Source organism: Mustela putorius, unplaced genomic scaffold (assembly GCF_011764305.1).
Source record: "Mustela putorius furo isolate JIRA1106 unplaced genomic scaffold, ASM1176430v1.1 tig00001130_pilon_pilon_pilon, whole genome shotgun sequence".
Taxonomy (NCBI): Eukaryota; Metazoa; Chordata; class Mammalia; order Carnivora; family Mustelidae; genus Mustela; species Mustela putorius.
In genome coordinates this window covers 2,164,259-2,308,437 of record NW_025421584.1, presented here as the reverse complement: position 1 = coordinate 2,308,437, position 144,179 = coordinate 2,164,259, and the positions used below count along the sequence as shown (strand labels likewise).

The following is a 144,179-nucleotide window of genomic DNA, read 5'->3' as shown; positions in this document are numbered from 1 at the left end:
TTTTTTTTTTGTATCATTTGAACTTTCTTCTTGTGCCCTAGACTTTGTGATTAGCATCATGCTTGAGAGAGAGAGTGGGGGAGAGAGAGAGAGAGAGAAGAGGGAGAAGGAGAAGCAGGCTCCCCACTGAGCAAGGAGCCCAACATGGGGCTCGATCCCAGGACCATGAGATCATCACCTGACTCAAAGGCAGCTGCTTAACTGACTGAGCCACCCAGGAGCCCGTAGGCGAGATCTTTCTGTTAAGCCCAGGGACCTGTGATTCTAATTGCTCACTTGACATCTTGACTTAAACTGAATTTATCTCTGGTCCCACATGGGCCACTCCTCAGTATAAGCCTCATGTGCTTTCCCAGTAATTCACAGCCAACCGCCAACCCCACCCAGGACCTCAAGGAAGACAGCTGGCCATCATTCTGGATGGCCCCCTCTTCCTCACCCTGCTGCTCTTCCCATCTCCCTCAACATATTCTCAGCACCGTGGGCAGTGACCTTAACCATGAATGTGAGACATCCTCCCACTGAAAACCTTTCGGAGCCTTCCCATGGGTCCCAAGGTAAGGTCCTGAGATAATATGACTGACAAGGCCCCGTGTGTCCCCATCTGCGTGTCCAGTCTCCTTGCATGCCTTTCTCCTCATGGCTCAGCACACTCCAGCCACACTGACCTCTAGTCCCTCTGTTGTGGACCCAGCATAAGCTGTGGGTTCTAGCTCCCAGGCTTTTCCCACTCACCTCTCATGGCTCACTCTTTCCTCTTTCACTGTCTGCTTAGGTCCTTCCCCTTTCTTCACACTTAGCTTCCTTGCAATGCATTATTCTGTTTTGCAATGTATTTTTGGATGGAAGTTATAGTTGTACATAGTGTAAGAGTTAAATTATATCTTGTGGCTTTTAACCCCCCAAAACCCGGTTCCCTGAACTACCTCCTTGCATTTTCTGCTCTCCAGGGGCAACTACTTTCAATGATTCTGATTCTTTTCGTAACATTCACCTTATTTCACTGTGCAACATGCTTGCTGCTTCTTTATTTTCCTGTTGTAGGCATTTTCTATTGATTTCTCAATATTAAAGGTAAATACTTATTTTTTCAAATTTTTAAAAGACTTCATTTATTTGAAAGAGACAGGGAGAGCACAAGCAGTGGGGAAGGGCGGAGGGAAAGGGAGAAGCAGGTTTCTGGCTGAACAGGGAGTCCCACGTGGGCTCGATCCCAGGACCCTGAAATCATGACTTGGCTGAAGACAGACGCTTAATCAACTGAGCCAGCCAAGTGCCCAAAGGTAAAAATTTAGTTCTCTTTCACAACCGACACTACCACATTCTTGGACACTTCCCATCTCTCTGTTTTTCCAACAGAGGGGGACTAATTGTCTCTGTATTTTTCACTGATTATCCCCAGATGGCCTCCATTTGTGTTAATATTGTTCAATAAAACGAACATACTCGGTATTCAAATAATTTTGCCTTCTTGATGGATCTTTCCCAGGAGCTTCCGAACCTGTTTTGGATTTGTGTTCGTTTGGATCCTCTAGGAAGTAGACATGAAGATGGTATTTGAAGAATGAGAGATTCTTGGGGAGAAATGCCTGTGGAAAGATAGAGGGTGAAGACAGGGGGAGGCAGGGAGAGCCTTCAGAGTGGGATGCGGGTCTGACATCTGGAAAAGGAAAGGGGGAAGGAAAAGACTCAGACTTCAGGGAAGCTCTGGGGAAATCCCAGCATGGCTGGTTGAGAGCCTCGTTAGAGGAATCCCATGTTGGCAGAAGTGCTCAGGAGTTGGCGGGAACAGCGTGGGGAGGGCACAGCCCAACATGGCGGCTGGAGGCTGTCCCTGGCTTTTCCCTTTCCAGCAGGTGCCCTCCTGAAGGAAGCACTGACGGGCTCACCCCCACCATCCCATACTGGTTGATCTCTAGGTCCTCTGCTCTACATTGTGCCTTCTGTTCCACAGAGTCACGAGATGGGACTGGAGATCTTGAGCATTCCTTTCACATTCAAGAGGTTTCCTACCATCAGTACATTTCTTACCTGCTGATTTCATGAGAGTAATTCACTCATAGCTTCCTGAGAGACAGTGCGTGGGAGGCTAATTTGTAAGAACCTGTATTTTGGAAAACGTCTTGATTCTACTCCCATGCTTAACTGATAGTTGGCTGAGTATAGAAGCCTAGATAGGAAAAAAATTTCCCTGCAACATTTTGCAGGCATTTTGTTCTATCCTACTTTCTAGTAGGTTCTTGACAACTTTCAATTCATGCAGATGCTTGATCCTTGACTGCAGTACTCTGAAACTTCATGGCAAAGTGTCTTAGCTCATGCTTCTGGACTTCTAGACTCTCAATTTGGAAACCAGTTTTCAGACTTGGGATATGTATATACATAAGTTCTTTAATGTTCTTCTATTCATTTTTTTTTCCAGTTAGCTTTGTCTGGACTCTTCATTAGATTTTACAATTTTCATATATGTGTGTTTATGTGTGTGTGTGTGTGTGTGTGTGTGTGTGTGTGTGTGTGTTTCTTTCTACTTTTCCTTTTCAATTTCCAGGATTTTTCTTCAATTTTAACTTCAGAACTCTCCAGAGATTAAATTGTTTTTCTCCCGATTATATTTCAGTTTTAAAGCACTTTGTTCTTAGAGAAACCTCTTTGAAAACGTTGTCGTTATTTCACAGAGAGAGTATCTTGTCTTATTTTATTCTAGAGAAATTGACAGTAGTTTTTTTTAAGTTTTCTTCTCTTTTTCCTTTATGTTTCTATTGCTGATTCATTTGCTTTGACCTCTGTTTTTCTTATTAAAGACTTCTGCAGACATTGGCCTCTCCTTGGCTGTCCACTCATGGTTAGCGGCTGGTGCTCAGAGCTGACAGGCCGTGCTGGACATCTAGGATGCTTTCTAACTGTGGGGTGCACTTTAGCATGATCCAAATAAATGCTCTTTCACTGGGGAAAACTCACTCTTCGTGCCAGGATTTGTATCTCTAGGTCTTTCCTCTTGAAGTGGATTTTGGATTGTCTGGTCTGCTGTCCGGGTGGTTCAGGTCTGGCTGTCAGCCTCCGGGAGCCGAGTGTGGTATCAACATTTCATATGTCTTCACTGAATCCTTCTTCCTTGGAAATGAAGCATCACCTTCAATGATGCTTCGCTTCCCCCAGCCCAGATGCCTTCTGTTCTGCCCTTTCTAGAGAATACACCCCCAGGCTTACAGCAGGTAAGGAGGGACAGTCTCAGAAGTAAGGGATTAGATAGGGAGTTTTTACTACTACTTAAACAGACTTTTAACCAACTTTGTGGTGTTTAGTCTTTCAGAAGTATCAGATGAGGCCATTTCTTCAGCCTTCTGGAGGTCTACCATTTAAATCAGGTTCTTTCTGGACTTTTCTCAATGCTGGGTTAGTGTTCAATTTCTTGGTTCTCCAAAGCCTGTTACCGTATAACTTTCCAATGCCCCCCATTTGTTTAGGTCTTTATGCTTATAAGAAATCCTTTCCTATTAGTGGAGCTTCAGGAGAACAGGGAGATTGAAACATGTGCTGAGTTGACCATCTTTAAATGGAAGTCAGTAAGGCACTCTTCCAGCACAATTAATCTCTCCTTTGTTGTAACAATATAGCTCTATAACTTCTCTTAAGTCCCCCCAAGTATTTATACATTAATTTTTTTTGACTATGTATGTAGGTTTTACTTTCTACCAAGTTCATGTCACAATAGGAAAAGAGGCATTCGGTGTAAGGTGGTAAACTACCTACTTATAGTTTGCAGAATATGCTGTATTTATTATCTATGCTCTGCCACAAAATGATGACTCCTTATGTTAAGCACTAGCTGAACAAACAGATAATTCAGCAAATAACCATTCACAACAATTCACACCTCAGCCTGGAATCCTTCTTAATGGCTCTGAAAAAGTAGAAGTTCCATATTCCTTCTTTGTCATAGCTATCTGTTCTTGTTTGTATTCGTAAGACCAGACAAAGGTCACTCGAATGTTCCATGTGCAGTATTAGGTTGCCCAGATACATAAAGTACACAAAACTCAGTGTGTGGAGTGTGCAGGGGGTCTATACTTTGGTTAAGAGCCAGGCTTTATAATGGGAGAGATATGGCTTTAGAAGTGGACTTCACTCTCTGAGAACTTGGATCTTCAGACTCCTACATAGAAAATGAGGATACCAGGTCAACCATTCCTTCCCTTGTTTGGGGATTTAAGGAGATGTGGTTGGCAAATTCATTCTGGTTCCTCTGGAGCAGAGATACATCTGGTATATGTGTTTTTGTTCCCTCCTTAGTGCTCTGTTCTTCAAACACACAAGATCTAGATTGTTACTTAAGAGTGTATATAAAAAATAAATTGATGGTCCGCAGCATTGAAACATCAAGATAGCTTTCATGCAGATGGCACTGAAGGTGAAGAAGGAAGCTCCTGGCCCCCTATCCCACCCCTACCCCCAAGCTGAAGCCAAAACAAAGGCTCTTGAAGGCCTTTGTTGGAAAACAGTACCACAAGGAGTCCATAGTCACAAAAATAAGATCTGCACACCACCTAACACTCAGATGGCTCAAGATACTGTGTCTGCGAAGATAGCCCAGAAATCTTTGAACGAGCACCTGCAGGAGAAAGAAACTTGACTGTGATGCCATCAAGTTTCCCCTAACTACCTAGCCAGCCCTGAAGAAAATATAAGTTAATGACACGCTTTTGTTCATTATGGATGTCAAGGCCAACAAGCAGCACATCAAATAAGCTCTGTTGACATTGCCATGGTCAAGGTCAATACTCTCATCAGGCCTGATAGACAGATGTACAGCTGGCTCCTGACCATGATACTTCGGGTGTTGCCAACCAAACTGGGATCATGTAAACTAAATCCAGCTGACAAAATCTAAATATAAATTTTTTCACCACAAACAAAATAATCTTCAACTTCACATCGTCATTAACTGTTTATTGACCCTTTGTACCTCCACTGGACAAGAGACCCCACCCCCCACCGGTTCCATGGCTCCGGAGAACCAGAACACCGTAACAAGCAAATGTTGGCTAAGCTCAAGTGAGAAAAAAATGTCTGATTGGATCCTATGGAATAACAGTAACAATGAAACTGAAATTTAAATTGTTAGTTTTTTGGGGGTGGGAGTGAGATAGGGAGAGCTTGGACATTTGATTTTAAGGAAAGCAGCAGGGGATGACCCTCTAAGGACTGGAAGCAAAAGCCAATGATGAGAGCAAGCTCGTGCCACTTGTCCACAAGATTCATTGTCGTTGTAGACTTTCCAGCAATGTCTTTGCTTTGATTCTCCCACCCACCCCATTCTCTCTTCCTGGAAGACACACATCCTAGACCTTTCTCATAGGAGAAACTGTTTTATCTGTCTCACTGGCATTGGTGATCTTACTGTAGCTTTCTTTTGTAGCAACATGGACGGGACTGGAAGAGATTATGTTGAGTGAAATCAGTCAAGCAGAGAGAGTCAATTATCATATGGTTTCACTTATTTGTGGAGCATGACAAATAGCATAGAGGACATGGGGAGATGGAGAGGAGAAGGGAGTTGAGGGAAATTGGAAGGGGAGGTGAACCATGAGAGACTATGGACCCTGAAAAACAATCTGAGGGGTTTGAAGGGGCGGGGGGTGGGAGGTTGGGGGAACCAGGTAGTGGGTATTGGAGAGGGCACGGATTGCATGGAGCACTGGGTGTGGTGCAAAAACAATGAATACTGTTATTCTGAAAAAAAAAAAATTTAAAAAAAGAAGATGATGTGGGTGAATGAATACGCACACATACATATTATATATATATCATATAAATTATTATATAATATTATAATAATTTTTATAATATTAAAATTATTATATAATATAATTTATATATTATATAAATTATATATATTATTATTATATTATATTATCATATTATTATTATATAATATATATATTATATATATATAATCACTCATCAAATAAATAAATAAAATCTTAAAAAAACCCTCAGATTGTTTTTGCACTTGTAGTACATACTTGATTGTGTAAGCACCCCACTCAGTGCTCCATGCAATATGAGTCTTCCATAATACCCACCACCACTGGATTGTTTTTCAGAGTCCATAATCTTTTAGCGGCGGGGGGGTGGGAGGTTGGGGGAACCAGGTAGTGGTATTATAGAGGGCACTGATTGCATGGAGCACTGGGTGTGGTGCAAAAATAATGAATACTGTTATGCTGAAAATAAATAAAAAATAAATTAAAGAAAAATGAAGAACCATCAAAAAAAAAAAAAAAGTATCTCCAGACACAGCAGATTTTTCTCGCTTATATCTGGGGAAAGGCTAGGACAAAATAAAAAAAAATATTAAAAATCACAGCCAAAGACGCTCAGCAAGCTGACTGAATATTTAGCTCTTAAAAAAAAAAAGACTTTTCAAGAGACTCTTTTTAGTTAAATCTGCAATATAGGAAATAATTCACTAGAACATCCTAAACCTTAAATTGCTTTAACATGCACTTGTAGGGGCACCTGGGTGGCTCAGTGGGTTAAAGCCTCTTCTTTCGGCTCGGGTCATGATCCCAGGGTCCTGGGATCAAGCCCCACATTGGGGGGGGGGTCTCTGCTCAGCGGGAAGCCTGCATCTCCTCCTCACTCTTCCTGCCTCTCTGCCTATGTATGATCTCTGTCTGTCAAATAAATAAATAAAATCTTAAAAAAAAATAAAATGCACTTATAGTAGTACATACTTGATTGTCTAGAAATCTATTTTTAGTATTTCATACAAAAGTAATTCAAGGAAGCCGGTCTTAAAGAGCATAAGTGAAGGAAACATGTTTTTCTTGGGGTGCACTGAAAAAATTAATACATGCATCGTTTGATTTCAGTGTACAGATAGAGCACTTTGCACAAAGATTGACTTAAGTATTCTGGTCAAGAGGCTTCAGAGTATGACTTGGATGGGTGGTTTTGTGAGTTCACAGGAGTGAAGACGGCAGGAAACACTGCAGCCTTCTCCTCCCATTCCCTGCCCACAGACAGAATAGTGGACCATGTTTCACAGAATGATGACGGTGCATGTTTTTCCTGAAACTGCAGGAAATGAAACTTCAGTACTCATATTTTTTTTTCCCTGTAGCCTCTTGAGATTCCTTTATCTACTGCAATTTTTCTCCCTCTTGAAGCTATTCTCAGACAGACGTTCCCCATGTGGCTTTGTGTCATGTCTAGCATCTCCAAACAAACCCATTCCTCCCATGGGATGGGCCAGGCCACGGGGCTTGGGATGGGGTGGGGCCGAGCTGGAGATGAGTGTTTTTCGGTAATTCAGAATTTCCTATAGGGGCTCCTTGTTGTTCATTTGTTCTTTTTGGTAGATTTTTTTTTTTTTTTTGGTAGAGACAGAGACATGTAACTTAACATTTGTACACTGTTTTTTACTTCTCCAGGCTTTGCCTTTTTTTTTTTTTTAAATTTAAAGATTTTATTTATTTATTTGACAGGCAGAGATCACAAGTAGGCAGAGAAGCAGGCAGAGAGAGAGGAAGGGACACAAGCTCCCTTCTAAGCAGAGAGCCCGATGCGGGGCTCGATCCCCGGACCCTGGAATCATGACCTGAGCTGAAGGCAGAGTCTTTAACCCACCAAGCCACGCAGGTGCCCACAGGCTTTACTTTTGTTGATTAGCAACACAGACCCTGTTTTGAAAGGAGACTTGTCCTTGAAGTCAGAGTTGGAGACCTCTTAGCAGCAAATGTTTGAGTGGGCTGTTCAGAACTTCAGTTTGCTACTTTGTAACATATGCAGTCATTGTTAGCCAAAGGCTGTCCAGAAGTTTTAACAGCTTTGTACACTGCAAGGCATTATTTATGTATAAACCCTTACTGTGAACAGACTGGGTGTTTGAAAAAGTATTAGTTGAGTGTGTTATGCAAGCTAGCAGCTACCTTCCACGTTCAGTATTTCTTATTAGGGAGTCACTTGTAATCAGATAAGGGTTCTGAGTTTAAATAATTTATCTTCTGGTTTGAGCTGGACTGCCTGGGTTTAAGCTCCGGCTCTGTCACTTACTATCCCTATGACCCAGAGTCAGTGTCAGTCTGGTCTATAAGAGAGAGTAGTAACAGATGCGATATTAATGTTGACAGCGCTGACCTGCTTGGTCAGAACTTTTTTTTTTCTTTTTTAAGATATTATTTATTTATTTGACAGAGTGAGAGCAGAAGCAGAGGGAGCACAGGCAGAGTGAGAGGGACAAGCAGGCTCCCCGCTGAGCCAAGATGCAGGGCTAGATCCTAGGACCATGGGATCATGACCCAAGCCCAAGGCAGACACTTAACTGACTGAGCCACCCAGGCGCCCCAGTCATAACTTTTTCAACTTGGGAAGCCCAAGTGTTAGAACCCCACTGGATTTGAAAAATGTCCCACATAAAAAAGTTAATGCAAAGAAAAAAAGATTCCTTCAAAGTAATTTGGCATGGAAACATTTGGAAACCGGCTTCTGAAATCCCGTTTGGTGTGTCGGTGACTTTTTTTGTTTTAAAGGAAAAAGCCCCTCCGTTACTTGAGATAAGTGGGGGAAACATCAGCGCGGAGATTCTCGGGAGTAGCTGGGTCTGACTCATTCCACGCCTGCGTCCTTCCCGTCCTGACCCATGCCATAGTGTGGTTTCTTTCTAGTGGACAGGGTATTCCCCTGCCCTATGTTGGCCTACAGTGACTCATGCCAAATCAGAGTTTCACATCTAAGTGTTATGGGCATTGATTATCAAAGCTGGAACCCAGAGGCCTGGTTGCAGTGAGGATAGGCTAATTAAATACCCCTCTTTAAAGGTCAGAACTTTCCTCTAGAAAAGATTCTTCTCCATCTGGAAGCCTCTGTCTGATGTCACCAGAGATAAGAACTCTTTAAAAGGGAACATTTCCTAAAAGTACACTCAGCTTTTTTGTAACATTCATTTTAGGGATGAAATCAGCCTAAACCATAAATTGACTTGTTTACTCAAAAGAAAGAAATGCTGGCTGAGCAGGGAGTTCATCATAACCTTCATTATTTAGACAGTCTGCCCAGCTGCCGAGCTGTTTTACTTTGCCTCTGACTTCACAGGCTTTTAAAAGAGGACAGACGGCCACCCATGCTCATGGCCTGTTGATCAGACAGGAACTGGCCAGGAGTTTTCTCACCCACAGAAGCTAAAGGCTTTTAAAACCTTCCTTAATCAGGCCAGGCAGCCACTGCCCGTGGGTGGCAAGTGATACAAAATCTATTTATCTACCCTGGATTCGGTCCTCCTCTTGCTTTTTAAGTGAGGAGACTGAGGCTTGGGAAGTCAGTGACGTTTCCTCCAGTGCTATGTGTCATGGCTGGGCTGGTTTTGAGTCCACCTGCCCTCTGAGGCCAAGGAAACCGTATCTGTTCTACCTGGAACTTAAAGATAGAGTCAAGCCAAAGACAAAAACCAAGTCACTGACAGACATGCGTCCTGAAAATAAGGAGCTGACATCCACCACCCTTTTTCATCCCTTGAAATAACTCTTTTGTAACAATGATGTCTCCATTTTACACAGGACAGTGTGGTACTGTGAGCACTGTTGAATGGTGGAACTATAAGCCAATCCACCATTCTTTATGCTCAAAAGCTGTGCTGTGGTGCATAATGAATCTTGGAACACTGGGGGAAAAAAAAAGCTGTGCTCTTTCTATTTCCCTGGAGAAAAGTGAGTACACCCTGGATGTGGTAGAAGTTGTATTAAGGGGTGGGAGTGGAAGGAATAGCAAAGAGATGCAATCGTGGACCGGCTCCCTCATTTCCCAGCATCCTCTGCAGGGAATATGCTAATACGCTCACGCCCTAGACGGAACTTTCTTCTCTCTCTCTACTCCTTAGAAAACTCCTCAGAGCTCATCTCAAATGTCCCCAGCTTCCCCTGAGCTTCCCAGTTATAACTAGGTATTTTTTTTCCTGATGTTATTTTCTCATACATTTTGTATTAGGGTTTATTTTTCTATGTCTGACTTCTCTTCCTAGACTATGAACAGCTTGAGGCAAAAGATTGTGCCTAATAAGTTTTATTTAAAAATTATAAACTAATTAAAAATTGTATTGTGTAAAAACAATCTTACACATAATGCTATTTGTGGGGTTGATGTTATCAAGCATCCTGCCTGCTCCTCTCTGACCCCATGTTCTTCTCTCCACCCAGGCCTAACCGCCTTCCTGAATGGCCTTGCTTTGCTTCTAGTTTTTACCACGCTTCTATGAGTCCCCAGGCATTGTTTCTTTTGCTTGATTTTGAACTTTATAAAAACAATGTCATACTGAATGTATTCTTCAGCAATCTGTTTTGAAAATATTGAGGATTCTTTCATATTGAGGTACCTGTAGTTTGTTCATTTTTCATTATTGGTCTGGTAATGGATAGTATTTCATTACAAGAAATTCTTGGTGTACCCGTGCAAGAACGCTTGCGGGTGCAGGATCAAGGTGGGTCCTTGTAAGTCTACACCCGCAAGAACTCCTGCGTGCCTGCAGCGAGAAACATGACATGAATGTTCATAGCAACATTGTTAAAAAATCAAAAAGACCAGAGACAACCAGCTTGTTCCTTCATGGGAGAATAGATAAAGAAATAACAGTATTTTCTTATAATTTTTGTAGGGTTTTTCTTCTACCCTCTGGAACACATATGCCTTTCCAAAGCATTCAAAATCTCTGCCACCTTTGTTCGTCCGATTAACATGATGTCATCAAAATAATGAACCGATGAGATTTTCTATGGAATTTCCAAATGGTTCAGGTCCCTGGTGACAGAAAGCAGAGGAATTAATGTAGTCCTCAGGCAAGACTGTAAAATGAATGTATCCTGTTGTCCATTCTTAAGTGAATGCAAAGTTTTTTCTGATCCTATTTTCCAATAAATATTAGGAAGGATGCATTTGCCAGATCAATAAGTGTATACCAGAATTTGTTAATCAGCTTTAATAAACATGCCACGTCTGGCCCAGCAGGTGCAGTTGGTACTTAAACTTGGTAAAGTTTGTAGTAAGTCACTCTCATCCATCGGAATCTACTCATTTTTTGTGGAGACTAGACTGGCAACATAAACGGTGTGATGAGGACCACTGTTCCTGCATTCTCTGTCTCTGAGGTTGGCACTGATCACCAGCCCCTTCATGGTTTTAGGGGATGCTAATTGGCTTTTTCTGATTCAATAGCTCTTACTCTTAAGATCAAGATACAAGTGTGAGAGTTCCAAATACTACTACGTACATTCATTCCTACCGCACACTCAGGAATCCAGGAAGTAGTCCCTGGGTGAGTCTGTGCAGTTCGTGGACCCACTGTGAGATGGACCTGGGCTCAGACTCCATTTACCACCTAAACTCAATGTGCCCCTTACTCTAACACAGACCCGGGATGGCAGGAACCAGCTCAACTTGGTCCTCTATCCAGGAGTCTTCAAAAGATGTGAAGGTATCACTTTCCTTAGTATACGATTAGCCAAGTAGATGCTCTGGGGGAGGGACCAGGGAAATCACTACTTAATGCAGTTCCCATGATGCTTCAGGATCCTTTATGGCAATGTGGCCTCTCCATCAGTTGATGAATTTTAAGTCTAAGGGCATTTCAAGTCTAGAAACAGAGCAAGAGGCCTGACTTCCATTGCGGTGACTGATCTCAGTCTTCTGCCCACCTGTTTGTAAGGTCCTTCAATTTTTTTTTTTAAAAGATTTTATTTATTCATTCGACAGAGAGAGATCACAAGTAGGCAGAGAGGCAGGCAGAGAGAGAGAGAGAGAGAGAGAGAGAGAGAGAGAGGAGGAAGCAGGCTCTCCATTGAGCAGAGAGCCCGATGTGGGACTCGATCCCAGAACCCTGAGATCATGACCTGAGCCGAAGGCAGAGGCTTAACCCACCGAGCCACCCAGGTGCCCAGGTCCTTCAATTTTATATATTGAATAACACCCATCTCGCTTGTCCTAGGACCGACATACTCTATTAACCCTCTTTATAGGCCTCTGTGGATGAAGGCCATTCCAACTCTGCTGTCTATTCGGGTCATTGCGCTCACCTCTCTTCTGAGAGTTAGATGCTGCCATCTGGGATTACCATGGCTCCAAGAAATCCCAATTCTGGAACAATATCTCCTCCCATCCACCCTGGCCCAAGGAGATAACCTCCATTGAGCTTCCCCGTAATGTCCATGCTCCTCTAAACAGCACATTCCTTATTATCTTGGGGGACAGGGAGTCCTCCATGGCCTCCCAAGGAACACTATCAGTTGGTGGTTTCCCTGTCTTAGACAGCAAATCCACAGCCGGCCTGCCTCCCTGGACCTTTTTTGGTCCCGTCCTCCACAATCTATAGGTCAGTTAGCATGACCTAGGACTTTTCCAGCCTGGTCTTTTGCTCTTGGGCCCTCAGTAACATTTTTACTCCTCCGTAACAGGAGAGTTTCTTTGTATTTGAGAATACTGTTCTGACCCACATGGTGTGGAATGATGCTAGATTTGAATAAAGTCCAGATACAGAAAATAATCTGTAGCAGTTCTAAGATGCATATGATGCTTACAAAACATCCCTGGAATTTAGGACACATGACTCAGATCTTTGGTATACTCAAAATCTGTCACTGTTAAAAACACTTTTTGGAACCTCTAGCAAGTATTAGTAGGAAGTCAAAGGTTTCTGGGATTCTGGGGCAAGAACGTGTTATCTACAGCAGAGGACATTACACTCACTTGAGAAGCAGGTTCTGATGTACTCCTGGGTCCTGGTAAAGACAGGGTCCAACAATGTGGCACCAAATGATCATGAAGCCAAAACTTTCCATCCTGAGTTGGGCATAGTCAGATCCGTCAAGCCTTAAGGTCAGAAAGACCAGCAGAAATCCTTTGTAAAATGGACAGAGCACATCTAGGATTGAAATAGAGAAAGCTGAGAGGCACATGAAGTTTCATGTCATCTACCAATTAACACTTTTTGTAAGAAATACGTTTATTATTGATCAATGTAACTCAAAAATACTTGTTCTTTCCGGGGCTGGTCCAGACGTCTCCTCAGACCACACATGTGGCGGACACTGGTGGGTGGGGGACAGGGTGAATATTTCCTGGGCCCAGCTTAAAATAAAAAGCCTCAGCCCAGTTTCTAGAGGGTTTGGTTCAGTCAGATGAGGGAACTGGAGAAGGGGCCGCTGGTGTTCGGGAGTACCACTCAGGAGTGGAGTTGAAGAGTTGTGAGGAAAAATCCTGACTAGACCGAGCTTCAAGCAGTCCACCAGGGGGGCATCTAATTTGTGAGGAGAGAAAAATGAAGAGGAAAGGGCACATGTGGATCACATGGCTTTGCTGATTGCTCAGGGGCTTTGAAGAAGCCTGACTGAAAGATTGAAGAAACGCAGGTCTGGAGAGGAGGCGTGTGGATGTCTGTAGGGGAGGGAACGCCAAGTGTGAGGCTTTCTGTGTCCCTTGTTCATGCTCTCAAAAGATCATCCACCCTAGAAGAGGCAGTAAAGTACCACGAGGATGGGATTAGTTGGCCAATAGATGCCAGCTAGTTCCTGTCCTCAACATAGCAGGGTGGTGCAGTGGGCTCAGAGGAGAGACAGTGGAGAGATGCAGGCCACGTGTTAATACAATACCACGGCTGACCCAGCCACCAACACTGCTGAGTGTCTGACCTGCCATTCACAGAGACAGAGACCAGTGCTGAGCTTCCAATACACAACCAGCCTTGGACTAGGCCCCCAGTCACTGGTGGCAAGTGGTTAATCAACCTCCTTTAATCCCAGAACGGGCAATAATTCACCCTGAGATTCTTGTGTGTTTGGGGGCATGGTGTTGCCTTTCTTGCCTATAGAACTTGGGCTAGAACCACTACCCAAATCTTCGCAGGATGTCGGATCCACAGATGCAGAATTCTTTTTGACATTGTCTTGGACTACAGGGTTCGTTTATAGCCAAGAAGTGTGATGGTGGGTACAGACGTTAGGTACATGACTCTGGGTCCTACTGTATTCTGTGCCATTCAGAAGGGGTGAGCTGGAAAGGATGATGGAATGGCCTCTTGAAGGGGCAGCCAAGGTGCCAACTTGGAGTGGACCCTCTGGGAGGCGAGATTAACTATGCTTCAGGATATAAACCTTCAACCAATGGCCATTATGTGATGCTGTGTCCTCAACAGGTGGAATTACTTCTGGCCTAAGAAAAGATGCCTTGCCAGAGATGTAATGAATTCTCAGTTCCCACTTCCCTGCTGGGGTAGCCCATAGCCAAGAACTGAATAAAACATGAGTACAAAAGCCCAGTTACCTAGGCTGCCTAAAGTGGGGACCAACTCTGGTGCACACGATGCTGCAGAACTTGCTATGGGATCAGACTGAAGCCAGACTCCAGGTAAATCACATCTTCCCAGCTTCTTCCCTTGCTGTATCCTGCTTCCCTCACTCCCTTTCTCTGGAGAACACTGTCAATAAATACATGCACTTGAACCCATCTCAAGCCTTTTAAGGAACTTGTCCTGCATGATGCAACATCTCAACTGGTTTTCCTTCACTGGGCCCTTGCCATTGCAAATCATTAAATTCTCCTCAAACCACCACATTTGAGCGTGCAGGGCCCTAATATACTTGCTAAGATAGTGCTCGCTTCAGCAGCACATATACTAAAATATTTGCTAAGATATTTTTTTAATGCGTTGCTGGTGAATTTTATCAAATGCTTCTATAAGATCAAACTCTTTTTATGAATATTAACACAAAATTTCTTTTTTAATGTATTTAGTGGTGAAATATATGAATATTTCTAAAATTAAGCCATCTTGCTGCATTCCTGGAATAAGTTAAGTGGTCATAGTGTGCTTTTAAAATACATGCTTGGATTCATTTTGCACATATTTTGTATACAAATTAGCATCTGTGTTCAGGAGTCACATTTTCCTTCTCATTTTCTCTTTGTGTGATTTGGTAATGATGAAGTTCCACTAATTTCATAGAATATGTTGGGGAATTTTCCTGGTATTATATCCTTTTAAAGAATTGATTTATTCAACTTTTGGAATCCTTAAATAATTGGATAATTGATAAAACTTGTCTGTAAAATTTTGGGGCCTGACTTCTTTGTGGTAAGATACCTAATTATTGATTAGTTTTCTTTATGGTCCCTATGACTACACAACATATCCACTTTCAAGAAATAATTGGTAAAGGAATGAATGACCCACTTGGGCATATGTTTAAATCCTATGTTTAAAAAAGGAAGTAAGTGTATCCAGTATCAATGAATACACTGAAAAGGAAATTATGAAAAAAAATTCATTTATGACAACATCAAAAAGAATAAAATACTTAGGAATTGACCAAGGAGAGAAAATGCTTGGATACTAAACACTACAAAATATTGCTGAAAAAAGTTAAAGATACTGGTATATGGAAAGACATCCTATCTTCATGAATCAGAAGACTAAATACTTTTAAGATGTCAATACTACCCAAAACAACCTACATATTCAAAGCAATCCCTATCAAAATTCTAATGACATTTTTACAGAAATAGAAAAATCTATCCTAGACTTCATATGTAATCTCAAGAAAAGCTGAAACAGTCTTGAAAAGAAGAGCAGAGTTGGAACTGATTTCAAAATTTAAGACAAAAATACGGTAATCAGAATAGTTTGGTGTTGGCTTATAGAAAGGTATACAGGTCAATGGACTAAAATAAGAGACTTTAGAAATAAGCCCTCATCTATGGTCAAATTACTTTTGACAAGGATACCAAGTCCATTCAGTGGATGAAAGGACAGTCTTTTCAGCAAATGATATTGGGAAAACTAGATATCTATATCCAGAAGAATAAAATTGGACCTTTGTTCCATATAGAAAAATTAAAGATCAGAAAGTGAGACCTAGGCTTTTTCTTCTCTCCTCTCACGGTCTAAAGATGCCCTCGGCCACCAGCCACAGCGGAAGTGGCAGCAAGTCGTCCGGACCACCACCCCCGTCGGGTTCCTCCGGGAGTGAGGCGGGGGCCGGGGCAGCTGCGCCGGCTTCCCAGCACCCCGCAACCGGCACCGGTGCTGTCCAGACCGAGGCCATGAAGCAGATCCTCGGGGTGATCGACAAGAAACTTCGGAACCTGGAGAAGAAAAAGGGCAAGCTTGATGATTACCAGGAACGAATGAACAAAGGGGAAAGGCTTAATCAAGATCAGCTGGATGCCGTATCTAAGTACCAGGAAGTCACAAATAACTTGGAGTTTGCAAAAGAATTACAGAGGAGTTTCATGGCATTAAGTCAAGATATTCAGAAAACAATAAAGAAGACGGCGCGTCGGGAGCAGCTTATGAGAGAAGAAGCAGAACAAAAACGTTTAAAAACTGTACTTGAGCTCCAGTATGTTTTGGACAAATTGGGAGATGATGAGGTTTGAATGGAGTGCCAATATTGTCTGAAGAGGAATTGTCATTGTTGGATGAATTCTACAAATTAGCAGACCCTGAACGGGACATGAGCTTAAGGTTGAATGAGCAGTATGAACATGCTTCCATTCACCTATGGGACTTGCTGGAAGGAAAGGAAAAATCTGTATGTGGAACAGCCTATAAAGCTCTAAAGGAAATTGTTGAGCGTGTTTTCCAGTCAAACTACTTTGACAGCACCCACAACCACCAGAATGGGCTGTGTGAGGAAGAAGAGTCAGCTTCAGCACCTACAGCTGAAGACCAGGTAGCTGAAGCTGAACCTGAGCCAGCAGAAGAGTACACCGAACAAAGTGAAGTTGAATCAACAGAGTATGTAAATAGACAATTTATGGCAGAAACACAGTTCAGCAGTGGTGAAAAGGAGCAGGTAGATGAGTGGACAGTCGAAACAGTTGAGGTGGTAAATTCACTCCAGCAGCAACCTCAGGCTGCATCTCCTTCAGTGCCAGAGCCCCATTCTTTGACTCCAGTGGCTCAGGCAGATCCTGTTGTGAGAAGACAGTGAGTCCAGGACCTTATGGCGCAAATGCAGGGGCCCTCTAATTTCATACAGGATTCAATGCTGGATTTTGAAAACCAGACACTTGATCCTGCCATTGTATCTGCACAGCCTATGAATCCGACACAAAACATGGACATGCCCCAGCTGGTTTGCCCTCCGGTTCATTCTGAATCTAGACTTGCTCAGCCTAATCAAGTTCCGGTACAACCAGAAGCTACACAGGTTCCTTTGGTTTCATCCACAAGTGAGGGATATACAGCATCTCAACCCTTGTACCAGCCTTCTCACGCTACAGAGCAGCGACCACAAAAGGAACCAATTGACCAGATTCAGGCAACAATCTCCTTAAATACAGACCAGACTACAGCATCATCTTCCCTTCTGGCTGCTTCTCAGCCTCAGGTGTTCCAGGCTGGGACAAGCAAACCATTACATAGCAGTGGAATCAATGTAAATGCAGCTCCATTCCAATCCATGCAAACGGTGTTCAATATGAATGCCCCGGTTCCTCCTGTTAATGAACCAGAAACTTTGAAACAGCAAAATCAGTACCAGGCCAGTTACAACCAGAGCTTTTCTAGTCAGCCTCACCAAGTAGAACAAACAGACCTTCAACAAGAACAGCTTCAAACAGTGGTTGGCACCTACCATGGTTCCCAGGACCAGCCCCATCAAGTGACTGGTAAACACCAGCAACCTCCCCAGCAGAACACTGGATTTCCACGTAGCAGTCAGCTGTATTATAACAGTCGTGGTGTGTCTCGTGGTGGTTCCCGTGGTGCTAGAGGCTTGATGAATGGATATAGGGGCCCTGCCAATGGATTCAGAGGAGGATATGATGGTTACCACCCTTCATTCTCTAACACTCCAAACGGTGGTTATACACAGTCTCAGTTCAGTACTCCCCGGGACTACTCTGGCTATCAGCGGGATGGATATCAGCAGAATTTCAAGCGAGGCTCTGGGCAGAGTGGACCACGGGGAGCCCCACGAGGTCATGGAGGGCCCCCAAGACCCAACAGAGGGATGCCGCAAATGAACACTCAGCAAGTGAATTAATCTGATTCACAGGATTATGTTTAAACGCCAAAAACACACTGGCCAGTGTACCATAATATGTTACCAGAAGAGTTATTATCTATTTGTTCTCCCTTTCAGGAAACTTATTGTAAAGGGACTGTTTTCATCCCATAAAGACAGGACTACAATTGTCAGCTTTATATTACCTGGATATGGAAGGAAACTATTTTTATTCTGCATGTTCTGTCCTAAGCGTCATCTTGAGCCTTGCACATGATACTCAGATTCCTCACCCTTGCTTAGGAGTAAAACATAATACACTTTACAGGGTGATATCTCCATAGTTATTTGAAGTGGCTTGGAAAAAGCAAGATTGACTTTTGACATTGGACAAAATCTATAAATCAGCCCTAGAGTAATTCAGTGGTAACTGACAAAACTAAAATATTTCCCTTCGAGAAGGAGTGGAGTGTGGTTTGGCGGAACAACTGCATTTCACAGCTTTTCCAGTTAAATTGGAGCACTGAACGTTAGATGCATACCAAATTATGCATGGGCCCTTAATATAAAAGGCTGGCTACCAGCTTTGACACAGCACTATTCATCCTATGGCCAAACGACTGTGGTTAAAAACACATGTAAATTGCTTTTTAACAGCTGATACTGTATAAGACAAAGCCAAAATGCAAAATTAGGCTTTGATTGGCACTTTTTGAAAAATATGCAACAAATATGGGATGTAATCTGGATGGCCGCTTCTGTACTTAATGTGAAGTATTTAGATACCTTTTTGAACACTTAACAGTTTCTTCGACAATGACTTTTGTAAGGATTGGTACTATATATCATTCCTTAAAATGTACATTGTCTGTCACTAATCCTTGAATCTTGCTGTATTGTCACCTAAATTGGTACAGGTACTGATGAAAATATCTAATGGATAATCATAACACTCTTGGTCACATGTTTTTCCTGCAGCCTAAAGGTTTTCAAAAGAAAAATATCAAATGCCTGCTGCTACCACCCTTTTAAATTGCTATCTTTTGCAAAGTACCAGTATGTGTTTTAGATTGATTTCCCTATTTTAGGGAAATGACAGACAGTAGTTTCAGTTCTGATGGTATAAGCAAAACAAATAAAACATGTTTATAAAAGTTGTATCTTGAAACACTGGTGTTCAACAGCTAGCAGCTTATGTGGTTCACCCCATGCACTGTTAGTGTTTCAAATTTTACGGTTATCTCCAGCAGCTATTTCTGTAGTTGCATTTATCTTTTGTCTAACCCTGATTGAATTACCTTTTTCTCATGGAGGCATTTATATTCAAAATGGTGATTCCTTCACTTAGATGCATAGGGAGAGTCACAAGTTTGATGGAGATGACAGTTTAGTAATTTATGTACTGTTGGAATTGTGCTAGCAGTTTGAGCACTAGTTCTGTGTGCCTATGAACTTAATGCTGCTTGTCATATCCCACCTTGACTTCATGGAGAATTAATCCCATCTATTCAGCAAAGGCTACTAATACTAAGTGAATGGTATTTTCTGTGCAGAAATGGAATTTTGTTTTATTAGCCTTTAGCTAAGGAATTTTTCCTGTAGGTGCTCAGCTACTAAAGAAAAACAAAAAATAAGACACAAAACTATACTCAAACATTCATTATTAGACAACTGGAGTTTTTGCTGGTTTTGTAACCTACTAAAATGGATAGGCTGTTGAACATTCCACATTCAAAAAGTTTTTTGTAGGGTGGTGGGGAAGGGGGCATATATTCAATGTTTATTTTAAAATAAAGTAAGTTCTTGACTTAAAAAAAAAAAAAAGAAAGTGAGATCTAACCATGAGAATCAAAACTATATATATAAAACTCTTAGGAGAAAACAGTGGAAAAGCTTAGATCAAAACCAAATTATTACCAAATCACGGCATTAGATTTGGCAATAGTTTTTTGATGTGACACCAAAAGCACAGGCAACAAAAGAAAAAAAATAGATAAGTTAACTGCACTATAAATAAAAACTTCTGCACATCAAAGAACATAATCAACACAATGAAAAGCCAATCTACAGAATGGAAGAAAATATTTGGAAATCACCTGCCAAGGGATTAATATCCAGAATAAATAAAGAACTTTTACCATTCAACAGCAACCCTTCTAAAACCTGATTTAAACATGCAGAAAGGATTTAAATAGACATGTCGCCAAAGATAATATACAGGTGGCCAATAAACACATAAAAAATGCTCAAAGTCACTAATCATTGAATAAAGACAAATTAAAACCACTGTGAGATACCCCCTCACACTCACTATAATGGCGACTATAAAGAAAAAAACAACAGTGGTGACTATAAAGAAAAAAACAACAGCAACCAGAAAGTAACAAGTGTCATTAGCATGGCGGGGGGGGGGGGGGGGGTGATTGGGATGGGAAACTTTGTGCACCCTTGGCAATGTAATATGCTGCAGCTACAATGTGAAACAAAATAGTGGTTCCTCCAAAAATTAAAAATAGAATTACTATTTCATCCAGCCCTCCCATTTCTGGGTATGCATCCCAAAGAAATAAAATCAGGGGCTTGAAAAAATATTTGTACGCTCTTAATCATGGTGGCCTTATTCACAATAGCCCAGGGGTGGAAGCTGCCTACACCTCTACCTATGGATGAACAGATGAACACAATGTAACATGTACATACAATAGAATATTGCTCAGTCTTAAAAATGAAGTAAATTCTGACACACTGTACAGAAACATGAGTCTTGAGGACATGATGCTAAGTGAAATGAGGAAAAAAAGAAAAAAAACCAAACCCAAGCATATGAGACCACTTAGATGAGAGTACTAGAACATCAGATTCATTAAGGCAGAAAGTAGAATGGTGGTCTCCAGGGATTGGAGGGATGGAGGAATGGCTGTTTTGTTTTATTTTGTTTTGTTTTTAAGATTTTATTTATTTACTTGAGAGAGAGAGAGTGCATAGGAGCAGGGGTAGGGGCAGAGAGAAAGGGAGAAGCAGATTCCCAGATGAGTAGGAAGCCCAACGTGGGGCTTGATCCTAAGACCCTGGGATTGGGACCTGAGCTGAAGGCAGATGCTTAACTGACAGAGCCACCCAGGCACCCCGAGGAGTTGTTGTTCAGTGAGTAGAGACTTTCAGTTTTTCACCACGAAAGGAGCCCAGGAGATGGAGGGTGGTGATGACGGCAAGGAGGTGTGCTCAGTACTGCGGAATTGTATACTTAGCCTTGGTTAAGGTGGTAGATGTGTGTTTTAATGCAATAAAGCAGGAAATAAATGTGTTGATATATTGAACTTCTGAATTTCTTAAGAGCTGTGATATGGTACATTATTGACCTCAAGTTTTCACTTCTCTCTTTATTAATAACTTTTGCCATCTGACTTTACAGTTCCTCCCAAGCAACAGAGCATATTTATTTCTCTTCCCTTGTCAAACCCAGCCTAGATTAGCTGAACCCCGGAGAATCTGCAGATGCATGAACAATTGTAAATGATTCTTGTTTCAAGCCACTGAGGTTTAGTATGGTGTGTTTCTCAGAAATGGCAAGCTAATTTAAGTATGAATGCATTTCAAGTTTGGGAACTAGCTTGGCAATGCTGAGGTACATTTTAAGTAGTAATACTAATACACTAAAACTAAGAAGAGAAATACATGTATTACCCCAAGTTAAGAAAGAAACATGACCACGTATCTTTTCATATTCCTTTCCCGGAGCTGAGTAATCCTGATTTTGCTAATCACTTCTTTGTCTTTCTTTATAATTTTGCCAAATTTTATGTATCCCTAAATAACAAGTGTATCCCTTAGTTTTGTTTATTTTTTAACTTTATGTAAATCAACTTCTACTGTGTGAATTTGGTTTGGCACAAAATTATGTTTTTGAGACTCATTCATGGGAGTAGGGCCTTTTTCATTCATTTCTCCCCACCATTGGTAAGTTACCTGTTTATTGGGTACATTTGATGATTTAACATAAATACTTTACAAAACCCAATGTTAGTTAATATATTTAATCTCCTCCCAAATCAAAGAATCTTATGGTGCTAAAACACCAACCTATTACTCCTACTTCACATGCTAATGCCATTCAGTCCTTTGGAACTTCACAATCAAAAATTATATTGGGGGCACTTGGTGGCTCAATGGGTTAAGCCTATGCCTTCAGCTCAGGTCATGATCTTGGGGTCCTGGGATCCATCTCCGCATTGGGCTCTCTGCTCAGCAGGGAGCCTGCTTCCCCCTCTCTCTCTGCCTGCCTTTCTGCCTACTTGTGATCTCTCTGTCAAATAAATAAATAAAATCTTTAAAAAATTTATATTGGCTCACTTCATTTCGATTTCCCCACATAATTTTCCTACACTTTACTCGCAAAACTCTTGTACTCAGACCTTTCTGTGGTCAGACCTTTTGTCTTAAAAGTCCATCAAAGAGTTTCTTTTTGGAGGATCTGTTTATGGTAATCATGCTCAATTTTTTTTTTTTCCCCTGAAAATGTCTTCATTTCACTCTTTTTTGAAAAATGGTTTCCTGGGGCAGGCCATTCTGAGTTGATATTTACTTTCTGGCTGTATTAATACTGAGGCTCTCCTCTGTTTCCTGACTTATCCTTTTGCTGTTAAGAAATAGCTGTTCATTTTATTTTCACTCCCTCATATATAATCGATCTTTTCTGTGGCTTTCTTTCAGGTCTTTTAGTTTTTTGTTTGTTTGTTTCTCAAGACTTTTTTGTTTGTTTATTTGTTTTAGAGAGACAGCCTCCAAGCTTGAAACAGTGGCACAGTGGCCAAAGGAAAGAGACGAGGTCTATCTCTGCGCTGGCTCTAGGATAAGGTTTTAAAATCCTCCCTGAGTATTCATAGTCCCTGATCAGCGTTCACATCAGTAGGGTGCACAGCCTTGAAAAGCCACAAGGTGAGACTTTTCTAAATTGAAGCATGTTGGCAGCCAATGTTATATTAGATTTGAATACACAACATGGTATTTGGCCATTCTATTCATTCCTCAGTGCTCATCACTGTAAGTGTAGTCAACATCTATTACCACTGGGTCTGGGCTGTGTGTGTGTGTGTGTGTGTATGTATATGTATGTATGTTTGTATATGTGTATGTGTGCATGTGTGTGTGTATTCAGATTATGAGGAGTGTTGGCTGAGCTGACTCCTTTTCAGTGGTGCACGAGACTTGTCTCCTGTGTCCCTAAATGCAGCTGCTTAGAGGTTCGTCTGGATTAGCCGGAGGCATGGTTGTCTTGCCCCCCTGAACTTGGTCTTCTCCCTTGTTCTTGCGGGAGCTCCCTACGTTCCTTACAAGTTTCTCGATTCAAAATAAAAAATTTTGCACTCTATATTTCATCTTCTATGCGGAGGCTTTGTAGCAGGAGGGTTTCAGAATTTCTAGTTGACCTTATTCCTCGAAGCCAGACTCCTATTTACTTTGCTCTGGAGTCTCGCATACACTTTGGGCGTGCACCTCTTGGGCGCTTGTTAAAATGTGTGTTGAGTGAATATGCAAGTACCTTGCCTTTTTTGTCTAAAGGTGAGGGAGGTTTTATAGTTTTCTTGGAAGCCTGTTTCATAGATTAGTCATCTTTATGTTAAAAAGCACCTGCTCCATCTACTCAAAGTCTCTTTTGGAGACTGTTTCTCTATTTCCTTCTGTTTTGCCCTTTGTGAATATGGAGGGCAACGGACAGCAATGTTTTCATTTTGAAAACAGTGAAGTCTTTAGACACCTAAATGCCATTAGCATCCTTAGCATGGCTCTTTAACATCTCTTCTCCAAGAAAAGGTAAGTATTGTCTCTTCCCCAGCAGCAGGGGAAATAGATTTTCATCTGAAGTTGGGTGTGGCATCGGGAAGGCTTTATTCTGACAGTTCTGCGTAACTGAATGCATTCCCGTGGAAACGGATTACCCGGCCAGGTGGCTTGCCCCTCAGACATCCTCGCTGGAACTTCTCTGTGCGTCACTGGCCTCCTGGCACATGATTTCAGGTAAGCGGGGTAAGGCATGCCAGCCTCGAGGGCTCTGTGGTCAGCCCCTTACGAGAGGCTGCATCCACGTTCTGTGAAATCTGTGAAATGCTGCAGGCTGGAACCACCGTGGCTCACCACTGCAACTTCCTGCCTTCCTGCCCTGGGGCCGCTCTGCTCGGAGACCTCCCGTGGCTGGGTGCGCCCGGCCCCCTCGTCTTCTACCCAAGGCAGATAGGAACTTGGCCAGACAGATGAGGAGGGAAGAGCCAGCAATTCATGTTCCTTCTTGAGGAGGCCCCCACCTCCCCCTCCCCAGCTGCTTCTTCCGTGGCCATTCGCCAGTGAGCCCGTGGGCCACGCTCCTGGCACTCTCGGGGCCCCTTGGCAGCTGTCTGGTAGGAAGACACAGCGAGTGGGCCTTCACCGGAGAAAAACATTGTCTGTTGACTTTTGCAATGTTGCTCAGATGACCAGCCGATCCACCAGGAAGAATGGAGCCGGGCTCGGCTTTGTGCTGAGTTCCAAGAGGAACAGGAACAAAGACACGGGCCTCGCCTTCTGGAGAACACCTCTCGGTAGAAGGATTGCTGAACAGTAACTAATTCCTTTATTCAATAAATGTTTTTTTGAGCACCGGCTATGAATGAGGGGCTGCTGCTGGCGTGTGGGGAGACAGCAGTGATGAACCCGGGCCTGAGATCCCTGGCATGGGAAATGTTCATTCTAGATGTGCACAAATACATTTTTTAACTGAACCTGGTTTTTAAATGCCCGGAGGGAGAGACTGTGGTTTGGGGAAACTTGACCGATTTCTTTTGTAAGACGACAGCTCTCTCGTGACCTGTTGCAATGGAAGGCATAGCAGGCCAGCAGTTTGGAGGCCATCTGGTTCTGCATTGCTTTTCGAAACAGCTCAGAGGGTCAGGGCTAGGTGCAAAACCAAAATGTGGGTTTGTCCTAAAAGCAGGCGGGGAGGAGTAGGGGGGAAGCTGTTTCCTTTCTGCTGTTTTCTTTCTCTCTCAACCTGTCACGGTGCCTTTTATTTTCCCTTTAAAATCTCTTTCCTTCATGCACAGGGACACTTGCAGGGTGAACACAGACCCTCTTGGTCCTACCCTGGCCCTGTCCATGTCCTTGCTAGGCCTCCCCAGGGTGGTGGTGGGCAGCCGGAGCAAGGGGCAGTGGCCGAGGACTGGGCAGCCAGGAACCAGTGGAGGGCAAGACCCCGGGTGAGCGGAGACTCCAATCCCAGCTTCTGTGTCGCTGTCCTACCGGACTTCCTTTATAAAGCACAAACTCAAAGACCACAATACAGCCACCATTTTGGATGGGAATGAATGAAAGCCCACGTTCTGGGCCCTCTGAGTGTGAGCCCTGGGTGACCACACTGACGGCCCGCAAATCCAGCTGGGGCTGTGCAAAGCTGGACCCTGATGTATCACGTGGAAATAACAATACCTCCTTCTACCTCGCACCTCAGTCGTGAGAACCAAATGAGGAGTGAGAGGAAGTGTTTTGAAAAGTGTAAGGCTCTCTCTCTCTCTCTCTCTCTCTCTCTCACTGTCTCTATCACTCTCTAGATACAGAGAGACATCTCTATCACTCTCTAGATACAGAGAGACATCGGATGCTCGGGGTCTCCCACTTTTGATATCATCTTGGCTTCATGAGACACATGTGCATATGTAAGGGGGCCCTCGTTCCAGCGGCAAATACACCATTTCCCAGCTCCACGGAAACGGCTTACCTAAGTTGACCTAAGAGTCTTTATGAAGGGCCATGTGATGGGGCCCTCAGAGGCCACACAGCAGACAGATCTGCCTCTAGAAACACTCCAAGATCAGCTCTGCCCATCATGTCCCCATCCCCCTGAAATCTCCCTTGTTGTGTTACAGGAAAATTCCACGAAGAATTTTAAAAAATTTTTAAAAAATTTCTTGGCAGTTTATTAGTCTGGGGTGGGGGGGATGGCATACCTATAGTTAATTAAACCTGAGTTTGAAACTAGATCTACTATTTCCTAGCTGCGTGACCTTGAGAAGGTTATATAAATAAGTCTCTCTTCATTTACCATAAAATGGGTGTGATATTAATAGTACCTTCTTCAAAGCCTTCTTGGGGGATGAAAAATGCATTCAGAGGACTTAGCACATGGCCAGGCATGCAGTAGGTGTTCAGTAAATGCTAGCGATTACTGTTTTTAGCCTGGAGAGCATTTGGGCTCATGCAAGAGATTGAAGAGTTATAGAGAGTCTTGGCTGCACACTTATTTGGTGAGTATCATTCTTAGCCCAAAGAGTCAATGACAGGGGCCAAGTCCTGTTGGCCCCTAGAGACTTGTGCCTTTAGACTTGACTCATGTACTTGAGACTCGCCATTCAGGAAAGGTTTGTGGGGGAGAAAACGCATCAGATCATAAGCCCAGTTAAAACCCGATGTTCTCCTATTGTTGGAAAGGCACAGACTCAACCTTGGAAACGTCACAAACTGAACAAACTGAACACTGAGTGGTGTTCCTCAGAACCGAATTTTGTTTCCTCTTTTATTTGTGTACGTCCTTCTGCTCTCCGCCTTTGAAGTTTGCATAGGAAAGTGGGTTGGGTAGAAATTTGATAACCACGGTTTACAGAGAGCTGCTTTTTGGCCAGGCCACATATCTGGAGATCCTATTTCCACACCAGGCTCTCCCAGGCTTCTCGTGCATCTGCTTCAGGCTTAAATGTTGCTGATTATAGAATGATCATTGAAAAATAGTCACCACAGGATACCGAGTTAAAAAGAAAAAAAAAAAAAATACTGCTCCAAAAATGTAGATGGCATAGAAAAACCAGTTCCTTGACTGGACAAATAGGTGACGCCATCTAGTGCTGAGTTTTCAAAATTCAGGCTGCTGGTCACACTTTCACAGACTCTTCTCTCTCCAACCCCTGGAAAGCCTAGGGATATAAGCAGCCCCTTCAGCCACCATGCCATGCCTGTGCTAAAGAACATCACAGAACCAGAAGCCCCTGGAGAAGTCACGCAGAACACCCCTCTGTTTATAGCCTGACCGAATCTTAAGCAACCCATGCCCACGGGTACCCATGGGAGTGTTACACAGAAGTCTTCATTTGTTTTGTGTTTCACTGGGTACCTTAAAAAGTTAATTGATATACTTGTGTTCTGAGGTGGGTTAAGGCTGTGATTATTCTTATCATTATTATTTATTTGTTTGTTTGTTTTTTAGAGAGGGAGAAATATGGGAAGAGGGGCAGAGGGAGAGGGAGAGAGAATCCTAAGCAGGCTCCATGCCCAGCATGTAGCCCGATGTGGGGCTCGGTCTCATGACCCTGAGATCATGACCCGAGCCCAGTCAACTGAGCCACGCAGGCTCTCCTAAGGTTGTGATTACTAACCTTGAATATCCTAATTGTCCACCAAAAACTCATTTTAGGGAAATGGGTGAACAGGAAGGTATTAGAGAGTGGGAAACCAAAATCAAGTTTTGGTTTCTTCATTTTTTATTTCTTTATTTTTATTTCTTCATTTTTAATGCAAGAGATAAAAAAAAAAAAAGAATTCTCAAAGCCCAACTCTGATCCACACATTGGTGAAAACTGCCTTCTCTTGGACTTTTAAAATTTAAGAGGACCTTCTGTGGTTTTCACTCATTTGATTCTTCATTCATTTATTTAATACCCACAGACCCCCACGCCCCCCCCTCTCCCGTCTCCCCGGAGCTGGACACGTGACAGAGAATGAGAAGGACGTAACCTCTTCTCTAGTGAAGCTTTTGCCATAGAAGGATTTTTTTTTCCAGAGTTCATTGTGAAACCATGTGGTGGGTGGTGAGGGACATAGGGAAAAATGAAGTAGAACAGAATGCAAAAGCATAGTCTCGCACAGGGATGTGGAGGAAAAGCAAAAGCATAATGCTTAATCCCACGAAAATGAGGTCGCTAGAGAGTAACAAAATAGATTTACTTTTGGTGAGGAGAGTTGGCTTAGGAGAAAACCTCACAGTTCTGAGTCACATAAGGGAGTTAGAACTCAGAGTGAAGCAGGTTTCATCAGCGGGAGGTGAGGGGGTTCCCATAGAAAGACCTTGCACTCAAAGTGGAGAGAATTCTTTTTTTAAATTGATGTATTTTATTTTATTTCATCATGGAAAGTGTACTTTTTAATTCCCATCCCCCATTTCCCTCATGCCACCAACCCCTTCCCCCTCTGGTAACCATCAGTTTATTTTCTATAGTAAAGAGTCTGTTTCTCAGTCTGGGTGGCTCAGCCAGTTAAGCATCTGCTTTGGCTCAAGTCATGATCCCAGGGTGGTGGGATTGAGACCTATGTTGAGCTCCCTGTTCTGTGGGGAGTCTGCTTCTCCCTCTCCTTCCAGCTTATGCTCTCTTTAGCTGTCTCTGTCACTATCTCTGTTTCTCTCTCTCTCAGATAAATAAATAATATATATATGTGTATACACAAACACACACGTGTGTGTGTGTGTGTGTGTGTATATTTAAAAGAGTCTATTTCTTGGTTTCTCTCTCTCTTTTTTCCCTTTGCTTGTCTGTTTTGTCCCTTAAATTCCACCCATGGGTGAAATCATATGGTGTTTGTCTTTCTCTGACTGACTTATTTTGCCTAGAATTATATTCTCTAGCTCCATACATGTCATTGCAAATGGCAAGATTTCATTTTTATTTTATGGCTGAATAATATCCCATTGTGTGTGTGTGTGTGTGTGTGTCTTATCTATCTATCATATCACATCTTCAGTTATTTGTCTATCAATGGATACTTGGGGTGCTTTCATAGTTTGGCTATTATAAATAATGCTGCAGTAAATTTGGGGGGTGCATGTATTCCTTTGGGTTAGTGTTTTTCTATTTTGAGGGTAAATACTCAGTAGAACAATTACTGCATCATAAGATAACCCCTGATGATGAGTGAGGTTGAACATTTTTTCGTGTGTCCTTTGGCAATCTGGATGTCTTCTCTGGGGAAATGTCTGTTCATGTCTTCTGCCCACTTTTTAATTGGATTATTTGCTTTTTTGGGGTACTGAGTTGTACCAGTTCTTTATATATTTTGGATGCAGTTGCAAATATCTTCTCCCATTCTGTAGGTTGCCTTTTAGTTTTGTTGACAGTTTCCTTCACTGTGCAGAAGCCTTTTATTTTGATGAAGTCCCAATAGTTAATTTTTGCTTTCATTTCCCTTGTCTTTTCTAGACAAATGTTGGTACAGTCAATGTCAGAGAGGTTATTGTCTGTGTTCTTGTCAAGGATTTTTATGGTTTTGGGAGTCATATTTAGATCTTTAACCATTTTGAGTTTATTTTTGAGGATGATGTAAGGGAGTGGTCCAGATTTATTCTTTTGCATCTAGCTGTCCAGTTTTCCCAGCTCCATTTGTGGAAGAGACTGTCTTTTCCCCATTGGATGTTCTTTCCTGCTTTGTGGAACATTAATTGACCATATAATTGTGGGTTTATTTCTGGGTTTTCTGCTCTATTCCATTGATCTATGTGTCTATTTTTATGCCAGTACCATGCTATTGTAATTACTACCATTTTGTAATATAGCTTGAAATCTGGAATTGTGATACCTCCAATGTTGTTTTTCTTTTTCTAGATTGCTTTGGCTATTCGAGTCTCTTGTGGTTCTATATAAATTTTAGGATTGTTTTTTCTATTTCTGTGAAAAATATTGTTGGTATTTTGATAAGGACTGCAGTAATCTGTAGATGTTTTGGGTAGTAAAAACATTTTAACAATATTTGTTTTTCCAACCCATGAACATGGAATATCTTTCCATTTTTTGGTATCATCTTAAATTTCTTCTATTAGTGTTGTATAATTTTCAGAGAACAGTTTTATTTTTCACTACTTTGGTTAAGTTTATTCCTAGATATTTTATTGTTTTTATTGCAATTATAAACAGGATTTTTTTTTAAAATTTCACTTTCCGTTGCTTCATTATTATCGTATAGGAAAACAACGGATTTCTGTACATTGATTTTTGTATCCTATGACTCTACGGAATTCATGTATCAGTTCTGGTACTTTTTTGTAGAATCTTTCGGTTTTTCTATATAAAGTATCAAACCATCTATAAATAGTGAAAGTTTTACTTTTTCCTTACTGATTTGGATGCCTTTTATTTCTTTCTGTTGTATGATTGCTGTGGCTAGGATTTCCAGCGGTATGTTGAATAAAAGTGGTGAGGGGGTACATGCCTGACTTGTTTCTGAGCTCAGGGGAAAAGCTTTCAGGTGTGATTGTTTGTTTGTTTGTTTGTTTTACCACTAAGGATTATGTCAGCTACGGGTTTTTTTCATAGAAGTTCTTTATGGTGTGAAATACATGTTTCCTCTAGCCCTACTCTGCGGGATGTTGTACTTTGCCAAATACTTTTCCTGCATCTATTGAAATGATCATTTATTCTTCTACCCACTTAAGCCTCCATGTTGCATCACCACTTCCTCATATCAGGGAGATCATATGATAGTTGTCTTTCTCTGCTTGACTTATTTCGCTAAGCATGATACGCTCTAGTTCCATCCATGTTGTTGCAAATGGCAAGATTTCATTTCTTTTGATGGCTGCATAGTATTCCATTGTGTATATATACCACATCTTCTTGATCCATTCATCTGTTGATGGACATCTAGGTTCTTTCCATAGTTTGGCTATTGTGGACATTGCTGCTATAAACATTCGGGTGCATGTGTCCCTTTGGATCACTACATTTGTATCTTTAGGGTAAATACCCAATAGTGCATATGGCTTTTATGTTTTCTCTTATCAACGTGATGTATCGTCTTTGCCTAAGTGGAGTGAATTCTTTATTCCTGGTCCCACTGGTAAACATCACAGCCTGGGAGCACTTCTGGGGAGTAACGTTGATATGCAGGAGCACTGGACTTAGTAACTCCTATTGTTTAAGAAGCTCTGAGAGATCCCGACCACCCCAACCTTTGACATTCTTACACTCTCTAGGAAATCTGCTTGTGTCTGCTCTATTTTTATCTTTTGTACCTATTTCTTGAAATAAAGCATCATGCCTTCTCTCTTGCTGACCCCTGACCTATTTAATTTTGCCTTTCCCTGAGAAAGTCTATTCTTTATCCGGTATTGTATGACAGTGCAACTCTGTCCTGGCAGGTGGTAACAGATCTTGCCAGACCGTAGCTAACAAGGCAAACAAATCTCCAAGCACGTGCATCAGGGCTGTGAGATGCTCTACCACCTGCGTCATCATCGGTGAACTGGTGGGAAAGGAGAGTGAATGGTGACCGAGGGGATGGGGCTTCTTTGGCTCAGGGCCTCCGGTCTGTGCCTCCATGTGGCCCTGGGCCTTTACCAAAAGCAGGTGTTCTGCGCAGGGTGTGGATAAAGGTTTATGGAAAGACCACCTGGCCTAACCAAAGGGTGTGAGGGCCATAGCAGTGGGGCTGGCCAGCCTTAGATCTTTCCGGTTGGGTGACATTTAGCAGGGAATGAATCTTTGCTCACCTCAACTGCCTTTACTGTGAAATGAAGACAATAATCTGAGAGCAGCACTGCAGAGCTTAGAACTAATTACGTAGGTCCTGGAACCCCTGTGCTACTCTGAGAGATAGTATTAGACTACGACATTTGCAGATTTACAATCTCTTTTTATTTTTATGGGCTGGCAGGAGATAACATCACAAGGTAAATGAAGTCTCACTGAGGCCCACATTTTACACGGGCGGGACTCTGGCCCCAGATCTCCGCGCTTTGGTCCCACAACAAGCCTGGGATGGAGGGGCTGTTGTCTCATGGTGGGATGGGGGACCTGAGTTCCCTAGGTGCTGGGTGGTGTGCCCACGGTCCCTCGGCCCAAAGTATGAGGAGGGACTGAATTCAGGCAGCCTGGCTGCAGGTCCGCATCGGGTAGCTCTAGGAATCGAAAAGGGGTATGTTTCTTTGTGAAAAATCTCCACTGAGTGTGACAAAACTTCTTTAACCTTTAAATGACAGTTAACAAGTGGTTGGAGGATCAACAAAGAAAACATGACCCTCAAAGAAATGTGATGCATGACAAAACTCATCGTCTGTTCTGGTGTTGTTTGTGTTGTCATCAGCGTTGTGATCTGTGGGACTTACATTCTCATGAATGGCAAGGGTCTGCTGTACCATTCTTTTTTTTTTTAAGATTTTATTTATATATTTGATAGATAGATCACAAGTAGGCAAGAGAGGGAGGCGGTGGGGGGTGGGGAAGCAGTCTTCCAGCCGAGTAGAGAGCCTGATGCGGGACTTGACCCCAGGACCCTGAGATCATGACCTGAGCCTAAGGCAGAGGCTTAACCCACTGAGCCAGCCAGGCGCCCCTCTACTGTATCATTCTTACAAAAGATTCTATTTAAATTGGTGATGTCTCCCAAGGGCTTCCTCCCATAATCTGGTAAGGGTTTAAACTCTTCACCTGCTGTATTTTGTATGACAAATTTGATTGATTAGTATTTGCTATGTAAATGTGAGGCTCATACACAGGACTATGAAAAACTAGCTATGAAGACAACTAGTTTATTTTTCTACACACCAAAAGGAGCACAGGAAATTTTTGGAGTTCAGCCCTTCCGTTCTGGCAGCAGCCTCTTCTCAGAAAGTTCTTCCAAACATCCGAATCACTGAGACCCCTGCTGGTTCTAAAAATGACATTAGCATTTCCTGTTTCATTTTGAATTTCAGGTTTGGGGAATGATTCTACTTGACTCCTGGACTTGCCCTTCTAATAGTACGAATTAATAATGTTGTTTGTATTATTATTCAGTCTTGTCTCAGTGGCAAGCAAGCTAACATTTTGCCGTTTGAGGTTGGTTTTCCCCTACTTCACAAAGAAATGAAAGCAGTGAGAAGTTATGAGTGTGTTCAAGATCATCAACTAGGAAATGGTGGACTTGGGATTTGAACCCAGGCAGTGTGATTCCAGAATCCACATTTTTTTTTAAGATTTTATTTATTTATTTGACAAACAGAGATCACAGGTAGGCAGAGAGGCAGGCAGAGAGAGGGAAGCAGTCTCCCCGCCGGGCAGAGAGCCCGATGCGGGACTCGATCCCAGGACCCTGAGATCATGACTTGAGCCAAAGACAGAGGCTTCACCCACTGATCTACCCAGGCGCCCCCAGAATCTACATTCTTTTTTTTTTTTTTTTTTTTTTTTAAAGATTTTATTTATTTATTTGACAGAGAGAGATCACAAGTAGTCAGAGAGGCAGGCAGAGAGAGAGGCAGAGAGAGAGGAGGAAGCAGGCTCCCTGCTGAGCAGAGAGCCCGATGCGGGACTCGATCCCAGGACCCTGAGATCATGACCTGAGCCGAAGGCAGCGGCTTAACCCACTGAGCCACCCAGGCGCCCCCAGAATCTACATTCTTAACATCCAACTTTTCCCATCCTGTTCTAAGTGGACACTGAGCTCTGAGTTGGGGCACAGATTCTCATCAGCAAATGAGAGCTGATGACTCAGGTCACTGACACTGTGGAGAACAAATAAATTGTAATCCCTGCATGTCTACACAGCAACACCTCACTGAACACCCACTGTGTACCAGGCTCTGTGGCAAACTCTTTACTTACAGCAATCAAATGGATGTAGATGTTCTTGCTCCCATTTCTTCCAATGAGAAATTGAAACTCAGGGAGGTCAAGTCACTTGCTCAAGGTCACACATCTGATTAATGGGAAATTTGGGTTGCAAACCCAGGTGTTAATGACTCCTAACCTTAGCTTCTTTCCATTATAATGTTTTACTAATTTACAGAAGGTAATAAAGGTAGACAAGCCTTGACTTTGACAAGAAGTATCCCCTTCACCTTTCAAGGATTGCTAGAGTACATGTTGTCTTTGTTATGAGATAATTTGAAATTCATGGTATTTCTGTCTCAAATACAAATACTTTAATCCAACATTTTTGCTTTCCATTCCCCTGGTATTGCTGAGGTCTATCTGCATTTCTGAGACTATTTAAGAAGAGTATCCAGGACAAATTGGCTTGAAGCACTTCTCAGCCTACTTTGAGTAGCAAGCTTGCTCCATTGGGATTGGTTGTGTTAGAATTCTTCCCATTAGACATTCTTGATATCTCCTGCTTTGCTTTTTGCTAGGCCAACTGCAAGATGTGGCAAAGTTACTAGTTACTTGACCTAGTTACTAGGTTAAGATGCAGAGAACGGACAGCTTCAGTTTGGGAAACCCATAGCCAGATAGCCTAGACAATGGGGGGAATAAAGCAAACACCAAATAATAATGTTAAGCTAGTATCATAGAAGTCAACAGAATAGAATGCAATAAAGTGAAAATGTTTTTCCCTCCTCTGACCAGAGTTGCCCTTTCCAGAAGACATTGTTATTGGCAATTCCTTGGGTATGCTTCCAAAAATTTAAGTAGATTTAAAAAAGGTGACTGTTAGATTGAACATCATATTTATTTGGTCTAGGAGGAAGTTTCTTTATAGAAAATTAAGAATGCCCCTTCTGAAAAGGACAGCAAGCCATTTTATTCATACCCTTCCAGGCCTCTCTAGAATGAGTTTTTCATCTGGTTTTTACTTTGTCAGCTCTCCTCTCCTCTTTTATTCTTTAGTTCTTACTTCGATATCTCTATAAATTTATTTCTGGGTACGTCTAGGTGACTCAGTCGGTTAGGCACCTGCCTTTGGCTCAGGTCATGATCCTAGTATCCTGGGATTGAGCCCCATATCAGGCTCCCTGCTCAGCTGAGAGTTTGCTTCTCCTTCTCCCTCTGCCCCTTTCCCTACTCATATTCTCTCTCAAATAAATACATGGAATCTTAAAAAAAATTTGTTTCTGAATTTTGTTGTAGGCATGGAGAGTGTGGCTAAATATCTATCTTGTGTCGGGTGGAAAGGAAAAAAAAACCTAGAAAACTCTTTGGAAGGATAATCACACCCAAATAAGTGAAGGGGAAGGACTTATGGCTTGTTTGTAACATTGGGGGTGCTGGGGAAGAAGAAAATGGTGCAGATTTGGGTCCAAAATTGATGACTGTGTATAAAGAGAAGAGGGGTTATTGAGAAACAAGTCTCCATTTTCTCTCTGTCTTATCTGCAGAGACACTAACTGCTTTTGTTTTATACCATCTATTCAAAGATGTTTATATAGTAAACAACCTCATAGGATTAATAGAGTCTCCTGAAGGAAAGGACAGCTTTATTTACTGTCCAGCATAATAAAGATCATCTTCTGGGACAAAAATCAGGCAGGTTTGCTGCCCATTATAAAAAAATTTGGGTTCCTTACGCTCAGTGCTCCTCTCCTGTAACTCAGTCCAATGTGTGTGTAAGCATCACCTGGCCTGTTTTTCATTACCTTGTGGGAATTGGTACGGGAAGAAGTGGTCCAAATGCTGACAGTCAGGTTATTGCTATTACTATGAGTAATAAAGTTCTTTGTTTCTGACCCAGGAGTCTCATGTCTTCTGTCAGTATCCATGAGATTGTGTCATGCTAAATTGTTAGCTTGCAAATAGGGCAAAATCTCAAATGGTTCAAGTTCTTGAATATAGCAAATAGAATATGTCAGTGCCTCTTTGCATGGTGATTCAAATGACATACTCTTCAGATGGTCAAGAAGTCCATGACACAGGGAGGTACCAATGAGATGAGATGGATAAATGCTCAAGAAATAAACTTAGAGCCTTACAATCTTCAAGTGTTAGTGTCATCTGTAAAACAGAAAGATGAGTACAGTTACTAGACAGCCAAGTGTTTGGGTTGCCATTCCATTGGGGTGCCTTGGCTGAGTCCTATCTGGCAGGAGACAGGGAGAATTCAGATTCCTGGAAGCCATTAGAGGGATGGCTTTAAGGTGGATATCAATAGTTAAAAATAGAAGACAGGTAAGCACCTTTTATGGTGTGTGAAATTCAAAGTAAAATAAGTTAAATTGCTATTAACTGACTCTTAGTCTGTAAACACATGTCACATATACATTTATGCTCTTAAAAATTTATGGAGGATCCCAGAAAGCTCCTATTTATGGCCATTGTGTTTATTAATATTTATATATTAGAACATAAAACTGAGAAATTGAAAAATATTTATTCATTAATCTATTTTAAAACATTTATTCATTAATTTATTTAAAACAATTACATGTTAGCATAAGTCACTTCGAGGAAAATAACTAATTTGCAAAACAAAAAAATTACTGCAAAAAATGGCATTATTTTATGATTTTGAAAATCTCTCTATGCCTGGCTTCGTAGAAGACACATGGACTCTCACATCTGCTTCTTTATTCACTCTGTTGTGGTATCTTAAGTCATGTGACCTCTGCAAAAAACCACCATAGAGAGAAAATAATGAGTCCAAAAGGGCAAACAACGAACTTATGTTTGTTTTAAAAGAGCTTTGGGCTTGTGGATCCTCCTAAAAGGATCTTGAGGAACCCCTAGGATCCCCAGACCACACTTTGAGAATGACTGATGTCGAGCCAGCATGGTCACAAGATAAAACAAGTATAGTAGTCACAAAAACATATAAACCATTGGTTTAAGAAATAGTGTTGCAGTGATTGTATGGTATGAATAATGCAAACTTTGATTTCTGTGATCCCTAGTAGACGTTTAAGAAGGAGCCTGTTCATTCTATTTCTTTTTGTTAGTGATGAAACCATTGGACTTCCAGCACAGAGAGCCATTGGTATGCCATCAGATGTTTGGGGAATCGCTGGTTTTGTTTGTTCATTTTGTTTAGTTTTCTAAAGATTTTATTTACTTATTTATGTGAGAGAGAGGGTGTATAAGCAGGGGGAAGGGGCAGAGGGAGATGGAGAGAATCTCAAGCTGACTCCACGCTGAGTGTGGGGCCTGACGTGGGGCTTGATCTCACAACCTTGCGATCATGACCTGATTCAAAGCCAATAGTTGGACACTTAACCCACTGAGCCACCTGGGTCCCCCAAAGGGAGCTGTTAGGTTTTATACTTGAGAGAATTTTATTGATGGCCCTAGGAATGTAGGATTTTGATAATATTTAAAAATAATACCTTGACTTCCTCAAGAAGCTTGGAGACTAATGCCTTATTTAGTGTGATGGAGAGTGTGCAATATTTGATATTAGTGGAGCAACTTCAGGCCGACCATTTAGCCTGAGTCCCAATTTCTTCATCTGCAATGGGGAAGGAATGATGAAACCCAGACCTGTGAAGGTTCTATTTATAAAACCAAAGGGCTTGGTCTGGTACCTGCCGTCCGGGAGGGCACAAGGCTGAATTCTCAATCCTGGCTTTGGCTGGGGCTGAATGAGGCCTTTGCAGTCATCCTGATGTGTGTCCATTGTCTTCTCACACACACCCACCAGCAGAAAAGATCTATTCTCCAGGCAGCTCCTTCCATTTCAGAGAGATCTGACTTACAGAACTGAGGGAGCTAAAATCGCCCTGCTTCATTTCACACTGGCTCCTGCCCCCTGTCTGAGCACAGTCAAATTCTCTTTCATGTGACAGCTCTTCAAACATGTGAAACCTTCTGTCTTGCCTCAGTCTTCTTTTCTCCAGACTAAACATTGTCACACTCTTCTTGGCACTTCAAGCCCCGACCTACTGCTCATTTTCCTTTGGACACAGAGAGAATTCAGTTCTGGAGGTCCTAGGACCAGTTCAGGTCCAAACCCCCAAACGGATATACATTTCCCCTCCACTCCTGGCTTTTGGTGGGTTTGTGTGTTGGTTTACTCTGCGTGGCTGCACACAACAGCCTTGTGCTTTACCATGGTCATCTAAGTGCTCTTGGTTGCTTGCTACGTGATCTACGCATGACATTAATCACTGTGTGTGTCCATTGCCAGCTAAGCACACAGCCCTGGACAGAAGGAAATGCTCTATCAGCTCCCTGCAGGTCTGTATTTCTCCATTTCTTTAGTATTACATCGGATGCCATGACACTGACTTCTAGGTTTAGCCTGATGAGTAAGTTAGAACTGTGTTGGCGTAAGAAGGGTCTGTGCTCAGTAGAAGAGCCGGTGAGTCACTGCCTTCCCTCTGGCAGGCTAACATGAATGTTCACCTAATGCAGCTCTGCAGCGAACACTGACCTTTGCCCCAAATTGCTGTTAGAATACTGACACTGTCCCTGCTGCTGTCCCTGCACAGTCTTTAGACATCTTAGTGTCCCCGAGGTCAAGACATTGAGAGTTATTAGTCACCCCTAGCATAGAGTTACAAAGAATTACAGGAAGTTCCCCCTTTAAGTTCTCCAAAGCATTTTGAAATTGTGAAGTATAGAAAAAGCACACGGATGGTTTCAAGTGAAACATCTTTTTCTCCAATTCTAGAAAATCCCAGGAGTTTCACAGGTGACTTCACTGCCTTTTTATTCTTTCAACTGGAACTCAGAATGAAACCCGTTGTAGTCTCTCCCAGAGACTGCATTTTCTCTATACCTTTGCGTGTCTCTCATGGACTATTCAGGAGAATATGTCACTCCATAAAGCCCTATGTGGGGGTTTTACGATGCTTCATGAGCTTATGCTCTTTTTTGAGTTTGTCACCAACTCTGCTTGGGCAGGAAGCAGCATGTTCCAGCTCCTAGAGCAAGCACCAGAATTTAATGACGCTGGCTGGTGCAAGCCTGCTCTTACCAGCTCTTACCAGTATGGACGTTGGGAGAACTCACCAATCTCTTCTCTGTTCCTTCTGTTTCAGTTAGGAAAGGAATCCTGACTGCCTCTTTCTGCCTGTGGAAATGGGGCCACCGATAGAATACTCTGCCTTTATTCAGGCACGTGGCCGGAGAAGCATTAAGGCTCCATATGGTCAGGCTTCTGGGACAGACAGGAACCTGGGACAAGCTTTTCATAGTTAGGGATTGGGAGCGACAGTGGCAATGTTGGCAGCTGGATGCTGTGCCTTGAGCAGCCCGGCCTGGAATTCCTCTGGCCCTCAAATGGGATCAAGCTTCCATCATTAGCAGCCAGGCACCTTGTCGTGTGTGTTAGCCTGGGGACCTTGCTTTGTGATGTAGGGGTTCACAGCATTGTAGGTGTCCAGGTGGAGGCTAGGATCCCTGGTCTGGAATGAGGACTTACCCTTGTAAAGTACTGAAGCATCCCTTCTGCCTTCATGGTTAAAAAGATTTGTTGTTTTTCTTACTACAAAAGTAATATATATTTGTACTAAGAATTTTTTTTTTTTTTTGCACTAAGTTGCGCAATCCCTATTCAACATTTATCTTGGGTCTGTGGTTGAAGGGAAGGGAGGTTTCTTTTTGCAGAAATATTCCAGAATGGAGGACAGAATTAGAATCTCCTCATATTGCAAATCCTTAGTGAATTACTGTCTCTAAGCAATGATCATCAGCAGTGTTAACCTCACAAAAGAGACCATCAGAAATTATGTTTCTCCTAATAGAAGAAATTATGAAGTAGTCTTGGGGAAAAACTGAACTTGATTCTCTTCAACATCTCAACAACTAAGCTGAATTCCTGTTTAGGGGGAACCCAAGGCACAGAGAAGCATGTTAAACAGTATTGTGATCATGTAGAGAATGAAATCGTGTTGCACGGAGACCAGTAGTTGGTTTTTCTATACTGTTGAGTGTATGCCATCGTATGGATGTATTTCCATTTGTCTATCCGTTTTCCCATTGAAGGAAATATGGGTCATTTCAAGTTTCTCAGTAGTATGAATAATGCTATTAAAAGTGTTCGTTGGTGCAGCCTCTTTGGAGAGCAGTATGGAGATTTCTCAAGGAATTAAAAATAGAACTTCCCTATGACCCTGCAATTGCACTCCTGGGTATTTACCCCCAAAATACAGATGTTGTGAAAAGAAGGGCCATCTGTATCCCAATGTTTATAGCAGCAATGGCTATGGTCACCAAACTATGGAAAGAACCAAGATGTCCTTCAACAGACGAATGGATAAGGAAGATGTGGTCCATATGCACTATGGAGTATTATGCCTCCATCAGAAAGGATGAATACCCAACTTTTGTAGCAACATGGACGGGACTGGAAGAGATTCTGCTGAGTGAAATAAGTCAAGCAGAGAGAGTCAATTATCATATGGTTTCACTTATTTGTGGAGCATAACAAATAGCATGGAGGACAAGGGGTGTTAGAGAGGAGAAGGGAGCTGGGGTAAATTGGAAGGGAAGGTGAATCATGAGAGACTATGGACTCTGAAAAACAATCTGAGGGTTTTGAAGGGGCAAGGGGTGGGAGGTCGAGGTACCATGTGGTGGGTATTATAGAGGGCATGGATTGCATGGAGCACTGGGTGTGGTGAAAAAATAATGAATACTGTTATGCTGAAAATAAATAAACTAAAAATAAAGTGTTTGTGTTACCCCTGGGGATAAAAATATATGCTTATAAAAAATAAAAAAAATAAATTTTAAAAAAGTGTTCATGTACATGTTTTGGTATAAATGTAAATTTTCATTCCCCTTGGATAAATAAATAGGAGCAGGATGGCTGGGCCAAATGGTATATATTTAATTTTATATGAAACTGCCAAACATCATCATGGGCATGCAATAAAATAAGGCTTTCTCAGGATGGTGTAAGGATTCTATGAGTTAATATACATAAAGTCCTTAAAACAGTGTCTGGCACTCAATAAATGTTAGCAATTATAATTATTGTTATTACCAATGTCATTAGGCCCAAGCACAACATTTTTTTGTTTTTAAGGGGGAGGATAAGGAAGGAAAAGATAATTTCATGGTAACACATGGACACTAAGAATGACTGAATTTGAATAAAGAGACATGACCTTAATTTGTAATCCACATATTAAGCTACATATTAGTTATACACCATTCTGTGGGTTTTTAAATGCAGTTTGAAAGATAAACTTTATTTTTTAGAACAAATTTAGATTTATAGAAAAATTGAGAAGAGAGTGCAGAAAGTTCCTGTACATCCCACACCAAATTTTCCCTATTATGAACATCTTACTTTAATTTGTTACATCTGCACATTTGTTACAATAATGAACAAACATTGACAGACACATTATTATTAACTAAAGTTTGTGCTTTATTCGTATTTTCTTAGTTTTTTTCAGATGTCTCTTCTCTGTTTCCAGATCCCATCCAAGATACTGCATTATGTTTATTTGTCATGTCGCCTTAGTCTGCTCTTGGCTATGGCAATCCCAGGCTTTCTTTGTTTTTGATGACATTGACAATTTTGAGGAGTACTGGTCAGTTTCCTTGTAGAATGTTCCTCCATTGAGATTTGTCTGATATTTTTTTCCCCGTGGCTGGACTGGGACTATGGATTTTGGCGGAGGAAGACCACATAAGTAGCGTACTGTTCTCATCACATCATGTCAAGGATACATGCTGTCTGTGTAATTGATCACCGTTGATGCCCATTTGCATAATCTGGCTGAAGTACCCTCATCTCCACGTGGTCCTCTTTGGAAGGAAACCACTCTGCAGAGCCCACATGTCAGGAGTCGAGAGCTACGCTTCACCTCCTCGAAAAAGGAGTATTTACGTAAAATTTTTCAACTTCTTCTGCATAGATTTGCCTCTTCTTCCCCCAGTTGTCTGCTAGTCCATTGTTTATATCAGTATTGACTCATGGTATTTATACATTCTGTGTATTTGTTAGTCTTTCAAAAGTTTATGTGTTTTTAAACCTACAGCTTAGGTTGTTTCTTTTTGTTGTATTATAAGGAATATTATCACGAACAAGTGTACATTTAGTTTTTGCCGGTATCTTTGCTTATTTATTTAATATATGTTTCAAAATGAGAATCTGAGAGCAGAAGATATGAACATTTTAATGGGTTTTGTTGTGTTTTGTTTTTGCTGTGTACTTCCAAGCTGTTTCCTTGGTGTACTAAGGTTCTACTTCTATCTGAAGACTAGGGCAGCGCCTGTCTCAGCACATCTTTGTGTGTTAAGCCTTAAAACTTCTTGAAAGTTTTCTTAAATTAAGAGGAAAAATGTCTCACCCTTTCCAGCAATGAGGAACATTAAATTTTAAAAAATACTTGCTAAGAGGATAGAAAAAAAGTGTGTGTATTTTGATTTGTGTTTTATCAACAGTTCAGATACACATTTTTCCTTCTTTTTGATGAGGGAGTAAGTACAATTAAATGGTTCTCTGGTCTCAGGCTAACTGCTGAACTTTGGTTTGGCTATTACCGAGCTCCTCTTTTCGTCTGGATCTGTATGGTCTCCCAGATATGAAAGAACATGGAGAAAAGGTGTGGGGTACAGTTTTGTCACAATGCAGAAATTGGGAGTTTCAAGCCTTCCATGATCACTCCATTGTCTGACTGGGGATAGTCTGGAATAGCGCTGAATGGGAGCAGAGCGTTATATGATTCACCTGAAAACCTGAATTGGAAACCATGACTGGATTCATTCAGTCAACAGCTTTCTACTTTATCTAGACACAAAGCTGTGCAATCTCTAGACGATGGCGAATATTGCATCTACCTACTGGGAAGGGCTTATGATCTTTTTAAAATGGAGCTAGTCAGTCCTTTTAATAATACATCTAGTTAATCAGTACATTTAGTGCTTTGATGGGGATAAATGTAAAGAGTGAATAACTTTCTGGAGTTGGGAGTCGTTTCGCAGGGAAAGTGACATTAAAGCTAGATCTTAAATAGTAAGCATGAGTTTATCAGTTGGAGAAAGGACAGAAGAGGATTAGACACCAAGATGTGGGGAAGAAATGAATGATTTGGAAGTGGGGTTATAAGGCTTTATTTCAGTAACTATGCAACTAAGTTCTAAAGGAATGAAGCAGAGTGGGTGCACATCACTCAAGGATGGCCTGTTAAAACTCTCCATGCATACTCTCTCAGGCTCTATCTCCTTCCAGATAGTTGGCATGAGGATACTGATACTTCCTAGGTAGCTATAAAAAGCAGACATGGCAACCTTAATGATTTTGTGAAATCATTAAGTATTTCACCACCAATATTTCTAAGTGAGGAAGGAATTGATTCCATTGTCTTTGACTCATTATGTATTAAATCTAATCGCTTACTGTATATTTACTAACTATAAATCAACTAGCTTCCTATAAATAAACCACAGTCAAGAAGGGAAAATAGTGAAGGGCTTCAAATGCCACACCAAGGAATTCGGGCTTACTACTGCAGAAACAGGGATCCAGAGGACAATTTTTAAAAAGAAGGTGGCATGATGAGCTCAAGCATGGAATCCATAGGAGACAGGTTCCAAACCACAGACAAAAGGTTGGTCTCAGATCTTTGCGCATTTGATTTCCTTATTGGCCTCCAGTAGACTGCACTGACTTCTGCAAGTGCCAGATATAAATTCCACCGGCATCTTGAACATTTGCAGAACCCTCAGAAATAAATTAGATGCTATTTGAGGGAGGTTGTTTATAGTCCTAAATTCCTCCTCTCCCTTTGTGTATGCCCTGTGCTATGGAAATTTTCTGCTCCTTTCCTCAAGGGCTGGAGTATGTTTGCTACTCTCTTTAAACAGGGGCTTGACCATGAGACTTGCTTTGGCTCATGGGACATTAGCACACATGACATTGGTTGATTCAAAAAGTTCTTGTGCATTGGAGCTGGTCTCTCTTGCTGCCTGAGAATTCCGTGTAAAGAAGTCTGGGCTGGTCTCTTTAAGAATCAGAGAATGTGTGGAGAGGGCCAGCCAGCACCAACTTCCAGACCTATGAATCCATCTCAAGCAGTCTATCAGATGACTGGGGACCCTTATGAATGACCTGAGGTGGGACCTGCAGTAGACCTGCTTAGCTGAGTCCCACCCAAATTGACAACCAGGGAATCTTGAACAATAACCCACTAAGTTCTGGGGTATTTTGTTACCCAGCAATAGATAAATAACACAACAAATGGGACATCTTTTTGTTGAGAAGATCACTGTTGATGCAAGTGTGGAAATCAACGATAGAATCAGAAGAAACCCCCCACCCACTCAGAACTTTCGAAGACTCAACAGAGCAGCTACCAATATCTTATTTGAATACATAAAGTTGTTTTGTTTTAAACTGGATGAAACTGGACATTAGTCACTTCCGGTTTGTTTCTGACACTTCCTGTCCTTCTGTTTTGTCCTTCTCTTCATTTTAGTTTCTCTTTCAGTGACTTCTACTTTTTAGATATTTTAGCTGCCCAAATTCCTCTCTCCACTTGGGGTAATACCAGAATGTTGAAATTTCTTTTGCTTTGTGGACATTCTTGTAGTTCTTCTATATGTAGCTCTATTACTTCTTCTTTTCAATTTCTTAAAGATGTCCCTTAATTAGGAAAGAAGAACCTTCTCTAGATTTCTTAATATTTATTTTGATTTCCTCCCACAGATTAAATATATAATTTTTATAATAATCATCTGAAATTATAAATACTACTTATATAAATCTCTAAAGAAACTTGTCCTTTGTATAACAGGAATTGGCAATATGAAAGGAAAATCAGAATTGCATGATAGGAAAATTGCTAGCTCATAAATAATCTTTTTTTTTTAATATTTTATTTATTTATTTGACAGAGAGAGATCACAAGTAGGCAGAGAGGCAGGCGGTGGGGGTCGGGAAGCACGCTCCCTGCTGAGCAGAGAGCCCAGTGCAGGACTCGATCCCAGGACCCTGAGATCGTGACCTGAGCTGAAGGCAGAGGCTTAACCCACTGAGCCAGCCAGGTGCCCTTATAAATCATCTTTTAATGCATCTTTTAAATATCACCATAAGAATGTATCCCTCATTGAAAATCTATTTTTTTCTTAAAAGAAAAAATTTATTCCCCTGCCATGTTTTAGATTTTTGATCTTACATTTTATATTTTTAAAATTTTATTTATCCTTTAACAAATTATTGCAGTTTTAATCTTATTACTTTTGTCTTTTAACATTCACATTAGCTTTCTAAGTGATTCATCCACTACCTTTACTTTATATTAACCTTTTCGAGTGAGATTTTTACTTTTTGTTTTTTTCTCACCACTATTTTAAAGCCATTTCTTTTCAGCTTAAAGAAGTCCCTTTAACATTTCTTGTAAGATCAGTGTTGTGATAAACTCCTTAAGCCTTTGCTTATCCAAAGAATTCTGTTTTTGCTATTTCAGTGATAATCTTGCTGGGGAAAATGTTCCTGGTTGGAAGTTTTTTCCCTTTCAGTGCCTTGAATATATTATGCCACTCTTTTGGCTTGCAAAATTTCTGCCAAAAAATCGGCTGATAGTTTTATGAGGCTTCCTCTGTACATACCAAGTTGTTTTCTTGCTGCTTTTAAGATTCTATCTTTAACTTTTGACATTTTAATTATAATGTGTGTTGGTGTGGATCTCTTTGGGTTCATCTTGGTTGGAGTTTTTTGGGCTTCCTGGACCTGTTTGTCTGTTTCCTTACCAGATTAGGAAGTCTTCAGCCATTACATCTTCAAATAAGTTTTCTGGCTCTTTCTCTCTTTTCCTTCTGCAGCCCGTATAATGCAGATGTTATTCAGCTTCATGTTGCCCTACAAGTACCCTAAGATAGCTTCACTTAAATTTTTTTTTTTTTTTTTTTTTTTTACCTGCTCTATTTGGGCGAGTTCTCTTGCTTTGTCTTGTGGCTCATTGATCTGTTCTTCTGCTTCATCCAGTCTGCTATTGAAACCCTCTAGTGTATTTTTTCCATATAGTTATTGTATTCTTCAGCTCTGTGACTTCTGCTTGGTACTTTCTTTTATACTCTGAACTTTGGAGTTCTTACTTTGTTTTCCTCCATTCTTCTCCTTAGTTCAGTGAGCATGATTATGACCATGACTTTGAACTCTTTCTCAAGTAGATTATTTACCTCAATTTCATTAAGGCTCATTTTCTTTATTTCTTGTTTTTTTGGGGGGTTTTTTTTTGTTTGTTTGTTTGTTTTTAGGTTTTGTTTTATTCTTTATTTAGGAACATATACCTCTGTCTCCTTATTTTGCCTGATTCTCTGTGTTTGTCTATGTTAAGTGAAATGGCTATCTGTACAGTATTGAAGGAGGGACCTTATATAGAAAATGACCATAGGGCCCAGAAACTCAATCTCCTTGTCCAGCAGGCATTGCAAAGGAGTCCCCAGTGTGGGCTGCACATGCCTGCTGGCTGTGGTGGGCCCACATCTGTATAGTGTGTGCAGGGGTAGGGGAATTGTCTGGCTGAGGTATAAGTGTAGTGTGTTGGAGGTGGGGTGCATGCCTGACTGGCTTTGGTGCAGCTGTGGTGTGGGGGAAGTGGGGCACACCCACCTGCACTAGCAAATTAGAGGAAGATTGCCAAAATGGTACCTACCTGCCCCAGCATTCAAGAGGGAGAGTGAGATCACAACAGTGGTGCCTGGCAACAACTCCTTCTCTGAAGGGAGTCCTCGTAGCTTCCTGCCTCTCTGGAAGTCACTTTAATTAGTAAGTGAGTCTTCTTCACATATGGTCTAGGTGCTTTTCAAACTGCTGGGTCCCAGGGCTAATGAGTCTGTACCCCAGCCCTTTAAGGACAGGTTCTCTGTTCCCTACAATTCTATGCTTCCTTTGGATCTAATCTCCATTGATTTTACATTTTGGGGTCTCATCTCATCAGTTCAGGACCCAAGGGCTAGGGTGCCTGGTATGGGCACAAACTCCTTGCTCCTTAGAGAAAAGCTGCTTATTTTGGGGATCCTTCCCAATCGTGGATCACTGTGTGTAGGCTGGTGTTTTTGCCTCTTTTACTCGTATCAGTGTGGTTCTTTATTCCTTGTTGTGGAGGCACCGTTCATCTAGTGTTCAGGACTTCTTCAGAGGAAATCATTCCACACATAGCTGTAGATTTGTAGTGTCTGTGGGAGGAGGAACATTCAGGATCTTCCTATGTTGTCCTCTTGAAGTTTGTCTTTGATTCATCTTTTCTATCTAAAAAATCTCGTATCTTTTGGCCAAAACTTTAATGTCACTGTCTTTCTTCTTTGATGTTTATACATTTAATCACTAAATATTCCATAAGAAAAAGCATGATGATTGAAGAATACTATTAATTCAACATGCCAAGTGTCATAGTAGACACACACAGGCACTTCAGGGGTTCAGAGGACTGTGGGTGTGTTTGGGGGTGTGAGTGAATAAGGAAAGGCCTGGAAGGAAGAGATATTGGGAGTTCAGATATAAATTACAAGTAGGAGTTGGTCATGAGGCACATACGGGATGTGAATGTGGTGTTGGAGACAGGCACGTGGGCTGAGGCCCAGCTACCAGAGCAGGTGCACTCAGGGAGCATGCAGTGTGAGGCAGAGGTTAGAAGAGGGATGGCTAGTGTGCCTGGCCAGAGCAGGAGGCTCAAGAGTCCGTGTCGAGGAGGAGACTTCAGCTTGACATACATAGTGAGCCATGGAAGATTCATTAAGGGAGTGATACTGAAGATCTGATAGATTTGAAAGGGCAAGGCCCCTGGAGGCTACACCCAATAGAGAATGAGAACCTGAAGGAGAGGAGTGCCAGGTTTTTGGTTTTGTTACTAAACAAAGAACTTGGGTAACCTTTGTTTCAAACTTTCCCCCAGATTTCTTCTACAGCTTAGTTAGCTGCAAAGAATTATTTGTAAGTAAGAACTGAAAAGAGCTGTCATGTCCAAGGGCCAAGATGAAAAGAAGAGCTAAACTAAGACAGATTTAGAAGGCTAATCTGGCAGAAATTACAATTAATTGGATGTGGGAGGTAAGGGAGAAAAAGTTTAGGGTGACTTTTGGACATTGGGTTTGGAGCCAAATGGTATATTCAATATATTAAAGAATCATTGCCAAAATCAGGCCCACCTTAAACAATTGGGGCATGGGAAGAGACCCAGGTAACCATCAGCAATGACGGAGCCTCTACAACCTTCTGGGGGATGCTCCCTGCTAGAGTGGAACCATTAGTCATTGGCTCGGTTTGCTGGACAGAGAACCGGTTCAATTAATCTAATTGGAACTTGCCTTCTTTGCTGCATCGTCTTAATCCTTTGCACCAGGAGTAGATTTTGGCTGGAGGATGAGGAAGAGAATCAAGCTTTGCTAGGCACAGTGGCAATGTGGCACAATCGATGGCAAATTTGTTGATTTAGGGCAAGTGAGAGATACACAGCCCAGAGTCAATTTCCCAGAAGCTGTTATCACCCTGTGGGGAGAGCTAAACCTCACTTCCTGATCACTGTGGCCAAGGCAGGCTTTTCTATTTTTTCAAGATTATAAGAGCTCTCATTTCCCCGTGGACAGTGCCCATTGGCACAGTGCAACACGGAGCTGGCTTAATGACGCTGTCGCATGGATTGCTGCCTCCTTTAACATGGGCAATTCTTCATGTAAATACTGGTCAGGAAAGAGTTGTTTTTTTTTTTTTTTTTTCAAGAGAAGCTGTTTTAATTAGACAAAGGGCAGGAAGTTCCTTCCTGAATCATTAAAACCCTACTGATTATCTAAGCAGCGTGTTGATTACAGACTGCCCCTTGGCCAATGTTACTACAGTTACCAGAATTCTTATTAAATAATGTTTTCCCAAAAATGATGTGAGAAAATCAAACAATGGAGCATACAATTGTTAATAAATAGGGGAAAACAAAATAAATATGAAAGCTTTTATGCCTCTTTACTCTGAGAAAAAAAAAGTACACGTCTTTCTTTCTAAAATGTAATGCTTAGGTAAAAAGTCAGCTTCATGGATAGAAACTATTTTTTCAGGAAATTAGATTTTCCTGGCTGAGATAGCAATAAGTCTGATTGACAAGGAAAACTCTCCACATGATCAATATTCTGAAGGAAGAATAAAGAGATTTTATCTGGGAATTTCAGAACACTGTGAGAAACGATTGTTTAAGGTGGGCCTGATTTTGGCAATGATTCTTTAATATATTGAAAATGTGAGATAAAATTTTTATTTTTACTTCTTTGTAACCACAAGATGGCACCAGTTTCCTATTTTTAAAAGTGTGACACTACTGTTTTTCATTTTTTACATTTTTTTAAAGATTACGAGCTGTTAGGGGACATTTGGTTATAACTTTCCCTCAAATACGGGCTCATAGACTATAAGGCTAGAGTTCCAGTATTAAATAAGAATTTGTAGGTGGAATAAGATTTATAATATGCATCGCATATGCACGGGATTAATTGGTTTAAATGGTTGGAATCTCAGCCCAAGGGAAAGGAGTTTTTCCTGGGGGTTTTGTGTGAAAGGGCATTGGGCAACTTAAACTGGGTTACACCACGAGAAGTCAGATGTAAAGTGGTCTTGGCCAGGAGTTCCCTGTCTGGTCCAAGGGTATGAGCTGGCAGAGAATATAGGCAGGAGGAGAAGGAAGGTAAGAATGTCAGCTGTGCTGAGAGTTGAACTCTCCTAGAAATGATATTTTGAAGTGAGAGGAGTACTGAGGTTGTGTTTGAAGAAGGAGAAGGAAGAGATCAGTGTGCCTAAGCGTGCCTAAAGCAGAAGCGAAAAGTAGAAGGCAATTCCACCCACTTCTCACCTCTGACCTAACTCTGTTACCATATTCTGGTTTAGCAAACTGTCCTGGGCCTACAAAAGACAAATGAAGGGAACCAATGGGGAGCCAGCTACCTTCCTGTCATAAATGCTGTTGTAAGGCTGTTGTCTAGCTATAGTTCTAAGACCTTCCTGTCCTCACCGTCCCTTCATTCCCTGTTTTCCTTCTCTTCATCAGTCCAATTCCTTTTGGTTATAAGTAGTAGAAACCCAGTGCAAAGTAGCTTAAACAAACGGGAGTTTATCCACGCGTGAGGCTTAAAATCTCAGGGTTTGAATAACTTCAAACAGCTGCATGTAGATGTTCCACTGTTGGTTCCGTTGTTGTTGTTTTTCCCCTGTTGTCTTCATTCTTCCTCACATCTGTCCAGGTTGCAGGAAAGGTTGCCCCAGCAGCACTAGACCTTCATGATTTTCATAGCCATCAATTTCAGAAGCTATTAATTTCCTTCCCAGTATTCCTACAAAGACCCTATTGATGGGTCTGGGTTGTGTGTCCACTTGGCACAAGAATTATATGGACCACACAAGGTGCAGTACTCAAAAGAAAAGGTTTATGGACAGATTTTAAATGTAACCCATGTCCATTATATCTTCCCAAGAAAGTATCTGGATAGTAACATGGCCCCAGGCCAATGTTCCCAATGTAGTTAGAACTAATCTACTAAATGCAGGGAAAACGCACAGCTTATAATTATGGATAAGGACTAGATCTAAGTTTGGAGATCTTCAACCTAGGAGGAAAGTCTCTTAGAGAGAATTAAAAGTTTGATCTGTTGTTACCCTCTAGTATTTCCTGTTCTTTTTAGCCATTTACTTCTCTGGTAAGCGTAATGGTGGGCAGGTTGACTTGAGAACAATTTCTGGTCTCAGAGATTCCTGAACTAAAATCAGGCTTTTTCCCTCTCCCTCCTTCTATCCCTCCCTCTGTACCTTCCCACCCCATCACCAAATGTGACTGGATTTCCTTTGACCCATTGTATGTAGGACTCGTACGGAATCCTTGAATGAGACATCCAACAGAAATCTTGGGACTAAAATTTTTGTGTTCAAAGTGGGGAATTGGAGATGTTTCCTCATACTGGTGTGTGGTCATGTAATTGTGTCAATAATGAAAGCTTTAGATGTAGTTACTTTCATTAATTTCCATCTCACAAAGGTAATAAGTGTTCTGTAGTGAGTGCCTGGGAAGATGGCTCTTGCCAAATCTGGAGAATATAAGAATAGAAGAGTTCTTCTGGGTAAATGTTCTTAGTGCCAGGTATTAGAAGCTTTTGTAGAGCTCAACAGCATACTGAGAAGTTTAATTATATACTCATATATGTTAGGTTAACTTTATTTTATAAAGGGTCAACCCATTATATTAGCATGATGACTGTGCTTTTCTTATGGAAAACTTGGAAATAGACTTATAATAAAATGTCCCCCTGCATCCCCCTCACTATGAAAACTAGATTGCTTAGTTTGAAAGAATTGATCATAGTCTTACAATGATACTTCCTACACTATTTTACACAGCATTCTCAGAGTATTTAACATTTACTTTGACAGCAAAGCTGTGGAAAGAAAGGTTCTATCTGAGTGGTATGAACCAAAAACCAGGTAAGAAGCCTGACTTTAAGGAATAATTTCTACCCTGTTAATTGTCCTATTGATCTTAAGGAAATGAGAAAGACAATCATCCATTCTTAGTGGGCTAACGAGGCCCAATGTCTGAAAAGCTGGCATGTATATTAGAAATTCCTTCATTAGAAATTATGTCCAACATCTTTTCAAGTACCTGTTGGCCATCTGTATATCTTCTTTGGAAAAATGTCTATTAAGAGCCTCTACTCATTATAAAATCAGACTGTGTTTTGTTTTGTTTGGCTATTGAGTTGTATGAGATCTTCATGTATTTTTGATATCCGCTCTACTCCAAGTCCTATTTCTATGTTCCCTTTTCATTGACTGGAACCACCATTCATTTGGACAGGCTAGTTTTCTCTCATCCTATCAACCACTGAATTCTGTAATTTTTACTTTTGAAACATCTTTTGAATTCTTCTGTCAGTTTCCACCATAGTCTGAATAACATTTTTTAAAAATGTGGAATACTGCATTATTATCCTTAAAAATGGCTTATATGCATTCTGACCTTCACCCTGGCAGAATAACCCTTTCAAATATGAATCTGTTGATACCACCACTTAGACAAGACACTTCAGAAATTCCCCTTTACATTGAAGATAAAGACTCTGTTTCTAAACATAAGTCACCATATGATCTGGCCTCTCCCTTTCTCCTGCATCAACTCCCTCACTCCTCTATGCTCCGACCTCTCTGGCCATGCTCTCTCTTGCCACAGAGTCTTCTCATATGAGGCTCCTTCTGTCTGGATCACTCTTCTACCTCTCCACTACTTCCCAGGCGGACTCCTATCTTCCTACAATATAAGCTCAAGCTTTAGCTCCTCAAGTCTGCCTTTGTGAACCTGCCTTGCAGCTCTTTCTTGGTGCTTATCACTGACAATTATACATTTGCTTTTATTATTATTGTTAGCCAATAACGCCTGTCTTCCCTACTGGATTCAAGCTCTACAAGGTCATGACTTATGTCTGCCAATCATTAATTCCATAGTCCCAGACAAGAGAATGTAATAGGAGCTCAATAAATAGTTAGATGAAAGATTTCTTATATTGCTTTACAACTTACTTTTCTATCTAAAAGAAAGCAGTGTGTGATTACTGTTAGGTTTGGGCTGTCTTAAGCATTGTTGTGAAGTGGCCAGCAGAACCTTCAATGGCATACATGAAAGGGATGTAGCAGGCTACTATGTATGTTCTTCCAGAGGAGGTTGTGGATAGAGTAGCCCAATTGCTCAGAAGAAATAGATGTTGCTCCCACCTTATTTCTTCTCTAGCCACGTAAAAAGCAGACTAAATGGAGCAAGTTAATTTAGCACAGTTTCAGATGAAGTCTCACACTATTCCTGGAATGGGATAGCATTATAGGATAGTCAAGGTGGTCTGAGATTGGCTGTGGACAGTTGGAACTGGTGTTCTTCCATGCACGTTGGGAAGCATGTCGAAGTTTCCAGAAGTGTTACCCAAAATAAAAATCTTGTTTGCCTACTTAAAAGCTGTTCCCACCTTTTCTGGGGATGTAGAGCCTTTATTACATTCCAGTGTGTAACCCTAACTCATGTGCCTTGAGAAAGATACAGTATCCAGACCCCAGCAAGAAATTCTAATGGATCTAAGCCAATCACTGTGACCCGGTTTCCTTGTCAATTATTGAATCTGATGTGGGCATGCCACTGCATGTGAGAGGCCTTCGTGTTCTTGGAGAAAAGGCTCTTCTCTTCTTATCAGAGGCACCTAGATAAACAGTCCCCCTACTTCTGTTGTGTGTGAATGGGGTCCTGAGAAGGCTGCAGCCAGCTTGTGATGTGGGAACTAGTCTGCAGATGAGAGACATGCTGAGCATGGCAGAGAGGCAAGGTAGAAAGCTCTGAGCTGCAGGCTAGTTCTCCAGACTCCAGCCTCCAGACTGCCACCAACCCACCATCTGTCTGAAATGTTTTAATGTAATAATTGTATTCCCCTGCTTTCTTGTCAGTTTCCTTCTGTAGTATCCATTTGGCCTCTGCCAACCATTTTTCTGTTCTCATCTTTAAATATGGCACCCCCTCTGAACCTCTGTTCCGACTTGTTTCTTGGCATTTAAAGTCCTGTCATACAAGATCACTTGCCGTTCCTGACTGCTAAGGCCTGTTGTTTCATGGCTCTGTCACATAGTTTATGCTTTGTGTTCCCTGTGGTTTAGAAATCCTATTCTCTGTGATGCCTCTCTTGACTTCTGAGGTAGCATTTATTTTGCCACCAGACCTAGAACCTCTTTTTTTTTCTTTTTAAGATTTTCTTTACTTGAGAGAGGGAATGCATGAGACCAGAGGAGGAGCAAGGTGGGGGAGGGAAAGAAAGGGGAAAGAATCTTCAGCAGACTCCTTGCTCAGCTCAGAGCCTGATGTTGGGCTTGACCCCATGACTCTGAGATGATGACCTGACCTAAACCAAAAGTTGAATGCTTAACCGACTGAGCCACCCAGGTGCTCCCAGACCTAGAATTTCTAACATGATATCAAAACGATTTCAAAAAATTAGTTATTTGTTTATCTCTCCCCAGTAGACTGAAAACATTTTGATCATTGGTTATTTATCTTTACATTTTCACAACCTGTACAAGTCTAAGTTTGTAAAAGGTACTCTGTAAACATTTAATAAATTAATGAGGTTTTTCCTCTAGTAGAGATAAAGGAGTGTGAACCTCAAACCATTGGAACCCTGAGTCCACAGACAACCTATTGTTTTCAATATTGTGTTCTTACAGAGAGTTTCTTTCTTAATCGACTGATGGAAGGGTAAGTTCCAGGGTTAGTTTCCTTGCCGTTGATTAAGTAATTTATTTTTGAGTCTTAGTGTAATTCTTCTGATGTCAACAAAAACTAGAAATTCTACAATTTTTGAAAGGATTGTTTTGTAAGTGATCATTATATTATTGGGCAGTGTTATCTATATAGTAAGTCAGTACTGATGCCTTGTTTATGTATTTAGGGGTTCCTGTTGCGGGACAGGGGATCAGATGTTAAGAGTTTGGACAAACTCATGAAAACCAAAAATATACCTGAAGCTCACCAAGATGCATTTAAACTGGTTTTGCCAAGGGATTTCTGAAATCTCAAGCCCTAACGCAAAAAACCAACGGTAAGTTGATTAGACACCATCCATATTTGGAAAGAATATCTAAAAGGAAGTCATAGTTCTACCTTTAAGTGGTTACACATACTTTTTCTAACACATATGCATCTTTTCATTGGTTATATTCCATTATATTTGTAACTTAAGCTGTGTTAAAGTGGAAATACCTGTTGACACTCTCCCTTTTTTCAAATGAGAACTAGAGTCAAGGACAGAAGCATGAGTGCCTTCATGAGGTTTTTGATAACAGGGTGCTGAAAGGAAATCATGGAAACTATACAAAAGAATGTCAGGTTCCAAAATTGCATTTGATGTAATATGATTACCGTCAATAACCTAATTCTTGCTTTTCATCAAGGTGTCATTTGTCATTGTTGTTATTTGATTTAAGGATTTTTTTTTCTTTTCCTCCTCCAGATTCTCTGAGACAAACTCGTCTGATTCTCTTCGTTCTGCTGCTGTTTGACATTTATGGACTCTTAAAAAATCCATTTTTATCTGGTAAAGGCTCTTTTTATTTATCTTTTATTTTTAATCTTTTAAATAGTCGACTTTTTTTTCATAGTCTGCCTTAGACAGGAGAGAAGAAGCATTTCCTGTTTTGTTTTTGTTTTTTAAAGATTTTATTTATTTATTTGACAGAGAAAGAAAGATCACAAGTAGGCAGAGAGGCAGGCAGAGAGAGCAGGGAAAGCAGTCTCCCTGCTACGTGGAGAGCCTAATGGGCTTGATCTCAGGGCCCTGAGACCATGACTTGAGCCTGATGTGGGGCTTGATCCCAGGACCCTGAGAGCATGACTTGAGCTGAAGGCAAAGGCTTAATCCACTGAGCCACCCGGGCACCCCAGCGTTTACTGTTCTGGTGTCTAGGCCTTTCTTTCCTAAGTCAACACTTCATAGATTGGGTCAATTTGAGGTGGTTTTTTGCATTGAAGTAGAAAAGTTTTAATCTGTTATGGTTACATGCCAATATAATGAGCCCTGCATTATCAGCCCTGATAATGCAGGGCTCATTATATTTACATTGCTTTGTGGGTTACAAGAAAAGTTCCTTTAGACATTGTACGAATTTCAAGTTTTATTTTGAGAAAATAATTAATATTTTTTTAATGTTCCAAGGATTATGTTAGAGCAAAAATGTTAGCTTAGCTTCTGTTAGTGGTTGGTTTCCCAGACTTTTAGAAAGTTACACCTGTCCAATTATAAAACTTAAAAACATGTAGAATAATTTTATAATAACAATACAAAGTGAAATAGTCTGCTATTTCAAAGACACACTAATAAATTTATGAAAAATTTATATATAATACATAAGTATATAAAAATTTGGGGTTCCTGGGTGGCTCTGTTGGTTAAGCATCTGCCTTCAGTTCAGGTTATGATCTCAGGGTCCTGGGATAGAGACGTCTGCACCTTCCCCCACTTGTGTGCTTTCTCTCTCCCCCTCTCAAATAAATAAAATCTTAAAAAAAAAATATGTACCCCTGGGGATAAAAATATATGTTTATTAAATAAGAAAAAAAATATGTATACACACATATATAAATTTAGTATATAATTAAGAATTGCCTCAAGTGATTCTCGTAGTTCTCAGTTTACCAGTCTAAAATGAAGTATTAATGCCCATCCTAAGTAGTTCCTGTTGCTTTCTCAGCTATTCAGTTTTTACCTCGTGTTTTCTATGTTCTTTATGATTGGTTACCTTGAGAGAAAAAACTAATAGCAATTAAAGAATAACAGTTGGTCTGGATCAGGACTTCATCCCAGAACTTGCATGTTACCCCAGATATTTTAAGTTTTTTGTGGCATCAAACCTTAGATGAGATTTTAACTTCCAGGAATATTCTTTTTTTTTTCCCCTTAAGATTATATTTATTTGACAGAGAGTGAATGCAAGCATGGGGAGCACCAGGCACAGGGAGAAGCAGGCTCCCTGTTGAGCAGTTTTAGGACCCTGAGTTCATGACCTGAGCGGAAGGCAGAAGCTTAACCCACTGAGGCACCCCCAGAATATTCTTTTTATAGTTAGAGTCACCTTCTTTTGTCTCCTTATTTTCAAAACACAACCAGTGTAGGGACACCATATGATCAATATTGGAGGGGTGGGGTTAGTTCTGGCTATTGTTTTATGATTCTTAATTTCTTATATTAAACCAAAATATATATCAAAATATGAAGTGCATTGCCTAATAATTTCTTATAAGGTTCAAGTGGTTGGCTATAAATTTAATTTGCATAATTTATAAAGTCCCTATGTGTAGATCTTGTATTTTTTTAAAGATTTTATTTATTTATTTGTCAGAGACAGAGGGAGAGAGAGCAAGCGAGCACAGGCAGACAAAGAGGCAGGCAGAGGCAGAGGAAGAAGCAGGCTCCCTGCCAAGCAAGGAGCCCGATGTGGGACTCGATCCCAGGACCCTGGGATCATGACCTGAGCCGAAGGCAGCTGCTTAACCAACTGAGCCACCCAGGCGTCCCTGTGTAGATCTTTAAATAAACAAAGTAGTGGGCTAAAACGGTTAGTGTCCAGTGTACATTAGCTCTGCCAACTTGTGTATTCTTGGTATGTTAAGTGTTTTCAACAAAACTCTAGTTTTGCTTACTGATCTTTTTTTTTTTTTTGCACCTAAATTTCTGTCTTAAAGACAATATTTTTGTCTTTTTCTGAGGAAATTAGAAATTGCTCTATTTACTCACTTACATCTGTTGAGTAGGGAAGTTTAACTAAAGGGGAGAGGTTTTAAGAAAGTTTTTAATAGTTCCCTGTAGTTGATCTGAAGTGTTTTACTGTCTTTCTAAGTTTTCACTGTCATTCTTTTTTTTTTTTTTTAAGATTTTATTTATTTATTTGACAGAGAGAAATCACAAGTAGGCAGAGAGGCAGGCAGAGAGAGAGAGGAGGAAGCAGGCTCCCTGCTGAGCAGAGAGCCTGATGCGGGACTCGATCCCAGGACTCTGAGATCATGACCTGAGCCGAAGGCAGCGGCTTAACCACTGAGCCACCCAGGCGCCCTTCACTGTCATTCTCAAGGATGTCATTACTGATATATATCATCTGAGGGCAAGTAATAACAGTTGCTAGAGGAGGAGGCTGCATGAAAAGTGAAATAATCTCTTAAGGTTTTCCCTTTTTTTAAAAAAAATGTTAGTGCCAGTTTTTATATTGGGTTTAAGACAGTGTATCTTGTGGTGTGCATCCCTGACCAGTTGTATCAGGATAATTTAGGGTGATGGTTAAAAATGCAAACTGTCCTGGGCCTTTTTTTAGAACTACAAACCAGAAGTTCTGGGCCATGGCCTGGGAACTTGCATTTATACACTTCTCAAGTGATTTTTATGCAGAGTTGAGTTTGAGAATTTCTCTTGTTAGATATGATAGGGGAAGAGGGAAATAATTTTTCATTTTAAAATATTTATTTATTTGACAGAGAGAGAGAGAGAGAGAGAGAGAGAGATCACAAGTAGGCAGAGAGGCAGGCAGAGGGGGAGGAGGAAGCAGGCTCCCTTTCTGAGCAGAGAGCCTGATGTGAGGCTCGATCCCAGGATCCTGAGATCATGACCTGAGCTGAAGGCAGAGGCTTAACCCACTGAGCCACCCAGGTGCCTCAATTTTTTATTTTAATTGGAAGGTGTAAAGATATTATTTTAGGGGCCCCTGGGTGGCTCCATTGTTAAGTGTCTGCCTTCAGCTCAGGTCATGATCCCAGAGTCCTGGGATGGAGCCCGCATCAGACGCCCTGCTTGGCGGAAGCCTGTTCCTCCTCTCCCACTCCCCCTACTTGTGTTCTCTCTCTCGCTGTGTCTCTCTCTGTCAAATAAATAAAATCTTAAAAAAAAAAGATGTCACTTTAATGTGAGTCATTTATTCTTGAACATGGTCTAGAAATCTGGAAGATGTAGTTTCTTTACTTCACTATGAATTAATGTATGTAAACTTAGATATAATTTTCTGTACTTTCTTACATCTGAATAATAGGGTGGTTGAAATTTTAGGAAACTAACAAATATATAAACAATTATTTTTGTTCTCTTTAGTCTGCTTCAGGAAAACAGGGCTTGACTCTGCAGTAGATCCTGTCCAGATGAAAAATGTCACCTTTGAACATGTTAAAGGAGTAAGTTAAAAAGTTTACCCTGCACTCTTCAAATATTATGTAATTATATAAGGTCAATATTTGATTTTAAAGGTATAAAATAGAAAATATATATATTGGTCTCTACCTCTAGTTTGAGGCACTAAAACTCTTGTAATTCTCTACATGACAAGAGTACTAAGTGCATCTTTGCTTCTGCAGTTTGGTCTTTGATGCTGATGTCTGACACAGGGCTTCTAAATCCCCAGGAATTTCCTGGGTGATGGCACTGTCATTTGTATGAGGCCACTCTGGTGGGCTCCTGGGTGAGGCTGGACCCTAGAAAAAACGAAGCCGTGATTAGAACCTTGGAAGTTTTAGCTTCACTGCATATTCTCCAGCCCTCTTTTAGGTATTGGGACAGAAGAAATAAATCTGTCATTTCTAACAGAAACTAAACCATAATATTGCATATGAGGAAATAATAAAGTATGCTCAAATGTGATGCAGCATTATAGGAAAAATATGGAGCAGCATGAATAAGACTGGGGTTTTGGAGTGAAAGGTCACAATTTTATTTTTAAATATTTTATTTATTTATTTGACAGACAAGATCACAAGTAGGCGGAGAGGCAGGCAGAGAGAGAGAGAGAGAGGAGGAAGCAGGATCCCTGCTGAGCAGAGAGCCAGATGTGGGGCTCAATCCCAGGACCCTGAGATCATGACCTGAGCCAAAGGCAGATGCTTAACCCACTGAGCCACCAAGGTGCCCCTAAAGATCACAATTTTAAATGGGGATATTCAGTGCCTGATTGATTGAGAAGGTGACATTGGGTGACGATTTGAAGATGATGTAGTAAACCATGCATGTGTTTATTTTTTCTTTAAGGTTTTATTTTTGAGAGATCTCTACACCCAACATGGGGCTCAAACTTGAAACCCTCTACACCCAACATGGGGCTCAGACCTGCAACCCTGAGATCAAGAATCACATGCTCTATTGACTGAGACAGCCAGGTGTGCCTAAACCATGTATGTATTTGAGCAAAGGACACTTGTAGCCAGAGGAAGAGAGAGAGCAAAGATCTTGAGAATTAATGTGCCTGACTTGTTTGATCAGTCAAAAGTCCACTTTAATATGGAGTAGAATGAGAGCACCTACTCTTTCCACACTCTGTTCCCTATCTATGCATAAATATTTTTCACAGCCTCGACTATTAGGGAATAAAGTATCAGGATACTGATAAATAAAGTATCAGGATACATATACACTATGATAATTTTATACCAAGTAGTCCTTCCCTTCCCTTGGCAATTTTTAAAAAAGATACTATTTATTTATTTGACACAGAGAGAGATCACAGTAGGCAGAGAGAGAGGGGGAAGCAGGCTCTGCGCTGAGCAGAGAGCCGGATGCTGGGCTCAATCCCAGGACCCTGGGATCATGACCTGTGCCAAAGGCAGAGGCTGTAACCCACTGAGCCACCCAGGCTCCCCTCCCTTGCCAATTTAAACAGCTGTGAACCCTGTCAGAATGCGAAAAGAGAATAATTGAGGAAGAGGTTGGTGCGGTGAGTATTTGAAAACTGATGAGTGCAGAGGGCCCTGCCCATGTTAAGATGCGCAGTCAGCCTGCTCTCCATTGAACCTGTGCTGAGATTATGGTCAGTGAGGCGTTCTTCCTTTCTCCCTGCAGTGTATTTACTTCAGTACTCAATAGACTACACTTCTTTTGGAATGTGTCCAATTCTGATTATCAAGCTAAAGAAGACATATCGATAATATTAGAAAGGGCTCATCCCAAAGTTTGTAGATTATCACGAAGTTTTCTGTGCTATTCTAAACAAATACTATAATTAATGTTACAATTTTATATTGCCACCATCGCTATAGAATCTAAATTTATATAGACCAATGTAATTTACAACATTTACCAAAATAGGTGGGTCAGTAGGTGGTACCTGTGATCAGTTTTACCAACTCTTAAAGAGCTAGTATAGGAATTTCATTTCCTTGCCTAGAATTTCTGGTTCTGTAGGAATAATTTTACATATAGTTGCCATAAAAATACTAATAAGGGCTTTTATAACTCCATTCATTGTCTTGATCCCTAAACTCCATTCTATATAGATTTTATATACCTCAGTTGGGAATTTTCTTGACAGAAAGTTTGGGCAGAGAAAATGTAGCTTTAGTAGTAGATGCTATCTAATCTGTTTAAAAGTTTAAAGTTATTGATTACCTTGACCAAATGTCTATTGGCCTTCTTCCAGTATATGGATATCTTTGAATATTTAAAAAATGTATTTTAATGGATAAAGGGCTAAATCTCTTTTTATATACATTTTTTTATTTTATTTTTTGGGGGGATGCTATTTTTTAAAAGATTTTATTTATTTATTCCAGAGAGAGTGTGTGCCAGAGAGCACAAGCAGAGGGAGTGGCAGAGGGAGAGGGAGGAGCAGGCTCCCTGCTGAGAGCCTGATGTAGGGTTTGATCTCAGCATCCTGAGATCATGACCTGAGCCGAAAGTAGCTCTTTACTGACTGAGCCCCCCAGATCTCTTTATAAACATAAATTTTGAAGTTTGCATTCACACAAAACTGTACAAATCACAAATCTGTACCTCAGTAAGTTTTCATACAGTGAACTCAGTATATTATTGGCACCCAGCTCAAGAATGAAATGTTACCAGAAACTTCCTAGTGTCCCTTTCTTCCTACTTCAAGCATCTCATTGTTCTGTCTCATAACATATATTAATTGGCCTGCATTTGACCTTTACATAAACATAATACATGTAGCGTATATGACTTCTTTCATTCAATATGATGTTTATGAGATCCATCCATGTTTTTACATGAAGTTTTACTTCATTCATCCCCATTGCAGATTATTCTATGAATCACAATAGTTTGTGTTCTCCTTTAGGGAGACATTGGGTTGTTTCTAGTTTTGGCCTAAAGAGTGCTCTTGTGAATATCTCTTATGTTTCTTGGTGAACATAGGTATGCATTTCTCCTTAGGGGTGGACAGAGCTTTACTTATAACTGTTAACTCTACAAAAATTTTATTAAGTTTTAATAATTTTATCAGTAAATTTCGAAGACCATCCATAGCCTAACAAAAAACACTCATTTACTCTGGAACAATTATATACTTCCTAGAGAAAGTCCTAGAAAATGATCTAGGAATCTAAGAGAGTCATGAGTTTAATTCTAGATTTTCATAATGCCCTTCATCCCAGAGATGTTTCCTGTTTTGGTATACTTCTTATCAGGTAGTTTCTTTTTAACCCTGACCAATGTACTTGAACTCTTTTTTTTCCCCCACTGAGAACTCTTTAAAGTTGTCTAATACAGGGTTGCAAATTGGCTGCAAATGTATTATTAAACCAGTGTAATTTAAAATAAATACATAAAAGTACACTCATAAATGTGCTTTTAATTTAAGTTCATAGCTAACATTTTTAATGATGTCTTTTGAATTCTTGACAAACCCACAAAAATTTACTATGCTTAGAGGTAAACTTCCAAAAGGTAAGGTACCTTCCTTTTACTATGACTTGACATTAAAAAAAATCCATTGCTGATTTAATTTTTACTGATTTAAAAGCTTAAGGTTTAGTTCTTAATGGCTATTTTACAAATAAGTCTTCATTCTGAACATACCATTAATAACCTTTTTTTGGGAGGAAGGGGATTTTGAATTTTATTACAATTTCAGATTTTAAATTGTGAGCATAGTGCAGAGAACCCTCTGTACTCTTAACCAAACTCAGTAGTTTTTTTTAGCACTTTGCCCCATTTGCTTACTTGCTTTACATAAATGTATTTTTTAAACTGTTTAAGAGTAAATCATAGATATCATGCTCTTTTAGCCCAAATACATTGTTATGTATATCCTAAAGTATAAGAATATTCTATTATATAACACCAGTATAGTTATTAAAGTCAGGCAATTTCACACAGTTCCAGAACTAATTATGAAATTTAGTTATATTCAAATTTCTGTATTTCTCTTATTAATACCTTTTGTAGTGAAGTTTTCCCAACCCCCACCCCAAATCCGGGTTTAAGACTCAATCCAGGTTTACACATTTAGATTTTTCTTTAATCTTTTTTAAAAAATTATTTTAGAGAAAGAGGGAGAGAAAGGGAGAGCAGCAGTGGGGAGGGGCAGAGGGAGAGAGAATGAGAATCTTCAATCAGACAGATCATGACCTGAACCAGAATCAAGAGTTGCTGCCTAACTCTTGAGCCACCCAGGCACCCCTTGATTTTTCTTCAATCTGAAAAAGTTGTTTAGCCTATTCATTTATTTACTTATTTATTTATTTGAGAGAGAGTGAGTGAGCACACGTGCAAGTACAGGAGCCGGTCAGGGGGAGGGCAGAGGGAGAGACTCTGAAGCAAACTGTGCACTGAGTGTAGAGCCCCACGCTGGGATCACTCTCACAACCCTATCATGAGATGAGCTGAAGTCTCATGTTTAACTGATTCAGCCACCCAGGCTTCCCTCCTCACTCCATTATTATGGGAGTGGGTGTGGATCTTTCATGACCTTAAAACATACTAATTTGTGAAATAGTCTCATTTGTCTTTGATGTTTTCTCTTTTAATGACTGTTGTGATTTATAATTAGAAATATATATTTAGGGGTTGCTGGGTGGCTCAGTGGGTTAAGCCTCTGCCTTCAGCTCAGGTCATGGTCCTGGGGTCCTGGGATTGAGCCTGGCATGGGGTTTTCTGCTCAGCAGGGAGCCTGCTTCCTCCTCTCTCTCTGCCTGCCTCTCTGCCTACTTGTGATTTCTGTCAAATAAATTAAAAAAAATCTTTAATAAAAAAGAAATACATATGTCTTAGTCCCATTTCTTGTAGTTTTATAGTGATGACAGGAATAGATTTGTCTTCTGTTAATGAGTCAAATTTAGGACACACCTAAGGTTAGCAGCTGGTTGCCGGGAGAATCAACCATGTGATAAGTGGGCCGGAACTTTCCACAAGTTAGTATGTATTCTGCGGTCTTTTGGGATGAAGTCCTTAACTTACGGTATTTGATGCTATCTCCAGGTGGGTAACATCCGAATTGACTAGAATGTTAGGGTGCCCGACTGGGGTTGGAGAATTGTTTCTTGGTGTGAGGGAAAACCATATGCTAGAATTGGGTCCAAGATTGTAATGACTTTGTGGTGTCCCTGGACCAAATGATCATGCTATGCTGTAATCACTTACATTAAGCTTTTATGGTTTCCAGTGTTTTGTGGTTAAAATTAGCAGTGTGAGGGCTGGGCAAAAGGTATGAAGAGGAAAGAGAGAAACATGCTTTCAGTTGTCAAATGAGTGAGTCAGAGGAGTAAAAGGCATAGGAAATACAGTCAGTGATACTGTGATAGTGTTGTATGGTGACAGAGGGTAGCTACACTTGTGAGCAGCATAATGTTTAAACTTGTTAAATCACTATGTTGTACACCTGAAACTAATGTAACTGTGTGTCAACGATACTCAGACATTTTTAACTAAAATAGTAAAATCAGCACTTGTGAAGGTCATTTTATTATCTCAAGGCTTTGCCTACATCCTTATCTATCTCTTTAGAATAAATTATAGATTTACTCATTTATTGATTGATTATTCTGGATTCTAATTCTAGAAACAGAATTGGTAAGTTAAATGGGGCACTCATATTTAAGGTTTGTTTCTATACTGCCCACTATCTCTACTGACAGTGTTCAGCAGTGTATAAAAGTGTTGGTAAGAATCTCTGAAAATTTAGGATTCATTTATTAGAATCGGTACTATAACATCAGAAAGTTTAAAGTTTAAAGTCATAGAATAGTTAAACAGTTTTCTTTCTAATCACAAGAGATCTTTTACAAAATTATGGGAAAATTCTCAGTTACAAAAATACATTCTACCACTTAAACCAGTTAAGAATGACAATAACATGGCAATACAAGGGGTAGTCTTAGGGGTATTTTTCAACAACTTTCCTTTAAAGATATTTTTTTATGTTAAAATATAGCATTAATTAATAAAGGGTTTTTACCTTTTTAAATGAAAAATGAAAAGTTGTGGAAACCAGAGAAATCTGTTATTCCAACTTATGAAAAAGTACTGCTGTTATGAAAATTTTCGAACATAGGAAAAGTTACAAAGCTGCAGAAGTGAACTACTTTACCTCTCCATACTTTGTTATGTGTCACCTAAGACTAAGGACATTATCCTGAAGAGAATAATTTATCCTACCAAATAAAATTGAATACTATTTCCTTAATATCTTGTACTCCAGATTTTTTTCAAAATTTCCTCAGATGTCCACATCAAATTTTCATCAGAATTTCTGAAATACGTGTTTTATGGAAGAACATCAAGTCAGGGGTTCATGTGTCACATTTGGTTGCTTAATCTTTTAATCTGTGTTTATGTGAATTTTATCTTACTTGTTTAATGACAGATAAGTTTATTATGTTCCATTCTCTCAAGACTTAAATGGTAGAGGGAAATTAGTTTTAAAGAAGTTCCTGAAGAGAATCACTAGAGACATATGTTTTACTTTGTTTCAAAATAATAGTCAAGTGCTTTCAACCTCAAAACTATGTATGCATTAATTAATAACTATTTGTTTCATAGGTTGACATCAGGTTTTATTTTCATTTTTTAAGTTGAATCAGTGTATTTGTTTTCTCTTTTAGGAATACTTTTAGTTGGACCACCAGGGACAGGAAAGAAGCTTCTTGCTCGAGCTGTGGCTGGAGAAGCTGATGGTCCTTTTTATTATTCTTCTGGATCAGAATTTGATGAAATGTTTGTGAGTGTGGGAGCCAGCCATATCAGAAATTTATTTAGTATGTTTTAATGTACTTTTCATGCAATACGTAATTTTGTTAATTTTAGGGGAAGAGGGATTCTTACCTATTTGTTATTCGATTATGATCGATAGCTGACCTCGCCATTGTGAGGTTTTGGTTTTAGGTAATTTAATGTGTGACCTAAAACAGAACTGTACTTTCCCAAATAGAGAGCTAGAAGTGTCAGGTGAGCTTGGGGCCTGTTGAAAAGCTGGATTTTCTGTTGTTGTCCTTTTTATCTTATTCATTAATTCAGTAGTATGTAATTAAGGAATAGTTAGCCTCAGATCTGACTGTGGCTTGTACAGTCAGAAGAATGAATACTTGGTTGTTTTTATTATATATCATTTTGTATGATACAGTTTTTTTCTGAGGCTACCGTTCTTAAATCAGTTTTAAAGAAAAGAAAGAGAACTCATTTTTATGGACTTCTCCTTAATGAATGTCTTTTGTTGCCTTTGACAGTTTTACAGGTTTTTAATACTTACATGATTTTGTTCAAAAAACATTGATTTCATTAAGGTTATTTGTATCTCTTCTCTTTTCCTAGGGGAAGCAAAAGCAAATGCTCCCTGTGTTATATTTATTGATGAATTAGATTCTGTTGGTGGGAAGCGAATTGAGTCTCCAATGCATCCATATTCAAGGCAGACTATAAATCAGCTTCTTGCTGAAATGAATGGGTAATTGAATCTTCATCTGTCTTTGGGATATGGTAATATATTTGGGAACATTAGAGAAATAGCGGGGCATCTGGCTAAGTCAGTGGAGCATGCAGCTCTTCCTCTCGGAGTTGTACATTTGAGCCCCATGTAGGGTATAGAGATTACTTTAAAATAAAATCTTAACAAAAATAGAAAGAAAGAGGAAAAATTGTAGGCAACAGAGTAGTCTCTGTGTATGAAGTCAAGACAAGCTGCATTCTCTGTATTGTGTTCTTTCCATTACTAGTGGGGTGACTGAGGTATCAACCTTTCTTAATTGGTGACTCTATACCTTTTTTCATTGATTGTATCATGACAGGAAAGTGATGATTCCCATTGAGAATACTAGTCTGTTTGGAGACGTAAAGAGTGTTTGCTGGTTCCTACAAAATTCGTGACTCACTTTTAGTGTTGTGGTAGGTTAAAAGTTTGCATCAGTGTTTATAATATAAAGAGCAAGAAGTGGGGTTGCTTTGGAAGAAGGAAAGACTTCCTTTTTTTTTAAGATTTTATTTATTTGACAGAGAGAGATCACAAGTAGAGAGGCAGGCAGGGTGTGGGGGGGAGCAGGCTCCCTGCTGAGCAGAGAGAACCTGATGCGGGGCTTGATCCCAGGACCCTGAGACCATGACTTGAGCCAAAGGCAGAGGCTTTAACCCACTGAGCCACCCAGGTATCCCAGAAGGAAAGATTTCTTAAAACCATGTATGACCTTTTGGAACCAAACAGGAAGTCTAGGAGCAAATAATTTGAATTGGTAAGCTTGAGGATAATTTTTCACAAATTAGGTTCCCTAGCCTTTTCTGTCCGGTCATGTCTTCCTAAGTAGAACAAATACTGTGAAGGCATGTAATCATAGATGACTTTGTGATTTATTGTTAGCAGTTTTATTGAGTACTGGCCTAGTAATATTTGTTCTTTTAAAAAAATAATAGGGATGTCTTATCACTTTGGGTATAAAAAGGATCAGTTCCTTTTCTTTACTGTTACTAAATTTAATGATAGTTTCGTGTAGAGCATTTCTATATGTGTATTGTTTTAATTTTCAGTGAAATGTTACTTTCCTTCTTTTTTACTAGCTTTAAACCCAGTGAAGGAGTTATAATAGGAGCCACAAGCTTCCCAGAGGCATTTGATAAGTATGTATTAAAAGACCGTTTTTTACAAGTACTGATACATACTGAAACGTGGATGAACTTTAAAAGAGAAGGAAGCCCATCACCAAACATCACATATGATCTGTTTATGTGAAATGTACAGAATCCGCAAATCAGGGGCAACAGAGAGTAGATAAGTGGCTGCCAGGAGGAGGAAAGAATGAAGAGTGACTGTTGGTGACTATGGGATTTCTTTTGGAGTGGGGGGATAAAAATATTCTTAAGTTAGATTGTTGGTAATTGCACAAATCTGACTATATTAAAAACCACTGGATTATCTACTTTGAATTCTGTGATGTGTGAATTAAATTTCAGTAAAGTTGTTGAAAGAATCTTCTGACAACTTTATATCACAAAAATCTGGGAGTGGTGGAGAGCATTTTTAAAATAAAATTTATAGCAGTTTTCGTGTAAACCTGGTGATTCACAGACCTGTACCCCTGGGGATAAAAATATATGTTTATTAAATAAGAAAAAAAAAATAAAATAAAAAAAGAAAAAAAAATTTATAGCAGTTTTAAATTTTTAAATTTTATCAACGAAGTTATTCATATTTTAATTTGATCTAATAGTTTTTTGTAATCTTTGCCTAAGTCTGTGGTTTAACATTCTATACTTAAAGAAGTTGTGATAGGAAGCTATCACAGTGTAGCTTTCATAATAGACTGCTGTAGAATTATTGTTCCTAGAGCGACTAGCTTGCATGTTTTTGTTTATGAGGATTGCCTGCTATCTATCTCTATCAACCTTTGTTCTGCCTTCTGGTTATTGAACCTGTTACTTGAGCCATGTTTTACAAGGAGTTCTCTGAATATTTATATTCAGAATGCCAGTCTAGGCTGGAATACGTGATGGGGATTAAGGAGCACACTTGTGATGAGCAGTGGGTGACGTGTGGAATTGTCGAATCACTGTACTGTACACCTGAAACTAACATAGCACTGTATGTTGGCTGTTCTGGAATTGAAATAAGAAACAAAACTCCATCCAAGATAATAATCTTCAAATATTTAATGTTAATGGATATGAGAGGCATTAACTTGCAACATTCAATCATATTTACTCTTCCAAACATGAAAATATCTATCAAATGATACTAGAACTTTTATTTTTTATTTATTTATTTTTTAAAATTACTTTTCAGTGTACTAGAGTTCATTGTTTAGACACCACACCCAGTGCTCTATGCAATACATGCCCTACATGATACCCACCACCAGGCTGGCCCAACTTCCCACCCACCACCCCTTCAAAACCGTCAGATGGTTTTTCAGAGTCCGCAGTCTCTCATGGTTCATTTCCCCCTCCAATTTCCCTCAACTTCCTTCCTCTCCCATCTTCCATGTCCTCTGTGTTATTTTTTATGCTCCACAAATAAGTGAAACCATATAATAATCGATTCTTTCTGCTTCACTTATTTCACTCAGCATAATCTCTTCCAGTCCCATCCATGTTGATACAAAAGTTGGGTATTCATCCTTTCTGATGGAGGCATAATACTCCATAGTGTATATGGACCACATCTTTATCCATTCATCCATTGAAAGGCATCTTGCTTCTTTCCACAGTTTGGTGACTGTGGCCATTGCTGCTATGAACATTGGGGTACAGATGGCCCTTCTTTTCACTACATCTGCATCTTTGTGGTAAATACCAGTAATGCAATTGCAGGGTCATAGGGAAGCTCTATTTTTAATTTCTTAAGGAATCTCCACACTGTTCCCCAAAGTGGCTGCACCAACTTGCATTCCCGCCAACAGTGTAAGAGGGTTCCCCTTTCTCCACATCCTCCCAACACATGTTGTTTCCTGTCTTGTTAATTTTGGCCATTCTAACTGGTGTAAGGTGGTATCTCAATGTGTTTTTAATTTGAATCTCCCTGATGGCTAGTGATGATGAACATTTTTTCATATGTCTTAAAGCAAAAGTATTTTTGTTCTAACAAACACATTTTTAAGCATTAGGCACTTACAATTTCATAGTGTCAGTGATAAAATAATTCTAATTTAAAAACCATGAGAGACTCTTAACCATAGGAAACAAACCTAGGGTTTCTGGAAGGGAGGTGGTTAGGGGATGGGGATTAAGGCAGACACTTGATGTGATGAGCACTGGGTGTTATACACAGCTGATGAATGATTGAACTCTACATCTGAAGCTAATGATATATTGGTATGTTGGCTAATTGAATTTAAATTTAAAAACAAAATTGGTAGAAGTATTAAATATATGTATATATACTGAACTAAAGGAAGATCTATAGTCTTAGTAAAAATTTAAAAGCAAAGTTCAAATTAATGGATATAAATTCTTACAAAAATACCATAATCTATCTATCTATATATATTACATATCCCACTTTATGTATTATCTAATTCTCGGTATAGCTATAGATGATATATGTTTGTATATATAAAAATCAAAGCCATGTCTATCCAAGTGTGTGTTCAGAATCTTAACTTTTTTTATATGTCCCCCTATGGTTATACTTGTCACTGAAAACATGTAATATCTTTGTGACTTAAAAAAGTAATAAAGAAAATATGAACAATTATAAAACAGATAACAAGTGGAAAAAACCACAAAGCTCCATCCAGCTTCTGGTTGTCATTATCTTTTCATCTTGTCTTCAGAGTGTCAGATATGGACCCACAACTCCATGGTCGATAATCTTCAACAAAGCAGGAAAAAATGTTTAGTGGAAAAAAAGACAGTCTCTTCAATAAATGGTGCTGGGAAAACTGGACATCTATGTACAGAAGAATGAAACTTGATGACTCTCTTATGCCATACACAAATATAAACACAAATATGAAAGGTCTTAACATGAGGAAGGACTCTATCAATATCCTAAATCAGAACATGTCAAGGTAACTCCTTCAACATCGGCCACAGCAACTTCTTTCAAGACATGTCTCAAAAGGGAAAGGAAACAAAAGCAAAAAAGAATTTTGAGGACTTCATCAAAATCAAAAGCTTTGTCAAAGCAAAGCTGGTTGCCTCCAACAAAAGTAGGAGGCAACCCATGGAACAAGATAATGTATTCAAAAACAATAGTACAGACTAAGGGCTGATATCCAAGATCTATAAACTCAAACTCAAACTCAATACACACAAAACAGACAATCAGGTCAAAAAACAGGCAGAAGACATGAACAGACACTTCTCCAAAGAAGACATACAAATGGCTAACAGACACATGAGAAAATGTTCATCATCACTAGCCATCACGGAAATTCTAATCAAAACTACATTGAGATACCACCTTACACCAGTTAGAATGGCCAAAATTAACAAGACAGTAAACAACTTGTGCTGGAGAAGATGTGAAGAGAGGGGAACCCTCTTACACTGTTGGTGGGAATGCAAGTTGGTACAGCCACTTTGGAGAACAGTGTGGAGATTCCTTAAGAAATTAAAAATAGAGCTTCCTGATGACTATGTAATTGCACTACTGGGTATTTACCCCAAAGACACACATGTAGTGAAAAGAAGGGCCATCTGTACCCCAATGTTCATAGCAGCAATGGCCACAGTAACCAAACTGTGGAAAGAACCAAGATGCCCTTCAATGGACAAATGGATAAAGAAGATGTGATCCATATACACTATGGAGTATTGTGCCTCCATCAGAAAGGATGAGTAAGCAACTTTTGTTGGATGGGACTGGTAGAGATGATGCTAAGTAAAATAAGTCAAGCAGAGAGAGTCAACTATCATAAGATTTTGCTTATTTGTGAAGCATAAGGAGTAACACGGAGGACATGGGGAGATGGAGAGAAGGGAATTGGGGGAAACTGGAGGGGGATATGAACCATGAGAGCCTGTGGACTCTGAGAAACAAACTGAAGATTTTGGAGGGGAGGAGGTGGGAGGTTGGGTGAGCCCTGTGGTGGGTATTATGGAGGGCATGTATAGCATGGAGCACGGGGTGTGGTGCATAAACAATGAATCCTGAAACATTGAAAAGAAATTTTAAAAATAAATTAAAAAAAGTGTTTAATTAACAGATTAAATAAATAATAAATAAAAATGATTAAATATAAATAAATTATTATAACTATAAATGAATTAAATATAAAATAAACAATTAAAAATAATAAATTTAGTCATTTTAGTTTAAAAATATATAATTTATTTATTTATTTTTAAATTATTAAATAAACATATAATGTATTTTTATCCCCAGGGGTACAGGTATGTGAATCATCAGGTTTACACATTTCACAGCACTCACCATAGCACATACCCTCCCTAATGTCCATAACCCCCTCACCCTCTCCCGACCCCCCCCACCCCCAGCAATGCCCAGCCTATTTTGTGAGATTGAGTCTTTTATGGTTTGTCTCCCTCCTGATCTCATCTTGTTTCATTTATTCTGTTCCTATCCCCCAAACCCCCCACATTGCATCTCCACTTCCTCATATCAGGGAGATCTATGATAGTTGTCCTTCTCGCATTGACTTATTTCGCCAAGCATAATACCCTCTAGTTCCATCCACGTCATCACAAATGGCAAGATTTCATTTCTTTTGGTGGATGCAATATATATATATATATGCCACATCTTCTTGATCCATTTATCTGTTGATGGACATCTAGGTTCTTTCCATAGTTTGGCTATTGTGGACATTGCTGCTATAAACATTCGGGTGCACGTATCCCTTTGGAGCACCACGTTTATATCTTTAGGGTATATACCCAGTGGTGCCATCACTGGGTCATACGGTAGCTCTATTTTCTGCTTTTTAAGAAACCTCCATGCTGTTTTCCAGAGTGGTTGCACCAGCTTGCATTCCCACCAACAGTGTAGGAGGGTTCCTTTCTCCACATCCTCGCCAGCATCTGTCATTTACTGACTTGCTAATTTTAGCCATTCTGACTGGTGTGAAGTGGTATCTCATTGTGGTTTTGATTTGTATTTCCCTGATGCCAAGTGATTTGGAGCATTTTTTCATGTGTCTGTTGGCCATCTGGATGTCTCTTTGCAGAAATGTCTGTTCATGTCCTCTGCCCATTTCTTGATTGGATTATTTGTCCTTTGGGTGTTGAGTTTGCTGAGCCCTTTATAGATTTTGGATTCTAGCCCTTTGTCTTATATGTTGTTTGCAAATATTTTCTCCCATTCTGCCAGTTGTCTTTTTGGTTTTGTTGACTGTTTCCTTTGCTGTGCAAAAGCTTTTGATCTTGATGATGTCCTAATAGTTCATTTTTGCCCTTGCTTCCCTTGCCTTTGGCGATGTGCCTAGGAAGAAGTTACTGCGGCTGAGGTGGAAGAGGTTGCTACCTGTGTTCTCCTCAAGGATTGGGTGGATTCCTTTCTCACATTGAGGTCCTTCATCCATTTTGAGTCTATTTTCATGTGTGGTGTAAGGAAATAGTCCAATTTCATTTTTCTGCATGTGACTGTCCAATTTTCCGAACACCATTTGTTGAAGAGGCTGTCTTTTTTCCAGTGGACATTCTTTCCTGCTTTGTTTAAGATTAGTTGACCATAGAGTTGAGGGTCTATTTCTGGGCTCTCTATTCTGTTCCATTGATCTATGTGTCTGTTTTTGTGCCAGTACCATACTGTCTTGATGATGACAGCTTTGTAAGAGAGCTTGAAGTCTGGAATCATGATGCCACCAACTTTGGCTTTCTTTTTCAATATTCCTTTGGCTATTCGAGGTCTTTTCTCATTCCATATAAATTTTAGGATTATTTGTTCTCTTTCATAGAAAAAAATGGATGGGATTTTGATAGAGATTGCATTAAATGTGTATATTGCTTGAGGTAGCATAGACATTTTCACAATATTTGTTCTTCCAATCCATGAGCATAGAATATTTTTCCATTTCTTTGTGTCTTCCTCAATTTTTTTCATGAGTACTTTATAGTTTTCTGAGTATAGATTCTTTGCCTCTTTGGTTGGGTTTATTTCTAGGTATCTTATGGGTTTGGGTGCAATTGTAAATGGGATTGAAAAAATTTAGCAATTTTCAAAAAATTCCTTTTTTTTTAAAAAGGAATGTTTTCTTGAGAGTATTTAGATAATTGTTGAAGATAAATATAAGTGGTTTTAGATGAATGTAAAATATGAAATAATAGAAAAAGCACATAAAATGTCATCACTTTGGACAAAAAAGAAGCAAACTGTAAAACAGAACATAGGAAAATATTATGGACCCACTTGAGTAATAAATGCAGCTATTAAATTAAGCTCTAGTATTTTCAAGGACAGGTGAATCAATTTATAAAACCTGATATGTTGGGGCACCTGGGTGGCTCTGTAGGTTAAGTGACTGCCTTCAGCTCAGGTCGCGATCCTGGAGTCCCAGGATTGAGTCCCACATTGGGCTCCCATCTCCATGAGGAAGCTTCTCCCTCTGACATTCTCCCCTCTCATGCTCTCTCTCTCTCAAATAAAAGTAAATAAAATCTGTTAAAAAAAAGCCTGGTATGTTTCCTTTAATAGGGGTAGCTTTTATAAAGGTACATATAATACTAAACACTTAAGTATAAAGTATTTCAAGATGAAATTCAGAAAACAAAATGGTTTCTGAATGTTTTCAGTTGTGCTTAGGCTAATAACAGTTTAGGTCATAATTTAAAGATTTATAAATCATGTCTGGCAACTCTGCATTTCTTTATTTTTCACAAAGTTGTCTAAATTTAAGAACTTTTGTGATGTGTCCTAATGGGATTTTAATGATTGATTTAATGGCAATTTTGGTTTTCCTTTAGAAAAAGTAAGTTTATTTTGTAGTTACAGTGATATAAATATTTTAAGTTCTAGTTCAGGATAGTTATTTTCTTTTTTCTTTTGGAATATGAGTCATTTGTGAAGAGTCGTTTTGGAATTTTAATATTGTGTTTATCTACATAGCTGTGGATCCAGAAATTGTACCTCGAGGTACTGTTGGCTTTTCTGGAGCAGAGTTGGAGAATCTTGTGAACCAGTCTGCATTAAAGGCAGCTCTTGATGGAAAAGAAATGGTTACCATGAAGGAACTAGAGTTTTCCAAAGATAAAATTCTAATGGGTAGGTTTTTTTTCTCTTTTTCATTTTCCCTGTCTTACACTGTTCATTATATTAGAGAATAAATTCTTTTTGAGAAAAGTGTTATAAGAAAGAAAGTTATAGGAGCAAGAAAATATTTACTCCGAAGTAGCCACACAACTGGGCCTCTTACAGAACAAATACAGTTTATATGATTATACAGTTTGGGGGCAGGGGGTGCCCATGTGTTTACACTTGTCTGGTATAGCTGATAAAAGAATAATTGTACTGATAAAAGAAAAATTTTTCTAATTTTAAGTATTTGATTTTAAATCTTGAATGAACTTCAGAACAATTTCGTTGTGACATTTCTTGTTTAAATTTATTTTTTGGAAATAGGATTAAACTTTCCTGGTTGATAGTAAGGAGTAAGAGGACAGCTCTTACAAATTTGATTGTCAGTTGGCAACTTATTTTGGTTTAAAATAACTTATTAATGATATTAAGTCATGTCACTCTAAGAATTGCTTAAAGGCAAGTGGGTTTCATTCATCTAAATATACCTTACTAATGGAATAATTTTATTCAATTAAATTTTTATCCTTAGGGCATGAATGTAGAAGCCTGGAGATTGACAATAAAAACAAAACCATCACAGGATATCATGAATCCAGTCATGCTATTATTGCATATTACACTAAGGACGCAATGCCTATCAACAAAGCTACAATCATGCCAAGAGGGCCAACACCTGGACATGTATCTTTTTTTCCCCCTCTTTTCCTTAAAATAACACTCTCTAAAAGCTGTAGGAAACTGTTGAGGAAAACAATTTAAAAGAAAATTCAACTAAGTTCTAAGTTTTCTGATAACTTTCTTCTTTAACATTCTGAACCATTGAGAGATCACAGATACTCATGAACTTATATGCTAATAATGAATACTAATAATTCAAATATTATATATCTACATGATGAAATTTAAGTCTTGAATGACAACAAAGTGTCATTCTTAAATATGTCACTGCTTTTTCCCTCCACAAAGAAATTAGGTTAGTGGTTCCATAGTCCTTTAAGATTTTTTTTAAAATTAATTTTTTATTTTTTATAAACATATATTTTTATCCCCAGGGGTACAGGTCTGTGAATCACCAGGTTTACACACTTCACAGCACTCACCAAAGCACATACCCTCCCCAATGTCCATAATCCCACCCCCTTCTCCCAAACCCCCTCCCCCCAGCAACCCTCAGTTTGTTTTGTGAGATTAAGAGTCACCCTATGACCCAGCAATTGCACTATTGGGTATTTACCCTAAAGATACAAACGTAGTGATCCAAAGGGGCACATGCACCTGAATGTTTATAGCAGCAATGTCCACAATAGCCAAACTATGGAAAGAACCTAGATGTCCATCAACAGATGAATGGATCAAGAAGATGTGGTATATATACACAATGGAATACTATGCAGCCATCAAAAGAAATGAAATCTTGCCATTTGTGACAAGATGGATGGAACTAGAGCGTATCATGCTTAGCGAAATAAGTCCTTTAAGATTTTTCTCACTGAGTACAAGTTTCATTTTCTTATCTTTCTAACAATAGACATTTTAAGCCCTTTTTGGCACCTGGGTACAAGTCCATCCTCTTGCAGCATTATCCTATTGCAGGGTTATAGAGCTATGACATGTAAAATGAACTTTCGCTTTGTAGGGAATTTTTCTTCCTTTGTATAATGCCAGTTTTGTCATTAGTCTCTGAGACCAACTCTACTAAATGTCTGAACTGTCAGCATCATGACATTAAGTGCTATAGCAAGAGCCAGATGATAATTATGATCATTAATGTAAATATTTCCAACTGTGTCTGGAGTTTTTCTTTGTTTCCAATTGTCCAGGTGTCCCTCTTGCCTGAGAATGACAGACGGAATGAAACTAGAGCTCAGCTGCTTGTGAAGATGGATGTCAGTATGGGAAGAAGAGGGGCTGAGGAGCTTATATTTGGAACTGACCATATCACAACAGGTTGGCTGTAAAGAATGGCTTTAGTTCATATTGTGCTTGCTGATATAAAAATATTTTAAAATATTGAGTCTATGTATATTTTTAAATTTTAGGGGCTTCCAGTGATTTTGATAATGCAGCCAAAATTGCAAAGCAGATGGTTACCAAAATTTGGAATGAGCGAAAAGGGAATAGCTAATTTTACCCCTCCCTCAGGTATCAAATGATTTGCCAAGTGTCTCCTTATGAGACAGGGTTCTTTTTTTATTCTTGAGACTTTATTTTATTTATTTATTTTATTGGAGAGAGCGTGCATGAGAGGGGGGATGGTCAGAGGGAGAAGCAGACTCCCAGCTGAGCAGGGAGCCCAGTGCAGGACTTGATCCTAGGACTCTGGCACCATGACTGGAGCTGAAGTGAGTCTCTTAACCCACTGAGCTACTCCAGGCACCTTAGGAGAGAGGGGTCTTGTTATAAACTGGTAACATTTAATTTCCCCCTCTCATTCCGAGTAGACTTGTCACAGCTCATTCTAAACTAAACTTTTTTTTTTTTTTTTTTTTTTTTTGAGTGCTAAAGTATAGTATTCACTTTCCATTCTGGCTGCTTGGACAATAGTAGTATGTCATGAGTTAAGCAAATGATAAGATATCCTGTTTCTGTTCATATGACCTAAAACTTCTGTTTGCTGAGCTTGCTTACTTTGCCCTTCCCATGTATTTCACTCTCCTACGTTATCACTGTGGCTTCACACAGCACTTCTAGCAACTACATTGTGGATTTCTGGATTTAGAATAGTGGCAAAGGTTTTCTAAGAAGGTACTCAGAACCATACTTGGGATTTTAAAGTTTCTCTCTTGTTCATACTTTTTAGTCTTACACTTTCAGAAGAATGATGAAATTTCTATACTGAATTTCTTCCTTGCCCTTGATGAGGTTTCCTTAAGTATAGGATAGTACTTCCTCTGTTTACATGTATTAGTGGTTTCGGGTGTTTCTGTTCAATTTCGTTCTTTTCATTTGTTTTAGCTTGGAGTTATGACCTACAGTGATACTGGGAAACTGAGTCCAGAAACTCAATCTGCTATTGAACAAGAAATTAGAATCCTTCTAAGGGTAATAATTCCTTTTTTCTGTGCTTATTCATCTGTCTAGTCATTAATGTGCCTAAATAGTTAGGTGCTACCAGAAGATAATGGTTATCCCCTGTGTAGAGCTGTCACTATATATAATCAAGAGAATGAGTGCACCATTGAAGCCATGATTTCAGTATGTAGTTGGGAGCCTCTGGTCATAGACTGAATCTTTATTTTCTTCTGGCCATAGGCTAGCAACTGTCAATATCAGTAATTTTAAATATTCTACTTCATCTGTAAAACCATAGTGTTGTTAGAATAGGGAGGATATTTGATTATTTGAATCTTTATTAGTTTTTCACTCTGACACATATTTTATTCCACAAATATTAGTTGCTTTGTGCCTCGCTGTGTACATACACTGAGAATGAAGCATAAATGTCTTTGAAAACAAAAGCCTTTTTGATTGCAGGGTCCAGTACAGAGTACATGAGCGTCAATTCAGTGAGATGAGTGAGTAGGTTCTGTGTAATCTGCTTAAGGCAGAGCATATGCTTGGATTAGGGCAGTGAGAGGGGAAATTGAGAAAAATGAAAGCATTCAAGAGATGCTGATCTAGTGGAATAGAATGCCTTTCTGATATTTGGGTGAGAGTGCAGCTAAATTAAGTAACAAAGCTGTGTTCTCGATTTCTGCCTGGTGCAGCCATTTAGTTGTGTGCCATTGACTGAGAAACCACTGATGATGGCCTAAGGTGGGGAAGTGTGTAGATTATAAACTGAGTTTTATACATATTGAATTTGAAGTGTTTACTTTTTTTAAGGTTTTACTTGTTTATTTGAGAGAGAGCGAGAGAGCGTGAGCATAAAGTGGGGTGGGTGAGGGGCAGAGGGAGAAGCAGATATCCCTGTTGAGCAGGTATCCTGATGTGGGGCACGATCCCTGGACTCTGGGATCCTGACCTGAGCTGAAGGCAGACACTTAACCAGCTCAGCTCCTGAATTTGAGGTGTCTTAGTGAAGATTTCATGTGGGGAGGGATACGTGGACCTGGTGCTTAGTGCAGAGGTTGGATATGTGCATTTCATTTGGATGTACATGAAGGCAGGTCTTGGAATGGAAAAGACTGAGCTACATGGCAGAAAGTCTAGTGAACGAGAACTGGAATTAGGGTTGTAGATGGCCGAATGAAGGATGTTGAAGTCAGATGGTGTAAACTTCAAAGGAATCATGCTTTATAGAAGAGTATGGTAAAGTAATCGTCTGTCAGTGGTGAGGGGAGCAATGGTCTCACCTCTTTACTCTAAAAGATCTGGGATAGGAGGGAATCAGTAGCTGTCAGTCGAGGGATTCGGAGTGTCCCCAGGAGGGCCAGGTTTTGATTAACTCAAGGAGGTAAAAGCTTTAAAGTCATTAAGTTTATGAAAAGTTTATATGTTGGAAAGGTCTAGAAGGTGTTTCAGAAGAGGAATTCTCTCTCCCTTGCCTGAATCTTCATTCTTTTTTTTTTTTAATGTTTATGTTATCTTGAGTAAATTATCTCTTCTAGTATTAGAGCATTGGAAATACTCTTTCTTTGCTCTTAATCCTTTTCTGAAATGTTAAGCTTGCGAGGGCGGTAGGTACTCTTTCCACTAGATGGCACACTTACATTGTTATTAAGGAAAATGATGCTTAGCTAGTATACGTTTTAGGTTCAAATGTATATGAAACTTAAAGATATAAAAAGCTTAGCATAGTCTCACATGTTATAGTGTATGGGTTTCATTCCAATGGAGTTTATAAAGTTAATACTAATTCATCCTAGGTTTTTAGTTTCAATATTCCATGACATATTTATAATACTTTATATGTTCTCTTTAATTTGATATTTCACTTGACCATAACAGTTTTGTTCAGAATGTCTAAGGATCTTTATTTTTAATAATTGTGTTATTTTTATATGACGTATGCTTCTTGGTGTTGTTAAACTCATTTTACAGTGGTATAGTGGTCACTGACTGAGAGGTAAGTTGTTACCAAATAAGAATAGAAAAGCAGATAAGTTTAGTATATATTTATGTATCTTTAAGTATATCTGCCTAAGTAGTCCTCACTTATCCATGTGATACATTTTGAGGTTAAAATAGAACATTTCCAAGTATGAAACTAATCTTTGAGAACCAAGGTTGCCTTATCTATCAATCAATTAATCAATCAAGTAGGCTTCATGCTGGTGTTTAAAAGCTCCATGCCTTAAGAGACTCAATCTCATAAAACAAACTGAGGGTTGTTGGGGGGAAGAGGGGGGAGGGATGGGGTGGCTGGTTCTGGACAGCGGGGAGAGTATATGCTATGGCGAATGCTGTGAAATGTGTAAGTCTGATGATTCACAAGCCCATACCCCTGGGGCAAATAGTACATTCTATGTTAATTTTTAAAAAGAGCTTCATGCTTTTATCTTTTATAAATAGAAATGAATATAGTTCACTTTTTTAAAGGCATATACTTTTTATGCTTTTTGCTTCTACTACGTTTTCTGCCTCTTAGATACCTCCTTTTTGTCATTTCAGGACTCATAAGAACGAGCGAAATGTATCTTGAAGACTCATGCAAAAGAGCCTAAGAATCTAGCAGAAGCTTTACTAACTTATGAGACTTTGGATGCCAAAGAGATTCAAATTGTTCTTGAGGGAAAGAAATTGGTAGTGAGATGATAACTTTTAATTCTTTTTTTTTTTAAAGATTTTATTTTTTTATTTGACAGAGATCACAAGCAGGCAGAGAGGCAGGCAGAGAGAGAGGAGGAAGCAGGCTCCCTGCTGAGCAGAGAGCCCGATGCGGGGCTCTCGATCCCAGGACTCTGAGATCATGACCCGAGCCGAAGGCAGCGGCCCAACCCACTGAGCCACCCAGGCGCCCCGAAGATGATAACTTTTAAAATGGATGCATTGCCGGTTTTGCTGCAGGAATATATAAGTAGCATTTCCGTAGTCTCCTTTTGCGATGCTTTTCTCCCATTCTTGCCTTGGTATCACTCAAGAGTGTGAAACACTTTGCCTCTCTTTTTTCACATTTAATCTAATTCTGGTTATTCTCATGATGACACCTATGGTAAATTATCAACCTAGCAAATATGTTAAGAAAAATAAAGAACTACTAGGACTGGAAGAAGCTTATTTGAGAAATGTTAATCAGTTATTCAGTTGAAAATAAGTAATGATTTTATGGTTGGTTCCTCTACTAGATGTAAATAAAAATTGTGCCTTTAGCTCTTGGGAAGTACTTTTACTTGGCAACGTAAAATTATCAAAGGCTTATCTTTGTTTTTATATAGTACCATTTATCTTTGATGAAGAAAGGCTGCCGTTTGGCTCAAGTGAAGCATATTTCTATATAGGTCAGTGGAACCTTCATTAAGATGCACTTAATTATTGTGCTCCCGATTGTCCATATAAAAAATAGTTCTGTTTTTGTCTATCTAAGAGAGAATTGTAAATGTACAGATTTAATCAGAATTTAAATGATTACATCCTTTTAGAAATGCAGCTTGTATTTTCATGGTCTTTTTTTTGTTGTTGTTTTATACATCATCATTCTTTCTAATGAAATTTATTTCAGAGCAGCAAATATTTTGTTAAATAAAAAGCAAGTCACTTCAAAATCTGAATAACTATACAATTTTGCTTGGTATTAAAAGAAAGATTAACCCCAAATCTCAGTCCTTTCAAAGTGAACTTTGCATTACCCTCCTGGTTATGGAAAATCATATTTGCTTTTCATGCAGATTTTGTGAATATGAACATGTTGTTAAAGGATTTACAGATGACTTTATTTAACTGAAGAGAATTATTTTAGAGCTCATTGTATTGGCTTTGCAACCAGATTATATTCTTGAAGTGATTTTATTAAAATTACCTACAGTTTTCTAATAACTTTTAAGCTGTATATGGTCTTCATTGAAGAAGTTGATAGAGGGAGTTTGCTATACAGTATCTTGCCTCTATTTTTTTTTTTTTTTGGTAGCTTTAAATCTTGATCTAATTTCAAACTTATAGAAATGTTACTTGAATAATACAAGGAACCCCGTGTACCTTTGGTCCAGATTCATTATCCCATTTTTAAATTGGCCACTTCCCTTTCCCCGTTCTCTCCTCTTTCATCCTTCCCTGTCCCTCTCTCCTTCCTTCCTTCTCCCTGTGTGTATATACATGTCTTTGTGTGGACGCAGGTTTTTATTTTTCCTAGACAGACTTCTCGGGTAGAAATTGCTGGGTCATGTAGTAAGTTTCTGTTTACCTTTTTACGGACCTGATGAAATGCATCATTCTCCATATCTTCTACAGTATATTCTTAGAGTCTTTTTGATAAAAATGTCATTCTTAGAGTCATTCTGGTGTGAATGAAATAATACCTCATGGATTAACATACGGTTATCTACACTAGTGATATCCTCTCCTGTTTTATTGGCTGTGTGTATATTTTCTTTGGAGAAACATCCATTCAGAGCACCCTCACTGTCCCTTTTGGGTTGTCTTATTATGTGGTGTAAGAGATCATATATTCTGAACACAAGTTCTTTATCAATCTTGCTTTTTAAAAATCCAATTGACAATCTCTGTTGAGTGGAGTGTTTAGTTAATTCAGATTTAGTTTTGATATATTTGTTTCTACACTTCCCATTTTGCTTTTTCTTTCCTGGTTTTCTCAAATCTCAAGAGATCCTTCTCTGTTCCTCCTTTTTTGAGTTACATCTTAGTGATTGATCTAGGTATGACTGTGTGCATCTTGTCAGTCTACTCTAATTCTGGTCAAATGTGGGAACTTTGTTTCAGTAGATCTCATTTTCTTCTCTGTGCTCCTAGTGTCATATGTTATATCTGTGCATGTTACAGCAGCTCAACAATACAGTGACATAACTAGTGCTTTATAGACTCTTCTTTCCACAGTCTTTCTCTGGGAATGTCATTTATTTTTGCCTTTGTTTTTTTAAGAATAGTTTTGCTGGATATAGAATACCTGGTTGCCTTTTTTTAAAATCTGTAATCATTTAGATTATGTTATGCCATAGACTCCTAGCTTCCATTATTTTTTTGTAAGAAGTCAGCTGTTAATCATAATTTTGGTCTCCTTTTGTGATAGGTTGGTTTTTTTCTCTTGCAGATTTCAAGGTTTTGTGTTCATTTGTTTATCCTTGATTTTAGCAGCTTGACCCCATGATGACACGTTTAGGTGTGGATGTCCTTGTCTATTTCCTGGTTGGGATTTACTGGGCTTCATGGATCTGCAGATTATGTTTTCATCAAATTTAAGCAATTTTTGGCAATTACTTCTGCAAATATATTTATTAATCCTTTTCTGTCTTCCTTTTGGGGATCTCCTTATTGTTGATCTGGTCTCAGGCTTTGTTCATTTTCTTTATTGTTTTTTTTTTTTTTCTACCTCTCTGCTTGAGATTGAGTAATTTCTGTTGATTCTTCAAGTTCACTGATTCTCCTGTCATCTCAAATCAGTTGAATTTTCCATTGCAGGTACTGTATTTTTAAGCTGTAAGTTCCCATTCAATTCTTTAATTTACTTTGTATTTTTTTTTAATTTTAATTTTTAAAGGTTTATTTGACAGAGAGATCATAAGTAGGCATATAGACAGGCAGAGAGAGAGGGGGAAGCAGGCTCCCTGCTGAGCAGAGGGCCCAATGTGGGCCTCGTTCCCAGGATCCTGAGATCATGACCTGAGCTGAAGGTAGAGGCTTAACCCACTGAGCCACCCAGGCACCCCTGTATCTTTTTATTGAGACTCTTCATGTGTTGTGTCATTTTCATCATGGTTTTCAGCACTATTTCCATTAGTCTTTGACCATGTCCATGTAGCTGCTTTTAAATCTTTGCTGAATCTACCATCTGGAAATACTTAGATGGTTTCTCCTTAATGCTTTTTGTAGTAAGGGTCACCTTTCTTGTCTCTTTGTTTTATAATCTTGTTGAATTTCAGGTAATGTAGCAATTAGGGGTTCTGATTTCCACCCCAGTGGGTTGTCTTGTTCTGCTTAATAACTTGCCTCCAGTAAATTTATGAAGTCTGTCTCTCCTGCAGTGTGCAGCCATTGATGTCTCTGTTCATTTCTTAAATTTTTAAGTCTTGCTTCCTACATGTTGCTGCTGTGCCTGCATCCTTTCACATTTAGCCAACGATTGGGCAGATGTTGTGTGCAGACCCCATTATTCATGCTTTCTCCTCTGCTGATGGATCTGTGTGGGCTTCTAAGTCCATTCAACACTTGGGTCATTTTCAAGGCTGCCTGGTTTTTGCTAACAAGCTTTTTGCTTCTTTGCGTATATGTGCATGGCTTGGCAACCATGGGTATGTGGGTGGCTTGAACCAGCTTCAGTTTCAACTGCATGCCTTGGGTAAACGTGGAGCTTCTGTGGAGTGCTTATCACATTCAGATGGCTCTCTGACCTCTCAGAGCTTACAGTTAAGTACCTTGCTACTGTTACCTTGTTTCCCCTAAACAGCATTGCAACCTCAGGCTAGAGAACCCTGTCTGCTTAGCATGGAGGCCACCTCTTTGACTCACTCTGCCTCAGGTCAGGCAAGTCCCTTCTCTAAGTGACAGGTTTCTGGCATGGGAACTGAGAGCACAGCACAGACTCACACAACTCCAATCAAACTTCAGTAATTTTCATGAATAAACACTTCTTAGTTTGTTGTAAGTCCTCAGAGTCTTTATTATTATTCAGATTTATAGCCCCAGAGCGGCGAGCTGAGCGGAGGCCCCGCCGCCCCGCCGCCCCGCCGCCCCGCCGCCCCGCCGCCCCGCCGCCCCGCCGCCCCGCCGCCCCGCCGCCCCGCCGCCCCGCCGCCCCGCCGCGGCAAGCAGAGCAGAGGCCCCGCGGCCCCACGGCCCCGCCCTCCCGCCGCCCCGGGGGCCGCCCCGCCGCCCCGTAGGCCCCCTGCCCCGTCGCCCCGGAGCGGGGAGCCGAGCGGAGGCCCTGCCACACTAAGATCTGTGAGGCTTGAGCCTCGCACGTGTGCTTTGGGCACCCTTAGTGGCTGCCCTTTATGCGCAGGCGCAGCCACGCCGGATTCAGAGGTGCGCAAGCGCATTTGTGCTTGGCGTCCTAGTTACCGTTGTTAGGTGCTCCAAGATTCCTAACTGTTGCGTGGTGGGTTCGGCTTATCTCTAGCACTGGTGTTGGTGTCTAGAAGCGGCGAAGAGCCAAGCGGAAGGTGAAGTGGTGGTAAAGCCTCTAGGCTTTGCAATGAAGAAGTTTTTTTTTTTTTTTTTTTTTTTTTTTTTTTTTTTTTTTTTTTTTTTTTTTTTTTTATAAAACATATATTTTATCCCCAGGGGTACAGGTCTGTGAATCACCAGGTTTACACACTTCACAGCACTCACCAAATCACATACCCTCCCCAATGTCCATAATCCCACCCCCTTCTCCCAAACCCCCTCCCCCCGGCAACCCTCAGTTTGTTTTGTGAGATTAAGAGTCACTTATGGTTTGTCTCCCTCCCAATCCCATCTTGTTTCATTTATTCTTCTACCCACTTAAGCCTCCATGTTGCATCACCACTTCCTCATATCAGGGAGATCATATGATAGTTGTCTTTCTCTGCTTGACTTATTTCACTAAGCATGATACGCTCTAGTTCCATCCATGTTGTTGCAAATGGCAAGATTTCATTTCTTTTGATGGCTGCATAGTATTCCATTGTGTATATATACCACATCTTCTTGATCCATTCATCTGTTGATGGACATCTAGGTTCTTTCCATAGTTTGGCTATTGTGGACATTGCTGCTATAAACATTCGGGTGCATGTGTCCCTTTGGATCACTACATTTGTATCTTTAGGGTAAATACCCAATAGTGCAATTGCTGGATCATAGGGCAGTTCTATTTTCAACATTTTGAGGAACCTCCATGCTGTTTTCCAGAGTGGCTGCACCAGCTTGCATTCCCACCAACAGTTTTTTTGTTTTCAGAGTGCGAAGATGTGCTCATCCCCGACCTCTGACATCGAGGGGATGAATGACTTGAGGGCATCGGTTCACAAGGAGGAAGTCACGGAGACCCAGCCCCGGTATAACATCCGCCGGAAAGAGCTCAAAAAGATCCACAAAGTTGCTCTCCTGGGTGATATAAGGAATATGGAGCAGTTGCTACTGCATGGGAAGAACGTGAATAAAAGAGACAAGAGGAAAAGGTAATAGGCATTAAGGGCCTGCTTAGCCAGAGGGGGTCATTTTGTGTTTATGTAGTGAACTTAGACTGACCCCGCCCCTCCCAGAGGAAATTACTTGCAAAGCCTAGATAGATACAAGGGCAGGTCAGACCAGGTGAAGACATCCAATCAGTGGGATGCGCATATATCTACTAGGGTAAATTGAAATTCAGTTGGCCATCCGTATATTTACTAGGGTAAATTGAAATTCATTTGGCCACACAGAGAAAGCCCGGGCAGTTTTCTCTGTGTGTTGCAGACCTAGCATGATTGTGCAGTTTTCTATGTGTATCACAATCTCATTGCCCACCTGTGTATAGCCCGGCTAAATGACCTCTAGAAAAGTCTGTGAGGCTGGGAGGGTTCCTCTCTTTGCAAGAGACAGCCCTGAGCGGTCAGTTTGATTCTCGATGCTTGGCGCGAAATAAAGCATTGCTTGACCTTCGCTTTGTATCAGTCTCATTCCTTTGATTATGGGATTGTCCGGGAACAAACAATGAGCACTGAGCCAGTATCAGGATTTCTGGGAAAAGCCTCTGGAGGTAAGATCATGGGATCCTGTCTATCTGATTGTGGAGCTCCAGGGTATGGCCCACCGGGAAGGAGCTGGAGCAGCCATGCTCCCCAGGGCTAGAGTGGATGCGGGGACGCCCCTTCCCTCCACTGGTAGGTCGCCAGGGAGTTCAAGTCCCTATAAGCAGTCAGGGGGTTTGAGTCCCCCTAAGCTGTCACCAGGTGTTCGAGTCCCCCTAGGCAGCCAGGGGGTTCGAGTCCCCCTAGGCTGTCAGGGGTTTCGAGTCCCCCTAGAAAATCCCCACCTGTGGCAGGACCACTGGGCCTGCAGTTGTCTTTGTCTTGTGTTTTTTTTTTTTTTTTTTTTTTTGTTGTTGTTGTTGTTGTCTGTTGTGTTGTTTGCTGTGTTTGAAAAAATGGGGCAAGCAGAGAATGAGGGGACTCTGACTTTTAATGGGTATAACTGGAGCCGACTGTGGTTAGTCTAACTCGAGACAGAGACTTTAAGGAATATTCCCAAGCAGCTGCTGAAACTCTCTTTGTTTTGGGGCAGTTCCTGTCTTCTATGGCCCGATGTGGACTGCCTAGCCCCTCCCCCTTGCTGGCAGGAGAGCATGGCATCTGAAGTGGAGTGGGCCCAGGTGGAACATGAAATATGTTAAGAAAGAGGTTACTAAACTGATGGTTAATTGTCTGTCTCAGGGTCTTAATGGGTAATTGTTAAAGTAGCTCTCAAAGTCTTTGGTATCCTGAAACTGAAAACTTGAAGGTTTGCTTGAATGACAAATGGAATTAAATTTGTTGTACATCTAGGTCTTAACCAAATGGGATAAAATGCTAGAGCGTTGGTTGCTGGAACTGTTTTGTGCTTTTGAAATCTGTACTTAACTGATTCATAAATTTGCCTTCTAAGAATTCTCTTGTAAAATGACTTCCGCCTTAAAGGAAATTCATATGGGTAGACTTTCAGGACAAATACAGGTCTTTGATATGTTAAAATCCTGGAACTAAAATGGGTAAGAATTGCCAGAAATAAAAGCTGCATTCAGACTAAACCAGAATTAGTAACATGGGACTAGATGAACTGAAAGATTGTAATGTTGTATCTCTTGATGTTTTGTCTTATTTTAAACATTACTGGTTCTGTAGTGTTTGCTCTTCCAGGCTTGTTAAACTTTTTCTTAAGTTATCTGTAACTTACAGAGATGTCAAAGTAGTCATTTGTAAACAAATCAAGGTATTCAACTCTTTCTCTCTATCTGAACCCTCTGAAACCGAAAGGTCGCAGCAAGTATTCTTTCTTCCATGGCAATCAGTCATTTGCATAAGTTCAGTAAGAATTGGTTCTCCTTGTAACAAGACACCATTGGAAACACTGGTTATTTTACCAAGGCTTTGACTGGAATGTCATATTTGAAAAGATTCAGCTATGACTAGACAGCTTAAAGGAACTAAGGTGGACTTTATAAAACCTGGAGCTTGAAAGCCCTTTGGTACTGTTGGCCTGATACCTTGCTTAGAGAGTTCCCAGCAGCCTCCCCAGGCGAGTAAAGGATATAACTTCCTGGCAGAGGCAGGAACCTCAGGATACTTTGGGTACCTCAGGAAGAGGAATTCGCCCAAATCGAGAGGTATTGCAGGCATGTCTGATGGCAAGTACGTGGCTTGGCTTCTGGCCTGGAGAGGCTACTATAAGTTCAACCTAGAGATTCCTTATGAGAAGTTCCGGCAAAGCAGATTCTAAAAGATTTATATGATCACTCACTGTTCTTGCAGAGCTTATGCAAGTAATTAGGCCAAGTTTGTTAAAACTGGACTTGTTTTTCAAATAAATTAGTCCTGATTTGGTTACCTCTGGAAATGAGGGTTATTTTAGGGAGAAAAATTATGTTTTAATAATACACCTTTATGGATGTTAAATTCTACATTTGATTGTCTTTAAATGCTTGTTTACCTAAGCTAGACAACCTGAGGTAAAGATCAGGGAAGTTGCATGATAGCTTGTTTAGATGATCTTGCTTTTGCCAGTCAGTCAGCTGCAGATATAGGGAGGAAACTTCAGAAAATTGAAGGATTTGAAGGGAAGAATGTGACTGAGTGAGTAGGACTAGTAGAAAAGGTGTTTAACAACAGGGATGCACAGGAGGAAGGTTTTGGCCTTACAATCTGGCAGGTAGGGGATGGTAAATGGAAGGAAAAGCCTAAGCACAGAGAAGGCAGGCAGGAAGACGTAGATTCAGATCAGTGTGCTTACTGTAAGGAAAAAGGGCATTGGGCTAGGGAGTGCCCCGAATGGTAGATGGCCATGCTGGCCTCCAGAGACTGAAGGGGCTGTGGTTCAGAGCCCCTCCCCGAACCTCAGGTAAAAACTGAAGTGGAGGGGAAATCAATTGAAACCTATGGGAAAGCTATCTGAAGAGGAAGTCTCGGTACAAGGGGTGAATGGCATAGAAAGACATAAATGTACAACTGTGCAGATGTCTGTTTCAGCTGTAGATTATACCTTCTTTACGAGCCAGTCTCAGAACCAGAGGAGACAAGAGAAGGGAGCCTTCTCCAAACCCTACAGGAAACAATGGGGCCTAATCCCTATGCCCTCCTCTCCCTCATGGGCCCCCAAAGAACTGTTTATACCATCTTAGATCTCAAAGATGCATATTTCTGCATATCTTTAGCAAGGGAGTCTCAGCCCCTTCTTTGCTTTTGAGTGGCCCAATCCACAGGAAGGATTTCAAGGCCAACTCACATGGACAGGACTTCCCCAAGGGTTCAAGAATTCACCCACTATCTTCAGCGAGGCCCTACATGAGGATTTGCATGAGTATAGAACCTCTAACCTGGGAGTCACTCTGTTACAGTATGTTGATAACTTGCTAATAGCCACTGAGGACTATGAGTCATGTTCGTGGGGATGAGAGCTCTCTTACAGATTCTGCAGGAAAAGGGTATTGGGTGTCAGCAAAGAAAGCACAGCTCTGTCAGAGCCATGCTACTTATCTAGGCTTTGATCTCCACGAGGGAGTGCGTTCACTGTCTGAGTCCAGGAAACAGGTGATCACCCAATACCCCTGCCCCACCACGTCCCAACAAGTGAGGGAGTTTCTTGGGATGGTGGGCTACTGTAGGCTGTGGATACTGCAGTCTATGGAGATTGCCTGACCTCTCTATGAACTGGCAAAAGGGGGGCTCACTATGACAGAGTGGACGGCTGAGGCAGAAGGAGCATCTTGGGAATTACAAACAGCCTTACTGAGTGCCCCAGCATTGGCCATCCCAGAAGCCCTTCCAGTTGTATGTGGATGAAAAAGCAGAGGTGGCCAAAGGAGTTTTGACCCAGACTCTGGAGGCTTGGCAAAGGCCAGTAGCCTATCTTAGCAAGAAACTAGATCCAGTAGCAGCTGGGTTCCCCCTTGCATCTGCAGAATTGCTGCCATGGCCCTCCTGGTCAAGGATGCAAGTAAAATCTCATCTTGGGTCAAAATCTCATCTTGACCACCACCCACACTACCAAAGGCCTTCTCCAGAATCCACCAGACCGATGAGTGATGAATACCCAAGTGACAGGGTATCAGGGCCTCCTCCTCAACGAAACAAGAGTGAGCTTCCGGCCCCCAGTGGTGCTAAATCCAGCCACGCTGCTGCCAGTAGAGCTGGCTCACCACCTACATGACTGCGGGGACGTCCTAACCCGAGTCACAGAAGTAAGGCCGGCCCTCAGAGACATTCACCTTCTGGATGCAGAGGTGACTGTTCACGGATGGGAGTAGTTACATGGTCAATGGAGAAAGGGATGCAGGGGCTGCGGTGGTTTCCCCTGAGCAGGAACTCTGGACAGCAGCCCTGCCACATGGAACATCGGTGCAAAAAGCGGAGCTGATTGCACTGCTGATGGCCAAAGGTAAAACTGCCAACATCTATATGGACAGCAGGTATGCCTTTGCTACTCTCCATATACATGGGGCTATTCATAAAGAAAGGAGCCTATTAACAGCAGAAGGAAAAAGAATTAAAAACAGAGAAGTAGTACTGGCTCTCCTCCAAGCTATTTGGGACTCAAAAGAGGTGGCCGTTATGCACTGCCCAGGACACTAAAAGGGGACTGGTCTGATTTCAAAAGGAAACCAATTAGCAGATCAACCTGCAAAGCAAGCACCCCCAAAAAACAGTGCAGGAGCTGGTTACACTTCTGGCTCCAGCCCTACCAGAAAAACTGAACTATTCAGAAGATTTAAAGTATTTAAAAAAATGGCCTAAGTTAGACCATGAGGGGAATTGGGCTAAGACTAAAACAGGAAAGTTAATTCTTACTCGGAGACTAGGTAAGAACTTAGTAGGCCAGATAAATCAGGGTACTCATTTGAGGACATGAAAACTTAAGGAGCTTATAGGCAAGCAGTTCCAGGTTTCTAAATTAGGGCGTATGTTTCAGGATGTAGTTGATGGATGTGCTAAATGCCAGGGAGTAAATGCAGGAGGAACTAGAATGGGAAGAGGGAAAAGAGAAAGAGGTAAGGAACCAGGAATTTTTTTTAATGTTATCATTTTTTAAATTTATTTTTTATTTCTTTTCAGCATAATAGTATTTATTGTTTTTGCACCACACCCAGTGCTCCATGCAATCTGTGCCCTCTATAACACCCACTACCTGGTACCCAGCCTCTAACCCCCCTGCCACTTCAGATTGTTTTTTAGAGTCCATAGTGTCTCATGGTTCAACTCCCCTTCCAATTTTCCCCAACTCCCTTCTCCTCTCCATCTCTCCATGTCCTCCATGATATTTGTTATGCTCCACAAATAAGTGAAACCATATGATAATTGACTCTCTGAGCTTGACTTATTTCACTCAGCATAATCTCTTCCAGTCCCGGCCATGTTGCTACAAAAGTTAGGTATTCATCCTTTCTGATGGAGGCATCATACTCCATAGTGTATATGGACCACATCTTCCTTATCCATTCATCCATTGAAGGGCATCTTGGTTTTTTTCACAGTTTGGCAGCCGTGGCCATTGTTGCTATGAACATTGGGGTACAGATGGCCCTTCTTTTCACTACATATGTATCTTTGGGGTAAATACCCTCCTGTCACCGAGGGCACTTGGTGGTCTTCCCTCCTGAGGCTGGGCAGCAAGGGGTCTAGCGCCCAGGCTGGCTGAGCTACAAAACAAAATCCTCAGCTGCCTTTGGACCCACTCATAAGTCCCCATATAGGCCACTTGAGAGACAGCTTTGATATGACTGAACCACATTTCAATAGTGACAGAAAAGAAATGAAGTATACACAGTATTTTACTTTATTTTTTAAGATTTTATTATTGACAGAGACACAGAGGGAGCGAATACAGCAGAGGGAGTGGAAGAGGTGGAAGCAGCCCCCCACCCCCAGCAGAAAGCCCGATGGGGGGCTTGATCTTAGGACCCTGACATCAGGACCTGAACCCAAGGCAGATGCTGAATGACTGAGCCACCCAGGCACCTCCAGTATTTTATTTTTAATGGACATCTTTTTATACGATAATGTTATAAAAAAAGTCTAATCCCATAATAGATCAACTTCTGGGCTACAAATTTTTTCGATAAAATCCAATATATAATTTTTATCTGTGTCCACTTTGTATGTATGTTATTTACTGAATGGCTGTCAAAAGAAATTTTGAATTGGGAAGATGGTTCTGTTTGTGATTAGGAAGACGTATTTCTCAAAATGTGTACTCTTCCTGTATTTATTGACATTCCATAAAGCAAATAAAATCATCATGGTTTTAAGAATTTTGTGTTACTCCTGCTCTCTTTTATCATTGTGATGACATTAAGAAATTTTTTGGAATCACTAGAGTGTACACCTGAAAGTAATGTAACACTGCATGTTAACTTGAATTAAAATAAAAACTTAAATTTTTATAAGTAGACAGATATACCCTTCCAGATATCAAAATGTATCTTAAATTTCCACAAATTACACAGTTACTAATGGCTGAAAGGATAGATGAATGAATGGGGCAGAAAAGAAAATGCCAAACACCCCAATATGGTGACATTTCATATTAGTAGGAAAAGGTGAATCATTCATAAATGGTGAAGAAAGATCTGCTATTTATTTATTTATAATGGTATTAAATACTAATATTGATAATTGGTAATTTTTGATTTTCATATGATCTATAAATCTAATAAAATGAAAAAAATAATTTCATTTATTATTTAATATAATGTATATGAAAATATATAATATATAAACATGATATATTTATGTATAAGATATATAAAATATATTATTTCATATATAAAATATATATAAAATACATAATGTACAAAAATAAAACTGTTCCTGTTTATTTGAATCCTTAGCTTCCTTTGGCTTAAAGTTTCTTGAAAATCAGAGTGAAGAATTACTTAAAAAGAATTCTTCGTTATTTTAGTCCTCTTTTCCCATAATGCTTTCAAGAACTAAAATTTATTTAAATGCCAACCATGTGACTAGAACTGCAGTAGAGCTGTTGTATGTATATAACATTATGACATGTAACGTAAGGCACATTGATTGTGTGATGCCCCACCATTTTGTATACCAAAAAGAAATCTTAAAAAATTCTGCCAATTATAGTTTTAAGACATTTTGAATTATAAATCACATTCCAATGTCAGAGATACTAAAAGGTGACAAAATGAGCCTCCTAGAATCATTGATATGTAGTATTCTTGTGAATTTTTAAAACATATCTGAGAAGTAGGCATGATTGTATCACTTTACCTAATGGGATTTGTACAGTAGTAGCAATAGTAATAGTCATAATAATAATATGTAACAAACTTTGCATAGATCCTCATTTAAGCATGGTGACGAAGTCTCATGAGATACCTATTCTTTATTTTTATTAGTTTTTAGTAATCTCTGTAGCCAACATGAGGCTTGAATTCATGATCCTTGAGATCAAGAGTCACATGACCTTCAAAGTGAGCAAGGCAGGGAACATGAGCTAACTGTTTTTATCTCCATTATTTGATGAGGAAATTGAGGATAAGGCTGAGCCATAACTACTAAGTTTAAATCCTATTAAGTAGGTTGAGCTGAATCCTGAGGTCTTGCTCTACCTAGTCAGATAGCCTGCTCTTTTATTAGTATGGTGAATGATCACTAATAATTGTTGTACTTTCTTCAAAAGAAAATGAAATCTTTGTTTTTGAGTCAAAGGAATAAGATGCTATTTAATGTTTACAATTACATGAATTAATTGCATGTTTTGAAATTGTGCACTATAATTTCCTAAAACATTCTTTCACTTTCATAGGACGCCTCTCCATCTGGCCTGTACCATCGGCCATGCTGACATGGTAGATTTTCTTGTAGAGAGGAAATGCAAGCTTGACCTCTATGATGGAGACTATAGGACTCCTCTAATGAAGGTGTGTGGTAGCAGCTGTGTCTGCCTGAGATGGATTTGATTTAATTACTTAGAATGAAAATTTATTGCAATTAAATGTAACTAATTGGTTGTAGCATGCTTGCTTTAAATTCCCAGAATTTACACTCTGTTTCTTGGGATACTACTGACAGGCTGTACAATACCAGGAAGAGGCATGTGTAACTACTCTTTTAGAACATGGGGCGAATCCAGATCTTACAGATAAGTTTGGCAATACTGCCCTCCACTATGCTGTTGCTGGTGAGAACACGTCAATAGTAGAGAAGCTGATTTTATACCATGCAAATATTGAAGCAAGAAACAAGGTATGTCAACATTATTTATAAAGTATTTGAAATTTTAAAACACACACACACACACACACACATATATATATATATATATATATATATTTTTTTTTTTTTTTTAGCTACAAAACATTTATTTACATATTTATTCATATATGTAATAAATAATAAATACTGAATTCTATACATCAAGTCCTGCAAGTCCTGTCACCAGGGAAACAACTCCAAAGCCAGGGCAGGGAGGACTAGAGAACGATGAAGCCCACGGAAAGGGCAGAGTTCTGTTTCCCAGCCGCCCTTCCATCCCAGAAGGAGAATCTTCCCATTAGTGCTTGGGAGTGGATGGTGGGCTCAGAGCCCACAAAGGCTTGAAGGCCTGAGGGGAGTGAGGTGATGATGGAGGCTGGGTGCTGCTGGGAAGGGGTGGGAGACCATGACCCAGTGGGGTAACTTGGGTGAGTGCGAGTGGGAGGAGAAAGCAGCAGGTTGCAGGCCCCAGGCACTCCAAGCCCCAAGGTTCTGAAGATGAGGGCAAGGGGATCGGGTCCTGACATCCTCCAGGGGCATCTACTTGTGCTCATAGCCACTCTGCCTGCCATGTCCCGCACTGGGGTCTCCCATTTCACAGAGTAGTTCCTGCTCAGCATTGTGTAGGTCCTCAGGGGGTAGTAGCTGTGCATGGGGAGTCGAGGGGGACCGCACTCACTCTTCCATTTGTTATTTCTTTGGCATGTCTTACCTCCTACCACTGCCCTTAAGGAAGCACTGTTGATTGACATAGATAGGGTCAATTTTTCATGTGTAGAAGCTCGAGCATTCCCTGAATGAAAATATTTTTAAATAACTTAATTGTCTAAGATTTCACTTTATTTTTATTTTTTAATTTTTTTTCTTGAGCTTACTTTTTGGAAATACATTTTTTTAGGGACTGTAAAGAAAGAAAGCAGGAAGAAAGCAATTACGCAGACTTATGAGGAGAGAAGCATGTTATTCACATAGCAAGAATTTTTCTGTCTTGACTGCTAACCCAAGTAGTAATTCTGAGTAATTTTACATGGAATATGCCTTATTCTGCTCTAAGACCATGATCTAGTTATAGGGATAGGGAAGTGATCTATGTTTCTAAGATTCAGTTGATATTAATACTAGTCTTTGATACATTTTCATTCTTAAATGCAGCAATTATCTACAATTGATTATAGTTATTAAGTTTTTGTTGACCCAAGTGTTGGTTTTCTTCAAGTTTTGAAAGAGGCCATCTTTGGCTAACAGTGCTGTAAACTGTCAAGTCAGTTATTCGAAGTTTTAAGATTTCACTTTAATGAACTTTTTTTTAAAGAAAGATCTTATGTATTTGAGAGAGAACATGAGAGTGAACACACAGGAGTAGGGAGGAAGGGCATAGGGAGAGGGAAAAGTAGGGGAGCCTGATGCAGGCCCGGATCCCAGGACCCCAAGAACAGGACCTGAGCCAAAGGCAGACACTTAACTGACTGATCCACCCAGATGCCCCACAGCTGCTCTTTTAATTCAGAGTCCATCTCCTTAGTGACCCATTTGGAGCAAGAGCACTTTATGTTGACATCTGGGATCCTGATACCATTAATAGAAGAGAATCAAGCATGTTGGTATAACCTGGAGAAAAGCTTCACCTTTACTGGAAAGCTCTCAACACTGTATCCCTGAAATTCTAATTCTGAAATGTTAATGTTTGCGATGAAAGTATTGTCAAATGGGGATAAGCAAATTTAAACCGATTTCTTTTGCGCTAGAGATAATGTGCAGTTCTGTAATATTTCTTAAACATCGAGGATCATTGAATCTTTCTATTGAGGCACAATCCTCACCTTCCAGCAAGTATATGTTCTTTGGAATATAATTTAAGAAACACTACTCCGGAGATAATCCTTTAGGCTGTTAACTCAGTAAAAATACTTTCAGCTTTTACAGCTATGTTTTAGAGTTTGGAGATACAGAGATAAAATATAGTCCTTTCCCTCAAGAAGCTCTTGGTTTCGATGGGTGCAATAAAATAAGTGGAGTATACAGTGGTAAATGCTGTGATAGAAGCCGAGATTCTTGGAACCGGTCAATGTTTGAAGTAAGATTTGGAGAATGACTACAGTTAATCTGTTGAAGAGGTGGAGGAGGGCTATTTAACTTAATTTAATTTATTTTATTTTTTTCAAAAATATTTATTTATTTGAGAGAGTGAGAGTGGGAGAGAGACGTGAGCAGAGGGGTGGGACAGAGGGAGAAGGAGAAGCTGACTCCCCACTGAGGCTGGATCCCAGAACCCTGGGCTCAGGACCTGAGCTGAAGGCAGACCCTCAGATTGAGCTGCCCAGGTCCCCTGAGGAGGGCTATTGCCAAGAGAAGGAGCAGCTGGTGAAAGAGGGGGGTGGGGGCGGGGGGGAGGGTAGCGGCGGTGTGAGGGGGTGGGGAAGACTGAGGGCTGGGGAAGGTGGGGGGTTGAGAGTAATTATGTATGTGTTTAAGGTTAGAGGATCCTTTATAGGTTTTAAAATTCAGTATGGAAATATGTAATTTTGTAAATTATAAATTATTTTCACACTTTCACAGGTCGAATTCACACCGTTTTTACTTGCTGTAAATGAAAACAACCACAAAATGGTGGACTTGTTAATTAGAGAAAAAGCAGATGTACATGTGGTTGATAAGTTTAAAAGGTACAGTAGTTGTTTTTTTTTTAACCTTATATTGTTCTAGGGTGGTAATAATTAAGTCAGAAAGATTAACTTAATAAGAAGAGGATTAATTTATAATTACATAGTGAAAAATGTCGACATGTCACCAGTTAGGCAGAAATCAATTATTCTGATGGGACAACATGAAGAACAGTATACACAAAATTTATATTCTTTCATATTATTGAGTGATGTAATCTGCAGTCCTTTTTTTCTGCCATATGACTTTATGTTAGCTAAAAGGTTTTCAGTTTAGTTTTATTATAAAGTGTGGACTCCTTTTATTCTATGACACAATATTAAACTTCTTAACCCTTTTATAGTATTTTTTAGAAACTTCTACTTCATATACATTTTCCTTAAAAGATGCATATTAAACATAAATAGGAGTTGTTTTATCTTTTGGATGACTCCTTGCTTTAAATTTTTTTGTAAAGAATACTGATGTTAGATGACCCCTAAGTGATTATTAATTACTATTACCAGATAGGGTGAGCTTATCATCCTTTTTCATTATATATATATATACATATATATATATATATATGTATATATATATAGTTTCCATTGGTAAGGGTAGAAGGATGAAATATAACTTTAATTGAATAGATTTTTCTTTTTGTGAAGACAAATCATAGGTTGATGATAAAGAGAAAAGAGATGGACTCTAGATAGACACAAGACTAGGTTTAATTCCTTTCCTACTTGCTGGGTATGTGACTCTGGAAACATTACTTATCATCATCAGATACGTTCTCTGATATGCAAAGGAGGATAATATATCCTTCAAGGGTTGTTGTGCGCAAATAATATCTTATATATATAGTATTTAATTTAGTGCCTAACCATGCTTATTTTAGTACCATTAACTGCAACTATGACTCTTTTATTACTGTTAGTATGAATGCTGTTATTTTAAGCCTGCAAGTAGATTTTTTGTTTTTTTATTTTTAAAGATTTTATTTTTTTGAGAGAGAGAGAGAGAGAGGGAGGGAGGGAGCATGAGCAGGGGAAGGGTTTAGAGCAGGGAACCAGATGTGGGGCTCACTTCTAGGACCCCAAGTTCATGACTGAGCTGAAGGCAGACGTTTAAATGACTGAGCCAGCCAAACACCCCTGCAAATAACTGTTTTTTAAAAGATTTTATTTATTTATTTGACAGAGATCACAAGTAGCCAGAGAGGCAGGCAGAGAGGGAGGGAAGGTAGGCTCCACACTGAGCGGAGAGACCAATGTGGGGCTTGATCCCAGGACCCTAAGATCATGACCTGAGCTGAAGGCAGAAGCTTAACCCACTGAGCCACCCAGGCACCCCTGCAAATAACTTTTTATACAGACCTGTCCTCTAGAAGGCTTGGAAGTACACTGAATCAGCTTAAGGAAAAAAATGGGGAATTCTTTTTTAAAATCTTCACTTATTCAGTTAAGTGACCTCAGCATAGTTTGTTGTTTATCAAATGACTTTAAACTATCAACTTCTACTATCATACCCAGGTGGGACAAGAGGCTTATTTTTTGTCTTTTAATTTTAGCCATGGAGGTAATTTACAAAAATAAACACTTGAAGTTGTTAATGGTCAATTCTGTACTGACAGGAAAGATATTAACCTGGTAAAGTATATGAAATTTGCTGTTTAGATAACCCTAAGTTCCTAAGGGTGAAGTTATGTCTCTGTTATTTTAGAACAGCCCTCATGCTTGCTGCACCTTCTAAATCTCCAGATATAGTCAGGCTTCTTCTTCAGCAAGGTGTTAATACCTCTTCTCGAGATGAACGTGGATGGACGGCAAGAGACTATAATGTTTTTAATCGATCTGATGGGTAAGTGTTTACATTAAAATGTTAGTTATTACTAATATTACTAAAGTTAAGTTTAAAATAATTGAACTCTTAGTTCTTATGTAACAGATGGGAGTTCGTAGTTTGATTACAGCAATTTTGGGGCTGCAGTGAGTTAGCCCATGTCACTTGCCAGAAACCAAGACAAAGGCTAGACTAGTCAGCATTAGAAATGAGTGCAGGATTTTTTTTTATCTCAGGACTATTGAGACCTTTATCTTTAGGGATCCTAACTGTATCTGTTTCATTCCAAGGATAACTGTATGCATGGGGTACAAAGAATGTTACATTTGTGTGTTTACTCCTTCCTGCCTCCCTCCCTTCCTCCCTCTCCTCCCTCCCTCTCCTCCTTTCCTTTCTATGTAGATTTCAGTTATAATTATTTCAGAGAGGGGCAGAGTAGGGACAGAGGAAGAAGCAGATTTCCTGCTGAGCAGGAAGCCTGATGTGGGGCTCAATCCCAGGACCCCAAGACTGTGACCCGAGCTGAATGCAGATGCTTAACCAAGTGCCAAGTGAGCCACCTAGGTGCCCCATCATCACCACCCCCCCCCCCAACTAGTTACTTGGGTCCTGAGATGCTCAGTTTAGTAGAAAATCCTATCCTTTCCCTTGACGGTTATCTCCTATTCTTTCCCCTTTGAATTTTCCAAGAACCTAAGGAGTTCCCTAAGACCAAAGAGACCACCCTCTTTCTCAAGTCATTTGGAAGGAAAAAAGGACATTCTTATCATTCCCTCGTTTCCTTTGATTCTATTGCTGCAATATTGCTGTGTGGTGCCATGGTGACTCAGTTGGTTAAGCGACTGTCTTTGGCTCAGGTCATGATCCTGAGGTCCCAGGATTGAGTCCCACAGGTGGGCTCCCTGCTCAGAGGGGAGTCTGCTTCTCCTTCTGACCCTCCCCTCTCTCATGTTCTCTCTCTCCCTCTCTCATTCTCTCTCTCAAATAAATAAATAAATAAATAAATAAATATCTTAAAAAAAGAAAGAAAGAAAAAAAAAGAATTAATTTTTTGAAAGAGAGAGAGCAAGAACATGAGCATGAGCAGGGGGAGGGTTTGAGTAGGGAGCCAGATTTGGGGCTCAATTCCAGGACCCCAAGATCATGATGGAGCTGAAGGCAGACACTTAAAGGACTGAGCCACCCTGGCACCCCTGCAAATAACTTTGTATACAGACCTGTTCTCTAGAAGGCAATTTTCCCCCCTGCAGTCTGGTTATGATTGACCTTTGCTCCCAGGAAGCCCTTGCTGATCCACATTCCCCAGTCTTCATGGTGACCCACAATGAGACTTCAAAGTTACAACATTTTTTAGTTTACGACATATGCTTATATGCTCAGCTGCTATTCCAAGGCACCAGCACCCTGTTCTGGCTGCCAGGCCCCCAGCTTTAGCCATACGCACCCTTCCCTTCACACTCAAAAGCCTTACGTGAAGCCCATATGTTAGTGCAGACTTTCATAATGAAGTACCGCTTGAGGATTTTGCTTGTCTATCCTGCTAGCAGATGATAGTTGGGACCCTTCTAAGCTGTTCAAGAAGTTTAAATAATGCTACAGGAAGAGCCTGGACTTTCCCTTCCCCTTTGTTACTAGGCCTGTATCTCAAGCCTGATTTAAATCCCGCAGAGCGCCTTTTCTTATGAGATGATGAAAGGTGTCATACTGACCTTCCCAGAGTGGTGGGCATCACCTTTCCCGAGAGGCCATGTTTTGGGTATAATATTTCATTAAATCCTCTTAACAACATTGTGAAATAAGGCAGTAAGATGCCTGTTTTATAGAGGAAGACTTGGAGACAGAGAGAAGTGGCTCCTCCAAGAGCAAATAGCTGTGATTATAGAGTTAGGACCACTGAGTTCAAAACATGTTCCATTATGGCAAGTTAACACTACTAATTGCTAAATTACTACTTCATGACTAGTTCACCTTACTTTGAAATATATAGGGTAATTTAAGTTTTGATATTAGCTCTGATATTATTTCAAATACACTTAAGAATTTGATATATTTGGTAAATGTTTTTCATATCAGTATTAAAATAGTAACATTGCTTATCACCCTTCTTATATGTAGCAATCACCAAATAATTGCCAAACATACAGAAGAAAGACTTAAAAATTTTTCGCAAAATAACAATCCAGGTAAGACTTTTCAGAGTGAAGTACTTTTGATGGTCACATAGAAGAAGTCAGAGTAAAAAAGTTTTGATAATGAAAGAATAGTGGGAAAAAAAACCCCAAAACCGTAAGTGTAAATTGTTAAGTTCACTTTCTTGCTTTCTTTCTCTTTCTCTCCCCCACCTCTTGATTTTACTTATTTGACACCGAGAAAGTGAGAGAGCACAGGCAGATGGACAGGGAGAAGCTGATTTCTCACTGAGCCCAATGTGGGACTCAATCCCAGGGTCCAGGGATCTTGACCTGAGCTGAAGGCAGATGCTTACCCAACTGAGCCACCCAGGGGCCCCTATTTTTTTTCCCTTTCTTAATATCTTTCAATTATTTTTAAAATTTCTTTTCAGTGTAACAGAATTCATTGTGTAAGCACCCCACCCCGTTCTCCATGCAATACGTGTCTTCCATAATACCCACCACCTGGATCCCCCAACCTCCCACCCCCTGCACCTTCAAAGTCCTCAGATTGTTTTTCAGAGTCCATAGTCTCTCATGGTAAATCTCCCCCTCCAATTTCCCTCAACTCCCTTCTCCTCTCCCATCTCCCCATGTCTTCCATGTTATTTGTTATGCTCCACAAATAAGTGAAACCATATGATAACTGACTCTCTCTGCTTGACCGATTTCACTTGGCATAATCTCTTCTAGTCCCATCCATGTTGCTACAAAAGGTGGGTATTCATCCTTTCTGATGGAGGCACAATACTCCGTAGTGAATATGGACCACATCTTCTTTATCCATTCATCCATTGAAGGGCATCTTGGTTCTTTCCACAGTTTGGTGACCGTGGCCATTTCTGCTATGAACATTGGGGTACAGATGGCCCTTCTTTTCACTACATGTGTATCTTTGGGGTAAATACCCAGTAGTGGAATTGCAGGGTCATAGGGAAGCTCTATTTTTAATTTCTTAAGGAAACTCCACACTGTTATGCAAAGTGGCTGCACCAACTTGCATTCCCACCAACAGTGGAAGAAGGTTCCCCTTCCTCCACATGCTCTCCAACACACGTTGTTTCTTATCTTGCTAATTTTGGCTAGTCTAACTGGTGTAAGGTGGTATATCAATGTGGTTTTAATTAAATTATCCCTGATGGCTAGTGACGATGAACACTTTTTCATGTGTCTGATAGCCATCTGTATGTCTTCATTGGAGAAGTGTCTGTTCATGTCTTCTGCCCCATTTTTGATATGGTTATCTGTTTTGTGCGTGTTGAGTTTGAGAAGTTCTTTATAGATCCTGGGTACTGTCATTTGCAAATATCTTCTCCCATTCCGTGGGTTGCCTCTCTGTTTTGTTGACTGTTTTCTTTGCTGTGCAGAAGCTTTTGATTTTGATGAGGTCCCAAAATTTCATTTGCACTTTTGTTTCCTTTGCCTTTGGAGACATATCTTAAAAGAAGTTGCTGTGGCCAGTGTTGAAGAGGTTACTGCCTATGTTCTCCTCTAGGATTCTGATGAACTCCTGTCTCATGTTGAGGTCTTTTATCCACTTCGAGCTTATCTTTGTGTACGATGTAAGAGAATGGTTGAGTTTCATTCCTCTACATATAGCTGTCCAATTTTCCCAGCACCATTTATTTTATTTTTTATTTTTTAAAATATTTTAATTAATTTACCAGAGAGAGAGAGAGGGAGAGGGAGCAAGCACAGGCGGACAGAATGGCAGGCAGAGGCAGAGGGAGAAGCAGGCTCCCTGTTGAGCATGAAGCCCAATGTGGAACTCGGTCACATGATGCTGGGATCATGACCTGAGCCGAAGGCAGCTGCTTAACCAACTGAGCCACCCAGGCATCCCTCTCAGCACCATTTATTGAAGAGACTGTCTTTAAGCCAGCATTAACCTGATCCCCAAATCTGCCAAAGACCCCACCAAAAAGGAGAATTTCAGACTGATATCACTGATGATTATGGGTGCTAAGATTCTCAACAAGATCCTAGCAAATAGGATCCAACAGCACATTAAAAAGATTATCCACCATGACCAGTTGGGATTCATCCTTGGGTTGCAAGGATGGTTCAACATTTGCAAATCAATCAATGTGATAGAGCAAATCAATAATAGAAGAGAGAAGAAAGAACCACATGGTCCTTGCAATTGATGCAGGAAAAAGCATTTGACAAAATCCAGCATCCATTCCTGATTAAGATGCTTCAAAGTATAGGGAGAGAGGGAACATTCCTCAACTTCATAAAACCTATCTATGGAAAACCCACAGCAAATATCATCCTCAATAAAATTGAATAAAAGCTCAATAATATAAAAATTGAATAAAAGCTCAATAAAATAAAATAAAAGCTCATAGCCTTCCCATTGAGATCAGGAACACGGCAAGAAGGCCCACTCTTACCACTCTTGTTCAACATAGTATTAGAAGTCCTAGCAACAGCAATCAGACAAAGAGAAATAAAAGGTATCCACATTGGCAATGAAGAAGTCAAACTCTCTCTCTTCGCAGATGACATGATACTTTATATGGAAAACCCAAAAGACTCCATCCCCAAACTACTAGAACTCATACAGCAATTCAGTAATGTGGCAGGATACAAAGTCAGTGTACAGAAATCAGTGGCTTTCTTATACACTAATAATGAAAACACAGAAAGGGAAATTAGAGAATCGATTCCATTTACTATAGCACCAAGAACCATAAGATACCTGGGAATAAACCTAACCAAAGAGGTAAAGGATCTCTACTCAAGGAACTGCAGAACACTCATGAAAGAACTTGAAGAAGACACAAAAAGATGGAAGACCATTCCATGCTCTTTGATAGGAAGAATAAACATTGTTAAAATGTCTATACTGCCTCGAGCAATCAGAAAGACATTCTGATTAAAATTCCACCAGTATATTTCAAAGTCCTGAAGGAAATAATCCTAAAATTTGTATGGAATCAGAAGAGACCCCAAATTGCTAAAGAAATGTTGAAAAAGAAAAACAAAACTGGCTGCATCACATTACCTGATTTCAAGCTTTACTACAAAGCTGTGATCACGAAGACAGCATGGTATTGACATAAAAACAGACACATAGACCAGTGGAACAGAGTAGAGAAACCAGATATGGACCCTCAACTCTATGGGCAAATAATCTTCAACAAAGGAGGAACAAATACACAGTGGAAAAAAGACAGCCTCTCTCTCTCTCTCTCTTTTTTTAAATTTACTTTTTATTTATTTTCAGCATAACAGTATTCATTATTTTTGCACCACACCCAGTGCTCCATGCAATCCGTGCCCTCTATAATATCCACCACCTGGTACCCCGACCTCCCACCCCCCGCCCCTTCAAAACCCTCAGATTGTTTTTCAGATTCCATATTCTCTCATGGTTCACCTCCCCTTCCAATTTCCCCCAACTCCCTTCTCCTCTCTATCTCCCCATGTCCTCCATGCTATTTGTTATGCTCCAAAAATAAGTGAAACCATGAGATAATTGATTGACTCTGCTTGACTTATTTCACTCAGCATAATCTCTTCCAGTCCCGTCCATGTTGCTACAAAAGTTGGGTATTCGTCCTTTCTGATGGAGGCATAATACTCCATAGTGTATATGGACCACATCTTCCTTATCCATTCATCCCTTGAAGGGCATTAGTATCTTTCTTTATAGTCCAGTATTCAGAATTATTTAAGAATTTAAATACTGTCATGAACAATAGGAACAAATCCATGAGAGAGACCGGACTCCAGGAAATAAACTGAGGGATATGAAAGAGAGGGGCTTGGGGTATGGGGGAACTGGGTGATGAGTATTAAGGAGGGCACGTGTTGTGATGAGCACTGGGTGTTATACACAGCTAATTAATCATTGAACACTACATCCAAAACTTACGATGTAGTATATGCTGGCTACTGAACATAATTTAAAAAAAAAGTGCCTCAGTGTGAACAATAACAAAAAAGGATTTTAATTGTAGGGAATTTAAAATATAAGGCATTATTGTCTGAAAAGAAATTATTATAATCATGACCCCTAAAATCCCTTATATATTTGTGTAGATAAGAGAAAGATTTTTAAGTTAGTATGTTTTATACTTCCTCTTTAAGCATATTAAAACAAATTGAACTTGTTATGAAAATGGATCTTTTAATTTTTACAAGTGGATTACATTTAGTAAATATTATTACATACTGATTTGTCTCATTAAAAAAGGAGCTATCCTTAAAACTGGGAACTCTACAATACATTCCTGGTACCGTAAAGAAATGGCAAAAAATACAAACTGGAAAACTTAGCTAGTATGCAGCAATACCAGTGAGACTGTTTTTTTTTTTTCTTTAAAGGTGACCATCTATGGTACAGAAATCAGAAAAGAAATGCCTTGAGAAGCATAGGTTGTTTTACATATTGTTGTATCAACAAGATCTCACCATTAACAACTATTTACTAATTTCTCACTAGTAAAAGAGAATGAGATATGTTGACTTTATTAGAGCAATGTTTTCTTCTGTTTGTTGCATAATTGTCATGATAGTGTAATTTTTAAAAAAAGATTTTATTTATTTATTTGACAGAGAGAAATCACAGGTAGGCAGAGAGGCAGGCAGAGAGAGGAAGGGAAACAGACTCCCTGCTGAGCAGAGAGCCCAATGCAGGGCTCAATCCCAGGACCCTGGGATCATGACCCGAGCCAAAGGCAGAGGCTTTAACCCACTGAGCCACCCAGGCACCCCAGGATAGTGTAATTTTGTTAGAACACGATACTCTGTTGCCATTAGTAAAGAGATTATCATAATAAAAATTCAAATGGGGCAACTGAGGCTCAACAGATTATAATAAATGCACAAAAATGGTTCACAATAACAAAAATGCTACCATTGCTTCCTAGATGTGGCACCTAGTGCATTGTACAATCTGAAATGTATGAAGAAACATTTAATTTAGTAGACTTTTATCAAAGAAAGCTGTAGGTTGGTTTGGTTTTGCAATTTACTCATTTTCATTTGTTCACTTAGCAAATAACTATCAAGTGTCTTTTAGCTACTGTTACTCTGATGTAGAATACAAACATTCAAAAAACACAATCCTTGCCCTCCAGAAGTTTGTTATTATCATTGTCATTTTTATTATTTAATCTATTTTTACTATTTTATTTTTATTATTTAGTTTATTCCATGCTTAGTATGTGCCAGAGTCCCCTAATGTTTATAATTCTCATTGTTATGTTTTTATTGGTATTTAATATGTAAGTCAATAGTATGAAGACTGAGTAGTAAGTTTTCCAGGTAAATAAGCAGAAGAACCATGTTTGGCAGGAGGAACGTCCATCGAGATTACATGTTTTGCAGAGGGAACAGCAGTGTGGACGATCAGATGTATGAGTGAACTTCGGAGCACTTAGGAGCAGTTCAGTTTTGCTGGTGCAGAAAGTGTGCTATGGGAATGGTTGGAATGAGTGAATACTTAGCTAAGGCAAGCTAATGAAAGTTTTTCAGTACCATGGAAAGGTGTAGATCTTACCCTGTAGACCTTGGGAAATTTATCAGGTCAAATGCTTTTAGCTGCAAATTAACAGGTGACTTATAATAGTGACTAAAACGGGCCCACCTGGGTGGCTTAGTCATTATGCATTGACTCTTAGTTTCAGCTCAGGTCACAGTCTCATGGGTCATGAGATCAAGCCCCACATCCCACAGGGCTCCGTGCTCAGCATGGAGTCTGCTTGACGATTCTCTTCCTCTGCCATTCTCCCATTCGTGCACTCTCTCTAGTATGCGTTCACTCTCTGTCAAATAAATAAATCTAAAAAAAGCAAACCAAACAAAACAGGGACTAAAACAGTAGGAACCAGAATTGGTTTGATGGATCAGTGATGTCTCCAGGATCCCAGTTGTCTCTTTTTAGCTTTGAGTTTGGCAACATTTTCTATGCCCTTTCCCGATTGTCTAATTAGCAACAGTTAGAGGCATATTCTCACATGACAATATCCAGGACTGGAAGGACTGTTTTTCTTTATATGTTTCTTTTCTTTTTTTTAAAAGATTTTGTTTATTTATTTGACACAGAGAGACAGACAGAGAGGGAATACAAGCAGGGGGAAGCGGCAGAGGGAGAGCAGGCCTCTTGCTGAGCAGAGAGCCTGATGTGGGGCTGGATCCCAGGACCCTCGAATCATGACCTGAGCCGAAGGCTGACACTTAACAACTGAGCCACCCAGGCACCCCTATATGATTCTTTTAAATAGGAAGAAAACTCAGAGGCTTGCAGCAACTTTCCTCTAACATCTCGTAAGCTTGGTTATATCACATGCTTGTTCCTAAACCAGCCACTGGTAAACCAGGTACTGTGATTAGCTTAGAATAATCCTTTTTCCTTTTGAAGCTGGGGTAAGGCCACCTTCTTCGTGTTTGGGACAATAAATATGCAAATAAAGTTGTGGTTTTCCAGCAAGAGTGAAGACTATGGCATGGTTATTGGGGAGGGAGCCAGCAGTACTTGATGCAGAGACTCACTGGAGAATGTGAAGCAGAAGGGTAACAAGATTAGATTTGAATTAGGGCCTTCTGGTTGTGGCACAAAATAGTGATCACCAAGCTTTTTCTCTAAAGGGCATGATAGTGAATATTTTAGGCCCTGTGGTTTTTCAACTACAAATACCACTATAGTGTGAAAGCAGCCGTAGCAATACATAGGTGAATAGAAGAGCCAACCATCTGGTTCTGTAAATAAAGTTTTATGGGGGCACAGGCACGTGACTGGTCTGACTTGGCCTGTGGCCATGGTTTGGTCACTCCTCATGTGGAGGATAGTTTGGAAAAAAACCTTGTAGAGATACTGGAAGATAAAGGACGCTTATATTTCCTTAGTCTAGTATCAGTCCATTATGAAATGTTCACTCCTCTATACTGAAAACATCAGGAGGCTCAATTTATTCAATTTACAATGTTGTTCTTTTTCTAGGCCTTATCTTTCTGATTTTTTAAAAATTTAAAACTTTTCCATCCATGTTGTTGCAAATGGCAAGATTTCATTTCTTTTGATGGCTGCATAGTATTCCATTGTGTAAGAGCGTATCATGCTTAGCGAAATAAGTCAAGCAGAGAAAGGCAACTATCATATGATCTCCCTGATATGAGGAAGTGGTGATGCAACATGGAGGCTTAAGTGGGTAGAAGAATAAATGAAACAAGATGGGATTGGGAGGGAGACAAACCATAAGTGACTCTTAATCTCACAAAACAAACTGAGGGTTGCCGGGGGGAGGGGGTTTGGGAGAAGGGGGTGGGATTATGGACATTGGGGAGGGTATGTGATTTGGTGAGTGCTGTGAAGTGTGTAAACCTGGTGATTCACAGACCTGTACCCCTGGGGATAAAAATATATGTTTATAAAAATAAAAAATTAAAAAAAAAAATTTAAAACTTTTCAAAAGATTTTATTTATTTGAGAGAGCACAAATGGGGCAGAGGGGCAGAGGGAGAGGGAGAAGCAGACTCCCCATTGAGCAGGGAGCCTGGTATGGGGCTTGATCCCAGGACCCTGAGACCATGACTTGAGGTGAAGGCAGATGCTTAGCTGAGTCACCTAGGTGCCCCCTTTCTCATTTGTTTTGCTTAAAAACTTTTTATTCATTTAAGAAATAACATTAGTTGGTGGCTTTTTTTTTCTTCTGGAAGTCATCAGTTAGGAGCTCATGTTTGTGTAGGGCAGTGGCAGGGGAAATATAAAGCAATGAGAGAAAAGAAGTATAGTTAATACAGTTTCATGATTATTGAATGTAGAAAGAGGAGAGAGGGGAATGCCTGGGTGGCTCAGTTATTTAGTAGCCGCCTTCAGCTCAGGTCATGATCCCAAGGTCCTGGGATAAAGGCCCACATTGGGGTCCCTGCTCCATGGGAAGCTTGCTTCTCCCCCTCCCACTCCCCCTTCTTGTGTTCCCCCTCTCTCTGTGTCTCTCTGACAAATAAATAAATAAAATCTTAAAAAAGGGGAGGGGGAAGAAGAAATCTTAGAAGAGTCATACATTTCCAGGTTGTGCACTAACATTTAAACTGGCCATGAAGAATGAGTAGGACTTTATCAGAGTGCAGTGGGAATAGGGATGACCGGGTATTTTCTGTATATGTTGAATTTGATGGAATATCCATGTAGTATATTTTTAGTAATTGGATAATTGAATACTAGGAGTTTCTAGCTGGAGATAGAACATCAAATTTGGAGGTGCTTATTTGAAATAAACTGATTAGAATTATTAGGCAAAGTCATAGCTTGGACAAAGATTGAGCTTGTCCATGATGAAAAACATATAGAAATAGATGAAGGCCAGTGAACAAAGCCTGGGAATACCAATATAAAAAGGATGGAGGCTTAAGTGGGTAGAAGAATAAATGAAACAAGATGGGATTGGGAGGGAGACAAACCATAAGTGACTCTTAATCTCACAAAACAAACTGAGGGTTGCCGGGGGGAGGGGGTTTGGGAGAAGGGGGTGGGATTATGGACATTGGGGAGGGTATGTGATTTGGTGAGTGCTGTGAAGTGTGTAAACCTGGTGATTCACAGACCTGTACCCCTGGGGATAAAAATATATGTTTATAAAAATAAAAAAATTAAAAAAAAAAAAAAAAGTGTGGATGGAGGTGTAAGAATTGGTAGAGAAGACTGAGAAGTGGCTGGGGAAAGTTAGGATCAGGAATTAGAGGAAATGTTGTTGAAAAATTTGAAAAAATATTTCATGGAGTATTAATTGTGTCAAATAAAATCACTAAAAAAAGTTGGATTTAACTTTTAAAAGTCCTTACCAAAAATGGTAAAAGAACCATTTTTGAGTTGAAGGGCTGTTATTTATGTGACTGGTACATTCTGTGTCCAAATATGGAAAAATAACACATCAAGTAAGGTCTTCCCTAACTTTTTTTAACTGCAGTATCTACCTGGACAGGGTCAAGGGGAAATGGTCTAGACTGGTGAGTAGAGTGGCCAACATTTTCCCATAATTGTCAAAACCTAGGGGTCAACTGTGAGGAAAAGTGTTGTCTTTCTTACCTTTTTTGTTTAGAGGTACTTGAGCTTTTCTTCAAGTCCCTGGTACATTCTCCTGGATTAATACTAGGGCCACAATCTGGAAGCAATAGGCAGGAGTCACTGTCAGGCCCTATCTCTGAAATGGAATCACGATGCAGCTGTATTTTGACAATTTTAAATTTTGATCAGAAATATTTTACACAGACCAGCAGTTTGGGAGAAACTGACCCCTTCTAAGTATTTTATTGCAGAAAATTAGTATAATATCAAGGAGGAAATATAAGGTGATATGCTGACTATACTAGTTCTCACTTGCCAGGGATTCTGTGTCAGTAAAAAATGTCAGTACTGGACTTTTTTTGTTAGTGCTGTCTCTCTCCATCCTCTTTCATTTGCCTTCTTCTGATATCTCTACTTTTACTGATCATTTTTTAAAATTTATTTTTTATTTATTTTTAGAAAAACAGTATTCATTATTTTAGCACCACACCCAGTGCTCCATGCAATCCGTGCCCTCTATAATACCCACTACCTGGTACCCCAACCTCTACCCCCCCCCGCCACTTCAAACCCCTCAGGTTGTTTTTTAGAGCCCATAGTCTCTCATTGTTCATCTCCCCTTCCAATTTCCCCCAACTCCCTTCTCCTCTCTAACTCCCCATGTCCTCCATGCTATTTGTTATGCTCCACAAATAAGTGAAACCATATGATAATTGACTCTCTCTGCTTGACTTATTTCACTCAGCAGAATCTCTTCCAGTCCCGGCCATGTTGCTACAAAAGTTGGGTATTCATCCTTTCTGATGGAGGCATAATACTCCATAGTGTATGTGAACCACATCTTCCTTATCCATTCGTCCATTGAACGGCATCTTGGTTCTTTCCACAGTTTGGCAACCGTGGTGGCCATTGCTGCTGTAAACATTGGGGTACAGATGGCTCTTCTTTTCACGACATCTGTATCTTTGGGATAAATACCCAGTAGTGCAATTGCAGGGCCATAGGGAAGTTCTATTTTTAATTTCTTGAGGAATATCCACACTGTTCTCCAAAGAGGCTGCACCAACTTGCATTCCCACCAACAGTGGAAGAGGGTTCCCCTTTCTCCACATCCCCTCCAACACATGTTGTTTCCTGTCTTGTTAATTTTGGCCATTCTAACTGGTGTAAGGTGGTATCTCAATGTGGTTTTAATTTGAATCTCCCTGATGACTAGTGATGATGAGCATTTTTTCATGTATCTGATAGCCATTTGTATGTCTTCATTGGAGAAGTCTCTGTTCATATCTTCTGCCCATTTTTTGATATGATAGTCTGTTTTGTGTTTGTTGAGTTTGAGGAGTTCATTATAGATCCTGGATATCAACCTTTTGTCTGTACTGTCATTTGCAAATATCTTCTCCCATTCCATGGGTTGCCTCTTTGTTTTTTTGACTGTTTCCTTTGCTGTGCAGAAGCTTTGATTTTGATGAAGTCCCAAAGAATTTCATCTGTAAAGAAAGCACTAAGGAAAACTGTCTTGGAATCTATCACTATTGGAACACATTTCTACTATATGTATATTTCCTTCAAAGATAACAGGCTACCCCATCTAAAATGTATTTCATATTTTGTTGTTTCTTATGGTAAATTTCTTTGTAGCTGTACCACAGTGACAGAGTTAGTGATGATATTTAGCCAAGATTGAAAGCATTTTCTGGATTATCGGAAATTTTAATGTGACATGCTTTTGTATTTTTTCAGAATTTGGTAAACTGTGCCTTAACAAGAATATGTGGCCAATTAGATTGACAAGTTTTTAACCACCTATGTATATAAGAGAACTCACTTTGTTTTCCCCCAAATGAGTTTTGTTGATCTCTAATGATCAAATCCACTATTTTCAGGCTGGAGTGGATAACTCATCCTACATTTTGACTGTAGTATTTCTGAGTTTTTGAGCAGTTTGTCAACAACTGCCTTTAATAGGTGAACTGTTTCTAATTCTATAAGAAATTAAGAAAATGAGTGGAAACAAAAAAACTCTATAACCAATAGTGTGTTATTATACTGTGTATGATAGTTATATATTTTTCTATAATTATCCCAGTTACCTTATCGATTCATAACTACAATAGAAGTGAATTAAGCCCTATTTAGTTGCAAAAAATTTATGTGACCTTTTAGTTTTTTTATAGGAACTTTTATACTGTAGGACCTATTGGTAACCATCAGAATTCTCTTTTTTTTTCCCAATTAAAATACGATTGTTGCTTGTTTCACATTATTTTCTGACATTGTTTCATCTATTCCTTTTATGCCTTTATTCAAATGGATATAGAAATACAGCAGTCTCCCAGGCAAATACTAAGAAAAACAGATTCAAGGAAAGGTGTTCTGTGAAATAACCTTCTAACTGTAATCGTGTCTTAAAACATCAACCTTAATCATAAAAATTGCATATAATGCATCGGTATTAGAGGCTCCCAAAATGACTCCCAGGTTTGGTTATTCACTGGAGGAACTCGCACGTCTCAGCATATTTGTACGCATGCCTGTGGTTTATTATGGTGAAATGATACAAAGCAAAATCAGCAGAGAAAAGGTGCCTGGAGTGAAGTCTAGAGGAAGCCAAGTGCAGGCTTCTAAGAATCCTCTGCCTATGTGTGTACTTAATTCCTCCAGCATCAAATCATGACAACTCGTGTGAGATGTTGTCTGCCAATACAAGAATCTTATAGATACTCAGTGCCTGAAATTTTCTTTAAGTGATAATCATGTAGGCATCTTCTCCTTAGCATATCTCAAAATTCTGGTTCCCGGAAGGAAATCAAGTCATAAGTACTAGATAAATCACCTGGTTTGTACCAATACTTAGCAGTCTGAATGGATACCTTTTGTTTTTTTCCTTCACAGTAAATAGGCCTTATTTTTTACAGCATTTTCAAGTTCATTGCGCAATATAGCAGAAAGTACAGAGAGTTTCCATTTACCGCATGTTCCTCTACACGTAGCCTTCCTTGTTGCTAACATCCTGAACCACAGTGGTACATTGTTTTATTTATATTAGCTCATCTTTACTGTCCACAGTCCATAATTTACATCAGGGTTCATTCTTGGTGTTGTACATTCTATGGGTTTTAACAAATGTGTGATGACATGTATCTATCATGTGGTATCACATAGAATAGTTTCACTGCCTTAAAATTTTTCTGTGCTGTGCCTGTTCCCCTTGCTACAACCCTTAACTCCTAACTTAAAAAGTTTTACTTTTACCAGAATGTCATATAGTTGCAACCATACAGTGGATATCTTCTTGAATTTTTAAAAAATTAAAATTCTGAGGTAATTGAATATAGTGATTCAAGATAATCTTTGTCCTTTGTTATGTTCATCAGTGTAGGATCTGATGACATATACCTTACAGACTGAAAAAGTGTGATTTCTACAGACGTTTGTCACATAGTGGGGAATATTGAGAACAATGACATCATATCCTGCTACCTAGCCAAATCACTGGTATCATTCTGGTCTAAGAGGTGGATCCAGATAGACTCTCCAGCAATAAAAATAGGTCATCTCAAGAGAACCAGAATCATTAAAATCACTAAAAGCATTCATACTTACCTTGCAATTGGAAATAAGGCCAGAGAGAGTCTGTTTGCTATGTTTTGCCATGCTGCAAAGTAGAGTGGCTGTAGACCAAACTTTGTGATGAGGTGTTTCACCCCAAACTTAACAGCCCCTGCTGGAGATCTGGAGAAGTTCTGTTGTGTTACAGCGAAATAAGTATAGTCTCTTTTAGCTGCGCCTCATAGTGAAAGTCCTGAAGAATCCAGAAGAATCCTGACATTGTCAGTCTATGATGATGATTCTGCTAATGACACCATTTTCTGTCAGTCTCAAGGGTTTGGTTAAAATTGTGGTCATTATAAACATCCACTTGTAGGTATCAAATTCTGATAAATACCATTCTTTTCTTCCATTTGGTAAATGTAGAGGAGAAAGTAAGATTTCTTAGCGAGTTAACTGCCTACCAATAGTATAATTAATATTCACTCCAGTGTGGTTGCCAGGTATGGTCCCGAAGAATACTTTTTAACACAACATCAGTCTTAGACTTTGAATATTCTGTATTTCTCTGTTGTTGATTTAAAATATGTTTTGCTTTTTTCTTTACAGAGAGTAAGTCTTCTGAAGAAGACTTTATAGCCAGGTAGGATTTTTGTGGATTTTTTTTTTTTTTTTAGCAAATTCTGTGTTAACAAGGGAATGCAGAGAAAAGCATTTGTTGAGAGTTCTACTGTGTGCTAGGCACTATATTATGTGCTTGACATTTATTACTTATATAGTCATTACAATAGCATCACGAAGTAGATGTGCTGTTACAGCCTATTTTTTTTTATTAATTAGTCATCTGTGGTTCAGGAACACTGATTAATTGACCTATGATTCTATAGTTAAATAGTAGCAGACCTAGAATCCGCCACTGCTGCTAACAAGAGCTTGAACACTGTGAATTTTCAGTCTTGGAGGGGGCCATGGTGCCCCCGGTGAGGCATAAGAAACTAGTCAGTTACTCACAGTTTGAAAATTCTGGCAGCGATGATGACTTTGTTTCCGCAACCACACCTTTGAATAAGAAGCCCAGAACAACGCCAAAAGAGTTAATATGAGAAACAAGGAAACCTAAACTGAAGAATCTCCAGAAAGAAGATATCCCACTACAAGAGAAAACCCCTAAAAAAGGATGACTTTAGGTGATGAGCTCTACCAGCCAGACTTAGATGTGGCACTAGCTTTATCAGTGAAGGAACTTCCAGCGGTCACCATTGATGTGGGAGAGGCTCAAGATACAAGCACCAAGCACATACCCTCCCCAATGTCCATAACCCCTGGGGATAAAAATATATGTTTATAAAAAAAAAGATACAAGCACCAAACAAATGTGGCAGCAGCGAAATTGGGACAATGACTAAGGCTCCCCATCTCTCCGATTGCAGTGTAGCCAGTAATGATTTAGATTTGGATAAGCTTACCGAGGAAGATGATGTGTGCAGTGCTCAAGGGAAAAGAAAAGCAGCATCAAAAGCTGTGGTACAACAGAGGAAGATTCTTTTGGGAGGCAGAGATGGCTGTAGTGCTGACGACTCTGAACCGCTGGTGGAGAGTCTGAGGATGAGTCTGATTTTAGGGAGAGAGAAGATGATGATGCAAACTTCACTCTGGGAGAAAATAAAGTGGAAGAAATTAAAAAGAAAGAAGTGAAGGTAAAATCCCCAGTTGAAAAAAAGGAGAAGAAACCTAAATCCAAACGTGATACTTTGGAAGTGACTTCAAGAGACTCTGCTCCAGCTGCCCTGAAATCAGAATCTCAGCCTTCACCAAAAATGGCTTTATCAGTGAAGAGGCCGTTTGGAAACCACTACAAATATGCAAACCTTCCAGCTGAAGCTGGAAGCAGAAAACCTAAGTAGATGCCACCAGCGCTGTCTGGAAGCAGCAGCAGCAGCAACAGCAGCAGGAGCCCACTGGCAGGGGTGTCTGTTAAGTCTCCAAATCAGAGTCTCTGCCTTGGCTTGTCCAGATTAGCACAAGTGAAACCTTTGCATCCAAATGCCGCTAGTGGCTGAATGTGGTAGTCAGCGAAGGTTTGATTAAGAGAAAAAGAGTTTTACAAGTGTGTTTATGTTTGAATTGTGTTTCTGTTTAAGGAGGGTATCATACTATAAAGGAATCCTTTAATGTAAAAAAAAAAAAACGAGTAGTAGACCCATGATTTGACTGTCAGCCTGCGTGACTCCCACACCGATTCTTTTGTCCCTCAGCAGCACTGGGGTTAAGGTACAGATCCTAGTCAGATCAATTCAGAGAGTCAAATTTAGTTATGTGTTTGCTTATTTAGCATTTTCCTAAGAGACCAGGTTAGTCCAAGCATTTGTCCTAATATATTTGACAACTAGTGATAACTAGGGGTAATTAGTGCAGCGGCAACTAGTCTCTTATTTTTACTGTCAAAGATTTTAGGATGGCTCTCATTACCTATGGCCATAGTACATATCTTTTACATAAGCAAGACCTAATCAGGCAAGTTCTTAGATATAGAGATGTCTGCTCTCCTTGAGATGAATGATTTTCCAGAAGTGATGTATATGTAATTTAGGTGTAGACCTTGATACGTTAATTAATTTTATCATCTCTTTAGAGGATATTTCTAAATGATTCTCTGTTTACTGACTTCCCACTCTACTTTTTCCTTTAGGCTAGTTCCCTTGATCTTGAAGCTCTTTCTTTTTTTTGTAGATTTTTTTCCTTTTCTCTGTTGACTTTTCTATAATCTTTTCTTGTTTTTTTTTCTTTTTTCTTTCTTCTCTGCTTTTCTTGGAGTTTCTTTTATTCCATTTTTTCCCTTTCTGCCAGGTAAGTATTCTCTGTTTTTCTGTAGACAAAATCAAAAGCACATAGAATTTCAGGATTTTAGGACATCTTAGAGATGAACTAATCAAAATACTTTCTGGTACTACAACCTGTGTTTAACATCCTCACCAAGTGATTATTTAAATGGAGAATTTGAAATGCAAAAGAGATTAAAGTAACTTATTTGGATATAAGTGACAGAAATGAGATTTACATTCAGGTTTCCCCTTTTTTTCTCATCTTAATAGGTGAATGTTTTAATAATAGAAAGATGGGGAGTTGGTCTAGTGAACACAGTGAAGGTGCGTAAGGAAGGAATTGGCAGGAGAGGACAACTTTCAAGAATAACAACACTGGGTTGGATAGGAATAAGAATTTTAGAAAAGATGTCAGAATATTTGGGCATATGATAAGTTAGATAAAGATGGATTACAGAAATGAAGGACACACACACATGGGAAGGAACGAAGGACACAGGATATTGGGAGTTGTTTAGAAAAGCATATTAAAATAGAGGGTTCAAGAGAATGACGAGCAATTTTTTTGATGATTTGTTTAATTGAATGAACTAGCATACTTCAGGTTTTCTTTCTTTCTTTCTTTGTTTTTTTTTTTTTTTGGTTCTCTTATTTATTTATTTATTTTTGATTTATATATTATTTCTTTTCAGCATAACAGTATTCATTATTTTTGTACCACACCCAGTGCTCCATGCAATCCGTGCCCTCTATAATACCCACCACCTTGTACCCCGACTTCTCACTCCCCGCTGTTGAGAGGTTTTAAAATCATTTGAGCCATGAGGAAGGCTTTTTACAGCACATAGAAATGTGATATCATCTACTTGCAGCCCAATCTTGGCTAAGATCCTCTTGAGTATCTAAGGGGGAATGGAGATTCTGAACCACACAGATATATGGCCCAAGGTAGGGGTCTCCTCACTCCACCTCTTTTTCTAATTCTTTGATGTCTTTCCCATGTACAATAGGGTTTGGTGGGCTAGGACTGGCTGTCAGATCAGTAACAGAGCTTCATTTGGGTAGTTGGCAACATGTCTACATTGAGATGATTACATGGATGACTTTCAGTTTAGCTTGTCCTCCAGGAGCAGGACATGGCTCCTACTCTTGGCCATTTGAAGGTATGCTTGTTTTGGGAATCTGCTTTCATAGGCTAAAGATTTAAAAGGTTGGAGGGTACGACTGAGCCCTGCAAAAGAGTGATCTAAGAGCTCACAGAAAGAAAATATTAGGTGGTGTATAGGGAAATAGAGGCACAGCTACCAGGACTCTATTTTTATAGCAGTCTCTCTTCTTGGGTATCTCAGTGCTTATGAAGGTCCAGGTAGACCTAAATAAGGCAGGACCTGTGTAGGGAAAAAGTTGGATCTTATAGTTTTTAACCTCTCTGGGAACAGTATTCCCACTAATAACATAAATTTGTTCTTTAACATGTGTATATTTGTTTGTTTATTTATTTAAATTGAAGCATAGTTGACACATAATGTGATGTTGTGTTTCAGACAATTTAAGAACTCTGAATGTTACACCATGCCTACCACAAGCATAGCTATCTCTTACTGCATGATGCTATTACAATACCATTGACTGTATTCCCTATGCTGTAGCTGTATCCCTGTGACTTACTATAACTGGAATCCTGAACCTCACATTCCCCTTTACCCATTTTGTCCATCCTCCCACCACCTTCCCTTCTGGTGATACAGAATTCTCTGTATCTCTGGGTCTGTTTCTGTTTACTTTTGCTTTTACTGCTCTTGCCTCAGGAGCAAGTTGGGACTACATCAAAATCAAAAGCTTTTGCACAGTGAAGGAATCAATCCACACAACAAGAAGGCAACCTATGGAATAGGAGCAGATATTTGCAAATGATATAGCCAGTAAATGGTTAGTATACAAATATAAAGAATTGATAGAACTCAGCACCCAAAACACCCAATTGAGTACTGGGTGTGGTGTACAAATAATGAATACTGTTATGCTGAAAATAAATAAAAAACTGGGTATTTACCCCAAAGATACAGATGTAGTGAAAAGAAGGGCCATCTGTACCCCAATGTTTATAGCAACAATGGCCATGGTCACCAAACTGTGGAAAGAACCAAATGCCTTCAATGGATGAATGGATAAGGAAGACGTGTTTCTATATACACTATGGAGTATTATGCCTCCATCAGAAAGGATGAATACCCAACTTTTGTAAGAACATGGACGGGACTGGGAGAGATTATGCTGAGCGAAATCAGTCAAGCAGAGTGAATCAATTATCATATGCTTTTACTTATTTGTGGAGCATAATAAATAGCATGGAGGACAATGGGGAGTTATAGAGAAGAAGGGAGTTGGGGGAAATTGAAGGGGAGGTGAACCATGAGAGACTATGGACTCTGAAAAACAATCTGAATGGTTTGAAGTGGCGGGAGTGGGTTGGAGGTTGGGGTACCAGGTGGTGGGTATTAGAGAGGGCATGGATTGCATGTAGCACTGGGTGTGGTGCAAAAATAATGAATACTGTTATGCTGAAAACAAATTAAAAATAAATTTAAAAAGTATATTAAAAATTATTAAAAAAGTAAATGTAAAAAAAATTATCAGAAGACACGAACAGATATTTTTACAAAGAAAACATACAGATGACCTACAGACACCTAAGAAGATACTCAGCATCGCTCATCATCAGGCAAATGGAAATCAACACTACAATGAGATACCACTGCATACCTGTCAGAATGGTTAAAAGAAAAAAAAAACAAGTAACAATCTCAGCAAGTATATGGAGAAAAAGGAATCCTCTTTGATTATTGGTGGGAATGAAAAGTAATGCAGCCACTGTGGAAACAGTATGGAGTTTTCCAAAAGTTAAAAATTGAACTACCCTACAATGCAGTAATCACACTATTGGATATTTACTCCCCAAAAGACGAAAACACTAACTCGAAGGGATACATGTACCCCTGTGGTTACTACAGCAATAGTTAACAATAGTCAACCCAAGTGTCCATTGATAGATGAATGGTAAAGAAGAAGTGACATATATATATATATATATATATATATATATATACAATGGAATATTCAGCCATAGAAAAGAATCAAAATTTGCCATTTGCAGTGAAATGGAGGGAACTAGAGAATATTGTGCTAAGCAGAGTTGTCAGAGAAAAACAAATACTATAAGATTTCACTCATGTAGAATTTAACAATAGAAATGAGCAAAGAAAAAAAAATGAGAGACAGACAACCAAGAAACTGACTCTTAAATATAGAGAACAAGTTGATGGTTACCAGACGGGGGAATGGGTGGGGGAACGGGTGAAATAGGAGCTAAAGGTTAAGGAATGCACTTGTCGTGATGAGCACTGGGTGATGGAATTACCAAATCATTATATTGTCTACATGAAATAATACAGCACTGTGTGTTAATGATACTGGAATTAAAATAAAAAATAACAAAAACAGAGGTCAAAGTTCAATTACATCAAGAAACTTCATTCAATAAGTAGATAGCTGACTTTTAACTCAGTTTTTCTTTTTCATGAACTTGTTTTTGTTGTGTATTTTTGCTCTAAAGTATTTCCATTAAACCTGGTGATGATGATGCTTCATGGCTTGCATCAGGTGTTGAAGACTTAAGTTTGAATACAAAGGTAATGTACTCTCTTGTGAAATTAATTTTACTGCTCTGAATTTAGTTTTGTGTATTATTACTCTTAAAATTTAACAGCGGCCTGCCTTCATCATTTTATGTTTGAAGTGGAAAGTTGGTCAGAACAAACCATTGTATAGAAATATGACAAGTTGAATTTTTTTTAACTCCATTAAATAAGGAAGGTGGAAAAAATAGGCGGGAAATGTATCATGACAGAAAAAATTATATTGGAAAAAGCTTTCCCATGAGGGAGGAAATAGGACATTTGGTCAAGGATAAGGATTCTTACTGTGAGTTTTAAATTATAGTATCATGACTTTTCTTTCTTTTCTTTTCCTTTTTCTTTCTCTCTCTCTTTTCTTCTAATATGACTTTTATAATACTCATGCCTAAATAAATCTTTAGTGGACCAGTTATTTATTGCAAATTGTTTTTTCTTGGATATGTGTCTGTTTTTGTGCCAGTTCCATGTGTTCATCGTCATTAGCCATCAGAGAGATTCAAATCAAAAACACATTGAGATACCACACTACACAAGTTAGAATGGCCAAAATCAAGAAGACAGTAAACAACAGGTGTTGGAAAGGATGTGGAGAAAGGGGAACCCTCTTACAGTGTTGGTGGGAATGCAAGTTGGTGCAGCCACTTTGGAAAACAGTGCTACCCTATGACCCTGCAATTGCACTACTAGGTATTTACCCCAAAGATACAAGTATAGTGAAAAGAAGAGCCATCTGTACCCCAACGTTCATAGTAGCAATGGCCACAGTTGATAAACTGTGGAAAGAACCAAGATGCCCTTCAACAGATAAATGGATAAAGAAGATATGGCCCATATATACAATGGGGTATTATGCCTCCATCAGGAAGGATGAATACCCAGCTTTTGTATCAACATGGACTGGACTGGCAAAGATTATGCTGAGTGAAATAAGTCAAGCAGAGAGAGTCAATTATCATATGGTTTCACTTACTTGTGGAGCACAAGGAATAACATGAAGGACATTGGGAGATGGAGAGGAGAAGTGGGTTGGGGGAAATAGTAGGGGGAGACAAACCATGAGTGCTGTGGACTCTGAGAAACAAACAGGGTTTTGGAGGGGAGGTGGGTGGGGGGCATTGGTTGAGCCTGGTGGTGGGTTTTAAGGAGGATATCTTTTCCATGGAGCACTGGGTGTGGTGCATAAACAATGAATTTTGGAACACACACACACAAAATTAAATTAAAAAATTTTTTTTGATAAAAATTCCTCAACTTTTTTTCTTTAACCCCATTTGTGTTTCATTAGATACATCCTTTCAATGTATATATTTCTCCTTAGAATTCTTATTACCAATTCTTTCTTCATGTGAAAGATGATGTATTAGAAACATTTCTTTTTCTATTTTTTCTCTTGAGAGATAATTATGGCTTTCAGGTAGTGATAGATGGCCACTAATTGAGCAATTTACTTTATAGCCAAAAAATTAAATTTTTTACTATAGTATTTATAAATAAATAATTGTAGAGTGAGAAAAGTCAGTAGTATTAGGGATATACTCTGGAAAAAAACCTCTGTTTTATATGTGTTTATAATATATACATATATTTATAATATGTAATTGATAAATTTTAAGAGACATCTGTTTATGGTATATCCATAATCACACTTACATATACTGAAAAGTATGTTTTTTCTACATATCATTTTTTAACTTACATTTTTCCTTTTTTTCTTGTCTTACACTCATGCTTGATTGATTGGTCATGTCTTATATTTTTCCTTTTTTCTTCCTTTCCCCCCAAAGCTTTTTTTTAAATGACTTATTCCTACCCTAATTTTTCCTTGCAGAAAACTTTAGTGTCTATTGTTTCAGTCCATCTCTTTCTGTCTCCACTGTCAACATATTTGGTTATGACTTTCTGTTTTGTGTGTGTGGTTTTTGTTCATGAATCATGCCCCACAAGGTATATGATGATTTTTTTTTCTCTTTTCTGGAAGGAACTAAATTTAAACAATCACTTGTCAAAAAATATTTATTTGATAGAGACTGCACATGCGGGGAGCAGCAGGCAGAGGGAGAAGCAGGCTCCATGCTAAGCAATGAACCCAATGTGGGACTCTATCCTAGAATCCTGAGCCAAAGGCAGATACTTAACCGAATGAGGCACCCAGGTGTCCCTGTCTTTAGCATTTTGGCAAACAGAAGCAACTTAAATTGTTTGCAATTCCAACTTACCTAACTAAGATACTACTAAAAACTAAATTTTAATATTTCCTCCTGTAAGAGATATTCATGCAAATGTAAATCATGCATATACATTTTAAAAATAATTAAATAGTTAACATTTCTTAATGTTAGTTTTTTTTTTCAACAATACTTTCAATTACCTAGGAATAAATTTTATTTTAGGTTACTTTGGTAAAGAAAGTATTTAAACATTTTTGAAATTTCAATTCCATTTATTTTACATATACTGTATTATTGGTTTCAGAAGTAGAATTCAGTGATTCATCAGTTGTGTACAACACCCACTGCTCATTAATTCAAGTACCCTCTTTAATGTCCATCACTCAGTTATTCCACTCCCTCGTAATCCTCCCACTCCCAGTCCACCTCCCTCCAGCAACCCTCAGGTTCTTTTCTATTGTTAAGAGTCTTCAAGGGGGATGGGGTTATGGTATTCATTACAGAAATGAATCTTGCTTATATATTTTTTTCTAAAGATTTATTTATTTCAGAGCAAGGGAGAGAGAGAGTTGGGGGTGGAGGGACAGAGGGAGAGGAAGAGAGAGGGAAAGAAGCAGACTCCCTGCAGAGCAGGAGCATGATGTGGGACTCAGTCTCATAAACCTGAGATCGTCACCTGAGCCAAAATCAAGGGTCAGATGCTTAACCAACCGAGCCACCTAGGTGCCCATTAACTTGCCTATGCTAATAAAAATATATTTTGTATCCTTGAAACTAATGTTGAAGTATATAATTGAAATATTGGATCCCATGGGTTTTTTCCTCCCTGCTTTTATTTTTATTCTGAAAATTTCAAGAGTTCTGTGTAGGTTTACATTATTTAATCATATCAGATTAGTATATTTTAGTATATCTATATTTAGTATATATATTTATCTTTTCTTTTTTAGATTTTTATGCTTGTATTTGACAGAGAGGCAGGAGGCAGAGAGGCAGGCAGAGAGAGAGAGAGGGGGAAAGCAGGCTGCCTGCTGAGCAGACAGCCCCATGTGGAGCTCGATCCCAGGACCCTGAGATTATGACCTGAGCTGAAGGCAGAGGCTCAACCCACAGAGCCACGCAGGCACCCAATATTTATCTTTTTAACATTATGAGTAATGTCATTTTTCCTACTCCAAATGTATTTGTCTAGAACTTTCTTCATAAGTCTTCTGGGTGCTTCAGGATGTCTGGGTGGCTCAGTCAGTTAAGCATCTATCTTTGGTTCAGGTCATGATCCCAGGGTGCTGGGATTGAGTCCTGCATTGGGCTTCTTGTTCAGTGGGGAGCCTGCTTTTCCCTCTGCCTGCCCCTCCCTCTACTTGTACTCTCTGTCTCTGACAAATAAATAAATAAAATCTTAAAAAAAAAGTCTCCTGGGTGCTTCAAATTTGGTATGTCCCAGGTTGAAGACATTGTTTCTGACCCTTTCTTCTTCCCTGACTTTTTGTAATCTGCTCTGTCATTTGTTTTCCCCATCCTAGTAGATAGCACCACTGAAACACTGAAGTAGGAAAAATCCTGGACTCCAAACTTCCCTGAAATTACTACATCCAGGGGCATTTCCGTGGCTTGCTTGGCTAAGCATCTGCCTGTTGGTGTTGCTCAGGTCATGATCTCAGGGTCCTGGTTTGAAGGCCCTGATCGGGCCCCATACTGAGTAGGGAGTCTACTTGAGGATTCTCTCTCTTCCTCTCCCTCTGCCCCTCCACCTGCATACACACCATCTCCTTCTAAATATAAATAAATTAAATATTTTAGAAAAAAATCATCACATCTCTACCTCTGAAATAATACATTATATGTTAATTAATTAAATTTAATTAGAAAAAGGGGCACCTGAGTGGCTCAGTCGGTTAAGCATCTGCCTTCAGCTCAGAACATGATCCCAGGGTTCTGGGCTTGAGTCCCTCATTGGGCTCCTTGCTCAGCGAGGAGTCTGCTGATTTCTCTGCCTGCCGCTCTTCTTGCTTGTGCTCTCTCTCTCTCTGACAAATACATATAAAACCTTTAAAAAATATTTAAATAAAATCACCACATTTAGTCACTCTCTGCATTCATTATTTTGTACCTGCTTCCCATTTTTAATATCTTACTATAATTCCCTCTCTCACCTATAATTTTGAAATCCTCTTCTGGCTTGGGTTCCTTTTTCTTTCTTTCTTTCTTTCTTTCTTTCTTTCTTTCTTTCTTTTATTTTATTTATTTATTTGACAGACAGATAACAAGTAGGCAGAGAGGCAGACAGAGAGGAGGAAGCAGGCTCCCCGATGAGCAGAGAGCCTGATTGGGGCTTGATCTCAGGACCCCAGGATCATGACCTGAGCTGAAGGCAGAGGCTTTAACACATTGAGCCACCCAGGTGTCCTTTGGGTTCCTTTATGTTCATCTCTACATTGCTGTCAGAGTGACCTTTCTAGAATATATTTGTGGTGATGTAACTCCTGTGCTTCTTTAGTGGCTACCCATTACCTGAAGGAGAAAGTTCATATTCCTGCATGACACTTGCCTTTTTGGTTTCAGTCCTGATTTTCCAATTCTATCTCTCTATCCCACACCCAAAAATCGTGTTCCAGTTTTGCCACCTTCTGTAGCTATCGTCACTTACTGTGTTATTCCATACGTCATCCTTTTGCTCATTCTACCTTTTTTAGAATGCCCTTTGCACCATCTTTGTGTAGTCTCTCTCTCAAAATACAGCCCTACCTTTGCAGCATTTCCTGAGCTTCCCATATACAACTGTTTTCCCCTTTGTGCCTTCACTGTGCTTTATTCACTTCACCTGTAGAACTAGTAAATGATACTCTTCTGTTCTTGTTTTTGTCCATCTCTACCCCTACTAGTATATATGGCAGTCTCTTTTCTCCAAAGATAGTGCCTATGACTTGACAGAAGCCTTTGTCTTTCTGAGTGAGTGGGTGAGCACGTGAATTGATGTGATGTTTTCTGAAGTTGGGTTTTTGTTTTTTGTTGTTTTTATAGGAAGGAGAGGAGAGGCCAGCAACTGGAACAAAGGACGATCGTATCACTGAAAGTGTTCCACAAGCGCAAACAATTAATGACTGTTTGACTTCTGCTGACAGGGCAGATAAAAATGATAGACGTGGTAAGTTAGTGAACATCCATACATTTTTTTCTAGGCTTAAATGCTAGTATAGAAAATATCACAGTATGTAGATCCAGTTATGTTACCCATTTCTTTAAGATATTTTTCTTATTCTTTTTGCTGTCTTTCTTTTTATTTTTAATTTTTAATTTTTTATAAACATATATTTTTATCCCCAGGGGTACAGGTCTGTGAATCACCAGGTTTACACACTTCACAGCAGTCACCAAAGCACATACCCTCCCCAATGTCCATAAATCCCACCCCCTTCTCCCAAACCCCCTCCCCCCAGCAACCCCCAGTTTGTTTTGTGAGATTAAGAGTCACTTATGGTTTGTAACCCTCCCAATGCTGTCTTTCTTTTTAAGTATCCCGACTGCTACCAGCTTTTTCTTCCTGAAAATACTTCAACCCTCTGAAAATCTTTACTGCTTTTACTTTTGTTTTATTGAAGTAATCATGAAGGGGGATAGGCTTGTATACACATTTAAAATTCATAATACATGTTCTCATTAATGTATCTGTGACTGTATTTTACAGTTACGCTGTCAGCATTAGCATTCACAGAACAAACTGAAGAACCACCTTGTGATTCTGAGGTACTGTTTTATTATTATTTTAAAATAAAAGCATGGAATGATGTTAAAATGTAAAAGGGATGCTTAGACGTTACTCTCTCATCTCTGCATTTGCCCATAAAACCTATTTCCTTATACTTTTTACCTGTAATTGATAAAATATTTATGTGCTAATTATAATAATCCAGCATAATACAGTTCTATTATTTTACAAACTTAACCTAATGAAAGCTGTGTAGTAGTATTGCAGAAAACGGAGGCTTAGACGTGATAAGGAATTAGCTTGTGTTTTGAAATTAAGTTATCTGAATAACCAAAGAATTACTTCAGGCCAGCTTATGGCCATATATATGATACTGTGGTGTATATGGATGTGCAAAACCCCTAATGAGATCTAGAGAGTTCAGATTTTTAGTTTTTTACAACTTGGAACTTGAAAAGATAATGCCTGGGACTTAAAAGTCTATCTACCTATCTATCATCTATCTATCTATCTATCTATCTATCTATCATCTATCATCTATCTATCTATCTGTCTATCATCTATCTATCTGTCTGTCTATATGTATGATATGCATATGTATATGTATTTTTTTAAAATATTTAGTTTATTTAAGTATTTGAGAGAGAGAGTGAGTGAGTGGGAGGGAGAGGGAGAATCTGAAACAGACTCCAGTCTGGGCACAGAGCTCAACTGAGCCATCAGGGCGCCCTGAAACTATTTTATTTGGATTGTTAAGTAAATTTACAAAGAGTATTGGGATTATAATAAAAATTACAATAATATAATGGTATTAGTGGTATTATTGGTTTAGTGGTGTTTTGTTTATTTATTTTTTAGAAGATTTTATTTATTTATTTGAGAGAGAGAGAAAGGGATCATGAGTGGGGGGAGGGGCAGAGGGCAAGGGAGAAGCAGGCTCCCTGCTGTCATGTGGGGCTAAATCCCAGAAATGCCCAGGCATCGCTGGTCTAGTGGTGTTTTGAATAGGTAAAAACTATTTTGGATAGTTAAAATAGTATGCCTTGAGTATCTTTGTGGCAACCATACTTGTAGAAGCATGAGTGTAAAGTAATGATGACCTTTTCTAAGGTGATGGGCTATGGAAGGAGGTAAAAAGGGCCTGATCTCTTAGCACAGGTAGGTGCTACACAGTGCTGCAAGCACCATGTTTGAAGTCAAAAGATACAGTGGCACCCAGGTTCTGTCACTTGGTAGCTGTGGGATCCCAGAAAAACTTGTTTAACCTGTTTGAAGGTCACAGACCTCATTCATAAAAATGGTTCTAATACCTACCTCTCAGGTATGTGTAAAGAACAAATGTGAAAACACTTTGTAAACTGTTAAGGGCACTATAGAAATACCAGACAAAAATGATCACAGCAGTATTTAGTGATTTACTAAATATCGAGGACACTTTTTTGAATTGTGAAGATTTCTGAAGGACAATAAAATAAATGGCAGTAGTGTCAAGAAAAGAAGGGGAAAGTTAGAATGGGCAGGTGGATTTCTAATTTGGGCTATGTTAAATTTCAGTGACATTGCATAGGTATACAGTTGACCCTTGAACAAGAAGGGTTTGAATTGCTTGTCTACTTACACTCAGACTTTTTTTTGATACACTACAGTACTGTTAATGTATCTTCTCTTCCTTATGGTTTTCTTAATAACCTTTTCTTTAGTTTATATTGTAGGAGTACAGTATATAATATATAGGACATACAAAATGTGTTAATTGACTTTACGTTATTGGTAAGTTCATCATTAGGTTATAATTTACTTTGACCTTCTGTGCTCAGTTTACAGAGTCAATGGTCAAATGAGGATTAAGAAGTAGATTAGATCTAGAGATCTAATGATCTCTATTCTAGAGATAAAAGGTCTTCTACTTCAATATTTTGGTTTTTAATATACACTTTTGCTGTTTTTAAGTCTAACTGCTTTTGAAGTAGGAAATTCAATAGGAGATTAGTAAAGTTTTGGGGGAATCCAAAGTTATATGTGGAGTTTGGACTGCACGGCTATCAATGCCCTTAACCCTTGCATTGTGCAAGGATCGATACCTAGTATAGTGACTTGGTACTTGAGACCTTCTCAGTGAGATTGTTATTGTTTTTTAGAGAAAGAGAGAGAGAGAGAGAGAGCATGTGAGGGGGATGTGGAGGGGCAGAAGAAGAGGGACAGAAAGATTCCCAAGTAGGCTTCATGCTCACCATGAAGCCCAACATGAGGCTTAATCTCCCAACCCTGAGATCATGAACTGAACTGAAATCAACAGTCAGTTCCTTGACTGACTGATCCATATAGATTCCCCCTCAGTGAGATTATTTTAAGTGTTTTGACCTTAAATACATTTATTATTGAATACCAGCTATGTACCAGGCTGTACAAGTTGAGGGGTTAGGCTGTAGTGGTTGAAGCAGAAAAATGAGGAAACAACAACGCACTGTAAGTCACTGTTAGTGGTTCATATAAAGAAAATGGAAATGTTAGGTTAGGGAATTGTGGGGGAGTTTGCAGTTAGAATGGGGATGAGAACACGTATGGAATTTTGTTGGTCAGAAACAATCTCTTTGAGTGTGGCAAGAACTGCCAAGTAAAGGATGAGAAGGACCAGTTGTATGAAGGTCTTGGAGACCTTCTAGAAATTCTAGACAGACAGAACCGTGGATCACACGGTTCATCATTTCACTCTAATGTCTTGGAATGCCCAGGAAGCAGGAAGATCCACCCCATTGTCATAACCATTGGTATTATTGTTGTTTTTGTATAAATGAAAATGGGTATACTAAAATAAGTGCCTGGTACCTTTTAGGTAATTAATAAATAAATGTTCTTATTATTCCCTTATGAAAGCTTATTTTACTTTTTGGAGAGTTTCATACCTATATATAAAACTTTTTGCTATTATTTAAACATAATTTCAAGAAAACTTTTTCTTCCTACTTTGCCATTGCCTTTAACCATTATCCTGTCAATAAAGTTTCCAAGCCTTTGTTTATCCAAATGAAGCAGCAGTTACCAAACTGTACTCTTTATACTCAACATGATCTACTCCAAGGTTTCTTATGTCAAGTGTCCTATTTTAACATGGAAAAAAGTTCTGCTGTTAGGAGAAGTTTAAATTTGTAGCAAATATACTTATTAAAGAATTTATTTAATACATATTTTTAATATCCTTTTATTTTGGTGGGGAATGCAAAGGAGAGTTAGGTGTTTTGTTAGTTCCTGTGGAAATGTACATATAAGTACATATAAGTACATATTTACTCTGGCATTTGATGTTCAGTTTACAGCCATTGGCCAAATGAAGATTACACATTATATTTAATTTAGAAAGCATATATGAGTTTTTCAAATGTTTGCTTTTCTTATTTGTGAGTCTGATTACTATTACTTATTTTCAAATGTATATGCTTTTCTTATTTGTGAGTCTGATTGCTATTAAAGTAGGAAATTCAGATATTTTCTTAGGAAAGGATTAGGTAATCTTTATGCAACTCATTTTTGTTGTTCATTTTAACAGAGTAATTCTGAGAGTCTTCCAGAAACATACGTTGTTCATTTACCTGTAAATGAACAGAAAGGGGCAAGTACATTAAAACAACAAGTAGGAGGTAAGACTTGTATTTTATTAAAAAGTCATTTGATAAAATACTGATGTAAAATGGGAACACTGATATATTTAAATATCCAAAGAAAGTCACCTATTGAATTAGAGATAAAGAGGAGAAAGATTGAAAAGGAGATAAGTTGAAGTCTGATCAGGTGTCAGTGTCAGTAACAGATGAAATTGAGGGTGCCACAAAGGAGATTAATTAGTAGCTCCATTTCAATATACTCTAAGACCAAAGGAACGTCAGGAAATAAGTGGAAAGGATAAAAAGAGTGACTGATGTGGAAAGAACCAAGATGCCCTTCAACGGATGAATGGATAAGGAAGATGTGGTCCATATACACTATGGAGTATTATGCCTCCATCAGAAAGGACGAATACCCAACTTTTGTAGCAACATGGACGGGACTGGAAAAGATTATGCTGAGTGAAGTCAAGCAGAGTCAGTCAATTATCTCATGGTTTCACTTATTGCGGAGCATAAAAATAGCATGGAGGACATGGGAGATAGAGAGGAGAAGGGAGTTGGGGGAAATTGGAAGGGGATGTGAACCATGAGAGACTATGGACACTGAAAAATAATCTGAGGGTTTTGAAGGGGCGGGGAGTGGGAGGTTGGGGTACCAGGTGGTGGGTATTATAGAGGGCATGGATTGCATGGAGCACTGAGTGTGGTGCAAAAATAATGAATACTGTAATGATGAAAATAAATAAAAAATAAATTTTTTAAAAAGAAAGTCAAGAATACAGGGAGTAAATGAAGGACAATAAGCATCTCTTAATGTGGAAGGTGGTAAAGTAAAACAATTCTTTATTTTTTATTTTCTTTTTAATATTTTTTATTTTTTTATTTACATATAATGTGTTCTTAGCTGCAGGGGTACAGGTCTGTGAATCTCCAGGTTTACACACTGCACAGCATTGACCATAGCACATACCCTCCCCAATGCCCATAACCCCACCAAAATAATTCTTTTAAATGAGGAGCAGACTATAGGAATTGCAAGAATAATATCAGGTGAGCTTCCAGTACCAAAACCTGTTAGAGTAGGATACCAAAATTTTCCTGCTCTTACTTCTTTCCTCATGGTTGGGAAGACATTCAGGACTTCCCTGGTTGATGATGCAGAGCTATGTGTGTATCTTAATGGCATAAAAATTGTGGTATTTCATAAATAGTATCATTGAGTGCAAAGAAAGAGTATTGGAAGGAAGAAGGGAGGAGGGTCAGTTCAGGAGAAATCAAGGAAACTTTAGCCATGATAAAAAGTCCATTAGATAGCTTATGGCTTTTAAGACATTTCCACTTTCGAAGAATTGATAGTGATGCACATAAGGCTTGTTTCTAGAAGGTGAAGTTAAGGTAAAGGAATGTGGTAGCAGACACAGTATGGACTAGAATTTCTCCAACTTTAGTAATCAGAGACCTTACTAAAAATGCAGATTGTGAGCAGCAGGTCTGGGATTCTGCTTCTGACCTCTCAGGTGATGCCAATGTCTGTGGTCCCTGTGTCATGTGCTCTGTAGCAAGGGGTTTCTGTAGAGATATCTGGAAGGGCCAGTGGATAGTTCAGGACACCATGGAATCAAGAAGTATTATTTTGTTTTTATTTGTGAGCACGTTTTTAGCTAGAGGGAAGCAAGGAGATGCAGAAAGAGAGATTATAGATGTGAGATACTAGTGCTAAATAAAGAGGAAAGAAATGGTGAAGATGAACCCTAGTAAAATGGGTGTAAAAGCAGAACAATCAAGACCATAGATCCAGAAATAATTCTGTTTTAAGGATTTCTTTCTTTATTTATTTTAGGGAGAGAGAATGAGAGAGACAGTGAGTGATTAGGGGGATGGGCAAAGGGAGAGGGAGAGAGCTGCCTCAAACAGGTTCACTTCTGAGACTAGAGCCCGATGCGGGGCTCAATCCCAAGACGGTGCCATCATGACTTGAGCCGAAATCAACAGTTGGATGGCAAATCCGCTGCCACCCAGGCGCCCCCAGAATTACTTTTGGAGAAGAGGGACAGTGACAGGAATGATGGAAAAAGGAAGGGCACATTAGCTGGGAAATTTTGGAGTTGAGGAGGAAACTCCAGAGAATTCACTTGAGCCGGCTTGAGGGTATTTGCTCTAAACAGATTAAATCACAGAAGCTCTACAGAGAATACTGAAAGCAGATGGAGTGCTAGACATGGGGTAAATCATAGCCACGTATTCATCCTCCTCAGGTCTACTGGACATCAAAGATATATGTTAGATTGATATTCATTATTTAAATGAGATACGGAAGCTATAGCTTTTTATTTTTTTAACATAGGTAATTTATTGATATTATTGCTGATTGAAAAACCCTGTAAAAACTGACATTTTCTGTTCATATCTTCTGCCCATTTTTAAAATATGATTGTTTGTGTGTGTTGAGTTTGAGGAGTTTTTATAGATCCAGGATATCAACCTTTTGTCTGTACTGTCATTTGCAAATATCTTCTTCCATTCTGTGGGTTGCCTCTCTGTTTTGTTGACTGTTTCCTTTGCTGTGCAGAAGCTTTTGATCTTGATGAAGTCCCAAAAGTTCATTTTCACTTTTGTTTCCTTTGCCTTTGGAGACATATCTTGAAAGAAATTGCTGTGGCTGATATTGAAGAGGTTACTGCCTATGTTCTCCTCTAGGATTCTGATGGATTCCTGTCTCATGTTGAGGTCTTTTATGCATTTTGAGTTTACCTTTGTGTACGGTGTAAGAGAATGGTCAAGTTTCATTATTCTACATATAGCTGTTCAGTTTTCCCAGCACCGTTTATTGAAGAGACTGTCTTTTTATCAATGTATATTTTTACCTATTTTGTGGAAGATTATTTGACCATAGAGTTGAGGGTCCATATCAGGGCTATCTACTCTGTTCCACTGGTCTATGTGTCTGTTATGCCAGTACCATGCTGTAATATAAAAAAAATGGGCAGAAAATACTACCAGACCCTTCTCCAATGAAGATATACAAATGGTTATCAGACACATGAAAAAATGTTCATCATCACAGGCCATCAGGGAGATTCAAATTAAAACCATATCAAGATACCACCTTACACCAGTTAGAATCGCCAAAATTAGCAAGACTAGAAGCAACATGTGTTGTAGAGGATGTGGAGAAAGGGGAACCCTCTTACACTGTTGGTGGGAATGCAAGTTGGTGCAGCCACTTTGGAGAACATTGTAAAGATTCCTCAAGAAATTAAAAATAGAGCTTCCCTATAACCTTGCAATTGTGCTACTGGGTATTTACCCCAAAGATACAGATGTAGTGAAAAGAAGGGCCATCTATACCCCAGTGTTTATAGAAGCAATGGCCATGGTCACCAAACTGTTGAAAGAACCAAGATGCCCTTCAATGGATGAATGGATAAAGAAGATGTGGTCCATATACACTATGGAGCATTATGCCTTCATCAGAAAGGATGAATACCCACCTTTTGTAGCAACATGGATGGGACTGGAAGAGATTCTGCTGAGTGAAATAAGTCCAGCAGAGAGAGTCAATTATCATATGGTTTCACTTAGTTGTGGAGCATAACAAATAGCATGGAGGACAAGGGGAGATGGAGTGGAGAAGTGAGATGAGGGAAATTGGAAGGGGAGGTGAACTGTGAGAGACGTGCAAAACAAACTATCTGAAAAACAGTCTGAGGGTTTTGAAGGCGTAGGGGGTGGGAGGTTGGGGGAACCAGGTGGTGGGTATTATAGAGGGCACGGATTGCATGGAGCACTGGGTGTTGTGCAAAAACAATGAATACTGTTACTCTGAAAAGAAATAAAAAATTAAGAAAAAAAACCCTGACCTTGTCTACCAAATCAAACTACTTTTGGAAACAAAAGTACTTATAGGGTTGGTTCCCTACATGCTAAAATTGCTAGTATCAGTAAGTACGACACTGATTCTGAAATACAAAAGTTTTTCAGTGCCTAAGTATTCTGTGGCAATTAAATAGCATTCTTCCATTTTGATAGTCATATTTCCATATTGAAAGCTTATTGTACATTTTTTCGTAGATGTGTTTTATATACCTTCTTGCATGAGTGGATCAAGAAACTTTAAGATGGGGACACCTGGGTGGCTCAGTGGGTTAAAGGCTCTGCCTTCAGCTCGGGTCATGGTCTTGGGGTCCTGGGATCGAGCCCCGCATTGGGCTCTCTGCTCAACAGGGAGCTTGCTTCCCCCTCCCTTTCTGTCTGCCTGTTTGCCTACTTGTGCTCTCTCTCTGTGTCAAATAAATAAAGTAAATAAATAAATAAAAAACCCATAAACTTTAAGATGGCTAAACTAGAGGATACAAGAAATGTAGGCAAACCAGTAGTCTACATGGGTATGGACAAAATGAGTACTTTTAGTAACCTTTATCCCACAAATGTATACCCAAGCCAATCAATTCATAATGCTTTCTCTGATGAAAACTCAATTATGCCTTCAGTTGAGCTATCATTACAAATGTGGACTGCTTAAATTACATGACAAATGGAAGAACATGGTTAATGCTTGTAGTATAATGATAAAAAGGATTCTGCTGTACTGCATTAAGGATGTGATGTAGCATTCTACCATTGGCTTTCATGTTTGTCCTCTCAGGGTCATTATTTATTCCTCTCATGAAAAGTTGCTTTTCTCCCCATCAGTCAGCATGTTCACATCGGTATACGTGCAGTCTTCTCTATTAGGTATGCTCCTTTGAAACATCATCTGACTTTTGAAATCCTAACTGCATGTTTTGTTGAGCATATATTTGGTTATTTTGTTCAGTACTTATAATGGGTTCATATTTCTGTCTTGTCACTGTCCTAAGCCACCTTCCTATCTCTAGAAACAGAAAATGAAAACCTAATGTAACCACAGCCAGGCACGAGGATTCATCTTAGTACGAACTGCATGAAAATTTAGTTGTTTTTCATATATACATATAATTAACTATATGTCCCTTTTGCATTTTAGAGTCTCCGGGAAAATATTCTTTCTTGAAGGTAAAACTTATATTTTTATTTTGATTTTTTAACTACAGATTGTATGGAATGTACATTATGTACTAATCCTATTGTTTCAATACCTCTGGAGCCTCCTGTCAAGGAGAAACGTTCTGTTCCTAAGAAAGGAGGAGAAACGGAGAAAAGACAAACATCCAAATCAGGTAAATTTTACAATAGGAATGTAACAATGGAAAGAAGTACATTTCAATATTTAAAATGCTCACAGTCTTCTTCTGAATTATGATTAATTTTTTTGACCAAGTTTAAGTGAAGGATTGGACATAAATAAGGGAGAAGTTATTGCTTGATATCCATGTTAGGACAAAAGAAATTTACAAGCCTAAGAAAAAGAGCTTTTAAAACACGTAAGCTTTAGGTCAATTCTTTTAAAAGGAGGAGCAGACTATTTGATATGCAGGAATAATATCAAGTGAGTTTCCACTACCAAAACCTGTCAGCGTAGTGTACCATAATTCCACCCCCCCTTCCTGCTTTCCTCACAGTTGGGCAAACATTAAGGACTGACGTGGCAGATTATGCAGAGCTACGTCCTGGTCAGCAGTGTGTGTGTGCCTTAATGGCTTATAAAACGGTGGTACTTCCTAAGTAGTATCATTGAGTGCAAAGTAAGAGAACTGGAAGGAGAAAGAGAGCAGGGCCAGTTCAAGGGAATCAGGGGAGCTTAGAAAGTTAATGACTTTTAAGACATTTCCAGTTTTGAGGAATTGATAGTGACGAACGTGAGGCTTGCTCTAGAAGGTGAAGTTAAGGTAACAGAATGTGGCAGCAACTCAGTATGGACCAGAATTTCTCCAATTTTACTGAATCATCGGAGACCTTGTTAAAAATGCACATGGTGAGGGGCACGTGTGTGGCTCAGTGGGTTTAGCCTCTGCCTTGGGCTCAGGTCATGATCTCAGGATCCTGGGATTGAGCCCTGCATCTGGCTCTCTGCTCCGCAGGGAGCCCGCTTCCACCTCTCTCTCTGCCTGCCTCTCTGGAGGAGACCAGCTTCCAAGCCTGGAGGCAGATGTGAGACTCTATCCAGGGACCTTTCAATCATGATGGGAGCTGAAATCAAGAGCCGGATGTGCAATCCAAGGCTCCGTTCACGTGTCCCCAGAAATTCCTTTTTTTTTCTTTTTTTTCAGTAATTACTTTTGAGGAAGGGGACAGTGATGGGAACAAGGGGAAAAAGAACAGCTCGTTAGCTGAGAATTTTGGAGTTGAGCAGGAAACTCGAGAGAATTCTCTTAAGATGGTTTCAGGGTATATGCACTAGAACAGATTTAATCACAGCAGCGCCACAAAGAATACTGAAAGCAGATGGAGTGCTAGACATGGGGTAAACCATAGCCACATATTCATCCTCCTCAGGTCTATTGGACATCAAAGATACAGGTTATATTGGTATTTATTATTCAAATGAGATACGGAAGCTATGGCATGGCATTTTTTGGTAAAGATATTTAATTTTTTGATTTGATAGCTGTTTCCAAAAACCCTTAAAAGACCGATATGATCTACCAAATCAAACTCCTTTGGAAATTATAGAATTACAGTATTGGTTCCCTACATGTTAAAATTTTTATTATCAGTAAGTGTGACACTAACTCTGAAATACATATATTTTTTTTTTTTGGTGTTTTATTTTATTTTATTTTTTTAAGCGGGGTCAGTGAAATACATATTTTTAAAATTTTAATAAATAGAATCTTTTTTAAAAAAAGAATTAGGAGAAAATAATTTCTTTTAGGCTTTTTTTAGCATTACTTTAGAGTGGGTGGCAGGATTATATTTAGATGCTTGTGCCCAGCTGGGAATACTAGGTAGAGGTCTAAAGATTGCTTATTGAAAACAAAGTTTCTTAGCCTTATTTTTATAGCTTTAAATTCACAAGTATTGGTCAAGTTATATTCAATGTAACTAGAAAAAGCAGCTTCCCAAGCCAAATATTAGAATATTTCCTATATTCTCTATGACTTTATTTTAGCATTGGCTTTCCCAGCCATAATGGGAATCACTGAGAATTTACTATATAGTACCGTCTTCTCAATTATGTACACATTTTCTATCTCTTTGTTTTATTATTTTTATTTTTTTTTAGAGAGCAAGAAAGTGGGGAGGGAGGGAGGGAAGGCAGGAGAGAGAGGGAGAGAACCCTAAGCAGCAGGCTTCACGCTTAGCATGGGGTCTGATGTGGGGCTCAATCTCATGACCATGAGATCATGACCTGAGCTGACATCCAGAGTCAGACCCTTAACTCACTGACCCACCCAGATGCCCCTTTATTGTTATTATTATTATTGTTATTATTACTTAATGATTTTATTTATTTGAGAGAGATTGAGAGAAAAAGTGGAAGGAGGGGCAGAGGGAGAAGCAGACTCCCCACTGACCTGGGAGCCCGATGCAGGACTCCATCCCAGGACCCAGTCATGACCTGAGCTGAAAGCAGCCGTTTAACTGACTGAGCCACCCAGGCGCCCCCCTTCATTAATTTTGATGAATAGGTGGAATATTGGTTTTCAGGAATACTATATCATTTAAAAATAATATTCTCCTGATATTCTCCTATTGATTAACCATATCTAATTTGTGCTCTACTTAATGTACCAGTTAACTCAGGGCCTTTCATCAGTCATATGATCAGATTGGTACTAATAAATTGTACAGTACTTTTTTCACCCCTGTAGTTTTATGTTCTTTCTTTCCTTGTAGAACTAACGCTATATTTTCAAAAGATTTTCAATTAATCTCCTAGAGTAGTGAATACAGACAATAAATTCAAAGTTATTTACCTATACAAGTGATTTGCTCCTGTTACTTACTCATGAGCTTGGTGGATCCAAGAAGCAGGACTTTTAAAACAAAGCACCTATAGGTTCCTGTAGCACAGGAAGATATGGAACAGAAAAATTATAAAATAAATACATGCAACTTAATACAGTTCATGTAGAATAATTCCCACTTGATGCCTTTTGTAAAGTAATGAGCAGAGTTGGTTGCTAAGGACACAAGATTGTGTGTTTATTCATTTGGTATAGATTTATTCTGTACTGGCCCTGATAATTTTATATCCTCAATATTTCTAGAACGAGTCTGTCAGTTCAGGTGTGCTTCATCTTTATTTTGCATCAGTGCCTTCTCATTCATCTCCCATCTTATATTAAAATGCCCCTCAAATTCATCCCTCCCCACAGCATTGAGAATGACCTGCCTCAAATACAAATATTACTGTGAACCATTGCTGAAAATATGTTTGTGTCCAGGTATCTTAAAATTACATATAAAGCTTTCCTAATTTTGAGTTCAGCTAAGCTCTCCAACCCTTTCTACTGTCTGCCCTTTTCTCTGGCATTCTGAACTGCTGGTGATGTCTTCCTCTTTGATTCCCGTATTTTAGACAGGTATTTACCCTGTTGTGTGCATCTCTCCCTTGTCTTACTACGGGCTTGTATACTCCCCTCATTTTCCGCCCTCTAACCCCTTTGAATCTGTCTGACCTCAGTGTTGCTGTCTCAGTTCAGGCATTATCTCTACAAAATCCATTCCTGACACCTTTTATCTACATGCTTCTTTAAACCCGGGTACCTAGCACTTACTGGGTACTCAGTAAATAATTACTGAGTAAAATAAAGAGTGTTTACACAGAGATGATTTATGAGATTATCACATAAAGGGACTCCAGGGGGGCTCAGTCGGTTGAGTGTCCAATTCTTGATTTTGGCTCAGGTCATGATTTCAGAGTTGTGAGATCAAGTCCCATGTGGGGCTCAGTGCTGGGCGTGGAGCCTGGTCAAAATTCTCTCTTCCTCTTCTCCTCCCCCCCCCCTTTTAAAAAAAGAGAAAGAGAGAGATTGTCCCATACAGTCTAGTAACAAAAGGAATATATATATATCTTACTGTTCAGGTGGTGAAGATGCACTAGAAAAATCTGTATAGTACTAATGTAGCCCCAAAGAAAGAGATCTATTTATCTAAGGAAGGGTAGCCTTGATCAAGGATGACTTTACATAGCAGTCTGTGTCGTATAAGATGTGAAGAAATTTGTCAAGTAGTAGAGGAAAACATTTTAGGAATGTTTACATTCATCAGGGAAATACACCCCTAGGAAGGTTGTACACTGATACAGGCATAAAAAATGCTAGTAATTTTGGAAACCATGAATAATGTTGTAGTTGAAGCTTAGGGTGTTGTTTAAGAGATACTACAACAAGGTAAAGAATAGTCTGCTGTGATTTTATATCTTTCTGCTGCATTTTTAAAAAATGTATTTATTTGACAGAAAGAGAGAGAGATCACAAGTAGACAGAGAGGCATGCAGAGAGAGGAAGGGAAGTAGGCTCCCCGCCAAGCAGAGAGGCCTATGCGGGGCTTGATCCCAGAACCCTGGGATCATATCCTGAGCCAAAGGCAGAGGCTTAACCCACTGAGCCACCCAGGTGCCCCTCTTTCTGCTGCATTTTAAAATTTGTTTCTGATTGTTTTATTCATTGATATTAGGTGGGTGAATTTGTGAATGATTCTTTGAAATGTTTGTATGCCTTTAACCTAGTGACATTTAGTATTTCCCAAATGGTTTGCTGAAATTTTTGTTAATTAAAAGTATTTCTTAAATTAAATATTCAGCTAAAGATTAAGTTTAATTTAAACTCTTAATTGATAAGATATTGTTTTCTATCTTTATGAAGGTTATAGCTTTTATCTAACCATTCTGATTTGTCCATTTTATTAAAATATATAGATTTTTCAGCAAAACTAGACTTAGAAATGACAACAGAAAAAGAGGAAGAAGGTTGTAATGAAAGTGAAAATAAACACCTGCAGGTATATACAAATTTAAATTTAAATTTCCAATTTTATATTGTTTTCCCTGCTTTAAGAACATAACATAGTTCAATTGAAATTATCTTCTGAACAGAACATATTGAAGTTGATAGATTATAATTTAATATTTAGTTTTTGTAAAATTTTACAAGTTACCAAATTTAAAATATTGTTAGAGTTTATAGTAGCTTATAGTTAAACTTTATCCTTGCAATTGGACCAAAAAAAAAAATACTGAATATTGTTTGCTTCTTCCATTTTTGTAAGTTTTTACATGCTAAAAAGGTAACATCAAATACTGAACCGTATGTTTAAGCAGTTGAAATTATGAACTGTATAACAATGATGACTACTGACTTAGACTCATGTAGAAGGAGTGGTTCTTGGTGGTTCTTAATGTGCAGTTCTCAGTGGTTCAAAATGTGCAGTTCTGTATTGCCTGTCACTAATGCCAAGATTAAAGATTTATTTTGCCTTGTGATCTCTGTGTAGTTGACTTCAGAGAGTAGGGTCATAAAATTAACACAATTGCCCATTGTAGAATCACACCTTCCAGGATGGGACGTTTGTAGTTGGGTAATAAACAGGCACATTTTCAGTTATTTCATTTCAGTATAGGGAATCTGTGAATATTATTAACATTTTTTCTTATCTAATCTCAGTGGACATTATAATAGCTGGATACAGGCAGATAATTTATAGTAATGTATAATACTATCAAACTATATAATTTGAATTAAAATTTAGGAATTTATTTTTCTTTTCTGATTGATGTTTATTGATTTCGGCTCCTAATAATAAGTTTGCCTATTCTCTAGTTATTAATCTTTAAAAAACATCATCAAATGCACTATTGGGGCTCACTGTTTAAGGTATGGTAAGTTAGAATGTTTTTAAGTTTGTAACATTGAAAATCATGTAATTCATTTTTTGGTAGATGTAACATGTGATGAATTGTTTAGTTTAAAAAAGTGACAAAATTAAGTTTATGGATTTGTGTTTTTCTTCTATTTCAGGCTAGGGCGTTATTTTTCGCTTCTTAGTTACAATCCAGTGACTTGGGAGCATCTTAACATAGATTAAAGAATTTAACAGTTAAATTTTAATTATTTTCTAATTTTTCCTTTGTCCATACTCGATTACTTAAGGATAAAGTTATTTTATAAACATGTATGCTAACAGAAGGGACATCTGAAAATCAAATACAGCACTTTCACTTTCCATTTTTGTATCTGTCAAAAGTGGCCCAAGAACCAGGAATGAAGAAGGAATGTGATAGAGAGGATGATATATTTTTATATTCAGAACATCCCTCTGTTCAAAAGCGTGAGGACATGTGGACCAAACAAGACAAATTAGAGTGGAAAAATAAGTTAAAACTCATCACCAGAGAGTTAAAGCAGAAGTTTGGTGAAATTTGTGAAAAACAAAAACAAAAACAAAAACAACATTACTGCTTATCCTAAGGAAGAATCCCTACATGGTCCCTTTACAGAAGGAGCAAACTTAACGGAATAACCTTCTAATTTGACAAATGATAGATTTGATTGTGAGAAAAAAGATGCATTTGCAGTGCCTGTCTTTGTCACACTTCGGGCATTACCTGAACAGAAAGAGTCTAGACTCGAAAATGTCGTTCTTTCTCATTCATCCTCGGATTGTAGTTGCCGGTCATCTTCTGATCTTTCCTTAAGTGAAAATAAATCAGACTCTGAAAATGATAACAAATCAGACTTTGCGCAGATTTTTAACAAAAGTGAGTTTTGATAGTGACAGAGAACATAAAAAAGTAAGGAACCCACGGGTTACGTTTGAAGTGAAAGAAGACCAAGAGTTTGACATGCAAATGGCAAAAAAGTATAAATCAAACTAGTTATTTTAAAGATTTTATTTATTTGTTGGAGAGAGAGTGAGAGAGAGAGAGAGCAAGACAGCATGTGCACACAAGCAGGGCGAAGTACTGGCAGAAGAAGCAGGCCTGAACTCTGTCCCAGGACTCTGGGATCATGACCTGAGCCCAAGGCAGATACTTAACCAACGAGGTACCCATGCGTCCCAATTCCTCTCTCTTTATTGAAACAGAAATGAAGCAGAATTTATAAAAATTGCAGTTACTTCTAATGATAAATATAAAATATTTTTATCAATTAAAATTATGAAAAACTAAGAGTCAAATGATATAATTAGTGAAAAAATTCTGGGATGCCTGGTTGGGTCAGTTAGTTAAGAGTCTACTTTTGGCTTGGGTCATGATCCCAGGATCCTGGGATGGGGTCCTGCATTAGGCTCCCTGCTCAGTAGGGAGCCTGCTTCTCCCACTGCTGGCACCTCCTCCTGCTTGTGCTCTCTCTCACTCTGATGAATAAATAAATAAAATCTTTAAAACATGTATAATTAATAAAAAAAGTTCATTTTAATGAATAAACTAGTAACAATTATCCTTCGTATCAAACTTCTATTAAAGATTGAAGAAACGGAGAAGCACCAAAATGATGAAATGGCAGTATTAGAAAGCATATATTCTTCTGCTGCTGCTAGACTAATGCATCCAATACGGAGTGGAAAAACTGATAACAACCTATGTCCTATTATGGAAAATGAAGAATCTGATGGGTAAGCCTATAACAATATTTAAATAGTAGGTAATTATTATTTTCCTATAAAACAAATTCTAGTTGGAGCTAAATTCATGATTAAAAAATTTTATGTTTTTTAGTAAGGCTATTTCATCTTGGGTACTAATCAGAAAAATTAAAATAATGAGATACCATTTTTTGCAATCATAGTGATAAATATTTTATTAAAAAATTAACAACCAAAGTTAGCAAATGTGAAGAAAAGGGCATTCTTATACACTGTTGTTAAATAAAATTGGTAAACCCCTTCTGAAGGATGATTTAGCAGTGTGTTTCAAAAGTTTAAATTAGCCCTCAGGGAGATTCAAATTAAAACCACATTGAGATATCACCTTAACACCAGTTAGAATGGCCAAAATTAACAAAACAGGAAACAACATGTGTTGGAGAAAGGGGAACTCTCTTCCACTGTTGGTGGGAATGCAAGTTGGTGCAGCCTCTTTGGGGAACAGTGTGGAGATTCCTCAAGAAATTAAAAATAGAGCTTCCCTATGACCCTGCAATTGCACTCCTGGATATTTACCCCAAAGATACAGATGTCGTGAAAAGAAGGGCCATCTGTACCCCAGTGTTTATAGCAGCAATGGCCACGGTCACTAAACTGTTGAAAGAACCAAGATGCCTTCAACAGATGAATGGATAAGGAAGATGTGGTCCATATACACTATGGAGTATTATGCCTCCATCAGAAAGGGTGAATACCCAACTTTTGGGTGGGACTGGAAGAGATTATGCTGAGTGAAATAAGTCAAGCAGAGAGAGACAATTATCATATGGTTTCACTTATTTGTGGAGCATAACAAATAGCATGGAGGACAAGGGGTGTTAGAGAGGAGAAGGGAGTTGGGGTAAATTGGAGGGGGAGGTGAATCACGAGAGTCTATGGACTCTGAAAAACAATCTGAGGGGTTTGAAGTGGTGGGGGTGTGGGAGGTTGGGGTACCAGGTGGCGGGTATTATAGAGGCACGGATTGCATGGAGCACTGGGTGTGGTGAAAAAATAATGAATACTGTTTTTCTGAAAATAAATAAATTGAAAAAATTAAAAATAAAAGTTTTAAATATTCTGACCCTTATCCCAAGAACTTCATTGCCAGGACTAGATCCTACGGGAAAATGTGACTTGTGTAAACACACACACACACACACACACACACACACACATTATAAGGACTTTTATTATACATTTTATATATATAAAATATGACATATGTTAAGGATATTTATTATAGCATTATTTTCATATAAAAACGTTATATATAGTATCTGTCAATAGGGAAGGAAATTTTTCCCCTGTAAAACAATGTAGTATGTGACTTGGAAAAAATGAGTTTAGGTCTACGAGGTACTGATTGTTTAACAAAGTATATTTAAAGTTTTTGGTTTGATGTCATGTTTTATGCAAATTTTAGAATACTTTTATTTACTTATTTATATTTCTATCCCAGCATTTCTTTTTCTTTCTTTCTTTCTTCTTCTTCTTCTTTTTTTTTTATTATGGTATGGTAGTCACCATACAATACATCATTAGTTTTTGATGTAGTGTTCTGTGATTTGTTGTTTGTGTATAACACCCGGGCTCCATGCAACACATGCCCTACTTAATACCCATCATTGGGCTCACTCAACTCTCCCACCTCATTCCCCTTTAAAATCCTCAGTTTGATTCCCAGAGTCCATAGTCTCTCATGGTTCATCACCCCCTCTGATTTTCCCCCCTTCATTTTCCCCTTCCTTCTAATTCCTCCATGCTATTCCTTATGTTCCACAAATAAGTGAAACCATGTCATAATTGTCTTTCTCTGTTTGACTTATTTCACTCAGCATAATCTCCTTCAGTTCCATTACGTTGATGCAGATGTTGGTATTCATCAACCAACATCTGCGTCAACGTAATGGAACTGGTATTCATCAACCAACATCTGCATCAACGTAATGGAACTGAAGGAGATTATCCCTCAGCCATCAGATAGTCCATCGTATATATGGACCATATCTTCTTTATCCATTCGTCTGTTGAAGGGTACCTCTGCTCCTTCCACAGTTGGCTATTGTAGACATTGCTGTTATGAACATTGGGATGCATATGGCCCTTCTTTTCACTACATCTGTATCTTTGGGGTAATTACCTAGTAATGCAATTGCTGGGTCGTAGGGTAGTTCTGTTTTATATATATATATATATATATATATATACATATGTATATATATATATATAACTATATCTATAATAAATATATCTAATATATATATTAGACTATCCCCAACTTTTTATATGAAAAAATTATATATGATTAGATATTAGATATTAATATATATTTATATTATATATATTTATATATGTTTATATAAGATTTTTATTTATTTATTTGACAGAGAGAGATCACAAGTAGGCAGAGAGGCAGGCAGAGAGAGAGAGGAGGGGGCAGGCTCCCTGCTGAGCAGGGAGCCACATGCAGGACTTGATCCCAGGACCCTGAGATCATGACCTGAGCTGAAGGCAGAGGCCCAACACACTGAGCAACCCAGGCACCCTGTTTTTAACTTTTTGAGGAACCTCCACACTATTTTCCAAAGCGGCTGCACCAACTTACATTCCCAACAGTGCAACAGGGTTCCCCTTTCTCCACATTCTCTCCAATACTTGTTGTTTCCTGTCCTGTTAATTTTGGTCATTCTAACTGGTGTAAGGTGGTATCTCAGTGTGGTTTTGATTTGAATTTCTCTGATGGCTAATGACGATGAACATTTTTTCATGTGTCTGTTAGCCATTTGTATGTGTTCTTTGGAGAAGTGTCTGTTCATGTGTTCTGCCCATTTTTTAAATATAATTTTTTATTTTTTATTAACATATAATGTATTATTAGCCCCAGGGGTACAGGTCTGTGAATCGCTAGGTTTACACATTTCACAGCACTCACTATAGCATATACCTTCCCCAATGTCCATAACCCAACCACCCTCTCCCTACCGCCCCTCCAGCAACC

The 144,179-nt window shown here is 39.3% G+C and overlaps 2 protein-coding genes, 1 long non-coding RNA gene and 2 pseudogenes across 3 annotated transcripts; all 5 read left to right on the top strand.

Moving 5' to 3' along the window:
• The first annotated feature begins 15,917 nt into the window (after positions 1-15,917).
• On the top strand, positions 15,918-19,147 carry LOC101672627 (caprin-1-like). Its single transcript, XM_013059124.2, is given in 2 exon segments — positions 15,918-16,408; positions 16,411-19,147. Coding segments are annotated over 2 exon segments (2,100 nt in total). The 5' UTR covers positions 15,918-15,930; the 3' UTR covers positions 18,033-19,147.
• A 4,772-nt stretch (positions 19,148-23,919) lies between these two features.
• Positions 23,920-24,628, top strand: LOC123393995. The gene is made up of 2 exons (XR_006608800.1): positions 23,920-24,008; positions 24,105-24,628. It is a non-coding gene; the product is annotated as an uncharacterized LOC123393995 (long non-coding RNA).
• A 29,397-nt stretch (positions 24,629-54,025) lies between these two features.
• Positions 54,026-79,756, top strand: LOC101676418 (annotated as a pseudogene).
• A 5,236-nt stretch (positions 79,757-84,992) lies between these two features.
• Positions 84,993-97,979, top strand: LOC106003433 (putative ankyrin repeat domain-containing protein 20A5). Its single transcript, XM_045087405.1, has 5 exons — positions 84,993-85,204; positions 93,024-93,138; positions 93,290-93,463; positions 96,029-96,135; positions 97,838-97,979. The coding sequence occupies exons 1-5, from the start codon at positions 84,993-84,995 to the stop codon at positions 97,977-97,979; spliced, it is 750 nt and encodes a 249-aa protein (XP_044943340.1).
• Positions 97,980-113,664: 15,685 nt separating this feature from the next.
• LOC101673313 lies at positions 113,665-114,756 on the top strand (annotated as a pseudogene).
• Positions 114,757-144,179: the final 29,423 nt, after the last annotated feature.

Coding starts and splice junctions, on each gene's coding strand:
- LOC106003433 (XM_045087405.1), top strand. CDS start 84,993: ATGTGCTCATCCCCGACCTCTGACATCGAGGGGATGAATGACTTGAGG. Junction 93,464..96,028: donor ATATTGAAGCAAGAAACAAG/GTATGTCAACAT, acceptor ACACTTTCACAG/GTCGAATTCACACCGTTTTT. Junction 96,136..97,837: donor GTGGTTGATAAGTTTAAAAG/GTACAGTAGTTG, acceptor CTGTTATTTTAG/AACAGCCCTCATGCTTGCTG.